The sequence below is a fragment of the Leuciscus leuciscus genome (genome assembly GCF_965113295.1).
Source record: "Leuciscus leuciscus genome assembly, chromosome: 24".
Taxonomy (NCBI): domain Eukaryota; kingdom Metazoa; phylum Chordata; class Actinopteri; order Cypriniformes; family Leuciscidae; genus Leuciscus; species Leuciscus leuciscus.
The window spans coordinates 21,137,913-21,259,808 of record NC_138723.1 but is presented as its reverse complement, the minus strand read 5'-3'; the positions used below and the strand labels follow the sequence as shown (position 1 = coordinate 21,259,808).

General features: G+C 37.4%; 9 protein-coding genes across 16 annotated transcripts in view; 7 read left to right on the top strand and 2 right to left on the bottom strand.

Moving 5' to 3' along the window:
• Window positions 1-341: 341 nt before the first annotated feature.
• Window positions 342-4,095, top strand: ska2 (spindle and kinetochore associated complex subunit 2). Its single transcript, XM_082157074.1, has 7 exons — window positions 342-441; window positions 2,023-2,112; window positions 2,189-2,365; window positions 2,555-2,629; window positions 3,168-3,210; window positions 3,328-3,460; window positions 3,579-4,095. Exons 1-7 carry the CDS (start codon window positions 412-414, stop codon window positions 3,709-3,711), a joined length of 681 nt encoding a protein of 226 aa, XP_082013200.1. The 5' UTR covers window positions 342-411; the 3' UTR covers window positions 3,712-4,095.
• Window positions 3,858-25,051, bottom strand: tex14 (testis expressed 14, intercellular bridge forming factor). Its single transcript, XM_082157073.1, has 29 exons — window positions 24,937-25,051; window positions 24,440-24,611; window positions 24,237-24,351; window positions 23,977-24,142; window positions 23,649-23,788; window positions 23,343-23,427; window positions 22,613-22,746; window positions 22,391-22,507; window positions 21,436-21,559; window positions 21,164-21,342; window positions 18,962-19,110; window positions 18,661-18,851; window positions 17,644-17,752; window positions 16,973-17,514; window positions 16,111-16,178; window positions 15,900-15,955; window positions 15,582-15,794; window positions 15,356-15,453; window positions 13,086-13,205; window positions 8,625-8,724; window positions 8,469-8,526; window positions 7,887-8,005; window positions 7,665-7,783; window positions 6,121-6,295; window positions 5,855-5,998; window positions 5,689-5,779; window positions 4,865-4,989; window positions 4,690-4,750; window positions 3,858-4,483 (listed from the first exon to the last, which is right to left on the bottom strand). The coding sequence occupies exons 2-29, from the start codon at window positions 24,567-24,569 to the stop codon at window positions 4,438-4,440; spliced, it is 3,774 nt and encodes a 1,257-aa protein (XP_082013199.1). The 5' UTR covers window positions 24,570-24,611; window positions 24,937-25,051; the 3' UTR covers window positions 3,858-4,437.
• Window positions 25,052-26,061: 1,010 nt separating this feature from the next.
• c2cd2 (C2 calcium dependent domain containing 2) lies at window positions 26,062-41,349 on the top strand. 2 transcript variants are annotated; one of them, XM_082158262.1, is made up of 14 exons: window positions 26,062-27,104; window positions 27,269-27,364; window positions 27,613-27,732; window positions 31,771-31,872; window positions 32,131-32,247; window positions 32,790-32,907; window positions 33,716-33,824; window positions 34,301-34,365; window positions 34,793-34,908; window positions 35,204-35,360; window positions 35,546-35,650; window positions 35,816-35,943; window positions 36,742-37,024; window positions 38,955-41,349. In XM_082158262.1, the coding sequence occupies exons 1-14, from the start codon at window positions 26,835-26,837 to the stop codon at window positions 39,182-39,184; spliced, it is 2,016 nt and encodes a 671-aa protein (XP_082014388.1). In that variant the 5' UTR covers window positions 26,062-26,834; the 3' UTR covers window positions 39,185-41,349. The 2 variants fall into 2 exon arrangements, with proteins under 2 accessions (XP_082014388.1, XP_082014387.1); XM_082158261.1 differs by having other exon boundaries at window positions 32,787-32,907.
• Window positions 41,350-41,743: 394 nt separating this feature from the next.
• prdm15 (PR domain containing 15) lies at window positions 41,744-59,100 on the top strand. The gene is made up of 24 exons (XM_082158254.1): window positions 41,744-41,892; window positions 43,079-43,118; window positions 43,264-43,357; window positions 44,329-44,482; window positions 44,559-44,711; window positions 44,879-44,981; window positions 45,061-45,309; window positions 45,436-45,592; window positions 47,648-47,769; window positions 47,863-47,957; window positions 48,088-48,175; window positions 48,936-49,103; window positions 49,376-49,470; window positions 49,566-49,697; window positions 49,934-50,077; window positions 52,360-52,523; window positions 52,622-52,701; window positions 52,853-52,972; window positions 53,802-53,933; window positions 54,016-54,099; window positions 54,187-54,362; window positions 55,537-55,614; window positions 55,922-56,125; window positions 58,073-59,100. The coding sequence occupies exons 2-24, from the start codon at window positions 43,088-43,090 to the stop codon at window positions 58,625-58,627; spliced, it is 3,378 nt and encodes a 1,125-aa protein (XP_082014380.1). The 5' UTR covers window positions 41,744-41,892; window positions 43,079-43,087; the 3' UTR covers window positions 58,628-59,100.
• Window positions 59,101-59,329: 229 nt separating this feature from the next.
• On the top strand, window positions 59,330-63,330 carry tbl2 (transducin beta like 2). Its single transcript, XM_082158272.1, has 7 exons — window positions 59,330-59,805; window positions 59,968-60,083; window positions 60,584-60,768; window positions 60,899-61,050; window positions 61,156-61,282; window positions 61,516-61,668; window positions 62,773-63,330. The coding sequence occupies exons 1-7, from the start codon at window positions 59,673-59,675 to the stop codon at window positions 63,230-63,232; spliced, it is 1,326 nt and encodes a 441-aa protein (XP_082014398.1). The 5' UTR covers window positions 59,330-59,672; the 3' UTR covers window positions 63,233-63,330.
• Window positions 63,331-64,109: 779 nt separating this feature from the next.
• bcl7ba (BAF chromatin remodeling complex subunit BCL7B a) lies at window positions 64,110-67,330 on the top strand. The gene is made up of 6 exons (XM_082158299.1): window positions 64,110-64,277; window positions 64,870-64,945; window positions 65,120-65,222; window positions 65,358-65,528; window positions 65,928-66,007; window positions 66,192-67,330. The coding sequence occupies exons 1-6, from the start codon at window positions 64,186-64,188 to the stop codon at window positions 66,282-66,284; spliced, it is 615 nt and encodes a 204-aa protein (XP_082014425.1). The 5' UTR covers window positions 64,110-64,185; the 3' UTR covers window positions 66,285-67,330.
• Window positions 67,331-67,777: 447 nt separating this feature from the next.
• col26a1 (collagen, type XXVI, alpha 1) lies at window positions 67,778-85,847 on the top strand. The gene is made up of 14 exons (XM_082158277.1): window positions 67,778-68,557; window positions 70,653-70,775; window positions 70,886-70,989; window positions 80,988-81,049; window positions 81,136-81,265; window positions 81,452-81,559; window positions 81,644-81,769; window positions 82,938-83,021; window positions 83,118-83,161; window positions 83,372-83,434; window positions 83,562-83,597; window positions 83,803-83,847; window positions 83,937-84,012; window positions 84,323-85,847. Exons 1-14 carry the CDS (start codon window positions 68,415-68,417, stop codon window positions 84,439-84,441), a joined length of 1,263 nt encoding a protein of 420 aa, XP_082014403.1. The 5' UTR covers window positions 67,778-68,414; the 3' UTR covers window positions 84,442-85,847.
• Window positions 85,848-85,923: 76 nt separating this feature from the next.
• myl10 (myosin, light chain 10, regulatory) lies at window positions 85,924-88,508 on the bottom strand. The gene is made up of 7 exons (XM_082158302.1): window positions 88,447-88,508; window positions 87,826-87,912; window positions 87,661-87,736; window positions 87,063-87,167; window positions 86,398-86,476; window positions 86,267-86,315; window positions 85,924-86,125 (listed from the first exon to the last, which is right to left on the bottom strand). Exons 1-7 carry the CDS (start codon window positions 88,447-88,449, stop codon window positions 86,021-86,023), a joined length of 504 nt encoding a protein of 167 aa, XP_082014428.1. The 5' UTR covers window positions 88,450-88,508; the 3' UTR covers window positions 85,924-86,020.
• A 7,350-nt stretch (window positions 88,509-95,858) lies between these two features.
• cux1a (cut-like homeobox 1a) overlaps window positions 95,859-121,896 on the top strand; it is a 123,041-nt gene continuing 97,003 nt past the window's right edge. For 3 of the 7 annotated variants that reach the window (XM_082158247.1, XM_082158246.1, XM_082158242.1), the window contains exon 1: window positions 95,861-96,485. In XM_082158247.1, the coding sequence (XP_082014373.1) occupies window positions 96,423-96,485 (63 nt within the window). In that variant the 5' untranslated portion in view covers window positions 95,861-96,422. Of the gene's footprint in view, window positions 96,486-121,896 lie in introns of all 7 variants that reach the window. The other 4 variants (XM_082158244.1, XM_082158241.1, XM_082158245.1 and 1 more) reach the window with 2 other exon arrangements.

Here is a 121,896-nt window from a genome sequence, read left to right as displayed (position 1 = left end):
TTCATTATTTGATCTGAGTGACAAAAGTTTTTACAGAAAATGGATTTAAAATGCTAAATAATGTTTTTTCTTTTCAATAAACACTGTATCCCACAATGTAATATTATCTAATAGTCAGCATACTCTAACACAAAACTTTAGGGGTGGAAGAAAAATATTTTAATCACTGAATTTAGGATTCATATTTCACATTCAATTATAAATAGTATGCGCAGTATACACACTGTAGTACGTCCAAGACAGTACGTTAGAATTCCATCCCGAATATACCACCCCCTTTCCGCTCTTTCTCCTTCCAAACTGACCAATCACCTTCCACGCTCTCTGACAGCTGACTAATCAGAGAAGGTCTTGCGTTCTGCTGCGAGCTTTATATTTCCGGGGCTGCTTTAGGAATGTAAACTATTCAACATGGAGACAGTTGATAAACTGGAGGCGATGGTAAGCTGTTTTTTCAGGCAAACGTTTCCATCAAATGTTTTCCCTTGTAAAGTGACGGTATCCGTCTATTTGTTAATAATACCGGTGCCTTTGCATTAGACGACGTAATCCAGAATAAAACATGAAAAATTACATGTTCTCTATATTCCTCTGTCTTTCCCTCAGGTTGAAGGGGAGAAAATTACGAAAAACATGTAGCTGGATGGCTAACTAGTGCCACAGCTAATTACATAATTTAATGATATTTACAGCAATATCAGTCTTCATGTCATTAAATTACTGTAATGCGCATATTTTGAAACGAAACCTTGGCATTCAGCCTGAAAATGTTTATTTGGTTCTATAGTTGGTCGGTAGTGAGGGGAGTGCGGGTGCGGGAGGGCCTGTGCGTCTGTCCGCCAAACTGTGCGCTGCAGCCCGAACTTACTCCTATACATTATTAAATAAGGTTTTTATACACGTATAAACTGTTCGGCCTCATATACATCAAGTTAATGTCGCAGTTGTTATTGTTAGATAAAATTAATATAAAATGTGTCCATTGCTTCTGGACGACACACAGATCTTTGCAAACTGTGAAGATTCTGACAATTTGCATGCCTGCAAAATCTCATAAAAGTAATTTTTGTTATTCAATGATTTTTAGTAAAACCTTAAACCTGTATTAATTTTATATTTGCATGTTTAGATATCATTAGTACGAGGAAACGATAGGGGGCGCAGTAGTAGCTTGCCAGAAATTGAATGTATGTGTGAATGTATATGTGTGTGTGTGTGTATGTATATTTATGAATAATTATGGATGTTGCCTAATAAATAAATAAGAAATAGATGCAAAGTAGCTTTAAATAATGAACTAAATACCATAGCAATTAAACACTCACTTTTAAAATGATTGCCCATATTATGAAACATCTACATATCTAGATCTCAGCACCTAGTGTTTATGTTTTCTAATGTTTATGTTAAAACTGTGTTCTTCTTCCCAGGCTATTAATTGGCATTATTTACATGATTGTTGGATATTTCAGCGTGCAAAAGGACCACCCTGAATGCGTACTGTACTGTCTGTCCAGTGCCCCTTTTATATTGTACTACTGATAACCCAGTTATTAAAGCAGTGCAATGTTAAAAGGGCATTGGCCAGGGATTTTTCTCAAAGGTAGGGTCAACAGCGTGGCCAGTCACATCAATTGCTGTTAACAGGTGCTCTGACTTCATTGCACTACTGTATTGGACAGCTAGCAGTGCAATAGTATTGTCAAAGCATCTGAGAACAGCTTTGCACAATGTTTACAACTTTTCAAAGAGGTGCACAATCTCAGTTGGCATATTGTTGTTTGTTTTCTCTGTTTTACAGGCTGTAATGTCTAATCCTAATTCTTGGGACCCTATCAGTATTGCCTCTGCTGTCCACTGTGTTCAGAGTAGTGCAATATTGCTAATAGGGTTTCAGGTTTTAGATCGTACACTCGTTCAGATGGGCCAATAAATGCTAAAGCCTATGAACGGCAATCAACTCCTGACTCAAATTTTCTGAATGCTTACTGAATGATGGTGTTTAGATCCGTGTCCTTGTAGTTCCAGAAAGCAGAAGCTGATATAGAATATGTGGAAAAGCGGCTGAAATTTGACTTCATGGCAAATGTGCGTGAAGCGGGCTCGTTTGAGGTAAGTTTGTATACATTTATTCATTTTAAATAATGACTGAGTCTGTTTTTTCTAAATCTGTGGTTGTGGATTTTAGGGAAACCCTGTTCAGTTGCTGGAGAACCTGTCGGCGATCAAAGCACGCCATTCGGCCCTGTGCACTCAAGTGGAGGAGATTGCAGCAGAACAGAAACGATCCGTGGATTCCATACGAGCTCACTTGGACACGACAGTACAGCTGGTTCAACAGCTGCAGAACACAGCAGATGTACAGGTATTCATTCATTAGTGCAACAAGAGCACAAATCTAATAAAACCAAAGGGTCCTTGTCAATGTTACTACATTAGAGGCCATACACAATGATTTTACCATGGTAAAGGGAGTGTTCTTTGAAAAGTAAAGTAGTTCCATGATGTTTGTGGTTCTACTGTATGTGTGTTAATGGGAATTCTGGTGTTCAAGGTTCCTCCACTGACAGAAGAAGAACAAGAAGCGAGAGATGCTCTCTGCTCATCCATTGCCGCTTTAAATGTAGAGGTTAGACAGTTGTATCAAAAAATGCTTTTTATCATAATTACACAACTACACTACTGTTCAAAAGTTTGGGGTCGGTAAGATTTAAAAAAAATGTTTTTGAAAGAAGTCTCTTATGTCTCCATTTATTGGATCAAAAATACTGTAAAACCAGTAATGTGGTAAAATTACTGGTTTCTATTTTAATATAGTTTACATTGTAATTTATTCATGTAATGGCAAAGCTGATTACAAAAATCAATGCTGAAAACAGTTGTGTTGCGCTATATTTTCATGGAAACCTTTTTTTTTTTTTTTTTCAGGATTCCTTGGTTAATAAAAAATTCTAAATAACAGCATTTATTTGAACTGCAAAGCTTTTGTAACAAATATCTTTGTCACTTTTGATCAATTTAATGTTTCCTTGCTGTATAACAGTATACATTTCTAATTTTTGAACAGTATTGTATGTCTCTGTACCTATTAAAATATTAATATTTGTGGTCTTATGAGGTGAAAGCTTCCTTTTTAGCAATTTATGAATGCGTTTCTGTTTCTTTAGGCCATGCCGACATCAGAACCTCAAACTCAAGCACAGTCTGAATGTAAGGACAGAAGAAAATCATCAACATAAAGCAGCTGTAACATTTTCACAATGTCAAAGGTGAACAGCATCTTTATCAGTCTCAATAATTGTAATAGTTGTTTTGTCTGTCTTGCAGCACAGAACATGCATGAAGAGGTGTCTGAGGGGACATTTGAGACTGTCCCGAAGAGTGTACGTGGTAACTTGAAGCTGAATGACCTCAACATGCTCAATAAGCAGTTATCCGAGTACTTCTCAGATAAGAACAGGTTTGTCTGGTCATATTTGACCCTGAGCCCTAACATGATTCACAATGTAGTGAAGTTTAAGGCAACCACATGATTTCTAATGAATTTGATCTAAGTATTTCCATTTTTGTCACTTTAGGGGGCCGATAAGCACTCAGAGAATGAAGAAGTTAAACATGAAAGTCAGTGATTCTGCAGTGAAGACCTTACAACACCTTAAACTCATTGAGCTGGATAAGAAAGGACTTGTGTCATTGCTGGCAAAGGACTGAGAAATCGGGAAAAAATAGATGCAACCCCATCAAAATGCGTAAAGCCTCTATAACACCCTTGAATGATGGCATGAGAACATTTCAGAAACACTTGTCCATTAAGTTCAGTATACATTAATTGGGATTGCATACAAATTGCACACATCTTTTTAATGAATAAACTTAATTTCTTCAGCATTTTTATGTTGCTGTATTAAATTATATCACCTGGAATTGTTAGATTTGTACAAGAAAGAAACTGCATAAGAATTCTCATTTTTGTAAAGTTAAACAGTTGTTAATGTAACTTTAGATCAAGATCTCAGTAAAGCAAAGGAGACTGTATTTGTAAGTTTCAGTAAATTCATTTTTTTTGTAAGCAATAAAATGTCTTTTTTATTTTTATACATAAGTGTTCTTTTATTTAGAACCTTTATTAAACAACACGACAAATAGCAATACATTTATTTTTTTTGCAACATCAAACGGAATGTCAAAATCATAAAAAAAAAATTTTTTACCTTGAACAACATCATCTGCTAGTAAATTGTAACATCAACGCTAGAACTCGAAGATGTGCATATGTTAAGAACAAGTTTAAAAGCCATGGGCTTTTATTTGGAAAGATCTTTTTCCTTTAACAGTAAATTCAACATATAGGAACACAAACCACATGCCTTAAGCATCTAAAATGGAAACGATTCAGATGAAAGAGACCTTGAGGAAATCCAAGAGATCGGCTCCTCTTTAACTGTGTGGTTTGACTGACTCCGGAGGTGTATGCTCAAGAACTCTGATGATAAAACAATGAAATTACAAAAATGAATTTTGGGGCTGGAAAGTTAGTTAGTTTTAGTTAGCAAGTTACTTGTAAAACATTAATTTCTAAGGCTGAAGTGTTTAAAAGTCAATGGTAATTTCAATATTATAAGCAGTAAGATTTACACTAGCACTGTATTCCTGGGGTCAAATGCATTTTATTTTAGGCTTCTTGTGCACCTGTTGGGATGGTTCTCCTGAATAGCTGTCTCAGTCCCCTCTCCCAGCTCATTTATGACTTCTACAGAGAGAATCAACAAGGCTTCAACAGTTAAACACTACAGTGGGCGTTTGAGCTCATTTACTGAACCTTTAAACAAGGCCAAAAAAGACCCCATAACTTCTTTCCACTCACCTGCTGTCTCTGTGTAGTCTCTCTCTAGACAGCCCAAGTCCCTCTCGTCACCCTCTCCTCCTTTTATTTCAGGGGTTCTCTGTCTAACGACTATATCCAGATCCTCATCTAAGGTGGAGCTTGCTCTGCAAGATTTCAAAGTAAAAGTATCTTCTTTTTTTGTTTGTTTTAGGAGAGGAAAAAGCATAATAGGACCTAATAACTTGAATCCAAAAACATCAACAAAACATTCTATTAAAATAGCTGTCAGCAAGATTTTAGACTGAACTCCTTCCAAAATGTTATACATTAAGAAATACATACATATCCACCCTTTACTGCTGTAGACTTTTACTGTACTATTCTGATTCATTTTAAAACAATGAAATCAAAATGGACAATTCCTATTTTTCTAAATGCAATTTATTCATGCACATATTTGTATTTTAATTTAATTTTGTGCTCATAATCTTTAATCAAAACAGTAATGTTTTTTTATTGTTTGAGAAGCTGTTTCACTTGGATATACGTCAACAATAGGGGATTTTTTCCCCCCAATTTCCAATTCATGCAGACTTTTCATGCAGACAATTTCTGGTTCATTTACAAGTGTAAATGAAATATACATACCTAAGTGGATAACTATCTGAGTTATAAAGACACATGAAGTGTAAATAGACCCTCATTTTTTAGGGCAATGTTGTGTTAAATATAGATCAATTTCTCTATCCAAACAGTCCTAGAATCATTATGCAGGTTATTATTATATTTTTTTATCAACACTGTCAGAAAGTTATCAACCAATAATGAAATACCCCTTACTAAGGCAAAGTATTGGGTTTTACCTCTTAGTGTCATCAAGGCTGTGACTCTCATTGCTCTTTTGAGAGTTTGCATTACTTTCCATATCAGCAGAGTTAAGATCTGGATGCTGGTCTGAAAATACAAACGTACGTCTTTTTAATTCCTTTTAAAAATTAAAATAACAGTCCTAAAGTAGATCCGGCTCACCGTGTATCTGACACGGGTTTTCACCCTTACACTCTTCCTTCCTCTTTGAGATGCCTTCATCTTCAAACACATTTTCTTCAGAGGACTCTTGATGTTTAGAATCTGATGGGTTGTCACCTACTTCCTCATCCACATCATTATTCTCTACAGGAATCACAAACAGTTTGATTCTCACACCATAGCGATTGCTGAAATCAATAATACTTCAACAATATATCCCATAGTGAATTTTTGGAACACTATAGCAGTGAATTATAAATGCACACTGTCAATAGGATGCTCCATCTCTTCACTGGTCTCCTGGCTGGTCTCAGTGGTCTGTCTTGCTCCAGAGCTGGCAGTGGTGAACTCTGCATTACCGCTAGAGGGAGAGTCTGTTTCCTCCTTAGACATTTCTCTGTTCAATGGAGACTGCAGGACGCTAGACACAGAGGCATTCGTCTGAAAAGAGATGCAGGATATCATTTTAAATGTAATAGCTGTGAATATATTGATGCAAATATAAGATAATGGAACATTTACCTTTGTCAGATAAAGCTTCTACAACAAAATAATAACAAAAAGCATTTGTATATAGTAAAAATATTTTTTGTTAAGTCAATAAAACTTTATTAGTGAACTCAAGCTGCCAAAACATGCATTGAAGACGTAAATATTGAAGATATCTGATGGCTAGAGTGTGCTATCATATTCTCCCGGTAGTCAACATGAGATTAAAAAGCACATATTAGAAAAATTAGAGATGAATAGATGTAGATATTTTGGCTGATAACTGATCATTTATAATATTTTGAAGCCAATAACTGAAATATAGGTCAATTAGATATTATCATTCTACATTTAGAGACTGATTACAACAACAAAAAAACTCACATTAAAAGTCTAAATTGGTAATAATATTAATAATAATTATAACATGTAAAGGTTAATAAAAAATAATGAATGAAATTATACACACCTATAGCCAACATTCTTTTATGCAATAAAATTACACAAATATAACAAAGATTATAGAAACAAAATGCATGTGTGTCCTGGACAATAAACAGGCTCTGAGTAGACATTTTATTTATGTTTAACATTAGTCAGGCCAACTAGTATTAATAATCTGGAGTGTTTATTTAAAGGTGCAGTCTGTAAGAATGACAGCTAGTGGTCAAAATAGGTACTGCAGTCCAAATTCAAAATATCGGAGATCGTTGTTACCCTGCCCCTCCTCAGACTCGACGCTCACACGGGTTGCCAGTGTAAGACACGCAACAGGAACGAGTGCAATTGACAATGAAAGCCGAGGAGACTTGCCGTAAGGTGATAAGTTGATTTATACCTGTTTTAATATGCTCTCATTCATAGAGATTTTTAGATGGATACCGAGGCTTTTTAGATTGCGTAGAACCTGCAATCTCTGATCCAGTTTGTTCAGTGGCTGCAATACGCTGTGTTTCGTGCCAACTGGCATCCCGGGGTGTCGAAATACTATTGAGTGAACTGGCAGCGGGCGAGATCACACAGACCAAAACAAAAACAGACATTACGATACGGAAAGCACATTTCAAAGTAAAATAACTGGCTGTAGCATTGTTTTTCAGAGAAACGAGTATGTGAACTCAGCATGTTTCCTAAATATCTGCAAACATATTATGGTATTTGTATGCTTAAGTAGAGTGAAAAAGCAGTTTTAAGTATAAATGATCAGTTTAATTGACTTATCGGATTGATACAGATAACATTATAAAAACACATATCGTCCGATATCCATATGACCGTTGATATATTTCAGAAATGTATTATTCAAATATGATTGACTGACATTGCTGCTGTCTCCTGCGCAGGCTGTGTCGTAACTCTCTGTGCAGACAGTGAGGGATAGGCTCGGGAGGGGGGGGAAGGGCTCAGAGCCAATCTGCACATCTTGAAGAGTCCTATGACCTGTAATTAAACAGTGTGCACAATTACATAAAACTGGCCCACAGAATGTACTCTAGTGAAGCCTAAGTAGATGCATGTTATATTTTTCTGATTCACTTCATACCTTTTGGGCTGCGTGGGGTGCTGTTGCAGGGTGGATGTCCTCTGCTGTGAGGGATTGGATGGGCCGGTGAACAGGATATGCTGGAGAGGTCCGGAATCTCAGCGAGGTCTGGCAAACAACTGATCAAACAAATAAACCAAAGCACAGAGGACAGACTGAGCCGAAGGAAGTCACTATTGTTATTTTTATTTGCAAAGGACTCAACAGACAAAATACACTACCTTTCAAAAGTTTTGGGTTGGTAAGATTTTTTATTGTTTTTGAAAGTCTCTAATGCTCAGCAAGACTGCATTTACTTCATCAACAAACAGTAAAAACAGTAAAATTGTTTCTATTCTTTGACGAATAGAAAGTTAATTTAAAATAGAAATCTTTGATAACAGTATATATATATAAATGTCTATACTGTCATTTGTGATCATTTTAATGTGTCCATGCTGAATTAAGTCTTACAAACCCCAAATATTTGAACTCACTGTACACTTAATAAAAAAATCATATTTATTACAAAAAATCAATTCCATCTGCTGTTGAGCTTTGCGTGAAATGCTTAATTTCTTTTACCTGAGGGTAGGAAAGTACCTGTGCACAGGGGTAATGGGTTCAAACTCCTTTGAGTCCTCTTGAGCAAGCTGGTATTCTGGATAATAATAAGGGTGATATAAAGGTTAGAAAAAAGGACAAACTTTACCCACAAAGCTGGTAATAGAATGATTGCAGAGTGTTTCATCTGTATACCACTCAGACTGTTTTCTACAACTCTTTTTTCTTCTGCTGGAGATGTGCTGGGTCGACACACCTCCACTGTGACGTCCAACTCATCCTCTGAGCTCAGTGACTGAGAAATAAAGGGTTTACAAAAAATATTGACTTTATTCTTCCATATTTTAGGCCCAGCTGCACAGACAGGGCTTAGACTAAGTCAGGACTAAGCCTTAGTTCAATTAGGACTTCTACGTAGCTTTTATAAACATGCCTTAGAAAAAAACATTTCTGGTGTGCATCTTGAGTGTCAGCATCCTGCCTCCTGTTGTTTGTCTCCAGGCCTTTAGAGGTTACCTGTGTTCCCCTCTGCCTTAGTTCTTCCTCATGTGTCCTTGTTAGCGTTATCCAGGTCACCTGTGCCTTGTTTCCCCATAGACAGTATAAGAAATGGACACAGCGACCTCATAGACTTCAACGGAGACCAGTGAAGTCAATTAGAAGCACTCTCTTCCTGATGGCTGAGCGTACTGCGCAGCCTCAAACTGAGCTTGACGACGTAGATGTGACGTGAGCAACCTGTCTGACAGTTGTAAGTCTTCTAGTAGCTGTGCCAATAGAAATCTGAATCATTCCCTTCCGAATCTTGCAGAGGCGGAGAGCGTGAGTAGGAGCTATCCCTGAGCTAGGAGCAGGAGCAACTTTATAACTTTCTATGGGCAGCTCCCTTGACTTTATCGGACTTTATGCCTCTACGTCCCCCCGATTGCCTGCGAGCTTCTCCTCCTGTCTATATGGTAATTTCTCTACTGTGCGTCAGAGTCGCGTAGTTATGACGCAATTGTTAGCCTATTTTTACAAAAACAGCTTCTACAGGGCCATAACGTAAGATACAAGGTAATGGAGCCTTTTATACATTGTCGTGTTTCTTTTGAAATAAACAATGGACAAATGGAGTCTTTAAACGCCTCTGATGTAAAGATATTCGCTGTCAAAGTGACGCCAAAATGAATGGGAGTCAATGGAATGCTAACAGCAGGTGATGGCTTGTTAGCCAATGGATGCCCCCAAGAAGGTACGCTTTCCAGATGGATTACCCTCTTGTGTTTCCCCTAGAGTATTTTAGGTGTGTGTTTTTCTTTTCTTTTTTTCTTGTTCCTCACTCAGTTTTTGAGTCTTGGCTATGTGTCTCCTCCCAAGTCCGGTGTTCTTAGTTATTAGGGCCCGAGCACCGATGGTGTGAGGACCCTCTTGGAATTGCTCTGTTTATTATTATTATTCTTCTCCGCATTTAATTGCATTTTTGAGGGCCTAAACATGCTCGAAAACTCACAAAACTTTGCACACGCGTCAGAACTGGCGAAAATTTACATCTGATATAGGTTTCAGAATTGGACGGGGCAAAATGGCTCGATAGCGCCACCTATAAAAGTTCAACGGAGTGCGCCTCCCGCAACGTTCCACGTACGTGCACGAAATTCGGTACATACATGTAATCACCTAATACCTACAAAAAAGTCTCTTGGAGCATAGCCCTAAACACAACAGGAAGTCAGCCATTTTGAACTTCCTCTCAGATTTTTGTGCAGTTTTTGCCATTTTCATGCCTCGTACTTTAACGAACTCCTCCTACAGTTTTAATCTGATCATCTTCAAATTTGGTGAGTGTAATCTTAAGGCCTTTGCGACGTTAAATTGCGAAGATCTTGAGTTTTCGTCGAAGGGCGGGTCCTCGGCGGCCTGACAAATTTCGATGTTTCGCCATGAAACAGGAAGTTGCTGTAACTCAGGCATGGAATGTCCAATCTGCCCCGAACTTCACACGTTTGATAAGCGTTCTGTCCTGAACACATGACCATGCTCATATTCAGTTATAGTCATAGCGCCACCTGCTGGCAACAGGAAGTGACATGTTTAACACTGTTATGGACTCCTAATAACATATAAAAAAGTGCCAGCAAGTGCTAAACATGCTAACAACATACTAGAAGCATGCTAAAACATGCTAGCAAACTCTTAGCTAAGTGCTAAAGCATGCTATTTTTGCAATTAAATAGGAATTTGCTGTAACTCAGGCATGGAATGTCCAATCTGCCCCAAACTTCACACTTTTGATAATCGTTCTGTCCTGAACACATCTACATGAGAATATTCAGTTATAGTAATAGCGCCACCTACTGGTAACAGGAAGTGTCATGTTTAACACGTTGATGCCATTCTAGCAACATGTTAAAAATGCCATTGACTTCTAAACATGCTAGAAACATGTTAAAACATGCTAGCAATACTTAGCTAAGTGCTAAAGCATGCTAATTCAATGAAACAGGATGTTGTTGTTACTCAAGAAGGCAATGTCCAATCTGCGCCAAACTTCACACTTTTGATAAGCGTTCTGTCCTGGACACATGACCATGCTCATATTCAGTTACAGTCATAGCGCCACCTGCTGGCAACAGGAAGTGACATGTTAAACACTGTTGTGGACTCCTAATAACATATAAAAAAGTTCCAGCATGTGCTAAACATGCTAACAACATACTAGAAACATGTTAAAACATGCTAGCAAACACTTAGCTTAGTGCTTAAGCATGCTAATACTGCAATTAAATAGGAATTTGCTGAAACACAGGCACGGAATGTCCAGTCTGCCCCAAACGTCACACGTTTGATAAGAGTCATGGCCTGAACACATCTACATGAGAATATTCAGTTATAGTAATAGCGCCACCTACTGGTAACAGGAAGTGTCATGTTTAACACGTTGATGCCGTTCTAGCAACATGTTAAAAATGCCATTGACTTCTAAACATGCTAGAAACATGTTAAAACATGCTAGCAAAACTTAGCTAAGTGCTAAAGCATGTTAATTCAATGAAACAGGATGTTGTTGTTACTCAAGAAGGCAATGTCCAATCTGCGCCAAACTTCACTCTTTTGATAAGCGTTCTGTCCTGAACACATGACCATGCTCATATTCAGTTACAGTCATAGCGCCACCTGCTGGCAACAGGAAGTGACATGTTAAACACTGTTGTGGACTCCTAATAACATATAAAAAAGTTCCAGCATGTGCTAAACATGCTAACAACATACTAGAAACATGTTAAAAAATGCTAGCAAACACTTAGCTTAGTGCTAAAGCATGCTAATACTGCAATTAAATAGGAATTTGCTGTAACACAGGCACGGAATGTCCAGTCTGCCCCAAACTTCACACGTTTGATAAGAGTCATGGCCTGAACACATCTACATGAGAATATTCAGTTATAGTAATAGTGCCACCTACTGGTAACAGGAAGTGTCATGTTTAACACGTTGATGCCGTTCTAGCAACATGTTAAAAATACCATTGACTTCTAAACATGCTAGAAACATGTTAAAACATGCTAGCAATACTAAGCTAAGTGCTAAAGCATGCTAATATAATGAAACAGGATGTTGTTGTTACTCAAGAAGGCAATGTCCAATCTGCGCCAAACTTCACACTTTTGATAAGCGTTCTGTCTTGAACACATGACAATGCTCATATTCAGTTACAGTCAATGCGCCACCTGCTGGCAACAGGAAGTGACATGTTAAACACTGTTGTGGACTCCTAATAACATATAAAAAAAAATGCCAGTAGGTGCTTAACATCCTACCAACATACTAGAAACATGCTAAAACATACTAGTAAACACTATAAGTACTAAACCATACTATTACTACAATTAAATATGAATTTGCTGTAACTCAAACATACAATATCCAATCTGCCCCAAACTTCACATACTTGATAAAAGTCCTGCACTGAACACATCTACAAAGCAATATTCAGATATATAACCCCACCTACTGCCAACAGAAACTGAACTGGTTAACACAGTAATGCAGTACTAACCACATACCTATTGTGTACTAAGCATGCTAAAAACATACTAAACATGCTAGCAACTACTATATACTGTATACCTCCTTAAATGCACATTGCCCAACCATGCTCTGTCTTCCTAAAGCCAACGAGTGACGATGGCACGGGTGCGAGGGCCCTTTCATCGCTGCTTGCAGCTTTAATTTGATTTTGTTTTTCCCCCCTCGTGGAGTTATTTTATTTCTCTTCTGTGATTGTTTGCAGTATCACTACTATTAGTTATACCTCTTTCTGAGAATAACTTTTGTTGGATTTTTTTTTTTTTTACTTGCAAAGTACCCTTTTTTAAAAAATAAATCTACTTTGCCTGGAGTATTGCCTTGAGTGTTTTGTTTGGGTCCAACATACCCTCCTCTGTGGCTAAGTGCTAGATCTCTCAACTCGCCACACCTGAGACCCGAGTTCGAGCATGGCTTGTGATACTGAGACAAAACAATGGCACTGACATATTTTAAGATATGTCAGTGCAAGTTGCTTTCAGTTAAAACAGCTCAAACATTCATTTTAGTCTGGGACTAGCTTAAGCCTTGTCTGTGAAACCAGGGTTAGCGTGTTATGACAAAACTAACTTAAAAGTCAACTCTCACCTGAGAATGCTCTACACCAGATGATGTGCTTTTGGACAGGTGGTGTTTGGGTGTGTAGAACACACAAGACAGTTCTAAAGGGGTCTGTGTATAAGCCGAAGTATCCGAACTTCCCTCATCCTTTGGACACAACAGACATTAAATAGTACATTAAAAATTCAACATTTTACATATCGTTGCTGTCGGGCCGAAACCTCGTATGTCCAAATTTGGTCAATTTCATACTTTTTCACAAATCGATGCTATTGGTCAGTCCCCACGTGGTTCTGTTATTTTTACAAGTTATTAACCAATCTAAAGTGTTGAAAATAGTTTGAGAGCAAATCTCTTAACTCCACTGGACACTTCAACTGTCTAAGAATCCTCGTAACTCCACCTCTTCTTCACTCCACGTCGAGAGTCTCCGCTGCATTTTGTCTCCTTAAGATTGAAAGTCGCAACGATTAAGAAATCCTCGTCGAGCAACACGTAAAGCAAGCCTTAAAGGTGCATTGCGCAAGTCTCTGAGTTTTTGCAGAACTATGCCCCCTCTGGCGGCAAGCGAAACTGCAGCCAGAAGTGTGCACGCTCACGGACAAAAGTTTTCTTTTTTTTATCCTACGTGGAGTTTGCGTTGGTGTTTGAAATGAACTACAAGCCGGTCTCTTAGAATCCACCTTCTACGGAGAATGGCGGCGAATACACAAACCTGCCAGACATAGCCAGGTGAGCGTGCCGTGAACGCGCATGACGTCACGCCCAGTCTAAAATTCCGGCCCGAATCCCTCTTATTTATTTTACTTTACAGGATTATAGAGACAATCTCAGTGATCAGAGAAGGGCTCATTCAGCCCATCAGGCAATTGTTTAAGCATGTATGGGTTAGAAAACGGGTATTTTTAACATGAAAAAGTTGCTTAATGCACCTTTAACTCTGATTTTATCTGTGTTACACTATGATATCAGTTATTGAAGTATTTTAAATGTCTACTTATCACTAGGCTTATTTTTACTAGGCGTATTATACGTGTGCATTGAAGTTTTAAAATGTATCTAATATAATACTTGAATTGAATAAAATGTTTTGGATACCAGCATTATTGTTTTTATTATTATTGTACTGACTCGAAGTTGGCACTGTGCATGTAAAAATACTCCAAGTAGCAGGTTTTATTTATGGGAGAAAAAAAGGTCTGTCTACTGGCGCCATGTAAGCCTATCTTTGGATAACTCTGTATGTTTTTTTTTAGACAATAACGAGTGAAAATAGTTAGGTTAGATACATTTGAGTAGGCCTGTTTTGTTAAAAATCGATAGCTGTAATGCTTCGGTGCAGAAGGAAGCCTGTGAGCCACGAAGGTAAGTTTGCGTGCAGATTTGGCAAATTTCCGCCTATTAGACAGCCTAGTCACCTCATCGTTTTTTGTTCTGCTTCACTTATAGCTCTTAAACCTTTAAAATGGAGTTTAGGAAGATGTATGTAACCACAGTCGTTAGCTTTGGTTAATTATTGAAGCCTTTTCTCTTGTCAAAAGGCTCAACGCGACCGCCGACTTTGTTTGCGTGCAGATTAATTTCTGCCTATTTTAGACAGCCTAGTATTTTGGTATTGCATCACTCATATCGTAAACGTTTAAAATGGAGTTTAGATTTTAATAGCTCTTAAAGCCTTATCTCTTGTCAAAAGGCTCAACACGACCGCAGACTTTGATGAACACTGCTGGCAGCAGCGATGTCTGTGTCCGTACCATTCTTATCAATGACAGCGTAACCTCGTATCTCCCTGCTCCCAAGTCAAAAATCTCGTATCTCCGATTAAACATGATTTTGGGGAAATGTTGTGTTAATGTTGGTACACAACAGTATATGATAGCAATATAAGGCATAATACCAACTTTAAAGATACAATGTTTAATAACTCAAAATATGCCGTTTTTTTAATTTCCTGAAAAATAATGGTTTTGGAGATACGAGGATTCCACCCGACAGCAACGATATGCAGAAATTGTATTTTTCTGTCATAATTTACTTTCAAATGACTATTTATTAAACTCCCTCAGCTCTTATAAAACAACCATAAACTATTACACAAAAAGCTGTTTTTGTTACTGTACCTTTAAAACTTCTACATGAAAAAAAAAAAATTATGATAACCGTTTTGCAAGTGAAATATGTAACCTCGTCAAGATGATGAATACCGGATGTAAATGTGGGGAGTTGTGTTTTAATGGGGAAAAAAACCTTAATGAACTGGTAAAAAACAAATATAAATAAAGGTTATAGTTTATCACCTCAGTTTGGCTTGTAGCCTCCAGCACTCCATTGGTCACGTCAAAAGTTTGATTGATAGTGTGGTAGTTTGTGCTCTCCTCACTATCACTCAGAATATCTGGACGTAAATAGAATTTGAAAATTAGTTATAATTATTTAAAAATGGAATTTAATACTAAATTTAACCAAAATAAAACATGAATATATGAAATATCTTAACAGCAATTTCAGGCATAGCTCTATTACCTCTATAACTCTTGAACAGTTGCTCCAAATCAGTGCTTTCCTGGGTCTCAGATTCCGGGTAGCTGTTCACACTGTGTCTGATGTTGTGTCTCTGCCAGTCCTGTAGGTGAAGCTGTTGCTCCTCTACATCCTCACTGTCACTGCTGCCCACAGCACCCAGTGATTTCCCCAAACACCCACGTGCCATTAGGGCCACCGCATCACTAACCTCACCTGTACCGGCACACAGGACAGATCACATACCTTTTCAACACTTTTCTTTTTAAACGGGATGAACTACACATGAAGATAATGAATGGAGTGGCTGTTGTCTCTCACCGGTCCATGTGGGTTTTGTTCTGTCTTTCTGGGACAACCCAAGTTGCACATTTAATCTGAAAGAGATGTATTTGCTTATTTTTGTCATTCTCTTGCCTATTTGCTCATATCTTTTCTGTTGTTGCCAAACTTGCCATCCTATCTATTATACTCCATTTTTGTACATGACTTGTATTAGTCTTTTTCTGCTAATGCACTTGTACTGTTGTACCTCTGACGTCCTGTCTGCTGCTGTCCTCTCTTTATTGCTTCGACTCTCTTGAAGTCCCTTTTCTCCTCCTGTAAGTAAAGTTTTTCCTCATATTTTTTTCTATATATTATTTAATCATCAACCTACACTGATTGCTATTCCATAAATTTTTTGTTAGTATCTGATCTTTGTTAGTGGTAATTGTCACTAATTTAGTTTAACATGTAACTCCCAGCTAGTTGATCATACAAGTCTGGTGATATTCTGAAGGTGAAGTATAGTGTGCGTGTGTGTACACTACCGTTCAAAAATTTGAGGTCAGTACATTAAATTGATCAAACATGAAAGTAAAGACTTTTACATTGTTACCTATAATTTCTATTTCAAATCAATGTTGTTATTTTGAACTTTCTATTAATCAAAGAATCCTGGAAAAAAGTATATCACGGTTTCCACAAAGATTTTAAGCAGCACAATTGTTTGATAATAAATGTTTCTTTAGCCGCAAATCAGCATATTAGAATGATTTCTGAAAGATCATGTGACACTAAAGACTGGAGTAATGATGCTGAAAATTCAGCTTTGCCAACACAGGAATAAATTACATTTTAAAATATATTACAATAGAAAATAGTTCTTTTAAATTGTAATCATATTTCATACAATATTACTGTATGAGTTACAACAGTTTCACTGTTTTTTATCAAATAAATGCAGCCTTGGTGAGCGTAAGAGACTTCTTTCAAAAAGATAAAAAATCTAACCGACCCCAAACTTTTAAGCAATTAATATTTATAATATTTCCATATATATATATATATATTTATTTTTTAGCACACACTTCACCTTTAACGCTGTGATATTTGAGGTTGTGTGCACATACCTGTACACTACTAGGATAGGACGTGCTCTCAAAGCTCTCATCTTGAGCTGAGCTGTACTGACTGACCTCATCATCTGCATTAAAGGTCCACTCGTGTACCGGAATATAACTTTTGGACGGTGGCCCGAAAGCCTTCCAAACACTGTCACTGCGCTCTTTCTCCATGTTCACCCTCTTCAACACAGCATCCACCTCGTCAAAGCATGGGGTGCTCAATCGAGTCGCCTCCACATTATCCAGACTCTGCTCAGCTTGCTGTAGAAGAACCTCAGACACTTTAAGGTTGAGAACAATGGAGCCAGTATGCTTCGAGATGGAGCTACTGATTGCCAGATCCTTGTCTGTATCAATATAGTTAGAACAAGATGGTTCAGAGAGTGGAGCATGATGGGTAATAGGCATCAATGGAATGTTGTCATGATGCAAAATATCCCAATGGAGGTCATCAGTGTCTAAGGTGGACTTCTCTTCTTCTGTGTAGATTCTTTCTAGGTGATGTTCCTGGATCTCATTGTGTACTGCAGTCCTGCAGGTCTGATATACTAAAAGGAAAGTATAGGACAATCAAAGTATTACATTACATTAATGTTCTTAGCAGGCACTTTCTTGCAAAAGTGATAATTTTCTAGACTCTAAAAGTTTCCCTAATCATGGCTGGATGGAAATCTCACCAGCTTCATCTTGCTCTTTCGCCTGATTAATGTCAGTGTTCCATCCAGGAATGCACTGAAGAGCCGACCAAGAGTTCCATCCACTTCTCTTATTCTTGCTTCTTATCTCCTGCAGCAGATTAGATTGCACTATTCACTCTCATGCTATCATATATTATCTCTGTATACCTGGAAAAACCTTGCACAACATGACCTTAATAGTTCTTTTTAATAATTTAATTGTAAAATAACTAAGAAAGAAAAGATTAAATATTTAAGTTAAATAAAAAAAATAAAGGGCAATAAAAGACATACACTACCATTCAAAATTTGGGGTTCAGGAAGATTTGTCACATATTTACCCATGTCTTGTCTGGACCTTTGTTGTATTTCTTGTCCTAGTCCTTGTTTCCTTGTTAAGCCTGTTTGCCCCTGTGTGTATATAGCCCTTTTGTTTCTCTTGTGCTTAGCTAGTTGTTGTTTCATGGTAGATCGTATTTGTGTTTTGGGTCAGATGTTCCTGTCTATTCATGTGGAGTTTTGTTGTTTAAAAATGGATTCTCTCTCTGCCTCATCTCTCAGCATTCGTAACCATTTGTTTTTGATAAAAAATTATTAAATGCTGTTCTTTAAAACTTTCTATTTCTAAGCAGCACAACCGTTTTCAACATTGACAATAATAAGAAAATGTTTCTTGAGCAGCAAACCAACATATTAGAATGATTTCTGGAGGATCATGTGACACCAAAGACTGGAGTAATTGCTACTGAAAATTCAGCTTTGCCATCAAAAGAATAAATTGCAGGAATAAAATTTATTGAAACAGAAAACAGTTATTTTAAACTGTAATAATATTTCACGATATTACTATTTTTACTGTATTTTTATCAAATAAATGCCGCCTTGATGAGCATAAGAGAATTTCAGGGACATTACAAAATAATCTAACCCACTCCAAACTTTTGAGTGGTAGTGTACATCTAGAAAAGAGAGCATGTTGATGCATATTGATGAGACATAACTAAACCATGTACAAACTCTGATATAACAGCGTAGATTATAGCACAGATCGTGCAGGCTGCTGGTCCTGTGCTGGGCTCTGTGCTGGAGGCCAGTCTGCAGGAACTGGTAATAAGGCTCAGACACGGCAGGGTGTGCTATCAGAGCCTGACCGGCCTCTACTGACCGTCTTATGCAACGTGGGTCCATGGGGCCCCATGGCACAGCATCTGTACAAAGCAACACAACCACGTTACAAGTTACAAACTAGTAACACAAAAAGAGATCTATCACACAAGCTCTACATTAAAGATGACAGTTTTCATTACATGACCTGTACCTGTATAGATCTCCTGTATAAGGGCGCACACACTATAGAGATCAGCTTTTCCTGTACATGCTCTACATCTAATCACTTCCGGAGCTGCCCAGTTTATCAGGCTGAGAGGCACAGGAACAGGAGGCGGGCTGTAGGGGCATGTTCCCTCACTGTAGTTGGAAAACATATCAAATGACTAAAGATTCAAATTACATAATGTAAAGGCCCATTCACACCAAGAACGGTAACTATAAAGAAAACTATAACAGTTACTATCTTAGCACCCACACCAGCAACTGATATTATTCTGGATTTTAGAACTATATCTTTATCAATATTAGTGGTGCACAATATATCGGCCGCCGATATAATATCGGCCGATATGGTCATTTTTTTACACATCGGTATCGTTCCGATGTCAAAATATGGCCGATGTGAACAGGCCGATATTTGACGTGTGAAGTTGAAGATGAAGTTGACGATGCTGACTCGATCTTAGCAGTAGTGAATGTGCCTGAGATAAATACATATTTCATACAGATGACATAAGCAGAGAACAGTCTGTTTTCTTTCGTTTTGAATTGTTCTGTTTAAAAATAGACATTTCAAGCTTTCTATATATGTCTCCGGTCTGTGAGGCAGGTAGATTTCGGTTCATTTATGAGACGCGCTCCAGGTTCACGCGCCCTCGCCTCCATGTCCTGATTAAATATTTTCTACTCTATTTACTTCTTATTTAATTCAATCCAGGCAATTGGTTGATGAAACATTTATCAAAATTAAGATACAATTAATACAAAACGAAATTAAATTTAAAGACAGGCTTTTTGTGCTTTCTGTTTGAGGTCTCTGTGAAAGTTTTAAAGCAGTCTTAGAGCGCTCACGTCAACTGTCCCGTCGGTAACATTGTTAACGCAGTCCAGTGCGACTTATGTTTTTTTCCTCTTCATGACACATTTTTGACTGATCGTTTTTTGACTCGTAGATATTTGAATATATTGCTTGATATTTGATACCCGTTCGAATTAGATTTTTCTCAAAAGTGACAGCACGTGTGATTTGTGGATTACTGATAAGCGCGAGTGGAGAAACAGGCGTTTCTTGATTCATTCTCAGTGTTGAGAAACGTAGCCTTCATGTGTTACGTTATTGTATTAATAACAACTAAAGTAGCCTACCTAATTATGTTACATATTTATTTTGTATGAAAACTAGCGCGTTCGTTACTTATGGATTAAAAAGTAGGCTACCGTTGTATCAGTGCTGCGCGAGCTCTCTCTCTCACAAACACGGACGCGCGCACACACAGAGAGAGAAGATAATTGTAAAATGAAAAATTGACGGGCTAAGTTTAAATTTTGTTCTTGCTTGTTTTTTTTCTGTCAAAATATCAGAAACTTTTTTGTATTATCCATCCGTGTTTTTCAAATTCGTTAAATGACGGACGTTTTACTGTTAACACAGCCCATGTCGGATTTGTCTTATAGCCTAGGCTACTTGTTATTATTTTTAGAATGATTCGTTATGTTATTATTGGACTCCTGTCTATTCATTGTCAACTGTTTTCTATAAATATGTTTGTATTGGCTAACATTTATTCAGTTAATGAGTGTCCTGTTTAAAATGTGCAATGTTCAAACGCAAAGACAGCACGTCACAAATATAAGCCCTTTTCCCTGTGGTATTTTTTAGTATCATATTTGGATATTGGAATAATAAATAAAGTAGCCTATCTTAATTTTACACAATATTCCTGTTTTTTTGTTGTTGTTTTTTTTACCGTTTTCTAAGGGTTTCTTAATTTTAGACAAGTTGACCAGCACACATTACTGTATATGCAATGCAGTATAATGCATGTGTGTCGTATGTGACATATTTTGCACACAGGTAAAGGTGCCCAATATCAGTCATTTCTAAAGTAAAAAAAAAAAAAAAAAAAAGTGTTTTGGAAAATAGCTCTTTATTTGATAATCATTAAAATTTGTTTTCTATACAGAGATATCGACATCGGTAAATATCGGTATCGGCCATAACAGCAATATTAATATCGGTTATCGGTATCGGCCACAATTTTCACATCGGTGCATCACTAATCAATATCATAATAGTTATCGTCCTAGGTGTGAATGGAATGTCCATAATGAATATAAACTATTTAATTTACATGATTCTAAATGTATAGTCTATATATTTTAATATGTGCTTTTTGCAATGACTGTGTACCTGGGCACCATGAACCCGAGGCCCGTAACCTTGGCAACTCCAGGGTGTACTATGAGTACAGTGTGTGAGGAAAGGGCCCGGAGCACCAGAGATCGGCCGTTCAGGTACATTAACACCTCACACACCTGTAGCACCACAGATAACAGGTCAACCAGCTGTAGCAGAGGAAACTCATCCCGCTGCAGAGTGTGGAAATAAACAAAGAACGCAGTTAAAACAAAACCACTTCTGTCATGTATAAATTTGTGCTTTCTGAAATGCTCAATTATTACCTTTTGATGCAGCAGACTGTACAGGGATCCTACATTCACTCTCTCATAGACCAACCTTGTGCTGTCCAGGCCAGCGGACATACTCACAGCCATCAGCATCAGCATGTGCGGGTGAGACACCTGACTACAGAGGTCATCATAGAAATCATGGCTAGTGCACAGTGTATTTATATAACAAATAAAAATGCAGGAAAATAAACATAGGTTTCGAATTACATCAGTATATGAAAACAATTTTGGACGTTTTGACTGAAGGTCAATTCTAGTCAGGGCTATTATAGTCAGGGCTTCTAGTCAGGGCTATTATGGTTAACTAACACTAAAACCATTAAAAACATTTTTGTTACTTGAAATAAATGTTAACTGAAACAAAATCAAATATAAAAAATAAAAACATTTTATTTTAGCAAGCTTAAGTAGCTAGCTATACCAACATTTCTTATTTTTGTTTGGTTTAACTTAAATACTAAAAAACTATAACTAAAACTGAAATATATATATTGTTTTAAATGTATAGACATTTAGAAAAACAGGAAATATAAAAAAAAAAACTATAACAGGATCTCAATAATACAAAAAAAAGTTGTAATATCTTTGATTGAAATAAAAACTTTATCTGCTTCTAAAATAACTTTTTTTCTGACTAAAGGCTGTGCTGACAGGAAAAATAATATTAAGCAATATAATATTAACCAATAATATCACAGCCCAACATGTTTCATTTAATTCCCAATCGATAAAATATACATTATTTTCCATTCAGTTTCACTAATAAATACTATTTTTATAATGTCTTCTAATTATCCCAGTTCAAATGAAGTATAAGGGAATACCATTTACATGAATAAAAAAACTATGATACAAAAAACAGTCCTACCACCTAAAGAAGTTAACTGTTGAGTTTGTCAAACTCTTTTGTAGCTTTTTTTTATTCCTGGAATTTTTATAGTCTTACCAGCAATACTCCTGCTCAGAAATGAGTAGATCCAGAAGAGCATCTTTTTCTTCACATTGTTGCAAAATCTGATCATGTAGCTCTTTAACAGTGACACGACATCCTTTCCAACTGTAACTAAGGCATGGTTAAACAAAAAAAATGCTGTTATATCCATTGCATCTTTCCTGTGATGTGACTTCAATAGCATATTTAAAAAGATCATTCATTACAATTTCTTACTTGGTCATGCGTATGAAAGATCCACACATAAATGAATTGAGGGGCTCATCATTAGCTTGATTTAAGTCACCGTCACATATCAAGGGCACAGAAGCAGCCAATCCCAGACTCAGCCCTGGCTTCTCAAAGCATAACTGTAATGATTAAAGAAAAAAAAACTATATCCTAACAACAGCTAACTGGGATTAAGCTGTCAAAGTTAAAGGACATTGTGTTTAGTAGCTTTACTGTGCTAATGAGAAGAGGAATCGTAAAAGCATAGTTCACCTAAAACATTTTTTTTTTTATTCTGTCATTATTCACTTTCATGTCGTTCCAAACGTGTATGGCTTTCTTTCTTCTGCGGAACATAAATTAAGGTATTTTGAAGAATGTTGTTACCAAACAGTTTCGGTTCCCATTGACTTCCATTGTACTTGTCTATATAATAGATGTCAGTGGGAACAGAAACTTTTTGGTAACCAACATTCTTCAAAATATCTTCTTTTGTTTTCCACAAAAGAAGAAAGTCTTACAGGTTTGGAACGATATAAGTAAATGATGAAAGATTTTTTAATTTTGAACTATCCCTTCAATTCTAGAAATCATTGTAATAGTAATCTAGGATTTAAAACAGTTTGGTCATCGATATGAAATGATTTATAAAAATTCCCAAAATATGTGTATTCTTGGTGAGTTCAGGGTTAACCTTCTCAAAATACTTGCGAGAGAAAATTTTTTTTACACAAACCTTTCCAAAGCCAAAACACTGCATCTTCATATCAGAGGCAGACATCTTATAGCTAGTTTTATTTTCATGACTGAACTCATATCCCCTAAAGAAAAGGACACAAACAAAAAGAATCAGAACTTTTACTTTCACTTTTGTACTAAAAACACTTGTACTGTATTGAGTTTCCATTTGATGTGCAATCTGAGTATTAAATCTCTGTCCTACGTAGGTGTTGTTACTTTCTCATTCTCAAGAATAAATGACACTATAACAAAGAGTTTGAAAGTGTTCACTGAAGAAGATCAATGGTTCTGCAGATCTTACCAAGGGAGCCAGAGCTTGAGGAGGGATGGAGAGTTCAGGAGAGTCTTTGAGGAGGTAGGGGTGGAACGCACATCCCCGGACAGATGCGTCTGCAACAACCTCTGCATTTGAGACTCGCATCTCTTCAGAAAAGCAAGCATCTGTAGATAAGGAAGAACAATTAGTCAAATGGCATCTTTACACTGCAGAAGCTGCATCTGAAAATAAATCTGTAAATAAAAACATCTAAAATAATAAATTCTATCCTGAAATACTCTGTCATAACAAAGACAAAGATTAAGGCTGTACTGATGCTGCATTTTATCTACGGAACCGAAGCAGCACAGACCTTGGGGCTGTTCTCCTGAGCACCTGCCTCGGCCCAGTCCTTCGGAGTCCGGCCCTGATCATCATGGAGACGCAGGTCCCCGCCAGCATCCAGCAGTGAACTCAGGAGCCAGGGATTACAAGAGAAAACTGCAGCATGGATGGGGGTACTTCCATCATTACAGCGGCTGGTGGACATAAGTATCACACATGAGATACTAGTATGCTATTTTTCATATTCACACAATCTCCATGGATGATTATGGGAAGGTTTGGCCTTACTGATTTGGGTTTGCTCCATACTGCAGAAGTTTCTCTGCTACACTGACAAAGCCAAGAAGAGACGCGCAATAGAGTGGTGTCTGTCCAAGGTGGTTCATGCTGTCAACTCCCACACCTATGGAAGGTGGCATACAAAAAACATTAATGAAACGCGTACAATCAAAGTAAAAATTATTTGAAATGCCCCTGAGATGTATTTAAACCTTTTTTGAGGACTTTCTCCAATTTTGCTACTTTTTTCTCAATTGTGTATCTGTGTAGGAGGGCTGGTAACCCTCCAATTTTCACAGTGCCCAGGAGCACCGGGCAGGGCATTGGCTGAACCCCTGTCATGATGCTGATGTCCAATGGATCCAATGGTTTCTTCTTCCTCACCTGTGAACCATAATTTAGGCCTAAATTACTAGGTTGAATAGTTTTAGCATAGAAACCTAACCTAACGGGAGATTAACACATGTTTGCTAAACATTGTTTACTGACTAATTACAGTTGCAGTCAGAAAGTAAAAAACAAAACAAAAAACTGATAAACAAGAAATAACCAGCGAAGTTCTCCGTACTGACTTCAGTTATAGCTGCTAACTGTTATTCAAACGTAACGTTAAATTTGAAATGTAATCAACGTAACAGTTATATCTATGCTAGCAAGCGGACAAAGCTCATGTAATCTGAATATTCATATTTATCGCACTATAATTTACCAGTTCGGGAAGAGTTTAGTTGACTTTCGCTAATTTAAAATGAGTTTTGAAAGAAGTAAAGTTACTTCGATATTCTGTAATGTATTTCACGCGCTTCACTCGTTCTTGATGATTCTATTGGACGTTGGGAAACGGCGGATGGATACGATTGGATGAATCTAGAAATATCGACATTTCAGATGTTTCATTTCATTAGAATCGATTCGAAGTATTTCAAATAGTGATTTTATGTTTTGTTTAGACTTTATAAATAGACCTCATAAACTTTAAAGTGAGAATCTAATTTGTAAGCAAAACATTGTGATTGACACGCACTATTTCTCCTTCTGCTTTCTCCCTCCGCGCAAATATGCGACAAAACAAAATAATTGCAGTTTGTTTAATGTTGGTAATGAATAATGCTTTACCTCAGAAATAACAAAATATTACATATACTATAAGCATCAGTATCGTTTGAAAGCCCGTTCCCGACACAGTTGAGAGTAAATAAATGAATCTGTAAGTCATTATGATGAGAAACTTTTACATAATGAGATTTTCCACCTAAATATTATAACACATTAACTCATAATTATCTGACCGTTTCACATTATTTTGAGATAATTTACGGGGGAAATTCTAATTGTTATGATATAGTAAGTCATTATTAGGAAACATTTTCTCAATGAGACTAAATAATTATGAGATTATAATTTATATTTAATTTTAGTTATCTCATTATGATTTACAGATTCATATTTTTACGCAACTGTAGCATAAACAGGCTTCCATAGTGCATGGCGAACGATCTTGGATCGAAAGGATGGCTAAAGATTTTTTTTTTAAAATCTATATATTTATAATATAACGTTATATATATTCAAACTGCAAAAAAAAAAAAAAGCCATATAAACAAAGAAACGCCCATTGTTCAAATGGTGTGTAAAGAAATGTCACAAGAGTCTAGAGTCCTTTGTCTTTTTTTCTGCTAAGTATAAATTCCCCATATGATGATATAAAGAAAACTATTCTAACTTATAAACTTATATATTTTTTGTCAATATATTTATTTAAGGCAATTTAATTAAATTTTATTATGTTTGAATTATTTTGAAAACTGCAGTAGGGACTTTTATTTTGTCTTGTATGGTGACGGTGCTGTGTCCTGAACCTCAACGCAAAGCTAATAATCCTTGAAATCAGAGGTGTGTGTTACACACATCCTCTCTCTTTCTATCTCTCTTCTTACACGCACAGGAGGATGAACAACCCCGGTATAGAAGATGAGGACTGCACTTAATTTCACTTTTTAAACTCTTTTTTGGTTTTCTGCTCGGCTAATGTGATTGGTAACGTGGCTCATCAACACCGGGGGGATTTTCAGGAACTTTTTTTTTTTCACGTCGAGTACTCCGGATCTAATGATTTCATTATTTAGAGATGTCTTCAAATAGCAAATAATAGTCCAACCGATGTCTTTAATGTATAATATTAATAATATTTTTTTTAAACCTGTAATAAAAAAATAAAAAAATCTGTTTGTGTCCGATAACACTGTTAAACGCCTCGCAGATAAATTCACACTCGGTTTACTGTGACTAACGGATGTTAAAAATGTTACTTAGTGTGTAAGTAGTTGTGCAGATGCTCTAATATTATAAATATCACATTTAATAATTGTATTTTGTTTTATCTGTCGCTGTCGTGCTGGTTGAAGTGAGATTTACGAGCCTCAATCCACCGGTCTCGTGTTTCCACCCACCCCTCCGTTCGTGAACTTTCATTTTTGCTGTTTTGTGAAGGTGTTTTATAAGTCAATTCAAGGAAGGAAAGTGTCGTTATTGTGTTGGGATGCGGAAGGGTGAGGAGCGGAGCTGAGGGTAAACATGTTAAGGTTTTAAGAGAATGGCTCGGTGATCATGTCGTCTATGGAGGGTGTTTTCTCCGGGGTGGGTGACTGGCAGTGGCTCTGCATGGTCACTCTCTTTCTGGCCTCGGTTGTCACTTTGATCATATACTTGGTGCTGTATTTTTCCAACGAACACCCTGCTGGGAAAACACCTCTCAGTCATGTGGATTCAGAAGAAGCTGATGGGATTTTATGCTGGGTGCTGTCTCTGAAAAGCTGGAAGAGTCAGTGGAGAAGAGCCTGGTTTAGGGGCCTTAATGAGGAAGCTCGTAGATCACAGGTTGGTTTGTAATTCAGTTATATATATCTCTTTCTATAGGCCTATATATTGTTAGTCTTTAAAATCGCACATGATTTCCTAAAAAAAAAAAAAAGAGATTGTGCTTCTTTTTTTTCTTTTTTTTGCTTATTGTATTACTTTGGGTATTTTGTTCCTCTTATTAGAGTGGGATTCAGCTGACCTTTGAAGATGATGGTGTCCAGTCATCAGAACTGGCCTTGGACCAGATTTCAAGCTTTACAAAAACAGCCGGTCAAAAGGTAAGGGCAATGAGGGCATGCTTCGAATGTATACACTAACCTATATTGTGGATCTCCCTGCTTGCCTGTATTTAGGTTTGCATGTGTTCAATCAAAATAGGGATATGAGTATGATATAAGACTTCTCCTTTTGACATGCACCGCTGTTTGTTGATTCAGAAAAGTTATTAGCAGTGTTATGACTGTTAACATGTCAGGGAATTTAAAGTTTCCACCTAGTTTTAGTCATAGTTGGTTTCTTTTTGCAGGATGTCCTGTGTCAGGTGGTTGGGAACAAACTGCAGTTTTCGGTCAGTGCTTTACCGAGCTCAGCATCTTCAGAAACACCCCTGAGATACAGTGTGAAAATATCTCCACTTCGTCTGCAGGTAAAAACGAGTGTTTATTCTGCTCTTTAAAGTCACTTGAGGATGGTTGAGTAAACATCAGGCTTTGGCATCTGTATAACAAATTGTCAAACAAGACAGTCATTCTTTCAATGCTTCCAGAGATATTGGCATTTGGTTTGGAGGATGAACCAGTTTTTTTTAAAACATTCCCATGGATCAGACAAGCGTCTCATTCTGTGTGCTTCTAGGAAAGCCTGTCACGTGTTTTGTCATCAAAGTAAATAGTTATTTTAATCACATGGGGATAAATCAACACTATGCTTAATTGAAGAGGGAAATGAGTCTTATGGGGAAATGTATTCTATTCTAAAGCAAATACCGGTAATAAAGTTTTAGGATTTTGAAACCTTTAAAATAAAGAAGTGTTATGGTGTAAAATGAATAGTAAATTTTTCAGATTCTGCTTGGTTTTTATGTCACTAATCATATGAACTGTTTGTACAAAAGGTCAGTTTTCACTTGGATATGCAAAAAAAATGTGTAGAATTAAAACAATGCACAAAAAACAATGTTTTCATTAGTGTTTTCAGACTTCAACCCCTCTGTGTTATTTATGTACATACTGGTATTGTATTTTATTAATATTTTTAAATGAATTGGCTTTTCATTTTAGTTTCAGTTGGTCGTTTTGTTATGTGCTTTTGTCATTTTTATTAATTTAATATTTCATTATAGCTTTAATTTTTGTTATTTTTATTTCAGTTTTAGTAATTTTAGTACATCAACTTAAACTTATTTATATCATTTAGTTGCCAAGTAAATGCTTGTAATTTTCATTTAAGTTTTTCATCTAATATTTATTTCAGCTTAAATATTAAATAATTTTAGCAAAGTCCGTTAACGCTGTATTTGAATGATTATGTAATAAGCTTGTAAATGAGCACAGTTGTATGTTTGGAAACGCATGGCACTGATGAAGGGTTGAACCCGAAAACGTTCTGCACACCTTTTGCACTTTATTTGTGGCCTCTGGGCAATAAATTCATGTGAGCTTTTTTGCGTATTTATTGTGTGCAGATCTTCTTTTGTCATTTTGAATAGTTTTAGTTAACCCTGACAACACTGCTCCATTTGTGTACAGTCCTATTAGACCTATATGGAATGAGGAATAAACACATTTGCTCTTGAATGGGACGTCCTGTGTTCTCATGAGAGATGTAACGCTTCATGCACCATCCTGCATGCTTTTGATTTATAGGGCGTGACTCACTCTGCCATTTTATTCGCCACGGGAATCAGATTAAGTGCCTCAGTCGCGAGCACTGGCTCAGTGTCCTGCCTTTATTTTAATCACCGTTAATATGCCTCTGCCTCAGGAAAGAGCATGTGCACTTGTACTAGTACATCCTGCCCAGAATTATTCATGGAAAAGCTTGTACCTCTTGAACAGTTATTTTTATATTGCACTAAAAAAAAAAAAAAAAAAAAAAACTGTATATCACAATTTCAGTGTGCAGAGCTGCAGCTTTTCTGCAGAACTGCTGTTCTGCAGTAGTTGACAATACATTGTGTTTAAGAGCTCACACCGGCTTTGCTCAATTGAATTACAGCTATTTTTAAACCAGTAAGTTACTCGACGACTCATTGTTGTGCTGATCCCGTTTTAGCTTTAAGTGCATTGAGTGGCTAAACATTTAACCTGTTGTAAAATCTTTCATTTTCCTCATATTTCTCCACAATCCGCCTCGGATCTATGGTATTCTGTAGTAGTAGGCAGTTTTTGTTTAAGAGGATTAGGCCAAGTGCTAGATTGTAAATAGAATTACGGGCATGTGCCAAATGTACATACAGAATGCTTGTATGTTTAGGAGTGTTTGCGTTTATTTTCTGTTTGTCTTTTGCCTCTCTTTCTGGAGGAGTCCATATGGCTATTGCATATTTTCTGTCTGTTTCCCCTGCTGGTCAAGGCCGGTTACTGGAAAGCTCCCAGCTCTTGTTAGAATGGCTTTGTAGGCTGAATAACAGTATATTTAGGGCTTTTGTTTCTGTTCTAGAGGTCATTGCACTCTAGACCCCACAGCCGTATACAAGGTTGTGGAATAACCCATTTATTTAAACTCATGTGGTCCAACTCTTGGCAAAGGTTACAAGCACTGTAAGCAAATATATTTTCAGGCTAAGATTGAAGTAGATCGATTGAAGCATTTCCTGATTATATAAATCTTACTGTAAGCTAATAGTAACTGGTTAGCATTTGCTGTCTCTTCAGACTATTATTTCATGTGATTTAGGAATGAACTTGAGAGCACTGCAAAGGAATTTGGCGTCCTGTCATTTTTTCCTCCTCGTTTCATCCAAGTTCATTCTCCAGAAATGTAAAGCAGTCGTGCTTGGACATGACAGCCCATTCCTCTATGTACTGTGGGCCCTGCGGCTCAATGAGCCGTTGTGAATATGAGAATGCTCTGGACCCTTTGTTTATTGTGAGTTTGAAGTAGGCAGTGTTAGGTTATTCTGTTGTAGGTCGCTGTGTGTTTTTGCCTTGCTGAATTGAAGCAGCAGCCTTTATTGTTTAATTTATAGCTGATATTTGGTCATTTGTTTATTTCAGTTGGTTTTTCAAGCAGCATTTTTCTGAAATCAATAATATTCATACACATACTTGTGAGTGCACAGTAGTTTGATTCAATCTAAGTTGACAATGGTAAATAGCCATAAGTTATTTATATAAAGGTATTTATTTTATATTTACAAAAGATTTCAATTTCAAATAAATGCTGTTTCCTGGAGTTTCCTGTTAAAGGAACACTCCACCATTTTTTTGAAATAGGGCTTATTCACCTTCTTTCCTACATTTAGATAGGTGGGCAAATGTATTTTTGTCTCAGTGCATGCATTGTTTTAGCTTGACAGGGTCGGCGCTAGCTTAGCTTAGCATAATGAATGGAATCCTTTGTTGCCAGCTAGCATGTCCTGAGTAAAAGTGATATATAAAAAAAACAACAACACCTAATTACTTCTTGTGGCTTGCATATTTCACAACAAGTACAAATAGCGATGCAGATTAACACTAGGCGATTTCTTATGCAGATATTGACTTGGGACTATATTAGGGGGAAGCACAGGCGAAGCACTGCTACTTGAGCACAGAGATATCAAGCCCAAGTAGCAGTGCTTCGCCTGTGCTTCCCCCTAATATAGTCCTTAATATATAAGTCAATATCTGCCTAGGTAATCTGCATCGCTATTTGTACTTGTTGTGAATACGCAGGTCACAAGAAGTAATTAGGTGGGGTTTTTTTTTATTTTTTATATCACTTTTACTCAGGACATGCTAGCTGGCAACAAAGGATTCCATTCATTATGCTAAGCTAAGCTAGCGCCGACCCTGTCAAACTAAAACAATGCATGCACTGAGACAAAAATGCATTTGCCCACCTATCTAAATGTAGGAAAGAAGGTGAATAAGCCCTATTTCAAAAAACGGTGGAGTGTTCCTTTAAGTAATCCTGAAAAAAATGTATTGCAGTTTCCACAATTGCTTTTAGCATGGATAATAATAATAAATGTTTCTTGAGTACCAAAACAGCATATCATGATTTCTGAAGAATCATGTGACACTGAAGATTGGAGTAATGATGCTGAAAATCTAGCCATCACAGGAATAAACTAAATTTTAAAAAACATTAAAATAAAAGTTATTTTATGTTGTTATAATATTCTCAATATTACTGTTTTACTGTATTATCTTACTGACCCAAACTTTAGATAAGCTTTGCATATAAACAGGTTAAGTTTATATCCATAATTTAATGCAAAACCAAATGCCAAAAAATTCCTAATAATAAAAATAAAATAAATAGAAGCTAACATTGTTTTACATGATGGTTGACATTTTAATTTTAAATGTTTTCTGTTTCGTTGACTTTTAAAAGCAACAAAACAATTGAGACCTTATATTAAACCATGTTTAAAGAGGTTTTAGGCTTTAGGCAGTCTCATGACTAATTGCTCAAATCTGCCCTTGTTTTGTGTCTGTGGTTAGAAGTAATGTTTGTGTGTCTATTGTTGTCACAGCTGGCCCTACAGATGAAAGAGGTGAACAGGGAGGTGGAGATTTCCTGGAGGGTGCTTCACCTGGACTCTGTAGATTTGCAGCTGACGCCAAGTTTTGCGCAGGTATATTCACTCATCGGTCTGACTGAAAAAATAAGCAGAAGTTACCCCTTAAAAACTACTGAGATTTACAAATGACAGACAATGAGAACCGTACTTAATCATGATCTTTTCTTTCTTGAGTGGTCTACTCACGAAAGAAAAGATCATGATTAAGTACGGTTCTCATTGTCTGTCATTTGTAAATCTCAGTAGTTTTTAAGGGGTAACTTCTGCTTATTTTTTCGGAAAGCACATGGCATGACTCTGTGTGTGTTTCAGGGAGATTATGAGAGTCTAAGTGAAGCAGCTGTGAGCGACAGGCTCAGGCAGGTCTTGAATGGAGCTCAAGCATTTGTAACTCTGAGCAGCCGACCTGCAGAGTCTGCAGAAATCCAGGTACAACCCTGCGCAAATGTCATTAAGTGTTTATCGTATCATCATTAGTATCCTCTCTAAAAAGCTTCCACATAATTTCAAGTTCAACCACATAAGAGTTTTAAAACCCTATTAAGTTGTTTCAAATATAAATGTCCTGTATAAATGTCTTTCTTCTGCTTAACACAAAAGAAAATATTTTGAAGAACATGGGTAATTAAACAGTTGATGGGGCCCCATTGACTTCCATAGATTTTTTTTCCATACTATGGAAGTCAATGGGTCTCATCAATTGTTTAGTTACCCATATTCTTGAAGAAATTTTGTTTTCAGCAGAAGAAAGAAATTCATAATGGTTTGGAACATGAGGATGAGTAATTTAATTAAATTTTTGGGTGAACTATCCCTTTAAGGCCTTGAATTTATGATCTGATAAATGTCATAATATTCAGATAATTACATAACTTTGGAATTTTCTCAGAATGGAGAGAAAAACACAGAAAAGGATGTTGCTGTTGATGTTATGAGTGATAATGTTTTATTTCCTCTGTCCTCTTCAGCAGGAAGTAAGGAACAAGACCTTGCAGGCGACCTCACCCCCAAAGCCCCCGCGAGCGCATGAATGGAAACTATTAGTGAAGAACATCCGGGTCACATGCAAACAGGAGAATGGTGCTGCAGGTCAGTGACCAAAAGAGTGGTGCATTGCACACACATATTAATGAAGAATGCATGTCCTTTCAGTCGTTTAATATTTAGCCAACAAATTTTTGCAGATTTATACAATATTCAATAAAATGCAACATGTATATTGGTTTAAACATGCTTTTCAGCATTTGAAAAAACAATTTTGTAATAATTATCACCTTTTTTATTTTTTATTATGTGCCTCTTAATCACAGGTATCTGTTTATGATGGGCCATTTATATGGTCATATGATTCACAAAGATTTACATCCTTGAAATCCCATTGGTCTCGTTATGTATTAAATGGACCTCATATATACCACAGACCTCAGCTAATGTTTTTATATTGCTTGGATCGAAGAAATAAAGCCAATAATTTGGATGGAATTTTGTTGTAGGCACAAAGTGCAGGCAGCACTTCCCAAAAAGCACCGCCCCCACGACTTCTTGAGTTAACTGCCTGTGTTTCCCTCAATCAGGATGTCCCTTTTGTTCGGAAATCATTTTCGGAAGTGGTCTAATTGTCCCACTGCTCTCCAGCCAAGTCACTATTACAGCCTAGCAAGCACTTAATGGAGACAACTGGCAGCTCATCCGTTTTATGCATAATTCATTTTGACAAAGAGTGTTCTCTGCATTAGTCAGTATTTTAGCTCAAACAGTACTAGATCTCTTCTCTTTGTCTTTTGGCACAAACATCTGGTTTTATTTGAATGGGGTACATGTACATTAGCAAATGAGTCTACTTTCGGAATGGTATTGCTTGTGCTTGAAGATAAAAACTGTTTCTGTTCTGCTTCAGGTGGCATGAATCCCCAGTGTATTCTCCAGTTGGATGATCCTCCTCAGAAGGTCGCCAGTTCAGTCTTGACTAACGCATCCAACCTGGCCTGGGATCAGCCCTTCATATTGTGAGTTCAGGTCCACCTCCCCAGCTGCTCCTACCAACTTCATTTATACCCATTGAAAAAAATAATCTGTTTTAACCTTTTGCCACTCTTATAGAAAAGTACAATAGAGATAGGACAATAAATTACTGAGAGAGGATGTGGTGACATGAAAGGGAAATAATGTGTATGTGTATATATATATATATATATATATATATATATATATATATATATATATATATATATATATATAATTATTTATATTCTTATTATTTTAACATTTTATGTTTATTATTTTAACATTTTTCAAAATTGGAAACCTTCAAAAGCTTGGTCAAGATTGTCAACTCACAAATCCAGACAAAATTAAAAACCAGCAACCATTTCCTAAGACTTTAAAAATAAAATGATTGGTATTTTTGGGGCATCTTTCAATCTTTTTTAGATAGGAATGCCGTATGATTTATTTTATCTCCTGTCTCTGTATGGTTTTGCAGTGAGCTTAGCGCCCGATCAAAGGAGCTGAACATCCAGGTCGTGGATAACGGCAAACCTCAGGAGAGTAAGTCCACATGACCGAAAATAAACCGGCTTAACTGCATAAAAACAGAATAGTGATATCCATTAATCTGGGTCTGCAAAAGCTTGAAGGTCATCTGTGAATTTTAATCTACTTTCTGTCATCTGTTTCTCTAAATCATGAAATATTCTCAAAATGAGGTGAAAGTGGTACATTTATTGAGCTAATGGAAGAATACTGTGGTAACATTATAATTTGAACTCTGCTAACAGACATGTGACGCCCTCCATTACCTCATGTCATTGCCCTTTCACCCTGATTTCTAACAGGCCAGATGCGCTTGTGTGAAATGTGTTTGTCTGTTTATTCAGTGTCACTTTTGCCTTCCTAGGCAAACACATTGATTCAATAATGTGCATTAATTTGATTTGTTCAGGGACCAGGGTATCACTCTCTGTTCTCCTCCCAGGTGGTTTGTTAGGTCAGGTATCTGTGCCTTTTGATCTAGTGAAGAAACACCCCAAAGGTCAACAGACTTTTTCACTCATGAATAAAGATCATATAACCGGATCACTAACTACTGAGGTAAATATATATCAAATATCATCAATATGTCATAATGAGACTGAAACTAGATGTCAATTTTAGATCAAATTTTCATAGAAATGTCTCTATGTATTTTTGTGTACATTGGCCTGAAACTCTTTAATGCTGAAGTGAATTAAAATGCCCTAGCTTAATATGCAGAAAGAACTATAAGTAAGCCTAAACTATAGTTTCGTTCCGTTTCGTTTGGAAAATTAATGATGCCACACTGAATATTTGTTTACCAACCTGAATGAATGAAACCTGACGTTACCTCTTCATGCTCTCTGTGTAGTTCACCTACCTGGAGCCCAGCGAGGTGCGGAGCTGGCAGACGCCCACTCCGGCCCCTACTAAGAGAGTGGAGATGGACCGCACTGTGATGCCCTGTGGCACCGTTGTCACCACTGTCACTGCTGTGAGGAGTAAACCAGGACGACCTTTGCAACCTGGTACCTTTCATTTGACCTTTGATTCAGTTGTTAATTTTTGAGGGAAGCAAAATAGTGGGGGTGTTATTTGGGTATTTGTTATTAAAGTTAAATATGAAAATGCTACAATTGTTATGTCATTCTCCTTAACCACTAAATCAAAATCTCTAATATGATTTTTGTGTTTTTAAAAATCCCTCTTACAGAATCCAAATCACCCTCTAAAAATAAGCTGGCGGAGAGAAGGGTGTCAGAGCAGCAGTCAATACTCGGAGCCAAAGTTAGCAAAGCCCTGTCATCATCGGATACAGGTGAGATTTCCAAGCTTGTTGACTTCAGTGGCTAAATGCATTTCCTTTTATTTCTGCACCGCAAGTGCTCATCAGCTATCCCGGAGCAAGCATGAATGCAAAATACACATTAGTAATTGGTTACATTCAGCATTTGTACTCTCTTTTTCTCTCTTTCCTGCACAGAGTTGTTGATGCTAAATGGGACCGACCCTGTAGCGGAGGCTGCCATCAGACAGCTCCATGAGTCGGCAAAACAGAAGCTCAAATCTCCTGTCAAAAAGAGCACCATCATCATCTCAGGAGTAACCAAGGTACAGAAAAAGACTACTTGCCCACATTTAGTAGGGATGTACATGCATTTTACCTGATATCCAAAATAATCAATAGTGAATCGAATCGAATTGAAATCGAATCGAATTGTAAAATTTGTGTCAATACCCGACCCTAATTGGTACCATATCACTTTTGTTTACTATTTTCTGTGCATGCTCATTTCCCATATTTTTACATTTATATTACCATTGGTGTCATCAAATGCTTACTTAAATGTTTTTTTTAAAATACTAATAATTTAATAAATTTGTTAAATGCAATATTTAGCAAATCTCAAGCTGAATAATTATTTTTATTTATTTTATTTATAATGTTGTGATTCCCAAATTCACTTGTAGCATTAAAAAAATATTTGATTTTGATTTATTTATACAAGATTGTACAGATTTATTTAATTTTTTCAAAATTGGAAACCTTCTAATCCTACTGTAGATCAAGATTATCAACCCATGAATCCACACAAAACACAGCAAGCATTTCCTAAGACTTCAAAATTAAAATGTTTGTCATTTTTGGGACATCTATCAATCTTTTTAGATCTTTTTACATTATAATGTTGTGATGCCTGAATTCACACGTAGAATTTAAACAACTGATTTTGATTTTAATATATTTTTACAAAATTGTCAGTATCAGACAGAATTAATTTTTTTTGTGCTGTATCTACTAATAGTTAATGATACCTTGCCCTAGTCACAATGTTACATCATGAAGCAAGTTCTTTGGCTTTAATTGTCAGTTTCTAATTGAAGCTTTGCTATTAACCTGCTCTCTAGGCCCCTCTAACACAGGATGAGGAGATGACTTTGATGGCAGGATATGCAGCTGCAATGGACGCTTCTATGTCCGGAGCATCTGAGGGCACCAGCAGCGAAGCAGTAGCATTACCCTCGGAAACCGTGGCAGAACCCAGCGTTCTCGAACCCATAGAGTCTCTGGTGGGTGCGAATGGCACAGATCATGTGGAGGACTGGGAGAGTCAGGCTGGAGAGGACCCAGATGCGGATAAGTCCTCCCTGTCCCTCTGTACCTCTGAAACGGGTTCCAAAAAAGGAAAAGGTGAGGGGAATGGACTTTGAGCTTTATGTGTATGAAGAACAACAACATTCAGAATTATGCTGAGCTGGGTTTTGGGTTTCTATTTAACCAGTTTACACCTTCAAACTACATAAAGTGCTTAACTAGAGTCATAAATCTGATCACAGGTCTGCATGTGAACCACAAGGTCAATGTCATGCATTTACACTACCATTCAAACGTTTGAGAGTCGTTAAGATTGTTTGATGTTTTTGAAAGTCTCTATTTGATCACGCTGATCAAATTTTTTTTCAGGATCTTTTGTTTAATAGAAAGTTCAAAAGAACAGAATTTAATTAGAACAAGATTTCTTTTGTAACATAAATACCTTTACTGTCACTTTTTAACAATTTAATGCATGCTTGTTGGAACAAAAGTATTAATTTCTTAAAAATTGTAACAGTAGTGTATATGCTAGTGCAGGGGTTTTCAAACTGTGGTCACAGAGTAGGTCGCACAAAGTCAATTGGCTGCAGCTAAATTTGCGTTTCAGTGAATGACACATTTCGTCTATGGATGCACGATATTCCAACATTAAGTAAAAATCGCTTCGAATTTGCAAAGGCCGCGTTTTAATTATATACATATGCGCTGTCATATCAATTTCTTTGATATCAATCTTTTGATTAGCATTAAGGGTACAGTAATTAAATTTTTTTCTCATCTCAAATATTTTGGTGGGTCTTGACAGATTATACTTGTCTAGGTGGGTCCTGGAATGGAAAAGTTTGGGAACCCCTGTGCTATTGAATAGGTAGTGTATCAAGTAAATTGGTGGTATTTTGCCCCATGAAGTTGTAACTACAATATTTATTATTCTATAATTAATTATTCTAAAAAGCTGATCTGAATCTTAAACTAATATCCCTTAAGCCAAAGAGTAAAGTAGCCATTTATTCCGTCACTTGAGTTGCTTAATGTAAACAACCTTCAAAAAAAGACTGAAAAATGTCTTAAAAAGGAACATCTCAACCAAATTCAAGTCTTGTTAGTGGCATGCCAGTTAACACAGAGTTACTAAATTCTGTCTTACCTTTGTTTGTGTCTAATATGAATACAGCACTGTCTAAGTGTCTTTCTGTCTGTACTTCTCACATTTGATGACATTCACTTTCTTTTTTGTCCTCTGTACCTCTCCCTTATCACTTTGTTTATTTTTTTCTTTGCTGTCTTAAAGTGGAAACCTGTGCTAACCAGACTTTATTGCTGGAAGAGTAAGTGACCTTTTGAGAAGTCTATAATAGTAAAATTATGTAGACTTCCCTGTGAAATTGTTAACAAACCCTTTTAGTAAAAAAAGCTAGTCCATGCCCCAGCGTTTTAAACTTCCATCGGGATAATAAGCAAGTCATTACCCTGTATTTGATCAACATGGTTTCAAACGTGAATTTTGGACATGGAGAAAGATTTGACATGCTGCTTGGCTTCGCAAATCTTTGGACGGCACCTCTTGTTTTTTGTTTTGTGCTATTGAACCTTTTCATTGTTGGCTAAGTGAGAGTTTCGGCTGATAACTTGCCCAAACAGCATAAAAATCCAGAAGTTCAAACTTCCCGAACTTCTAAGCTGGTGTGGACTGGTTTAGGCTGCTTTGATTCTAAAACCAAGCACTTTCAAACACGTTTGCATACTCTGTGTTAGTAGTGTGCTTGTATTCTTTCAGCTAATTTCCATCTGATGCTGCCAGTGTATTGCAGTAGCATCTTTCAGAGCTGAAAATGACACAAATTGCATCACAATTCCCACAAATCCTCTGTGTATTCATGGTAGTCAATAAAACCAAAAGAATATTTCATTACTAATTGTATGGTTTAGCTTCCTGTTGATCAGAGTTTGACTTCCGGGTTGGCTCAGTGAAGTATGTTAGTGAGCTTGGCTGATTATTTTCATCTCTCTTTGGCGCCCCCTGTAGGCAGCTTCCTGCACAAGAGTGCAAAGCTATTCTTCAGACGGCGACATCAGCGAAAGGAGCCAGGGATGAGCCAGTCCCACAATGACCTGCAGTACTTGGAGCATCCCGAGGCGGCCACGATGGGCGACAGGGAAAAGAGGACGGCCACCTTCAGGCGCATTATCAACAACAAGCTTCTGCCCAAGAGCAAGAGCAAAGCCAACGGCACAGTGAGAGAACCGCCCACGTGAACCGCCCACTCTGTTGCACTAGAGAAGGCCTTCATCGAAACTAATAGTTTTTGCACCTCTTAATTTTTTTCTAACGTCCTCATTTTCACATTCATTCTCAACTTTTATGCAAGTCATTTCTTGCTTCTTGGCTGTATTTGCCAAAACCTCTGCGTTGCAACAATCACTGTTTCGTCAACTCCCTCTCAACACATCATGCACATTCTCAGAATTCAAATTTCTTTATCATTCAGACTCTTTAGCTTGGTTTTTCTTGATCTACTCTATGAAGTCTGTCTTCATGTCACTAGTTTCATCTCTTCGTCCATGTAAATAGGCATCACAGGCTTGTCACTTTCTCTTTCACTTTGTGAAATGTGTGTTTATGCAAGAAAGTTTACAGAACAGCATCCAAATGAACACTGGCTCTCCTCGTCGCTCCAAATGACTCAAAAGAGTCGTTTAACCTTATGCAAACAGTGATCATCATGCAAAAGATACTCTGTGTTTGTGGCCTTTTAACCAAAGTGGGATTTGAGGATAACCTTTTCTTGCTATTTACCTAAGCTTTATCCCTCTGGAAACCCTCTGGTGACCTGATGGAACCTGGACTATCTGACTATCTAAGGGAAAACCATCAGTTTGATTTGCACTTCTTTATATGCTCAGAACTCATTCCAAATGCATTTGCAGTGATGTGCAGCGAATTCTGGGGGGTTTGGTTGTGAACATGCTCTGGATTGTTTAAAATCATGTGAAAGATCTCTGCCTTTATGTGAATTGAATATGGGAGTTTTTATTTTGATATGGAGACTAATCTGCAGTTTAAGCCTAATTGTCTCTGGGAATAGTGACTCTTATTTCCCCAAATTTGTTAAGTGAAACATTTCCTAACAGCATAAGATTTAAAATGTTCTGGGTTGGCACTGATATGTTCGTTTTAAGACGGGTTTGGATTTCTGTTCATCTTTTAATTTCTAAATATTAAGCAGAGTTGGGAAAATATCAACAAAAGATATTATTAGGTTTATTTTATTTTAAATATTTCCTTTTTAAGCATACATTATTCAATATACTGTATAATTGATAGATTTTTTTTTTTCTCCGCCATTCCACAATACCACACAATTTTAAAGAAGTTGATGTGTGTGAATTGTACCAAAGGTTTTTAACACTAAGCAAGGGCATTTTCCCATTTGAGAAATAACAGAATGCAAGAGCACTAGCCTCTTGAATTTAGCTATTCAATATGTTCACGATTCAGGAGTTATTTTCCCAAGAGTGGTGTTTTCTTTGACTTGTAATCTTAAGTCACCTGAAATGTTGGCTGTGAATGCCAACCAGTTTGTATTCTGGAACTGAAGTGGATTTGTGGTAAGGGGATTCAATAACAGGCTCCATTTGACATTTACTTGAACTCAAGCTGCATATCTAGAAGAAACCTGAATGCCTGTCCATAGTGAATGTTGCCAGAAAGAAACCTCAGCAGTCTGGCTGTTAACTCTGAATTTTGGGAGGACTACTGTTCTGTGTTCTCTTTTGTTTTTTCATTTTGTCTGTCATTTACAGCCTGGCTGTTAACATTTCATATGGTGGTATTTCTTAACAGGTCATTTTAATTGAAAAAGGAGGCAAATGAAGATTTTATTTTTGTCATGCTTGCTTGGCCGTACAGAGGTGATCTAGCCTTTAAATAAAATCGAACACATCAGTCCTCTTTATATGCGTATCATCATAATATAATCATGTGCATTGAAGAACTCCTCATTAACTTAACTCATCTGCGTTTTCTATTGGACTCTGGTGTCCTTAACCAGAATGTCTATAGAAATTGTTGTTGTGAATGATAATTGTATCCATGAGAACCTGTTTATCACCATAACACATTTACCTGATATATTTAGATCACACATCTGCATGGCCTGTGCAGTAAGAACTCATAAAGCTTTTCCGTTTGTAGTCCTAAAACCCTCTGGAATTCTCTGTCAGCTTTTAAGAATGGTGGTTTGTGATATTAAATAAAGTCTGTCATTACTTGAAGAGACTTGTTTTGCTCTATAATATAAATCACACATGGATATGTTGTTGACAACTACCACAAGTATGCTAGTTTATGAACTACCACAAGTATGCTTGTTTATGAAACCCTGTTGTTATATCAATAAAGCTTTAAATTTCACATTTCATGTATGAGTTTGTGTAATGTGTGTTGCTTGATGCAAAAGTCTTTTCAAGTAATGCTAAACAGAGCTTTTGTTACTTTTCGAACCCAATAGGAACTTCCTGAGGGAACCAATGGCTGATTAGACTTCTTGTTATCCTACAAAATGACATTATAACTGAACAGCTCTGTTATAAAAAGTGACAAAGACCTTGATATCTGTGCATAATGACTGTAAGCCTGTGCTTATGTTATGTTCATTAACATATCTATTGGTTTGAGCAGTAAACACTGACTGAAAACTCGATTTGTTTCTGCATTCAGTTTGTTTCTGCATTCGTTTTTGCTGTCAAAATAGGATTCAGAGTCAGACATGTTTTTTTGTGTGTCTACGTAATGTAATTAATAAGCTGTAATATTGATGACAATCTTACAGTGGTCCGTATGAGGAAAAACTACACTTCCCATAATGCAATTCGCGGGTCTTATTTCCGGTCCTGCGCGGTTTCTGGAGCGGATTGGAACCCGGAGTCAGGATTCACTAAATGTGTAGACGTTTGGAAAACAGGTAATGACTTTATGCTAAACTTGTGAGGTAGTTATATTCAAACGCATTGAACGAAATCCCCAAATGCTCCTCATTCAAAGGTGCAGCAGCAATGAAAAGTGTGAGCGAAGCGAGTTTGTTGTGCTTTGCGCTTTCAAACGCTCTGGCTCCAGATGAGCGCTGCGTCTCCATTCCATCCGCCATGCCGATTGTTCTTTGTTACATTTGCATTGCTGAAAGAGAGCGAGCGCAGCCTGAGATCGGAGTTAAAACCCGGCTACAGTTTGAAATCTTCCCAAATCACGGATTCTGTCCGCATCGGTCCGTATTGTACTCTTTCCCTGGCTGCTTACAGGCGTTTCATTCGCGGACAGCTCCCTGTACTGCGTTGATAAAGAGCGTCATGCGTTGTGATTGTTGATCTTGGGAGCATCAACAAAATCTGTTGCATTGTGTAATGGGTTTTGTTGACTGTCAGCAACGCAATCAACACAACGTTATAATGGAAAAGTGCTTTTAATTGTTTTTGCATTTAGACCTGAAGGACTTATAATTTTAAACGTATGATTTCAAATCATTTTCTCCTTATACATACTAGGCATATGTTTAGTCCAGATTTATAAAGTTATATACAAAACCCAGTTCATACCAAATGCTTAAATACACCCGATGAACGTTTTTAAAATTCATGTCATTTATATATATAATATATATAAAAAATAATATATGGTAAAATATATATACAAAAAAAGCCTAGTTTTAAAGGCAGATTTTTTTGGGGGAAATAGAAATGTTATAGCATAAGTTATTTGACATAGTATTTTATTATTATTATATTTGTAAATAATTACGTTAGTACTTTAATAATTGGATGTTTACCAAAGCTGATATTTTTTTATTAATTAGTTATTAAATAATATTTGTGGAAAATGGTTTTACATTTTTCCAATATATGTAGTCAACATGAAAAAGAAAGTTTATATTTCTAAGAACCTGCATGTTTTTAATATTTTAATGTCATATGTTTCAAAATATAATTTGATATGGTCTCAGATGTGTTTTATATGTATAAATATATATATGTGTGTGTGTGTGTGTGTGTGTGTGTGTGTGTGTGTGTGTGTGTGTGTTATTAATAAGTATCATAAGGACAGCATGCTGTTACAGGTGTTAAAACTAATGTACATATTTGATGCATCATCTTTAGGGTGTCAGAATGGCAGAGCAGACACCAGATGAGTTTATTTGTAAGTGCACAACTATAATCTTGCTTGTTTATGAATATGCATGAAACATTATTGTATCCTTATTGTCACTAGTGAGCTTTTTTGCAGTGTCCTTGTTTTACTCAAGTACATGGCATAATATTGCATGTGACTCTTCTTCCTGCAGGGTGTGAGGACTGCGGGCAGTACCATGACTCTGAGTGTCCTGAGCTGGGACCCATCGTCACAGTGAAGGACTCATTTGTTCTAAGTCGGGCACGGTGAGCGGACATGGGCGGCTTTTGGCCAAATACCCTCAAAAAGGGTCTTGGCACCGCCTGAGTGCACTGACCCCAATTAGATGGTCATATGTGTGATTTTCAAAGGCCATATATTGACTGTCTTATGTTTATTATCAGTATATATGTATGACTTGGTATTTCTTTTAATGGGAAATTCTTGGACTAGGTGCTTTAATTTCTTAGTGCCTTTGTGATATTTATCGCTGAATTGTATTAACAGTAGGCATTACATTATGCCAGGGTTTCCCAAACTGGGGTTAATGGAAGAACTGCAGGGGGATTGTGAGATGAAAAGTTAATGATCATACATAATTAAATCATAAAAATTTAAAATTTGTACAATTTTAATTAAAGGGATACTCCACCGTTTTTTCATATTAAACTATGTTATTCCCTTAACTAAGACGAGTTGATACATACCTCTCTCATCTCAGTGCGTGCACTCAATCGCTATGACACGCGGTGACACTCTGATAGTACTTAGCTTAGCCCAGTATATTCAATCGTATCTGACAGCAATGAATTTAGAAGTGACCAAACACATCAACTTTTTCCCTATTTAAAACCAGTAACACGAGTAGTTATACGATCAAGTATGGTGACACAAAATAAAACGTGGCGCTTTTCTAAGGGGGTTAAAAAGGATAACTAATAATGTATGGCGGAATAGCACTTTCGGGAGTAATTCGACTCGGCGCAGTAAAAAGTCACGCCTGATCCTCTTCCTCTCACTTCTGTCAATAGTGGGAAGAGGATCAGGCGTGACTTTTTACTGCGCCGAGTCGAATTACTCCCAAAAGGGCTATTCCGCCATACATTATAGTTATCCTTTTTAAGCATAAGAGACATCTTCTGAAATTCTTAAAACATTAAGAAATTCTTAATTATTCCACACTTTTGGCTGCATATGAAATTTTAACTTAAGAACATAATCATTGTCCATGTTCCAGGTCATCCTTACCAGACAGCTTGGAGATCAGATCAGCTGAGGAGGGGAACGAAGGCGTGTTTGTACTTAGACGGCTGGTTAAAAGGACTCGATTTGGCCCTTTTGAGGCCAAGAGGGTTCCAAGCCTTCAAATTGAGGGTGCATTTCCTTTAAAGGTAAACAATAGACCATTAATATGTCACTCCTAACCACATGACCTATACTTAATGTTTTCTCTATTGTGTATCTTAGATATTCCAGAAGGACGGATCGGTGGTGTGTTTTGACTCCTCCAATGAAGACGACTGTAACTGGATGATGTTGGTTCGGCCTGCCACAGACCACCAACACCAAAATCTGACGGCCTACCAGCAAGATGATGATGTTTACTTTAATACATCACAGGTGCATTGATGCTGCACTGTCACTTCTGTTCCTTTGATAGCACTGTGGTTATATAGTCAAGATAGTTGCATGACTTAGATTGTAAAATGAAATTTATTTATTGCAGTGTTCTAGTAAACTTCAAATGGCAATTTATTCGAATTGTTCTTTCATTTCCTCCATTTCAGGATGTTCTGCCCGGAACAGAATTGAGAGTCTGGTATGGGGCATTTTATGCCAAAAAAATGGATCGGCTTGTTCTTAGGTCACCTGTACTTCCACCTCCAACAGGTATGTGTGCTTTAAAGTATCTGTGCAGTGTGCAGTATACGTATGCTTAATGATGTAATTTATCATTTTGCCTCTTCAGAAATGGTGTCGTGCAAACCTGGAGTCCCTCCTGCGAAGGGGCCACCAACAGAAACCCTTCCTGTCCCAGAGCAACTGCTATGCCAAACCCCAGCAGACGCACCTGTCCAGCAGGTTGCAGAGGCGTTATCCCAAAACAATACGGCCAACGTTGCCCCCACCCCACCAGAGCCAACCAGAAAACAAGGCAGACCAAGACGGACAAAAGCACAGAAACCTGCGCCGAGTGGATCAGCTGATTCCGATCAAGGTGAGGTGGGGATTTCAGGGGTATAAAGGGGTTTGATCGGAAAAGTTGGTTTTTAAAGCACGTTTTGCAGAGACGTAACACACGAAAAATAGTTTGAATGAGCTTTATTTTTCACTTCCTATCTAGCAGAATCCACTGTTCCTGCATCTGGTGAGCCGCCTCTCAGTACTTTGGCCTCTGATGTTCCCCTTACTGTACTGGATGTCCAAGAGGTCATGGTGGCTGGAGACGGCCCGCCACTAAAAACATCTCGGGTGACACGCTCCCCCATCTCCTCTGGGAAGTAAGGACAACCTTTACGATTCACTTATGTCACATCCTCTTGGTTTTAAAACACATACACTACTGCAGAGTCCTGCAACGGGTCGGGTACCCGCATAAAAGTGGCTAAAACGGGTGGATTGTGACATTCCTAAAATTCACGGGCGGGGACGCGGGCGGATAATGAACTCCTTGCGGGCGGGTAGCGGATGAAAAATATGTGCAATATTTGTATGTCTAAATTACCAGCATTACACATACGCAAATATGTGTTTTAGGCTTGGGTGGTGGTAGCGCAATGGATAAGACACATGCCTTTGGTGTGAGAGACCCGGGTTCGAATCCACTGTGAGACACCAATGTGTCCCTGAGCAAGACACTTAACCCCTAGTTGCTCCAGAGGCGTGCGACCTCTGACATATATAGCAATTGTAAGTCGCTTTGTATAAAAGCGTCAGCTAAGTGAATAAATGTAAATGTAAATGTAAATGTAGTCAGGCCATCCTTAAAAATATTCTTGTTTGCCGTAACCCGTCCGACCCTGTCAATTTAGGACCGACCCAATTTAATTTTTTTCTCCCCTTTTAGTCCGACCAAGTTGCGACATTAAATTTCTCTGTACTGTAGGCTAATAGGCCTATGTGTTGTAGCCCAGTCATTAAAAAACGATTTAGTTTCATATTCATGTTTAAATAAAATAATATAATTTGTTTTATATATTTCATGTTTATTATCTGAAAAGTGAAAAGCATGAATAAGATAAGATGATCCCGAATATCGTGAGACAAATGGAGTGGGCAGACATGATTTTGACCACTTCATTAAGTTTGTATCTTAATTTTAATCAATGTTTCATCTACCAAATTACTGGATTTAATAAATAAGAAGTAAATATAGCAGGCAGGCAATATAATCAGGACACGGCCGGAGGCGCCCGCGCGTGAACTGATCGTCTCTTAAATGAACCGAAACTCATCGTATAAGCTACTTGCCTCACAGACCTGAGAAATAGAAAGCATGAAATGTGTACTTTTAAGCAAAACAATTCAAAACGAAAGAAAACAGACTGTTCTCTGCTTATAATCCGTATGAAATGTGCATTTCTCTCTGGCGCGTTCACTACTGCGAAGATCGCGAGTCAGCATCGTCATCTTTGACACAGAAAACACTTGCTTATTAATAAACAATTGAAATGTCTCATTGATATATTTGACATAGGCCTATTAATAATCATTACTTTTCCAAGTTCTTTGTGACAGCTTTTAGGTGCGTTATTGGCAGCGCACCCTTACATGTTGTTACATGAACGCGTCACCTGTGTGGTTTATCGTGGGCACGGGTCGGGTATCGGGCCAAATATTAACGGGTCTGGGCGGGTGCGGATTTAATTTTTATATTATCACGGGTGACGGGTCGGATCTGGTGCTGAACTTTGCGGGTACGGGCGGGGGCGGGTCTCCAAAAATGGACCCGTGCAGGACTCTGCACTACTGTTTAAAAGTTTGGGGTTTGTTTTATTTAAAGAAAGAAAGAAAGAAAGAAATACTGTTCAGAAAGGATGCATTAAATTTATCAAAGGTGACAGTGAAGACATTTATAATGTCACAAAGATTTCTACTTTAAATAATATAATATTATTTTATATATATATAATAACTTTATATTCATCAAAGAATTCTAAAAAGTGTTTCATGTTTCCACAAAAGTATTAGGCAAATATTAACTGATTTCAATGATGAGAAATGTTTATTGAGCTCCAAATCAGTATATTAAAATTATTTCTGAAGGATCATGTGACACTGAAGACTGGAGTAATGATGCTGAAAATTCAGCTTTGCATCACAGGAATAAATACAAATTTAAAATATATTAAAATGGAAAACAGGAATTTAAATTGTAATAATATTTCCCAATAATAATACTGTTTATATAATAATAATTAAATATAAATTTTACTGTATTTTTGCTCAAATAAATGCAGCCACGGTGAAAAACATGATAAAATCTTACTGACCTTTTACTTTTGAACAGTTGTGTAATTTCACTTGAACAATCCTTGACCCTGTTTTTCTGTTAGACCTGGTGTGAGGAGGCGATCTCTGCGGCAGGGTGGTGATCATAAAAGAGTTTACCAGTGCTGCCTCTGCTGTAAGGTGTTTCAGAACAGCAGCAACCTCAACCGACACATCCGTTCCCACGGTAACTATCCCTGGAAATCACTTATCACACTGCATAACACCATTTGAGGTTATTAGATGTGCCATATGCTGAATACTTTTGTGTCACTTACAGGTGATAAGTGTTTTAAGTGTGATGAGTGTGACAAGATGTTCAGTCGAAAGGAGAGTCTTAAACAGCATATATCTTACAAACACAGCAAGAATCAGGTATGGCCATTTTTTAACCAATAAATTCATGTTTACTGATAGTTAAAAATAGCATATTTTAAAATGTCAAGATACATAAATTTTACACATATCTGTGTCTTTTATATGTTTTATTTGTCTGTTTTCTTAGTCTGATATAGAGTATAGGTACAAATGTTCAACCTGTGAGAAATCCTTCCGAGTGGAAAATGCCTTAAGATTTCATAACTGCAGGACAGGTAAAAAAATAAATAAATAAATTCATTTTAATATTCATTCATTATAATAAGTAAATGTTTGTATTTTATATTTATGGGGAGTTATTAAAATTTACATAATAAATAATAATATTAATACTGCTACTACTAATAATAATTTTTAAAACAATTATTGATGATGATGATAAAAATAATGTTTTTGTTTTATTAAAAATAATATTTTATTATATATATATTTTTAATAAGTTATTGTATTATTGGTCAGTTTACTTTTTTGAGCTGTTCGTTTAATTCACTATGTAATGTAATTAATTAAATGAAAAGTTTTCATTTTACGGTAACACTATAATACGATTTCATTTGTTAACATGAACAAGAATGAACAATACTTCTACAGCATTTATTAATCTTGAATAAATAAATAATGTTAATCTCAACATTTACTACTACATCTTTAAGATCAAAAGTTGTATCTGTTAACATAAGTTAATGCACTGTGAACTAACTTGAACATGAATATTTTTATTACAGTAACTAACATTAACAAAGGTTAATAAATGCTGTAAAAATATATTGCTGATTGTTAATATTGGTTAATGCATTAACTAATGTTAACAAATGAGACCTTAATTATTAACAATTTGACTTTTTTTTGTTGCTTGATTTGAGTTATAAAACACGCCGTTAGAAATGTATTTTACAAATGTATCGTACAAACGAACACAATATGTTTTTGACCGCATGCACAACATCTATTTTGTATGTTTCCCTCTTGTTGCAGATGACAAAACGTTCCAGTGTGAGATATGTTCAAGGTTTTTCTCCACTAACAGTAATTTGTCCAAGCACAAGAAGAAACACGGAGAGAAGCTGTATGCGTGTGAGATCTGCAATAAGATGTTCTACCGCAAAGATGTCATGCAGGACCACCAGAGGCGGCATGTTGTTGGTGAGTTATGAACGTTGCTGCTTCAAATAAAACAAGAAAATACTCTGTGCCCATGTAGAATATTCATATAAAGTCATTTTGAAAGTAAAATGGCAGGTAAAGTCTGTTTATCTAATCAGTAAATAAACACAAACATCTGCTCTACTTGACTTCTCTGTTTCTAGGCCTCATTAACTTTCTTTGTCCTTTTCTGTAGGTAAAGACCATCAACCATTATGTCACTTGCTCTGTGTGTGCACTAATGGCTTTCACCACCCATTGCTTTTCCACAGGTCCGAAAAACATGAAACGAGAGGAGCTTGAAGCGAACGGGGAGGAGGGAAGCAAATACAGAAAGGAGCCTTCGGCGTGTCCCATTTGTGGAAAGGTGGTGTTCCTAGACCAAGGACACCATATTTGTTGTTGATATCAGATCTGTGTAGCATTGAATAAATAAATAAAATAAATAACTTTTTATTCAAGGTGTTTTCCTGTCGGAGTAACATGAACAAACACTTACTAACCCACGGGGACAAGAAATACACCTGTGAGATCTGTGGCCGCAGGTTCTTCCGTGTGGACGTCCTGAGAGATCACATACATGTACACTTTAAGGTGAGGAATAGTGACATGCAAAATTATCTTTTCATTATCAAGTATGACCAGTTGACTAGTCAGCTGAATAAATAGGGTCCACTACGTCCCATCAAAACATTTTTGTTAAGGGGCATTTAAATGCTTAAAGCATCATTTAAAAAAAGTTAGTTAGCTAGTGGAGCATAATGACTACTCTAAAAATAGTTCATATGTTGTGGTGTACTCTAAATGAAGTCCAAAACCATCTCTTTCAGGACATCGCCTTAATGGACGAGCAGGAAAGAGAGGACTTCATTAAAAAGATTGGCATCTCTATGGAGGAGAGTGACGACAGTTCTGATGAGGAAGATGAGAAGAACGATCCTGAACATCACAAATACAGCTGCAAGAAATGTCAGGTAAAGTAGGAGCTAATGTCATAATTGATTAAACTGTTCTGATGTCTCGAAAATTTCAGCCTTTTGACGTTTTTTTATGTATAATATATATATACACACTCACCGGCCACTTTATTAGGTATACTTTGCTAGTACTGGGTTGGAGCCCCTTTTGCCTTCAGAACTGCCTTAATTCTTCATGGCATAGATTCAACAAGGTGCTGGAAACATTCTTTAGAGATATTGGTCCCTTTTGATATGGTAGCATCACGCAGTTGCTGCAGATTTGTCGACTGCACATGTATGATGCGAATGCACATCCCAAAGGTGCTCTATTGGATCGAGATCTGGTATGGTGGCCATTTGAGTGTAGTGAACTCATTGTCATGTTCATGAAACCAGTTTGAGATGATTTGAGCTTTGTGACATGGCATGTTATCCTGATGGGAGTAGCTATCAGAAGATGGGTACATGAGGTCATAAAAGGATGGAAATGGTCAGAAACAATACTCAGGTAGTCTGTGGCGTTTAAACAATTGCTCAATTGTACTAAGGGGCCCAAAGTGTGCCGAGAAAATATCCCCCACACCATTACACCACTACCTCCAGCCTGAACTGTTGATTCAAGGCAGGATGGATCCATGCTTTTATTTTGTTTATGCCAAATTCTGACCCTACCGTATGAATGTTGCAGCAGAAATTGAGACTCGTCAGACCAGGCAATGTTTTTCCAATCTCCTACTATCCAATTTTGGTGAGCCCATCTGAATGGCTTCAGTTTCCTGTTCTTAGCTGACAGGAGTGGCACCGGTGTGTCTTCTACTGCTGTAGCCCATCTGCTTCAAGGTTCGACGTGTTGTGCGTTCAGAGACGCTCTTCTGCACACATTTGTTGTAACAAGTGGTTATTTGAGTTACTGTTGCCTTTCTATCAGCTTGAGCCAGTCTGGCCATTCTTCTCTGACCTCCGGCATCATCATGGCATACATTTTCACGCATAGTGTGTGAAAATCCCAGTAGATCAGCAGTTTCTGAAATACTCAGACCACTGGCCGTCTGGCACCAACAACCATGCCACATTCAAAGTCACTTCAATCACCTTTCTTCCGCATTCTGATACTCAGTTTAAACTTCAGCAGATCGCCTTGACCATCTCTACATGCCTAAATGCATTGAAATGCTGCCATGTGATTGGCTTATTAGATCTGCCTGAATGAGCAATTGAACAGGTGTATCTAATAAAGTGTTTTTTTCTTTTTTTTTTATCAAAAATTGAGTATCTATCACTTAAAGGGATAGTTCACTTTGAAATTAAATTTTGGTATGTTTTAGCTTACCTCAAGGGCATCCAAGATGTAGGTGTCTTTTTTTCCGCAGTAGTTTCAATTTTGATATTTTTAGGTCAAACCGTTCTTGTCTGTCAGTCATATAATGCAGGTCGATGGTCACCACCTCAAAGAGCATGCACAGAGTCCAAATTAAAACAATTCCCCATCGTCCAAATTAAACAATTCCCCATCGTAAGTACACATTGATGGCCTAAGACACGAAACGAGCGGTTTGTGTGAGAAAACGAACAGTATTTATATCGTTTTTACATCTTGTACACAGCCATGTCCAAGTGATCTGAGAGCGCGGGCGGGTATAGATATATACAATAGAAGTCGCCTTGGCTACGGTTTCGTTCCAATGAACTGCCGTAGCCAAGGCGACTTCTATTGTATATATCTATACCGGCCCGCGCTCTCAGATCACTTGGACGTGGCTGTGTACAAGAGGTAAAAACGATATAAATACTGTTTATAATTAACTACTGTGGAAAAAAAGACACCTACATCTTGGATGCCCTTGAGGTAAGCTAAAACATACCAAAATTTAATTTCAAAGTGAACTATCCCTTTAATTTATTTATTGTTGAAAAGTACATTCAAATGTGTAATGCTAGAATTAGAATACAGTATTTATTCATTTTCATTTATATGCACCACTATATAAACAATAAATAGTAATAAACAACAATTATTTACCAACATGTATTTCCACTAAAACATTTTGATATATAAAAATACACATCCATTTCACTTCTTAATGTATAGACTTCCATGAACATTTTTGAGCGGTGAACAAACAAGTAGAATATATCGTTGAATCAAATTTAATTGATTCACAGAAACATTTAATTGCTAAATAAAAAGTACATTAAAAATCATGATGTTGCTTAATCTTATATTCCCAGCAAAATAGTTAATTTATTTATCATGAACTTTCATTCTCTCTCCACCACTTTTCAACTACCTTCATCAGGTGACATTCGCCAAGGGTCGTGACTACTTGAAACACATAATGGACATGCATAAGGAAAAAGGTTACAACTGCACAATGTGCAACCGCCGTTTTGCTCTGAAGGCCACGTACAACGCTCACCTGGTCATCCACCGAGACCACCTGCCCGATCCTGCAGTGCAGAAGTAAGACGGAGAGATTGGATTTCAAATATTTGCTTCTTCACAAGGCTTTAGAAAAACATTTTTTGCAGGAAAGTTAAATGCCATTCCTTTCTTCACAGATACATTCATCCGTGTGACATGTGCGGACGGATCTTCAACAGCATCGGCAACCTGGAGAGGCACAAAATCATCCACACAGGTGAGTCTTAGTACTACAAGTATAGCACACAGGTAGAAAAATAGATATTATGCTCTAAACTGAACAATTGCTTTGATTTTTAAAGTATTTAATCACTTACATTTTATAGACAAGGCTTAATTAAAAGTGATAAACCCTCTGGCCGCTGCAGGAGTGAAAAGCCATGGCTGTGATCAGTGTGGAAAGTCCTTCGCTAGGAAAGACATGCTAAAGGAACATCTGAGAGTCCATGACAACGTCAGAGACTTCCTGTGTGCAGAGTGTGGGAAAGGTGCGGACACTTATCTTCCTCTCCATCCCATAATACACCTTGCATAATAATGTGAAACACTGTCAATGCATCCCAGTTCACCTACTTATACTATGCCCTAAAATTATGTAGTGTTTTTGTGAAGAAAAAGTACATCATTTTGAGTGTGTAGCAGAGGAGTGCAAGTTTTGGGATATAATACTTTGTCATAATTGTGTCTTTAACGGACAGCTCTGTCACTTAGTTATGTGCATCCTGTCACCTTTTAAACTGCCCTGCCAATCATCTTGTCACAGTTAAAATCCTCCACATTTAATTTATACCATTTTGGACGTTGATCTGGCAGTCATGGGTCTTTCATGCAGAGAACTCTCCTCGTGTGTTTGCAATTTGCATAATGATGCATTCAAAAGTTAATAACCAAACATTTCGGTACAAAAGTTCACAATGCTGTTGCAGATGAAATATAATGTGGATAACGGTGTTAAAATATATTTTCGTCAGGTTAGATACTGATAATAAATCACTCAAACCCCTTTATCTACACCTCTCTTCTTAGCCTCTGGACTCACATCCGGCATGTTTGTAGTTTAAAAAAAAAAAATGTATTTGTAGTTCTACTCAAATTCTCGTCCATAGCCGTTAGAGTGTGCACGGATCTGCACTTCGGATTCTAACCGGAAAAAGTAGACCAATCGGGTATCTTTGGAATACTCATTTCAACATTATGATTTTGGACACACTAATTCTAATTTCGATTACTATTAAGGATGGATAGTATGTGAATTGGGACGCAGCATGTAGCTCAGTTTTAACTGGATTAGGACATAAATGCATCTGTGTTTTCCAGGCATGAAGACAAAACATGCTCTACGGCATCATATGAAACTGCACAAGGGAATTAAAGAATATGAATGTAAGGAGTGTAACCGCAAATTTGCCCAGAAAGTCAACATGCTGAAGCATTACAAAAGACACACGGGTGAGGATCACATCATACTGTAATGTTACATATGATTCATATTACAAAAATATATTCAAAATATAATAATGTATTCCTTCAGGCACAAAGGACTTCATGTGTGAGCTGTGCGGGAAGACATTTAGTGAGAGAAACACAATGGAAACGCACAAGCTTATTCATACAGGTACAGTTCACTGAAATATTACACAGAGTTTGGTTCAATTACACTAAAACAGTCAAATATTTACTCTCGTCTGTCTCGTTTTTGCAGTTGGAAAGACGTTTTCTTGCGCTGTCTGTGACAAGAAGTATGTGACGCAGTATATGCTGCAGAAACACATGCAGTTGACCCATGAGAAGGTGGAGGCTCAGAGCTGTCACCTGTGCGGCACCAAAGTCTCCACACGAGCCTCCATGAACCGCCACATGCGCCGCAAACACCCCGAGGTGAGAAACACCCACACGCCGCCAGGGTTAATGACGTTACTGATTAAAATATTTCTTTTTCTTTTGATATTGTCAATGATAATTAAGATGAAAGACGAGATGAGGGACGAAAATGACAAATAATGAAAAAAATTACTTAAAACACGATATGTAATATGACTAAAAAGAATATATTATATGATATTAAAGATATTAATGATACACTAACAATGACAGAAGACATATGTTGAAAAATGCATTTCTTTATACATTTTACACATTTAAATTAAAGAAATGCTGGGACGTTTTGTAAAATGCCATAGAATCTGTGATTTGTTCATTCTCTTTAAACTTTTTTTTAACTAACTTTTTTTGGAGTGTGTTAAAACCATCAAATTTTTTTAATATTTACAAAATACAATTAAGTTGTTCAGTGAAAACATTGGGAATCTTTTCTTTGTACTTTGTCAGTTAAATAAAGTTGAAAGAGAATGAACAAATTCTTGATTTTATTGCATTTTATAAAATGTAAATAAATGTTTAAATAAATAAACTACATTTTTCAAAATGTAAATTTTTCAAGATAACTATCTATAAGTTTTCATCAAATATATATTGTTTTTGTTGAGTAAATTACATGCTATTTTAGTCAGAGTAAATTGGGCGGAATTTTTTTTACGAATTTATGAGTATGAAATCCCAAGATAGTGATTCATTTTAAAAGACATTTTCATTTCATATTTACAGAGCCACGCACATGACATCCAGACAAAAAATAATAATATCGTGGCCACGAATTAAGAATTCATTCCACAACTTATTAATTTGTTCCTTTGTTATAGTAAATCGTGACCACATTGAACTAATTTGCTCCCTTGTTTTGATTTAACTAAAACAATGTAACAAATTTTTACAACGTGGCCATGATTTACTAAAACGAGGGATCAAATTATTATATTGTGTGCGTGATTTACTTAAAATGAGGGAAATATTTAGTAAAACGTCCTGACGTAACTAACTAATTATTTACTACTATACTAGTAATTAACTAATTGTTAATTTGTGGCCATGATATACATATTTTTTGTCCGCATGTCATATGCGGTGCTCCGTACATATTGCATTTTTTGATCACACCTTTAAAATGTTTGAGCTTATGGAAAGCCATATGTCTAAGCTTCATATGATCTTTCAGATTGTGACTGTACGATTGGGTGACTTTGATCTTCAAGAACCATCAACAGTCGACGCCTCTACCATTAGTATTGCACAGGTTTGTCTTTTAACAACCTGTATTGCATGATGATAGACAGAGAATGAAAATTAAAGGAGGATAGGGTCATTTTTTTTGGTTATATTGTTGGTCTTTTTAATGCCTTTAATAGATAGGATAGGGTAGATGAGACAGGAAGCAATGGGGTGGAGAGTGAGGGGAACAGGACTCGAACACTGGTCGCCTGAAGCACATCTGCGCCACATGTTGGAGCGCTGTCCACAAGGCTATTGCTCTGACTTGAGAGACATTTCATTGTTTTTTTTTCATTATTTGGTTTCTGTTTGTTGCTCTCTCTGTTATTCAGCCCTCTCTGACTCTGGAGAAAGGCTCTCTCGCTGTGGAAAAAGTCTCCAGGAACTCCAATCCCTCCAAGAAGAGGGCAAAATTCCTGCCTCACGAGTCTGAGCTGTCTGATTCAGACGAGTACGCTGACTTCACCAGCAGAACCACTGAGTTCTCGAACACTGTGGGAGATGAAACCAACTCTGCTGTGCAGAGCATTCAGCAGGTTTGTTCCGTCAGAAATGATCCCTTAGCATTTCGCCCATTAAAGTCAACATGAAAACAAAATTGAGCATAGACTACCGTTCAAAGTTTGGGGTCAGTAAGATTTTTTAATGAAATGAAAAATTCAACAAGGGAGCATTAAATTGATCAAAAATGACAGTAAAGACATTTATAATGTTACAATGTTAAAAAATGCTATTCTTTTGAACTTTCTATTCATCAAAGAACCCTTGAAAAACATGCTGCAAATTCAGCTTTGCAGGAATAAATTACATTTTAATATATATTCATATTGTTACAAATATTTTGCAATATTTCTGTTTTTACTGTATTTTTGATCAAATAATTGCAGCCTTGGTGAGCATGAGGGTATTTGTTCAAAAACATTTAAAATTCTTACCGACCCCCTACTTTTGAACAGTAGTGTAACTTAAAACTAAACACTAAAATCAATTATTTAAAATTACAAAAGTTAATTTAGGTATCGCTACATTATAATGTACAGTGTGAAAATGGATATTCAAATTTGACTAAATGTAAAAATAGAGAAAATGAGCATGCCCAAATAAATATCCAATATCAACCAATACTGATACATTTAACCCCTTAGCTGTCACCCCCCTTTTTGAGAATGTACATTAAAATGCACTATTCAAGCTTAAATGGTTGTAATTCAAGAATGCTTTGGAGTATAGACCTAAATTAAAGTATGAAAAAGTTATGGAAGTTTAAATTTACATTAAATCAAATATAATTTATTTAATATTTTTCTTTTATATAAAATATATATTTTACAAAATATGTTTTACAAAAAATTTACTATAAAATGAAAGCCATATATCTAACCAAATTGTGTTCCAAATTTGAAGTTGATATCACAAAAATTGAAGTTCCCATGAGATTTTGTTTAGGCGTATTACCAAAAATAGCCACCGGGTGTCATTGAATTCCATTGAATTTAACTGTATGCATTCTAACATAACAAATTAATAAATTTCTGTCCAAATATCACTTCTGTCACAAAATATGGAACCTTGAGATTCAGACCTTTCTGACAATATGTGTTTTGTCAAGATTAGAAAATATTTTTATCATAAATTATGAAACATAATGATGCCCAAAAGGGGAGGAGCCTGATAAAATAATTTAGAGTACCGTTTCTATGGTAACACAATGTCCAATTTCAAAACAGTTTTCACAGGGTGAATTCTGAGATCGTAAGCTTTCAAATGATACCTAATTTATGATAACTACTAAAATATGTAATGTAATAAAAAAGGCGATAAAAAAATATAATATAATATTTTAGAGGATAATATATATGTTATACTTTTTAGAAGATAATATTATTTTATATTTTTTTATTGACAAATACTAGATTAAATGTTTATGAACTTTAAGCATGAAAACCAAAGTTTCAATTATTAAAAGTGTGTGCGTCGACTTTTTGTGACAAACGCCAGAACTCCTGTTATGATGTCGATTTTTTGAGGTGCACTCTTGTCATAAATTCATCTATTACTGTTCCTGCATAAATTGTAACAAAAAACAGTGCTGAAATATCTATTAAGGAGTCTTAGACCTTTCCATCAATATATAGTTTGTCATGATTAAATTAGGATTTAATTGTAATATAGTGATGTAAACTTAGGCGTCCCGTATACGGGACGGTGACAGTTAACATTGTCTGATAACCAAGATGGTACCAATATGTACACTACAGTATCCCTAGATCCAATCAATTCCTGATGGATAAAATCAAAAGAAAAATGTATTGTTGAATATTTTGTTTCACTCTGAAATTTCAGAAGTAGAATAGGTTGCGAATGCCATTTCCTGGACTTTTAAAGTCAGACAGATATTTCAATTTGGTTGTGCATTTCATTTTTTTGATTTTGCTTCATTCAATTATATTGAATAATCTCCTCCGTCAAATGTTCACACACAGGTGGTAGTGTTGGCTGACCCCAGCGCCCCTCCAGCCCCCTCCAGCTCGGTCAGTTTAACCAACATCACTGTGACTCCCATAACCACACCCGCTCCCGCCCAGTTCAGCAGCCTGCAGCCTGTCGCCGTCAGCCACCTCGCTCCGAGCGATCGGTCCCTCACCCTGGACAGCTCCATCCTCACCGTGACCTTCGACGCCGTCAGCGGTTCAGCCATGCTGCACAACCGTCCAGCAGATCTCCAGTCAGAGGCGGTGGGATCCACGGGAGCCGCGGCGCCGCAATCAGTGGCACATTTCATCAACCTCACCACCTTCGTCAACCCCATCTCCCACCAGTTGGAGCAGCCCGCTTTAACCTGGAGGCCCGTCGCACCGGCCGATGGAGATCATGCCACCACCATAGATGACACCCAGACGGATGTTCAGTCCGCTCAGGCACCATCAGAGCAGCCACAACCACAACCACTGCCAGAACAAAGGCATCAGATTCAGCCGCAAGTCACAGGACCTCCTCAACAACAGACCACTGCAGCACCGCAGATGTTCAGCTACTGAGAAATCAAGTATATGATATCATTTATAGCTACGGTCCCTTTTTGGAAATTGGACCAATATGAGGAAAGGATTTGTTATTAATTGAGCACTTCACATTGTTGAAAGTACGACTGTGACTTTAAGGGCAGCACAAGCCTTTTGTTGGAATTGATGAAAAACCAGTGGACAATTTCAACCAACTATTAAGATGCTGAAGATTATTTTATTTTATTTTTATGAATGCATGAAACGTCTGGTGATGATTTAAGAAAAAGCGAGGACCTTAGTTTTTCAAAATGATAACTAAAATTATATTTGTTGTTTGATGTCATTCTGTAGCACCTGTGGAGTGATGATGTCAAAAAGAGTGAATCTATAGAAATGCAATACATGGATATAGTGTATTGTGAGTGCTAACTGGAAATATTTTCTATTTTTTCTTTCCTTTTTTTTAGGAAAAATGAGTTGTCATAATAAATGCATGTATGGACTTATCTCAAATGTGTGAAATGTGAATATCCACCAATAACTTTAAATTAAAAAAATCTCTAATATCGTCCAATAACACATACCAGTATGTAGTGTATCGCTAAAATCAAATCATATTTTGTTAATCATTTTTTGGATCATTTTGGTGTAAGTGGGTTATTTGTAAATGTCTGCTGAGACTCCAAACCGTTAGGGGCGCTAACAGCTCGAACTTTTCATTCGCTCACCAACGAAAGAGAGAGAGTCTCGCGGCTGCGCGGTGGAGAACAGTGAAGAGATATTTAGCACTTGATTACGTGTGTGTAGTGTAATTCATTCTTTGAGATAACAGACCCCTTTGGAGGTTTCATTTCATACACGTAATTTATATAATACGTTTAGCAATTTTCAAAACAAACACAAGGGCTGCCGTGCTACCCCGAGAAGTTTGATCCATTAGGATAGTCAATGAAGAGGCATTGGAGTGAAGTGGAACTAAGTGCGACTCAAGTTACAGAGAAGAGAGAGAAACAGATCTGCTTCTATACAGCCTGCTTGCCTGTGTCAGGGGTGATAACGTGGCACAAACCTCGCCAAGATGGAGTTTGCAGCGATCTTTGCACTGTCAGTACTGATAGGTGCACTGGTTTTGTTAGTGGTCGTGGCTGTTGGTAGACAGAAAGGTGAATTATCTGAGCAAAACGAACAGAAGAAAGACACCGATGCACCGGGTAAGTGTGTCTGTGTGTCCCTCTTCTATGTTGCCAGCAGCAACTTTAGTTTTAAAGTTGATTTTTGTCACTAACATAACGATGTTGTAAGTTCGTTTCAAAGACATAGTTTAGGCTGGAGAGTAGTTTATTTTGATGCTGTGTAACTGGATAATGTTACAGTGGAGGAAAATGCAACGAAGGCTCCTTCCAAAAAGCAGAAGCAGCAACAGCGCCCCCGTAAGGAGAGACCGCAGCAGCACACATTCTCACACCATCTACTGGCTTCCTCTCTCAAGGTATTTCGTGATCAAATCTAAAAAAAATATAGTAAACACATGACGTCATTTGCTGGCAAAGCATGTCAAGGGCAACCAGTAGAAGACCAGGATGGCAAAGAAATTAATGGTTTTATTCAGGAAGGATGCATCAAAATGAAAAATGACAGTAAATTACAATAAGACATTTCGGTTTTAAGTTTCTACCTATCAAAGAATTCTGAAAAAATGTATGACTAAAATATTAAGTAGCACACATGGTTTCAACATTGATAAGAATACAGAAATGTTTCTTGAGCACCAAATCATCATTCATGATTCCCGAAGGATCATGTGACACTGAAGACTGGAGTAATGATGCTGAAAATTCAACTTTGCCATCACAGGAATAAATCACATTTTAAAATATAAATTGTAATGATATTATATTGGGTTATATTGTCTTATTTTAAAAGTCAAGATTGCAAACTGTCTCCTGTATATTGATCTGTATTTCTGTGCATTTCATTCCCCCCTTCTAGAGTCACAGTGGCAATGTGACGTGCCTGGATTTTAGTAGCAATGCCAAATACCTTGCATCTTCCTCAGATGACCGTACCATCAGGATCTGGAGCACTAAAGACTTCCTTGACCGAGATCACAAGTGCTTGCGGGCCAACGTGGAGTTTGACCACGCCACACTCGTCCGCTTCAGCCCAGACTGTCGGTACGTTTGGCCTCATTAACACGCCCAATTTATGTAATTCACATATTTTGTCATGTTAAATCTACAAGTTTTCTGTTACTCTTTTAAACAGTTATTACTGCTGTGCTGACTGGTTGTTTTTTGTCCCTAGAGCATTTATCACTTGGCTGTCTAATGGAGAGACCATTCGAATCTATAAGATGATTAGAAAAGATGATGGGACATTCAATTTCAAAGCTGCTCCGGGGGATTTCCCTCAGAAACACAAGGGGATCATTATCAACATCGGAATCGCAGAGACGGGTCAGTGGACTTAATTAAATCCATCTGATCTGTATTAAATGTCATGTAAATAAGCTAAGCAAGCTTGCATAAGACTTAATTACTAATTTTAGATTCTGTTTTCAGGCAAATTTATAATGTCTGCCTCTGTTGACACCACCATTGTGATCTGGGATCTGAAAGGAGAGGTTTTAGCTACTATCAACACTAATCAGATGACCAACTCGCATGCTGCTGTTTCACCGTGTGGACGGTTAGTTCTAGAAGCAGTACGAGCAGCTCCTTATGTACAAGTGTTTTTGGGTCAAATATATTTTTAATATATTTAAACACATGTGTTATGTACTAACGTTTGCGTAATAATGAAACCCTCTTTTCAACATCTGCATCACATTCATACTGAAATGTGCTGTCAATGGTATTAAAGAAGTGTAATGCAGATGAAATAGATTTTAAACCTCTATTTTTTATATTTCTTCTCATAAGGTTCGTTGCTTCCTGTGGCTTTACCCCCGATGTGAAGGTGTGGGAGGTTTGCTTTGCTAAATCAGGGGAGTTCAAAGAGGTCACCCGTGCATTTGACCTTAAGGGACACTCAGCTGGAGTTTACTCCTTTGATTTCTCCAATGACTCTCGAAGGCAAGATCATCTTTCACTCACTCACCCACACACACACTCTCTCTCTCTCTCTCTTTCTTAAAATCATTATTAATCAGTGTTTAGTATTATTCATATACTAATATATTATTCATATTTTGAATTAGCTTTTATTTTTATATTTTCAGTTTTTATTTTTATTTTATTTTAAGTTTTAGTCATTTTATGTACATACTTTTGTCACTTATTAGTTAAAGGTATAGCGGAGGATCTTTCCAAATTTTAGATAAGACCCGCCCTCTCCACTTTTTGAAAAGTTTGATTGATTCACCAGAATGATTGACAATTAGGAGGACCACTAGTTTAGACTACCCACCAGGAAGTAAAACATCCTCTGCTATACCTTTAATTTTATTTTATTCAGATTTAATTAAATTATTTTTTTTAGCTTAAAGTCCCCTGGTAGTCATCTGTTGGTTATCCCTTAAAATCTTTGATCCCCAAAATGAGATATTTAAACGTTTTCTCCTGTGAAATGTTTTTATTCATGCCTTAAAATAGCTTGAATGTAACTCTACACCCTTGCTTCATTTAGTATACATGGATCTATGAATATACAAATTAGTTCCCGCCTCCACTCACTCACACCAACTCAGAGATCCACTCGATCAACTTTACTGTAGTAAATGCTGCACAATGGGAAGTGGAAATACTGGTTTAATTCAGCCATATATGTTTATACCAGAAACTGATTCAGAGGAAGAAGTGGAAGAGTGAATTATACAGGCTTGTCTACAAGTCGATGTATCAGAATGGTAATGTGTTTCATGTATTGCTCTCTAAAACTACGGACACATAACAGTGATTAATATGATTAGCCTTTGGCTTCACTATGTTATCAAACAGCTAATAATGTGTTGCTAATGTTACACAAACCATGTTCCCGTTCACATCTCAGAGTCAGACGGCTTTCAACTTAAGTTTGTTGCCAAGGCCACGTTTTCTAATTTTAGTTTTTCATCAAATATATAAATATATATATACCGGTGTATGTATATTTATATATATTTATGTTTATAATTCTCACGGTCAAATTTAAGTATAAATCGATAGCTACTACTAATAACAGTTCACTACCTTTTACAGAATGGTGACTGTGTCCAAAGACGGCACATGGAAGCTGTGGGACACTGATGTGGAGTATAAGAAAAAGCAGGACCCATATTTGCTCCGGACCGTGCCTTGTCAGGTGTCGGAGGGGAGCCGCATTGCCCTGTCACCCGACGGTCGTGTAGTAGCCATATCAAACGGTTGTGATATAGCCTTATACAGTGCTACCACTGGTGAACTAGAGGAGGAGTTTCACGGTGTTCACAGCGAACAAATAGCCGACCTTAAGTTTGACATCAACAGCCGTTTCCTAGTGAGTACTGGGGACCGTGCCATTCGCGTCTTTCACAATGTAACCGGGTACCGCGCTGCCATCCAGGACATGGAGACCATGCTGAAGAAAACTACAAATGATGGAGTGAGACAGAGACTCCAGCAGCAGATATCAGATGCTCAGAGCGCTCTGGAAACAGTGCTGAGTGCAACAAAGAACTAAAGGCTGATTTGTTTTCACTGGGAAGCAAGTCTGTTTTCGGTTTCAGAAATAAGTGGCTTTAGCATGCTCATTTTATTGAATAAATCAAATGTTTTTAAGTGTTTGTAAATGACTTTTGTTCCATTTCCACTACATTTTCTTCTGTCGTCCTTTTGAGGCTTTAAAGGTGACGTGTTTACACTTTTCAGAGGAAATATACTGCCCTACAAAGGTAACAAGCTGTAATACTGAAATGAATATATTTTTGATTGATTGGATTATTTTCATCCTCCTTAATTTCTCTAAATGAGCATAGCTAGCTGTCTGCCTGTCAAAGGGCAGATTATTATCTCATACCTCAAATTTGACTAAATGTAGTCACTGTGTTTTGCATTTGAACTGCATTATGTTGTACTTTTTTTTTATCATTTTGCCTTCTTGCGTTTCTCTGCATATTGAACAGGGATAGGCATATTTTAGAATCAAATAATTTTTATACAGCACCTATTAAGGAACTTGTCAGCTGCAAAGTTTAAATAATTGTAAAATAATGAATAGAGATAATAAACTGTTAACTTTTTATTAAATGTTATTAACTGTTAAGAATTACAACACTAATTTTAATATCTTAACTCAGCTATAAAAAAAAAACAGCCCCCGAAGACTTTTATTTTGAAAGGTACTATAACTATTAAAGAGTTAAATTAAAGCATTTAGGTTATAAACAAGTATAATCCTTAAAAGATGATTTGGCCATTCGGTCGTTGACTCACTGGATATGATTATAATGACTATAATAAAGTTAATAATAATATGTAAAAAAAAAAAAAAAACAGCAGCCACCTGTGCGCTTATGTAAGTAGGTGGGACCTGTCAAGAAGCTCTGGAAAGTATGAGTTCTCGCGATGCGAGATTTGTGCAACCAGACTGCGAGACCGACACGATTCCAGTAAGAGTACCGATAACATTCAGAAATGTCGGGTCGTTCGGTCCGCGCAGAGACCCGAAGTCGCGCTAAAGATGACATTAAGAAAGTGATGGCCGCCATCGAGAGAGTACGGAAATGGTGAGTATAACGGGCGGCGTCAAGACACTTTGAAAGAGAAATGTTTTTCAAAAGAGAAACTTCAGTCGGAAAGGAGGAGGAGTTTGATAAGAGGATGCTGTTTGATTGACACAAGAGACAGCCAATGTCAGCGCACTTGTCTTTATTTTCACAAGGGATAAGTGGCAAAAAGAGGCGGGACTTAAGGCTTTTAAAAGGTTTCTTCATGTGATGAAAAAGTGTAATATGTAGGGACTGTCAGTAACCTATAATAGCTAACTGATTTTATTGTGTTTTTTTTTTTTACTAGTTTATTATACATTTACTGTGCAAAAGAGTAATCCAAGCACACCCAGTAAGGCTTTAGCCCAACTAAACGAAGCACTTTTGTTATTGAAATAAATGGGGATATTTGATAGGGGTCATCTCATTAACAAATGGACCTTGTAATCCCATGTCCCAAAAAAACAGCTCTTAGATGAGCCAAAACTTTCTCCATCTGGAAACTTGATAAGTGTTTTTTTCTGCATGATTGCGTTTTTAACATGGAAACTTGACAGAGCTTTTCAAGTCATGTATATAGGAAACCTGTTACACAATTGCTCCATTTCAGGGAGAAGAAATGGGTCACAGTTGGTGATACATCATTAAGAATATTTAAATGGGTTCCTGTGGTGGACACAAAGGAGGTACGACACATCTGAGATGTTCTTTTCTCTTGGTTTTAATTGTACTTTCATGTCATCTGGATATGCTAAATGCATGTACAAAAATATGTTGTTTCCATTTCATAAATATAGATGAAAATATAATCTGTACATATTATCTGAAACTCCACAGTATTTACTGTATCTGTATTTTAGAAGGACAAGAGCAAAGTGTCTGTGGGTGGAGAAATGCAACGGAAGAATTTTCCCACGGAGGAGGCATCTGATAACGCCTGTTCTGTACTATTAGATTTTCAAGGTGAACAGATGCAAGTTTTAAAGGGTTAATTCACGCAAAAATTACAATTCTGTCATTGTTTGCTCACCCTCATGTTGTTCCAAACCCATATGATGTTCATGTCAAATTCAAATCTTCTCTTGGCTGCCTTCTCAGATGACAACAGCAACCAGAGTTCTCTCGACTCATACCAGCATAAAATAGCTGCAGACAGCAGCAATAACTCCAGTCTACCGCCCAGTGAGCCGGTCAGTCCTGCACCTCAGAGTCTAGACTATCATACAGATGACCCACTGCCGCCCACCCTCGGCCAGGAAATCATGGAAGGTGAGACTCATAGCTTGCATTTCTCATTAAGTTTAACGTTGACCTCAGAGCTGAGAGATTCATTATATTATATTACTTTGTAATTCACAATTTCATATTATTTTTCAATATTTAAATGTTAGTTTAATGTTAATCTCTGAGAGATTCATTACTCGTATTATATTATTAATAAATAAATGACTCATTTTCAAAGGTATATTCAGTGTTTCATAAACCCTGAAGCTTTTATAAACCTTGCTTAACTATTTAGATTCCACTGTAAGTTGTTTTCCCTCTTTGTGTCATGCTGATTTGTTCTGAACAAATGCGTTGCGCTCTTATCTTCTAAAAATACAAAGTTCACTGAGATCTTTGAGTCAGTTGACCCACTTTCAACATGTTAACTTTTTTTTTTTCTAGAACCGCTGCTGCAGTCAAGTGAGATTGCAGATGAGCCGCCAACACTGATCAAAGAAGATCTCCTTCCCCTCACTGCTCAGGTACAAAACAGTACAAAACTAGCCAGAGGTTGATAATAAAGCATGAATGCAAGGACAGTTCTTCTCCTTAGGTTGTGGGCCTTGCTTGGCCTCAAATTCAATCTTTTTTTTTCTTTTTTTCTTTGGTTTTATTCTCAATGCAACAACTTTCTGTGTCAGCTAGTGGTTGTTCCTTTTTCTCCAGGTGCAGGAGGATGAGGACAGTTGTGGAGCCCCACCACTAAAAAGAATTTGTACCGAGCAGGTCTCGGTCATCCAGGCAGCCCCTCTGAGCTAACACACACAGACACACACACACACACACACACTGTACACTGGGCATTGATAATCAGCCAGACTGATCACTGACCTTCCTAGAACTGCTGCAAAAGACACAATACGGACCAGACATCGAGAAAGCACTATATTTATTATCGCATGGAATAGCTTTGCAACATTTAAGATTTACAAATATCGGCCTTCCCTTTTAAACTCTTGTTCCGAGAACACACAGAATATGTTTAAATTCTGGTCATGTTGTAATTATTGTTCATTTCTGAAGATCTCGCAGTAGAATTCGGACGTGACATAAATGAAGCATTATTTCATAGGTTTATAAGCCAAAATCAAAAGAAGCCAGACTATTAACTGGACATTCCTGTTTACTGGGAGAGCAGATCTCTCACTTTAAAGCCCTTCTTGTTGAAATTGCTGTTACAGTTATTATAATGATTATAGTTTTATGTTATAGTCAGTGGAATGTGATGCTTGATAAAAAAAAAAGAAAGCCATAAAATAATTTCATGTTGACTGAAGGCTTAGCCATTATTGAAGAAAATGTATTTCAAAACAAAGACAAATAGTGAGTTATATTACAAGGGTACTTGAAATATAATTGAATACATCACGCTTTATGCACAAATAATCTCATTAGACCACACCATTCTCTTTTAATAAATACAATGACTTAACATGCAGAAGGTCTTCAATCAAGTTCTGTGAGTTTACATGCAGATTGAAATGAATGTTTAAGCTATGATTCAAAAGATGTGAATGATATCTAGATTTTCTGTTTGTAGATTCTGGTCTCAGGGTATCTAGTGCCTCCAACTGTTAAAGACGCACCCTTCCAGCTCTCATTTTTTTCATTAATTGAACATTTACTAATTTGTCTCAATGTAACACATACATTGAAAGAAGTTATTATTTAGTATGTTGGTATTATTCATAAAATGTTATAGGAATGGCATTTGTCTAGTGGGCACATTGAGGTTGATGAAGCAGCCATATTGTTATTTGAAGCAAATATTATTAAATATTAGACATTCATTTCAAGAAACTTAATTTTTGTCATTATTCTTTCAAAACAATAACAATATACACTACCGTTCAAAAGTTTGGGATCAATACGATAAAAAAAAAAAGAAATCAATACTTTAATTCAGCAAGGATGCATTCAATTGATCAAAAGATGCAGTAAAGACATTTACAATAAAAAAAATAAAAAAAAAGATTTGTATTTCAAATAAATGCTGTTTTTGTGAACTTTCTGCTCATCAAAGAATCCCCCAAAAAAAGAAAGAAAAATGATCACGCTTGCCACAAAAGTATTAAGCAGCACAACTGTTTTCAACTTTGATAACAATAAAAAAAAAAAAACTTGAGCATCAAATAATCATATTAGAATGATTTCTGAAAGATCATGTGACACTGAAGACTGGAGTAATGAAAATTCAGCTTTGCCATCACTGGAATAAATTAAATTTTAATATGTACATAGAAAAGTTATTTTGAATTGAAATAATGTTTCACATTATTACTGTTTTTACTGTATTTTCAGCCTTGGTGAGCATACGAAACTTATTTCAAAAACATTATAAAAGTCTTTAAAAGAAAAGAAAAAAACTTTAGTGTAGGAGATTCAAGATCTGTGGTATTAAAAAGTGGTTGACCAGCGGGTGGCGCTAAAGCCCCATTACACATTTTAAATCAGAACTATTAATAATTATTTTTGCCCATCAGTTTTATTATTACTATTATTATTTATTTACGTATCAGCATTGTATTTAATAATGAAATATCTATCCATGTTATGTTTCTCCTCTAATTGTTTTCTATGTGTTTCTTTTGCCATATACATTACACAGTACCTTAATTCATACCTAGACGGCGTTTTGGATGTCACAAACGCCTGGAGGATTTTTTGGCCACGCTAACTATGATGTAGTAGACACTAGATAGTCAGCCAAATATGTTATGAGACACAGCCAGTGTTTTACTCCAGAAGAGCGGATAGCATTTTGACTGTCTCGTCTCTCCTCCGTCAGGTCTCTCAATAACTCACTCAGGCGTTTAACACAACTTGTCTGAGCAGGACAACATCAGATAAAGCACAGGCAATAAGCAAAGAGTAGTTAGACGTCGGACCATGCGTGAGGGATTTTGGAAACTTCTTTGTATTTTCATGTTGTCGTTTCGTCCTTTTAAAGCCTCAGCAGCTATTTATCAGGTTCCAGTGAGACTGCAGCGCACAGTGTCCGAACACAACACTGGAGCAAACACACTCAACAGGTAAACTCTGCGACTTCATGTGCTCGATGTGTGTAACATTAGAGAAAGAGATTTACTAACCAGCTGGAGCATCACTGGGTTATCAAACTGATTGATTTAAAGCCTTAGTTTATTGCAGGATGATGGATTAAGGTCAGTGAACTCGAGTTATAACAGTCAAGCTTTAATAAACTTAGATTAGTCGAGCATTTCTATTATTATCTAATCGAACAATATTTTACTTTTTAGAAATATTATTCACAACTGTTTATGTGGTTTACAACTTTTCTGTATATGTAATGTGTAGGCTACATATAAATACATTTTTGAAGCTAAATAACCTACACTAAAAAAAAAACTGGTGTAGGATTTATTTTGAAACAGTTTTCACTCAGAAAATACTAGTATTTCACAAATAATTACAAAGAAACATTGAATTAAACATGACATTTTCAAGTAGAAAGATTGAAATAGTAATTTCTTGTAAAACGTACTTCATTAATCATTGTTTTATTTACGACTTTGAAAAATCATTTTACTGTGTACATATCTATCTATCTATCTGTTCTGTCATTCTGTCTGTTGTTCCATCTATCTATCATCTGTCTGTCTATCTATCATCTGTCTGTCTGTCTATCTGTTCTGTCATTCTGTCTATTGTTCTATAACTATCTATCTATCATCTGTCTGTCTATCTATCATCTGTCTGTCGCTCTATAACTATCTATCTATCTATCTGTCTATCTGTTCTGTCATTCTGTCTGTTGTTCTATCTATCTATCATCTGTCTGTCTATCTATCATCTGTCTGTCTGTCTATCTGTTCTGTCATTCTGTCTATTGTTCTATAACTATATCTATCTATCTATCATCTGTCTGTCTATCTATCATCTGTCTGTCTATCTGTTCTGTCATTCTGACTGTTGCTCTATAACTATCTATCTATCTATCTATCTATCTATCTATCTATCTATCTATCTATCGTCTGTCTGTCTGTCTGTCTGTCTATCATCTGTCTGTCTATCTGTTCTGTCATTCTGTCTATTGTTCTATATCTATCTGTCTGTCTCTCTATCATCTGTCTGTCTATCTGTTCTGTCATTCTGTCTGTTGTTCTATATCTGTCTGTCTGTCTGTCTATCTATCTGTTTGTCTGTCTGTCTGTCTGTCTGTCTGTCTATCTATCTATCATCTGTCTGTCTATCTGTTCTGTCATTCTGTCTGTTGTTCTATATCTATCTATCTTTCTGTCTGTCTGTCTGTCTGTCTATCTATCTGTCTATCTGTCTATCTATCTATCTATCTATCTATCTATCTATCTATCTATCTATCTATCTATCTATCTATCCTAAATACATCTGTGAAGGCTCATGTGGACCCCTGATTGAATTCCCAGAAAAAGCACAAAACAAACCATAGCCAAAAGTATTTATCTTAAAAATGAATAGTTCTTTTTCCCAACAGATGTGGCAAAATAATTTGTGGTTTGACATGTGGTTGAGGTTGAGCTCTTTAGTCTAGACGTGTAGAGCTTCATGTGCGTCTGTGGTCCGGTCACGACTCATCACAATCTGTCCTGTGAAACAAAGAAGAACAATGACATGAAAGACAAAACAGGCACAATCCTGGGATATTTTGAATCACCTGAGACATATCAGAAAGGAAGTTTTCCAGGTTTTTTTTATTTAGTTATTTTCAAGAACAGATGACAGACCCTTCGGGTGTTAAATGAATGTCGGGAGAGAATAAATCATTCAGTCTCCCATGGTAAAGGAAAAAAGATATGCTTGTGCCACTGAGAGGGTCTCTCTGAGGACCCTCAGTCCACCGTGCTGTATTTCATTTCGCTTTTGAAGTGAAGGAGCTTCATGAAGAAACATTATGGCACTAGTACTACTGAAGTCACATGCTTGTTTGTTTTGCAATGCCATATGCGTTTTGTGAAAAGGAATTTTTGGAAGACTTTTATCACTCTCTACCTAATGCTCTAAATTTCCATGATTTCATTGGTATTCATTTCTCCATGGTTTTTTTTCTATTCGATATTTGACATTGCTGGATACTGATTGGTCTGGTCTTTGTCATTATTATTGTTTATTCATCATGGAACGAATAAGGAACCGGTGCCAGTACACAGTACAGAAGACAGTTTCATGTCAGACACAGAATGGGACAGAGACTGTTGTGCAGCGACTGTTTCAGAGTTGCCGATGGCCTGGACCATGTGCGAACCTCATCAGGTACAGAGAAAAGAAGTGATCTCATGGTATAAACTGGAATATACTCTACTGTTTACTCTCACATTCACTAACAGACTCTGTGTATGCTTTGCTTTTCTGTATTTTCCCAGCTACAGAACTCTGGTGAGACCTGTGTACAGAGTGACCTACAGGAAAATCACTTCTCTGGAATGGCGATGCTGTCCGGGATTCCATGGGGAAGACTGCAGAGAGGGTGAGGGAGATCATTTCTCACCAATCTCAAGTTCACTGAAGTATTACTGAAGCATTTGAATGTCTTTGAGAGAAAATAATTGTTAGCTGTTAGATGACATTTATTAGTTGTGCCAAGAAAATCATAACATTATCACAGTGATTTTGTGGTTGGACTCTTTTGATTTGTGTAAGCAAGCAACCACATTGAAACCACCCAGAAACCACCCAAGCATCGAGCAAGTTTTTGCACGGGCAAACACCACTTACTTGGCTTGGTGTGTCTTAGTGGGTGGTTCTTTTTCAAATTTAAGTCTCTTAGCAACAAGGAGAGATCCTTTACATTCAGTTTGTGGGTGTGAATGTGAGTGACAACAGCTGGTCTGACGGTGGGAATCAATCATCTGGTAGAAAAAGGGAATGTGTCAATAATTTTTACACTGAATGTATTTCCTCTCTCTCTATATGAGCACCACACACTTCAGTGCAAAACATTCTTATACTGGCATATATTAACTTGGAGAAAATCCATTTTGGATTGGCCATGTCACAAAGTATGCTCAGATTTGCCATGATACAAATATCTGCAATCAAAAGTCAATATGTCTCAATATAAATGTTTCTTATATTCTTCCAAGACTAAATTATCTGTATATCTGATGTGATTCTATTTGTATTTATCCTAAGGAATTTTAGGAGGAGTATCTGAGACAAGTTCTTTGAAAGTCTACTACTTAAATAATAGAGCCAATGCATCCTTTTCTTAACTTTTTGTGGGTATAAACAAAAAGATCTGTATGTATTTTACCTGAGCCCCTTTCACATAGAGATTCCGGAAAATACACGGATAATGTGTCCCGGGATTTGTCCCGGGATCGTTTGATTTTGGTTCATTCACACTGCCAGTGATTTTCCGGAATCTGTGAGTGATTTCACACACATCCCGTAAAGATCCCGTAAAGACACGTGATGTCAGGATGTGATAACTCCTGTCAGATGTCAGTTCTGCTGATAACTCCTCTTCGTCATTTCTACACAACGATGAGTCCATACTCCCCAGTAGCGCCACTGGGTTTGCCGAGTGGCTCGTTCCCCATATGCTGTAGCATAGGTTGTAGAAAGGCCTGTGCGATGCCACGTGCGTCATTACTACGACACACCCCTTAGGCATCGGTCCTGGCTTTTGTTCACACAGGGCGCATTCTTGTGAACAAGCCGGGACTGATCCCGGCAATGTCACTAGGTCCCCATCCCGGTATCAATCCCGGGACGTGTTTGCGTTCACACAGAAGGCACTCTAGCAATTTTACGACAATTTCCCGGGATCAACGCACTGTGTGAAAGGGGGTCTGGTAACCCTGTCTAATGTCAATGTCATGTCATATTGGTACAGTTACACTCTACACTTACACTTACACTCTACACTTACACACTTTACTCCTAGAGTGATAATCATAATCAAAACCAGCACAGCTCTGGGTCTTTGCATATATGGGTAAATACATTTTAATTAAACTAAAATAAAAAGCTGGAAGAAAATATTTTGAATTAAGAAAATGAGTCAATGCTTTTGATTAATTTTAATTTGTTTGACACAGCACAGTTAGATGTGGTAGAGGTCACAATAGTCCAAATCATTTTGACTCAATAAGGATAATTGACCCATGACACACATTCCCATGTTTTTCTGGATGCTGGTTTAATGAACCTCTTTCCCCCCACAGCAGACACACTGGCCCGTCTGCGGTGTCTCTTTTCAGATCATCCCCTTTGAGATGTGGATGATTTAGTTTGGGTCAAATCCAAGGGCGCCACGATCTCTGACATGTGAATAAATCAGAAATCTTCATTCCCCATCCCTCTCTCCTTTCTCCTTCCTCCTCCCTTTTATCCCTCTCCATTGGGCTCATAGCTTCAGCCTGAGGCTGTCAATCCCCTGGGTCTCAGGCCCCTTTGTGTTTGGTTTATTTAAGAACATATTTTTGGACTTTGGATTGTGACTCGTAGTCAAACAGCTCAAGTTAGGTCAAAGTCAGTCGTGTGAAATCCCAACATTTCCTATTATTGTGTGTAATGAGGCCTAAAGAAGAATGCTGTGTCTGATTTCAGTCATTAAAAACCTTTTTTACATTTCCGGGTTTGGAACGTTGTTAAACTAAAGCAGGGTGAACTTGTACATGGGTCGATGACCATTGCAAATATAGCCATTATAATTATTTTATTGCATTCCCATTTGCTCCAACAGCAGCTGTATTAGAAACCCCATATTTTAATCAAAGGGTAAAATAACACTTAGCATAGTGTTATAATGTACTCTTCTTAAAAAAAAGTTTGTGGAAAGGGTGCTTTATCTATTACAAGGCTCTAAATGGGCGATTCACACATGAATCAAATGCAATGGGAAATTATGGGAAATGTGGAATGGGAAAATAATGCAAGGAATAGACCCAAGCGCACAGCCATCTTTAGAATTTTGTTTTTGAACTTTCATTTTTTCGATAGCTCTGTATATTTCTATTGCATTGCTGTCGAAGAGTAATTAGCTGGTGAAGAAGTGGATTTACTTATTGTAGAGTTAACTAAAGTTATCTTGAAGCAAATGTCAACTAATGTCTGTAGACCGGGAAGATTTTAAAACCAGCCGTCCATTGCAGTGGAATGCAAATGAAAAACGTGGAATGCATTGAAAATGTAAAGATGTGGAATGGAAAAAAAATGAAGGTCTCAAGACACATTTTTAAAAAAAGTTGAACTAACTTGAGCATGAGTTTTCTGAACGCACTGTCATGCGAAAGACACAAGACACGAATGGTCAAACACATCCATCTAGGGCATGTAAGAGTGATCAATCCAGCTAAATATATAAATAGAAATGCGATAAGAAACTTAAACTGATTCATTCTTCCCTGGAGTTGTGCTTTAGATGTTTATTCATATCACTTTGACAGTTATGGAGAATTGTGTGACTATCTGTGGTCATGTTGAACCACATTAGTGATGTTCAGTCCTTCAGGAATGTACAGTGTCGGAAATTCATGTGCCTTGTATTAAAAGATACCAGTGTGATGAAGTTGTTTGTTCATTAATGCAGCCCAGACAAAGAAATCTTTCTCATCCATCAGATTAGTCAGCAAAATGCTGGACTTTTTGTTGCTGTCCCTCCCTCGGTTAGTTTTGCTCATTAATGGATTCCTTGTATATTGAGGCCAGTTCTTCTCTTGATCTCATTACATTTCCATATAAGTATGTCAAAGACTTGGATATTCTGATCAGTCGTGTTTAACTATGTGAAAAGTATAGCTTCATGTTTGACTAAGAATGAGTAGACGTCAAGGAATGCGAGAGTGCAAAGCTGTTGAGGTGTGGGAGGATGGTTGCAGCTGGGATCGACAGCTGTAAGAGATCCTTTGTCCCGTAACGGTATTCCAATTGTCACTAGAGAGGAACTCCCAGAGATAGCATGCAACACATCAACAATCTACTGTTATGTTTTTGTATTTGATGTAAAAAAAAAAAATATTTATCTCCTAATTCAGAGGTTTTTGAGCTTTTTGTGATATACACTAACTAAAAGTTTCTTGATCTCTAAATCAGCACGTTAGAATGATTTCTGAAGGATCACTTGTCACTTAATACTGAGTAATATGCTGAAAATTCAGCTTTATCATCAGGGAAATATATTAAAATAGACTGACTAACTAAAAACAAATCAAATTATTATCTGGGAAATTTTTACTTTGATTTGCATAATACAGCTTTAGACATTGTATGTTTTTCTATAGATAGATTACCTGAGGATCAATAAATATAATGAGCATATTACAATTTATATTTAGCATATTTAATCTTAATTTAACATTTAACTTCAACAGCTCAAAAAAATACATTTAGCAAAATGCTTGCTTGTCTCCTCAAATGTTCTGCGTACTTCTCAACTGTTTTTACCATTTGGTGCAGCTCTACTTTTTTACTTATTTAGTCTAACTTTTATGCATGCTGCACATAACAGTGGTTTGGGGGGACGGAGTTAGTTAGATCCCTAAATGACAGTCTAAACAAAAAGTTGGAGAGTTTTTTATAAGTACATTTACTAAACAGTTAATTTAACACAAGTATAATTCATTTTATCAACAGTACTACATAATATTATGGCTCCCTGAGGGTTCCTGGATTCCAGTTTGAAAACCACCAAACCCTGATTGTTAGACTAAAGGCATTAGTCATTCATGGGAACAATTCCCATCAGCAGAATTACTTGGGTACTCGAACTTCCCATAATGCCCTGGTCAGGGTCTTATCTATATCCATATAGTTAACTCCAGCTGTCTTTCTTACTACCCCCATACCAGGTTTCCAGAAGGCCTGGCAGAGTTTCAAATCTATCACCTGCTTTAGAAATTCCTTTATTGAGATTGTGATCAGTACCCCTAGCTGTGGGAAAATGGGATGTCTGTGGTGTGGTATCTCATGATTGATGAGGACGCGTGTGCTCCAGCCCCCTCAGCTGCCTGTGGCGGGTGAGATCATCTCATTTCTGTGGTGGAGCACAGATGGACAAGCCAATGCGTTCTACCTGTTCATTAGGGTAACTTGTAAAGACTATGAACCCAAAACTATATCTCATAAATGCATGGTGAATGTAATCAGTGTGCAAATTATACAGTGACCAACGCCAACAGACACATTCATGACCAATGGCAACAGGACACGTTCTTTGGGTTTTTCAGTACCCTTGTCAGCATCTGTTGCTGTTAGCTGGCGCTTGTTTTCGCTGACTGAACATGTCAGCGTTTGGCGGGTAGTGCAGTGCCTGAGAAGTGACATACTGTAATCTGGTGATTGTCTGCATTAATCAGCGTCTGTGTGGGTGCAGTGAGAATTAAGCATTAAGCAACTCAAAATGTCTTTTGGTGCCTGCAGTGTCTCTAGTTTGCCAAACAGTATTCTACAATAAATACAGTGTGGAATAATTAAGATTTTTAAAGGGATACTCCACTTTTTTTTGGAAATAGACTCTCATATACTCTCATTCCTGCGTAAAAAATCAAGAAACTTTGCTGCCATACCATGAGTCCAGCAGGCGTAATGATATGACGCAGCGCCTGAAAATAGTCCCCAGCTCGGTAACTTCCAACGTGACCGGGACTAAGTTTGTCTAACCTATTAGACCTATTTTCAGGTGCTGCGTCATGTCATTACGCCTACTGCACCCATGGTACGGCAGCAAAGTTTCTTGATTATTACGCAGGAATGAGAGTATAGTTCCTAGCCATATCAGCCTAGAAAATCGCAACTTTACATTTTCCGTCGGTCTTAGTACACGTTGTAACTACAGAAGAGTCAAGTTTTAAATAGGAAAAATATCGAAACTCTTTGGTCATTTTTTTTAGAGAGATGCTAATGGTCCTGTCCGATTCAATGATCTATGCTAAGCTATGCTAAAAGTGGTACCGCCAGACCCGGAGTTCGGCTGAATGGATTCGAAAATGGTAAAACTCAACTGTTTAACTCTGGGGGAGTTGTAAAATGAGCCTATTTCCCCCAAAAAGTGGAGTATCCCTTTAAATGTTTTTGAAAGAAGTCTAAAAAAAACGTAATTATTCCAAACTTTTGACTTATAGTGTATATTTATATAGAGAGTATATTATAGATTAATATAAGTGATGTATATATATGTAAGATGTATAATGTACTATGTTGCATCTATGTAGCTCTGTGATCTGATTTACTTGTGATTTAACTTTTTGTGGTTACTTTTGAAAATGTTTTTGAAATATTTATTGAATATTAAGTTTTAGTGATGATAAAATGCATTACTTTTTACTTTTTAGTAATCCCAACTTTATTGTCTTCGTTTTGACTTTCTTTTAGGGTTTGAGCCTTAAATGGGGGTGTGAACCTCCAAAAACCCCTGTAATTTCCACCATGAACAGTGTTGGATAAGTTACTCTAAAAAAGTAATTAATTACTAGCTAATTACATCTTAAACAGTGAAATTAGATCACTGTAGGAATTACTCTCTCCAAAAAGTGTTGCATTACTCACTACCAATTACTTTCTAAATCCTTTCATATCAACCTCGACCAGTTGAACATTACAAGGATGAAACTGCTCTTTTAATAAATAATATAAAATTGCATAAATTCTTCTTGAAATGATTATTCTCTCTATTTAAAGGGAGAAGGTTACATTTAAAACATACATTTTAACATTAGACATTATACATTTTGATGTTAAATACACTATTGTTTTATATAGAATTGTTTTATAGTCTATACAGTGTTTAAAGCAATTACATCAGAAGTAACTAATTAAATTACAGAAAAATTAAGAGTAATCCCTTACTTTACTTTTTCAAAGGAAAAGTAATTGAATTACAGTAATTAATTAGTAATGCTTTGCACCCAACACTGACCATGAATATAAATTAGTCTAAATAATCTCAAAGTAGGGCTAAACCAAAATGATTAAAATGATTATTTTGCTGGAAATTATTACTCTTATTAAATTACTCTTATTTAACTTTTCAGACCAAGAAACACATCTGATCCAGTTGGACTGTCCAAGTACCACATGGTCACCAACATGGGCTATGCATAATAGTCTAAAACAATATTACAAATAGATCAGAAACATGAGCATCACAATTTTAACAAATGCAAGACAGCACAGCTGCAAGGTGTTGTGGTTGCAGCTGGAATCAACAGCTGTAAGAGATCCTTTGTCTCTCAACATTATTCCAGTTGTCACTAGAGAGCAACTCCCGTCTCCCAGTGATATTATGAATTAAATGTCAAATGTAAATTAAAATGTTATTTTAATTTAGTTATGTAGGTGCTTCACAAACCAAATAAGCAAAAGCAGACTCCTGCAATTACGTGAAAGTGCATTTTAAACTGAATTGAATTGAGATTTGTTTAGTCTGCTTGTATACTATACGCTTTAGGGGGATACAATTTCCAGCAAATGAATTCCAAAGAGGAATAGCAAGCAATTACCAGTCTTCCTGCAATACATGTGCCCAAAGTATTTGTTTGAGGGCAGATACAGAGGCTAAAGCTCATTACTAACAAGTCTGCTTGTATTTAGCATAGAAAAAAAGTTAATGACGCACGATCTAGATCTGGCAATACAGCTTATTAAAATTCTGTATAAAACAAATTCATTGCGTCGCATTTTACCAATAAACCACTTCATAAACTGCATTCACCCTGGAGAACATGCAGGAGTATCTTGTGTCTTCATAATCTCTGAAAACCCCATCAGTCTCTGCCAGAATGCTGTTAATGGGTGTGGAGTCTTAATGTGGTCAGCTTGCATGTGTGATTTGTGTATTTGTTCTTCTTGAGTCGCACTCTGGTTTGGTACATCAATACATCACTGATGTCTGCGCTGGCACGTGTTTGCGTAACTTTATTAACCATGTCAGTTTTAATAAAATCGTTGTGCTAGTTCCAAAAAACGTAGGCCCGATTAAGCCTTCCCTCGCATCTGCAGAAAGCATAACGGTCCAGTGTCTGCAGATCCCATTGTGCTGCTCTTCTTTACAGCTGATCCGTTGGGTGTTTTTCCAGAATACCCCAACGTTCATTTGTCCACTGATCTGAGAGCGGCCCGGTATCCAGCAGAGCCCTGCGTTACGGCCAAGGCACAAAGAGAACAGGCATGTCAGAGACAGCTGAACATTTCATTCTACGTTTTCATAGTCTGCCAAACTTCAACAGCGCTTTAACTTACACAGCCTTCTGTCATACAGCACCCAGTGCCATGGAGTCCCTACAAAGTAAATATTACAGAACTAGTGTTTTATATATATTTTTTTAGCATAACTGATATAGAGTGAATGGCATTCTTTGGGTTTCCCAGCATGGGTGTTTCCTCAAAGAGGAGACATGCAGTTAGCATTGCACTTTAATGCAGTCCTTATGGACTCCCACCTCGAAAAACAGAGACATGTCAACTCTCCTGCACTGTTGGATGTGTATATTGTGGTGAGAAGTGACAAATTTGTTCCTTTGCGCTTCATGGAATGAGCTAATGTCCCTTCATGAGGTTTGGCATCCAAACTGTTTCTTTGATGACACTGTGACATGCTTGTGGCCTTTGTCAAGTCAATTGAGAGCAGATGATAAAGCTTGTAGTGTTCAAAATGTCTCATTGGAAGAAAATAGAAGTAATGATGTTATGATAATTTAGTTTTTTGTTGCCAAGTAGTTTGCTGCGTACTAACTAAAATTAGCAAAACCACTAGCTTTGGTCTATTAACCACCCACATAGTAGTCCAGTAGTTTAGATGTTTTTAAAGTAGTGGAAGTCTGGTTTATTTTAGTGGTCCATTTGAATGTACACAGATGAGTCCAAAAATGAGTCCTGTACTGCATTTGATGTCTTTTAATCCAAATTTAATCTTCAGTTCCTTACTATGTTTCAACCAGTCAAAAATGAAGGTGGTTAGTTTCTTTGTTTTTAGCTGTATTTAGTTCCTGATGGATGAAATCAAGTCCTGTTCTATAATTTTTCTCATTCAATTTCACAGAGAAACAAAGACTGGGCTTGGTAAGAATTTTTTACGTTTTTGAAAGAAGTCTTTTATGCTTTATTTGGTCAAAATACAGTAAAAACAGTAACATTGTTAAAGGTATAGCGGAGGATGTTTTACTTCCTGGTGGGTAACCTATACTATTGGTCCTCCTAATTGTCAATCATTCTGGTGAATCAATCAAACTTTTCAAAAAGTGGAGAGGGCGGGTCTTATCTAAAATTTGGAAAGATCCCCCGCTATACCTTTAAATATTACAATTTAAATGTAACTGTTTTTTTTATTTTAATATATTTTAAAATATTATACCTGTAATGGTAAAGCTGAATGTTCAGAATCATTACTCCAGTCTTCAGTGTCACATGATCCTTCAGAAAACATTCTAATATGCTGATTTGGTGCTCTACAAACATTTATTTATTATTATCAAAATAACTTTATAACATCATGGAAAAATAATGTCACTTTTGACCAATTTAATGTGTCCATGCTGAATAAAAGTATTTTGTTTTTTAAAACTTTTTTTGCTGACCTCAAACTTTTAAATGGCAATGTCAAATAATATGTAAAAAATGGGATGCAAACGGCAATTCGTGTTTACATTAAAGTAGCTTCCCCAGCTCAGCATAATCAGTTTTTGTGTCTGAGACATTCTGTATTTTGTGAACATTTTGTTCTAAAGTTTAATTTCTAATCTCATTATCTGTGTATTGCATTTCACATATAAAATTTCACCACTGAGAGATCAGCTGCCATTCATCATCGTCTCATTTCATGCCAAATGATTCCCAAGACTCTGCTGTCTTGGAAGATCGCTCTTCTTCCACAGAAAGGTCCAGCACCTTGCGGTTATCTTCAGCTCCTGACCAACTGAGGAGTGTCTCTCTTAAAAGAGAAAGGTGAATTTTGGGGAAACCCAGAGTGAGATATTTCCCTCCATGCATATGGAAAACCACGGCTGGCCAGTGTCTGGTTTTCCTGTTCCTTATCCTACCCCAGGGAGGGATGTCAACCAAAGATGTGATTGAACTAATTTAGTGTCTCTCTAACAAGTTCTCGTTGTTCACAAAACAACACTGAGCATACAACTGATATTTTGGTTTCACACTGAGGTTTTGGGATTGATTTCATTTTTGGACTACAAGTCAGTGACTCTGGAAGGATCCTTGGAATTTTTAAGGACAGTATGAATGAATGTGTCTCTGTTACGTTCACGGTGAGAGCATCACACTAACCTCATTCAGATCAGTTCTGTTTACCACTTTGACTAGTATGCAATTATAATATTGCAAAAACAGAGCAATCTTTAGATTGAATGATCATAGATTTGACTTATGACTCAACAGATGGCTGAGAGATTTATAGCATTTGCTTAATCCATTCACTCTGTGCTATATCATTTTTTATGGTGAAAAATCCCCCTTTCTCTGCTGTCATAACACGTTACCTTAACATCTCTTTTTTTGCATTCATCCCTTTAGAGTGCATGAACTGTACTGGTTATGCTGACGTCAAAGAGCGCTTGAGTGTCATCGAAGCTCAGGTAAAATAGAAATGTAGGTAATCTCTTGTGTTAACCAGTCACATTTAAGTTAAAATGGTAAGAGTGTGGTTTTTCTTTTTTAACAGATAATGTTACTGAGAGATGCAGAGGCACCCCCTCTCCCTCTTTCCAGCCAATCACCTGAGAGAACAGCTGATAATGAGGTGGACAGGGCACACCCCTCACCAATAACACCCAATGCCATTGGCCGACCAGGTAAGAAAAAATGATGTATATATTTTACTATACTGTTCTTTAGGATGTGTAATTTTGTTTTATTTTATTTTATTATTTATTTTTATATATAAATATATAATTAAATCTTAAAATATATAAAATACATACATATTTATAAATATAAGTTTTAATTTTTTTGTTTTATATTTTATATTGTCTTCCCAGGACCAAAAGGACAACCAGGACCTGTTGGGCTCCCAGGTCCCCCTGGTCCTCCTGGACCTTTAGGAAAGATAGGGTTTTCTGGAAAACCTGGTTCTATGGGACCTAGAGGTAAGAACTAGCTCTTTAACTTGACTGGGAATATTAAAGCAAATATTTAGCTTCACAGCTCCTGGTTACGTCTGATCTCTATAGGACCTCAAGGGCTGCGAGGTCCTCCAGGAGAAAGAGGCCTTCCTGGTCCGCCGGGGCCTGCTGCACCCTCTCCCTTCTCCATTAGGGGAGACGTTTTCACTCTAATGGCAAAACAACATGGCGAATGTGAGTACAACAGTCCACATTAAACATGCGGTTCACTGTCCACATTTTTTACGTTTATGACTTTAAAGGGATAGTTCACCCAAAAATGAAAATTCTGTCATTAATTACTCACCCTCATGTCGTTCCAAACCTGTAAGACTTTCGTTCATCTTCCGAACACAAATTAAAATCTTTTTAATGAAATCTGAGAGCTTTCTGTCCTTCCATAGACAGCTATGCAACTACCAATTTGACGCTTCAAAAAGTTCATAAAGAGATTGTAAAACTAATCCATATGAATTGAGCAGTTTAGTCCAAATCTTCTGGAGAGACTCGATCGCTTAATGTGATGAACAGATTTAATTTACGCTTTGATCAGCGGACATAAACCTTAAGTTCAACCTAACCTTCTTGACGTGCGAGAACAAACCTCACTGGTTCTTGTGGAAGCTCAAACGTGCTGCGTAACATGCGAGAATGGTTCTCACACGTCAAGCGAATATGCTTGAGCTTCCGTTTACCACAACTGATTGTGAGTTGATGAATCTTTATGAATAAAATGAATAAAATAATAAATTAATAAATTATGAATAAAAGCCTAAATTAAATCTGTTCATCAAATAAAGCGATCGTGTCTCTTCAGGAAATTTGGGCTAAACCGCTCAATTCATATGAATTAGTTTTACGATCTCTTTATGAACTTTTTGAAGTGTCAAAGTGGTAGTTGCGTAGCTGTCAATGGAGGAACAGAAAGCTCTCAGATTTCATTAAAAAGATCTTCATTTGTGTTCCGAAGATGAACTAAAGACTTACGGATTTGGAACGACATGAGGGTGAGTAATTAATGACAGAATTATCACCATTATTAATCAGGGTTAAAGAAAATAAGGAATTGAATACGTAAATGATATGTAACAGCAGCAACCTTTCAAATGTTATTCTCAAAATGACCATAAGATGGCAGCATTTGAGTAGTATCAGCTTTAAACCTCTCAGAGCTCTGGCTCACTTTAAGAGTCTGGTTGGCTTCTGTCTGTCAACAGTTAATCAGAGTCATTTGTTAGCTCTCTGTGAAACATGGATAACCCAAAACAGAACCTGAGCAGCAAATCCTACTGGACAGAACAGCGGTACAGCTGCTCAAATCACATTTGCTGCAAGTGAAGTTACATTACATTACATGTTTCAGATGCGGATAGTGACTTTTCTGCCTATCGTGACCTTCAGACTTTCCTTGGACCCCCAGGGCCCTCCGGCCCTCCTGGTCCGCCAGGTATGCCAGAACATCAGAGAATACATAACAGTTTCACCTGGTATCACCCACCTATTTCATCACACATTTAATCTTCTATCAATATGTGTTGAACAGGGCCTGCCGGACCACCTGGACACCCAGGTACCCCGGGGAAAAATGTAAGGCATTTTTATCATTATGGAATGTATTTAGAATATATTTTAGGATAAATAGAAAGAGTTAATGATATATTTAATATTCTTGCAGATTATACATGAAATGTGCTCTAAAATAGTATGCATTTACAGTTTGAATGAGGAAATAAATAAATGAACAATACATATGGATGTATAAGGCACAGTGTACTTATTATTTCATATTCATCATAGGCTGCCATAAGCTTTTCAGGCACACCAGGTGACAGGGGACCTAAAGGAGATCCAGGAGAAAGAGTAAGTCATCAATAAAGACCTACATTTAGATAGAAATTACATCTTAATCTTATACATTTTGCATTTTAGATAAAAATGTAATGTTTTTTATTTGGGCTAATTAGATTGTATCACTCTATTTTCAAAGGGTCCACTTGGAATAACAGGAAAGCAAGGGCAGCCTGTGAGCGCACATACTGGATTGCATTTATATTTATAACAATTATTTATTTTTTGTTTTATTATAATTTTTAATCAATTCATAAATCAATTCATTTATTTTTCAATGCATTTCATTTTTATAATTAAGATAATTAAATTTAATTACGTTTTTATTTTATTTTATATATACTGTATATACGTGTATATAAAATTAATCTTGTGAGCAGGGTGTTCCAGGTCCTAAAGGTGAGCCGGGAGAGACTCCAGGAGAGGTAAGGATGATGCACAAACAAATGGGATAGTTTTGTATGTTTAGTTATGATGATTTATTGTCACATGCTAAAGCTCAGCCTTCTTGCAGGTGCAGCAGTTGAGGGAAGCGCTGAAGATTTTGGCAGAGAGGGTTCTCATTCTAGAACACATGATCGGCATTCACGGTGAGAATTATGGATTAATATTAATTATAAGTCTATAATTATGGAGTTATAAGTTATAACTAGACTCAGTTGGATTCCAGAGCATCATTAGTATCCCATGGCATACGCTGTCAGCTGCCAGAGAGGTTAGCATCTGCAGCAATTATTTAGTAATGACTTTAAGGTTGCATGAGGATGAATTGCTTTAAAGTATAAAATTGACATCAGAGGACCATAAATATATAGCCAACTATTTATTTTTAGACACATGCATGGTTACGCAACTTCTTTCCCTTTATTTTTGTTTCTTTCGTTTTATCACTCTGCCCAGATACTCTGTTGGACTCTGGTTCTGGAATAGATCTCCTGGCAGACTTCATGCTAACAGGCAGTGCTAAAAGTGTTGGTGCCGCCAGACCCTCCTCTCCTCTTACTTCGGACAGAGAGTAGCCGGACTCTGTCGGGTATGAAGAGTGAATAACAAACACTTGTGACCACAAGACCTTTATCCCCTGTCTGTTGTTCTGAAGGACAGATCACTCAATGTATATGCTGATGAGTATAATGAAAGTGGCACTGATCTTTTCTATTTTTTATTTACTTTATGTATTGTATGTTTAATGGTAATATTCTGTCTGAAAACCATTTTCATTGACATTGACAATCCATTCATCTTCTGTCATGTGTTGTATTTCAAGGGCGGGCCTTTATTTTATCCATCAGGAATTGATTGGATGTTGAAAAGTGGGCATTACTTACAGAATAGAGCCTGAATGTGAGTTTGCTAAAATTATGACTAACTAGCTATTTTGCTATTGGTTAGAAGTATCCAAGTGATGTCAGCAGAAAAAAAGGTTATTTTATAGTAAGAGCAAGTTATTAGAGATCTTGATAAAAGATGATAAAAACTAAGACTGAATAACATGCACCAATTAATCATTCACATTAAAAGAAACACGCATTAAGAACGTAACTGGAATCAATTTTCAGTGACTTTAAGTGTGTATTTACTGTAGTTTGTTTCTTTTATGATAGTAAAAGTGAGGATTTTGGACTTGCAGGATATCTGGGGTAATTTACATGATTATACAAACAAAAAATAGCATTCTTTACACTATTCATTTCTTAATGAGCTTTATGTGGCATGAATGATGATTTTATCAAGCTGAAAAATGTGTATTGTCATTAAAAAAAAGTATAGTCATCAAAACTTTCCAGAAAACAAAAAAGGCACAATTTTTCTTGTCATTTCATTTTTGTTTTCTGATCGATGACCTAAGATGACCTCATGCACATAATTATATATAGCACTCTTAGCAGGGGCTTTGTTTGAAAACACTTCAAGTCTCAAAGCTCACAGCAACCGTAAAAAATACACTAGAATAGATTTTTAAAACCAAATTTAGCCCTTTGCCTGTATAGAAAGGGCAACGTCTACCACAATAAATTGTGTTTACTCCTCTGCTCACCTGTTCTTATTCATAAAGCCTATCATTGACTCGCTGAAAACCCAAAATGGCAGAACGCACCCAGGTCTGCTATAAATAGGGTTGTAGTGAATAGCCAGAGAGACACAAAAGGCCCTGTTGACCTTGTTCGCAGAGGACCGTTCAACACTCCATTGTGGCTTTAAGCTTATTGTTGCGCTTGAGCTTTTGTAATCCCCTCAGGAGGGAACAAAATCTTTCTGAATCTTGGGCTTTTTCTTGTTGTTGAGTTAAGAAAGAAACCATGTCTGAAGTGTTTGTTCAAAAAGTTTCCCACAGTAAAACTTTACGTTATTGAGAGCCAAAATCTGATTGTTTGTATTTTGATTTTTGACTTTTTAAATAAAAATGTTAAGGGAAACAGCATTTTTTTATTTACTTATTGATGGATGGATGGATGGTATTTTAGCAAGTTTAAACCCTCCAACAACAACAGTTTTTTTTATCTCTTTATTGACAAAAGGCACAGATACAGAGCTTAAGAGGAAGACAACACACAAAGGGACATGAACAAACATGGAGAAACATCGGAAATGTAATTTTTACTCCTGTTCCTTATCCTCTCCGTGGGTGATGACGTAGCACAGGTTTTTGTAGTCCAGGTTGCCAGCCACATCCAAGGGGAAGTTTGTGAACATCTGGCTTACCTAGGTAAATTTTGTAAAAATGTTCTTGATTAAAATGCATTCAATGAGTTTTTATATATTTTAATATTAAATATAAAATTCATCATCAGCATCTCAGACAAATTGTGCCTTTGCATTTCAGAAGAAAGAAAAGTATATTACCTCAGCCTCAGTAAATTTGTCAGCCTGGGACATAAGGTGATATTTGATCCTGTGAGGAGAAACAAAATAAATATATTCAATGCTGTGCATTTCAAGGAGACTTTGGACTTTAAAGTCAGTGATTTACTTACTCTTCTCCTTTAAGGATTCCTGTGCCCTCTGGGTCGAAGATCTTAAAGGCATTGAGAATAGTCTCCTCGGGGTCTGTACCTGTCAGTCACAGAAAGGTAACAGATTATAGATTATTCTGTAACTATAATGAGTCATATATACTCTTATACATGTCAAAAACTTAAAGGGATAGTTCACCCAAAAATGAAAATTCTGTCATCATTTACTCACCCTCAAGTTGTTCCAAACCTGTATGAATTTCTTTCTTCTGCTGAACACACAAGCAGATATTTTGAAGAATGTCAGTAACCAGACAGTTGACTTCCATAGTATTTTTTTCTCCATACTTTGGAAGTCAATGGAGCCCATCAACTGTTTGGTTACCCATATTTTTTCAAAATATCTTCTTTTGTGTTCAGTAGAAGAAAGAAATTCATACAGGTTTGGAACAACAATAGGGTGAGTAAATGATGACAGAATTTTCATTATTGGGTGAACTATCCCTTTAATTAACAAAGATTTGAGTAATTTTTGGAGAAAGTTGCATTCAAAATCTATGCTTCTGATGCTAAACTATACAATTCATATATCAGTATGCAGCATGCCTGATGTCTGCTGGGTTCTGCTGCTATTTACACCTCATTAGCATGATTATCATTTCAATTCTGATAAATTTGATTCTTGCCTTTGAGCTTCTCTCCAAACATGGTGAGGAAGACGGTGAAGTTAATGGGGCCGGAGGCTTCCTTTAGCATCTCATCAAGCTCATCGTTGCCAACATTGAGACGTCCTGCCAAACATGCACATACAGAGATATACATTAATACAGAGTGCCACTTCCTCTGATAGTTCGAATGTAGTGGGAGTAGACCATAGATATTTAATGCAATAAAATACTAATGAGACCAGGATTACAGGGCCAGGGAAAATTATAATTAGCCTAGGTATATTTCGCTTTAGAATTTTGAGGGGAAAAAATAACAAAATGTACTTGAATTGTTGTGCTGACATTATGATTTGTAATGAAAAAATATTTATATTATAAACAATTATTAAATTAGAAAGATTTTACTGCTGTATATGAATTTATCAATGGTTTCATAGAATGGTTTTGCATCTAAATCTGCTATAATCACATTTAGGCTTCACAACATTCAGTAGGGGGCTAAAGAGGAGCCACTGTAACCCTTAGAACAATACCCTTGTTGGTTCAATAGGATAAACACCTTTAAGTATCTCCAGTATTTACACTATATACATGCATTTAGTGAGGCTTCACACACCCAGAGCAGCAAATGTGTCCCTCAGGTCGTTTTTGTCAATAAAGCCATCTCTGTTCTGGTCCATGATGGTGAAAGCCTAGAGAAGCATTCAGATTTACAGAGGTAAGTACCAAAAAATATGCTAAAATAAAATGTTTAAGGAAGTGAATCCTAGAAATGACCCACCTCTTTAAACTCCTGTATCTGTGACTGCTCAAACATGCTAAACACATTGGAGCTGGCAGCTTCCTTCTTCTTGGCCTTCTTTGGTGCCTGGGATTCAGAGCAAAAACAATTTAGATGATTTCCCACCCCTGCCTTTATGCTATTTAAATGTAATTTTGAAGCACATAAAACTTAAAAATTCATGCAAAAATGACATGACCTGCAAAGACGTTTGCTATAATACACTTTAACCGCTCTACGGCACAAAATGAACTCTGCCGAGTTTGACATTGAGAGCTGTCAGTGGCCCTATTCAAGGACATCATGAATTTAGTTGCATTTAGTCCGAAATGCTACAAATTAAACACAAATAGGCTATATATTGACTCCTGGAACAGTTACTCACTGAGAAGTTTCCTGAAATTTAAAGAAGAAAAAAAAGTTGCTCTCATAACTAAGATCTAGGTTAATTAAAAAGGCCCTTTTTAAAAGATATAGAAAGAAATACATGTACAAAACCTTCCATTGCATGTACTTTCTAACATAAAATACAATATTATCTCAGTTAGAAGATCAACGCCACTCAGTTTCACCACCATTTCCATGTTAAGATAGGACGAAGCAAAGAGACACGGTTCCTACCATTGTGAAGAGCTTCTCTTTACTCTGTTCTTGGTCTCAAAAGCCTGAGGGACACTCAAACATCGTCGGTTTCCAGCTATATATTGGCACAATTGGCCTGACGGCCCACCTGTTCTATGTTTAGACAAAGGAGGAGGCACAACAGAGAAGAATACTTGCCATATAGAGAATCACCAACCCTACCACCCCCCAGTTATTGTTACGGACAGATGCTAGGTGATGTGATCAGAGTGTGTGGGCTTTGCTATCTTAGGATCATTGGATGCACCCTAACCCCCTAAGACTCTTCTACACGCCTAATGTGTCGTTTAAAGTCCGTGTGAAGCCGGCTAGCTTCTCACATCAGTGCGTTTGGTCAGATGTTGACGCAATGTCTCCGCTACATGGATTACTTTAATTATTTGATGCCTTGGTACATTGGTGATCAGTATAGACACTTTTGACCAGCTTACAAGTCACGGTTAGGAGGTTTTATAGCACAGTCTAACTTCGATGAGAATCAAACATTCTGGAGAGATGAATCCGAGAAACATTTATTTAGACTTTTTAGACTTTAAAGTATGCTTAAATGGATGCAACAGCAGACAACATACTCATATATGCATCTGTTACGTCGTGCATTGCATTTTTATCACTTATTCTTCACATATTGTATATTCATTGCAACTATCTACTCTTTTTATTCTGCACAGTTACACAGTTTTTTGTACTATTTATTGTATTATATTTTGTACAGTCTTTGTATAGGGGAGAATGGGGCTAGTTGTCTCACTTTTAACTCTGTGATTTATTTTAAACATTTATTTTATTTATTTTTTATTTTTAAAAGATCTGCTTTGGTCTACATTGTTATTAACTGAAACTAAAACTGCAACTAAAACCATAAAAAAAAATATTGCTTGAAATAAAATAAACGTAAACTGAAACAAACTTAAACGTAGGCAACATTTCTCATTTAGTTAAACTTGTTGTACTAAAATAACTAAAAATAAAATAAAATTAATAAAAACTATAGACTTTTTTTTTGAAAAAGTAAAACTAATTCAACTTAAAAAAGAAAATTAAAATGTTAAAAACTATAGTGTCTCAATGATACTATCTATCTATCTATCTATCTATCTATCTATCTATCTATCTGTCTGTCTGTCTGTCTGTCTATCTATCTATCTAGTTATCTCTGTCTATCTATCTATCTATCTATCTATCTATCTATATGTCTGTCTGTCTGTCTATCTATCTAGTTATCTCTGTCTATCTATCTATCTAGTTACCTCTGTCTGTCTATCTATCTATGTATCTATCTATCTATCTATCTATCTATCTATCTGTCTGTCTGTCTGTCTATCTATCTCCGTATGTCTGTCTGTCTGTCTATCTATCTATCTATCTATCTATCTGTCTGTCTGTCTGTCTATCTCTGTCTATATATCTATCTATCTAGTTATCTCTATCTATCTATCTATCTATCTATCTATCTATCTATCTATCTATCTATCTATCTATCTATCTGTCTGTCTATATCTCTGTCTATCTATCTATCTATCTATCTATCTAGTTATCTCTGTCTGTCTGTCTGTCTGTCTGTCTATATATCTATCTATCTATCTATCTATCTATCTATCTATCTATCTGTCTGTCTGTCTGTCTGTCTGTCTGTCTGTCTATCTATCTATCTAGTTATCTCTGTCTATCTATCTCCGTATGTCCTACTGTCTGTCTATCTATCTATCTATCTATCTAGTTATCTCTGTCTGTCTATCTATCTATCTATCTATCTATCTATCTATCTATCTATCTGTCTGTCTGTCTGTCTGTCTATCTCTGTCTATCTATCTATCTATCTATCTATCTATCTATCTAGTTATCTCTGTCTATCTATCTCCGTATGTCTGTCTGTCTGTCTATCTATCTATCTATCTATCTATCTATCTCTGTCTACCTATCTATCTATCTATCTATCTATCTAGTTATCTCTGTCTATCTATCTATCTATCTGTCTGTCTGTCTGTCTGTCTGTCTGTCTGTCTATCTATCTATCTATCTAGTTATCTCTGTCTATCTATCTCCGTATGTCCTACTATCTGTCTATCTATCTATCTATCTAGTTATCTCTGTCTGTCTGTCTATCTATCTATCTATCTATCTATCTATCTGTCTGTCTGTCTGTCTGTCTATCTCTGTCTATCTATCTATCTATCTATCTATCTATCTATCTAGTTATCTCTGTCTATCTATCTCCGTATGTCTGTCTGTCTGTCTATCTATCTATCTCTCTCTGTCTACCTATCTATCTATCTATCTATCTATCTGTCTGTCTGTCTGTCTGTCTGTCTGTCTGTCTGTCTGTCTGTCTGTCTGTCTGTCTGTCTGTCTGTCTGTCTGTCTGTCTGTCTATCTATCCAAACAAATTACAACACATTTATGAAATATACCTTTGTCTTTAAAGGACAATTAAAACATTTGGTTAAAATCCACTGCCAAAAAAAAAAAAAAATCCCAAACATATGTATAATTGGACTTTTCCAAATTCTGATTTTGATTTATCGGCACATATAGGGCAAACCAATCGCATATTATTGGAATACAAGCATATGGAACTCATCCGTTTGAATCCAGTCATTATAACATGTGAGTTGGAGTCAATCCCTTGGCTTTAATTCAGCATGCAAATCTTATGAACATATTGTTTCTACTTTGTCTCCCATTATCTGTTGAGAACAATTGGGCTGAACAAAAGCCATTCTCAGCACTACAAATATAGCCAGGCATCCCATGCTTGCCAGATTTAAATGTGCTCTTGCAAACAGCCAAGTAATGTGCCGTCAGACTGCCGTAAATAATCTGTCCAGCTATCCTGGCTCGACAGCAGGCTGTGTAAAGCTTGTTTTAGCAGTGTCCTCGCAGACAACTGAACGAACACTGTCCAAAAGAGCTGCGGAGAAGAACTGCATCATGGGATGCTAGGAATGCCACTGTGATCTCCTGCTTGGCATTGTGCATGTGTGTGTGTGTGTGTGTGGAGTGTGCTGTGTGCCCATGTTAGGAGTGTGACCAGCAGGTGGGGGGGTGAGAAGGAGTCAAGGTCTGCTTATGTGTGCTAGCAGTAACACAACTGATCGGGAGCCTGGCGGGGAAGTGTCAGCTTCCTACAGCTGCTTCTTACTGTCAATCAAATTAGCCATATGGTTCCATCACACCTTAACAGGCCTGTGAATACAGGCTGCTTTATATGCGAACACTGAGATGATGTACAGCCATTTAGTCGTTTTTGATGTTCCTCTCATTATTTTTTTATGGAAAATCAGGTAACTTGGGCCACGTTTTGATCTCTCTATATCATTAAAATGTAGGCTACATAATGCTTGATTTTACGCTTTTCAGTAATATTGTAAAATATTATGACAATTAAAAAACAAATCTATTTGAATATATTTTCAATTGCAATTTATGCAATGTTCAGCATCATTACGCAGTCTTCAGTGTCACATGATCCTTCAGAGATCATTCTGATATGCTGATTTGCTGCAATGTTGAATCAATGTTGAAAACTTGTTCTGCTTAATATTTTTTTGTGGAAAACTGTGATGCATTTTTTTTCAGGATTCTTTGATGAATTCAAAGAACAGCATTTATTTAAAATAGAAATCATTTTTTAACATTGTAACCATCTTTCACTTTTGATCAGTTTAATGGATCCTTGCTGAATCAAATAATTAATTTCTTTTAAAAAAATCTACACACACATTAGTTTTTATAAAAGTGTAAAAATGAATGCTAATGGAATTGCATTTATTTAATTTTTGTTTATACATTTTGTTTAGCATTGTTTATATTTAAATTATAGTGGTTCTATTGGTTGTAGTTTGTTTGCCTGCAGATGGAGCAGTTTATCCAATTTTATGAAGTACAATGTAAGTTTCTAAAGATGATATTCCCCCACCACAAAGCCTATCACCTGTACAATTAGATCTTCATGGACGTATTTACACAGAAAATTATAATCTACAAGCAATTTATATTTCAAATGTTGTCATATAGTATTAGTAGGCTACGTATAATTTACAGTAAAGATGAATTTGTGTTTATGACTAGATTTCAGACACCTGTCCACTGATCATCACATACAGGTGTGCATGAGATAAGTCAGACACATCCCCAGAACAATGCCCTCCTCACATCTCTGCTTGTCTCTTCATTATGTTCGCTTGCCATGTCTTTGCATCTCCATAATTAAAATCTAATCCTGCATGCCGACTTTTTAAACGAGGACTAGCCTCAAGAGGAGGCTTATTTGATTAAAAAAGGGGAAGGGTAGAGGAGGGAGTCCTCCACAGCTCGGCAGGCAGGAGAGACAGCTCTTAATTGTGCTCCCATGAGGTGTGCGCACGCCTGGGCGGAGAGAGGGGGGGGCTGGGTGCTCAGAGGCTCCAGTGGGCCTGAAAAAACAAACCGCCAGTGGGACTGGCTCTCCTGCGCGGCTCCCCTGGTGTCTCAGAGAAGGGAACCGAGGGGAGGAGCACTTATGAGGAGCCACGGGACTCTACGAGCTTCCAATTCTCACTCCGCCCTGCAGGGTCTGATCTGAAACTCCCCCCTCTCTGTGTGCGGTGGTGAGGGCGAGAAGCAGGCCTGCTCTACAGATGAACGGAACTAATGGGAACGTAACTCTGGAATCCGGCTGTATAAATGAAGGTTAATTGCTCATTGTTCACTTAAGGTTTAAACCGTGGCACTTGACTTTCCTCCATAGCTCCTGGTTTATTTTTGGTTTTACATACATACTCGTTTTCTTTTGCATGGTAGGCTACTGTAAAAAATATATGTTGTACTATAATGATCACTATCTCACTCTTTTTTAAATGCTGTTTTACTAATTACACAGTTGGTTCGAACTGTATTTTATAGGTTCTGAACTTGTACTCTGCAGATGAACAATAAAGTTGAATCTAATCTACAAAATAAAAAGATCATTAAAATAGGTAGAAATTAGCAACATTATTGCAAACAAAAAAAAATTTTCTCTGCATTATTTTCAGTTTTTGACTGTATTAAGCACCTTTTTACAGTAAAAGATCAAACGATCACAGAATATGAACTGTGCACATATACATATATTAAAAATAATAATTATATACAGTATACATATACAGTATATATATATATATATATATATATATACACTGCTCAAAAAAATAAAGGGAACACTTTTTAATCAGAGAATAGCATCAAGTCAGTTAAACTCCTGGGATATTGATCTGGTCAGTTAAGTAACAGAGGGGGTTGGTAATCAGTTTCAACTGCTTTAGTGTTAATGAAATTAACAGCAGGTTCACTAGATGGGCAACAGTGAGACAACCCCCAAAACAGGAATGGTTTTACAGGTGGAGGCCACTGACATTTTTTCCCTACTCATCTTTTCAGACTGTTTTTCACCAGTTTTGCATTTGGCTAGGGTCAGTGTCACTACTGGTAGCATGAGGCGATACCTGGACCCTACAGAGGTTGCGCAGGCAGTCCAGCTCCTTCAGGATGGCTCATCAATACGTGCCATTGCCAGAAGGTTTGCTGTGTCTCCCAGCACAGTCTCAAGAGCATGGAGGAGATTCCAGGAAGACAGACAGCTACTCTAGGAGAGCTGGACAGGGCCGTAGAAGGTCCTTAACCCATCAGCAGGACCGGTATCTGCTCCTTTGTGCGAGGAGGAACATGATGAGCACTGCCAGAACCCTACAAAATGACCTCCAGCAGGCCACTGGTGTGAATGTCTCTGACCAAACAATCAGAAACAGACTTCATGAGGGTGGCCTGAGGGCCCGACGTCTTCTAGTGGGCCCTGTGCTCACTGCCCAGCACCAGGGAGCTCGATTGGCATTTCCCATTGAACACCAGAATTGGCAGGTCCGCCACTGGTGCCCTGTGGTTTTCACAAATGAGAGCAGGTTCACCCTGAGCACGTGACAGACAGGAAAGGGTCTGGAGAAGCCGTGGAGAATGTTATGCTGCCTGTAACATCGTTCAGCATGACCGGTTTGGTGGTGGGTCAGTGAGGGTCTGGGGAGGCATATCCATGGAGGGACGCACAGACCTCTGCAGGCTAGACAATGGCACCCTGACTGCCATTAGGTATCGGGATGAAATCCTTGGATCCATTGTCAGACCCTATGCTGGTGCAGTGGGTCCTGGGTTCCTCCTGGTGCACAACAATGCCCGGCCTCATGTGGCGAGAGCATGCAGGCAGTTCCTCGAGGATGAAGGAATGATACCATTGAAGGGCCACCACGCTCACCTGACCTACATCCAATAGAACACCACTGGGACATTGTGTTTCGGTCCATCTGACATCACCTGGTTGCACCTCAGACTGTCCAGGAGCTCAGTGATGCGCTGGTCCAAATCTGGGAGGAAATACCCCAGGACACCATCCGTCATCTCAGTAGGAGCATGTCCCGACGTTGTCAGGCATGCATACAAGCACGTGGGGGCCATACAAACTACTGAGAACCATTTTGAGTTGCTGCAATGCAATTTCAGCAAAATTGACAAGCCTGCTGCATCATTTTTTCACTTAGATTTCCGGGGTGTCTTTGAATTCAATCCTCTGTAGGTTGATTATTTTCATTTCCATCAAACGATGTGGCATCCTTTCGTTCATAACACATTACCCAGTCCATATTAGTATAGATATCCAGCATGATATTTTTCCCCATTGAGATCTGATGTGTTTTCAAAGTGTTCCTTTAATTTTTTTGAGCAGTGTATATATATAAAATAACAACAACAACAACAGTAATTATTACTAGGCTATTATTTAAATAATAAATTAGCCAAGAATCGTTGGCTAAATTTGATTGTTCATCACCAGTAGGCCTAATTGAATAATAATAATAATAATAACATTTTACTTAATAAATAATGTATTTATCTAATCAGCGTAATCAGTTTCCAAGAATTAACCCAGCTAAATACCGATTGGTTATCATCACTAATTGTAACAATTAATACGATTAGTTTGGATCATCACCATGTCCCATGAACAATGAGTTGAGACGCGCTACTATATGCACCCAATAGAGGGCGCTACTCTCCAAGTTCAAGTTCAAAAGCAGTATTTACAATTCATCAGGAATCGACCGGACAAGGGTTCATGATATAACATCAAACCATCTAATGCCTCCATCTTAAACACCGTCCATTACCATTTAAAATGCATATTGCTTTATGCAGTATGTATATGGAGAAGAGCTAGGTTGTGTTTCTCTTTATTTAAGCTATCGATCGCCGTTTCCACATTCTTCACGCAAGATTGCCCATAAAATCAATATAATAGATGTATTGGTTTTAGAGTAGGCTACAAAACAGAGGGTAAGTGGACATTTAGACAACAATCAGCAAACACATTATAAGACAATTGCGTACACAAAAGAACATCAGATATATTTTCACTGGGATTAAAGATAAAAACTAAATCAAAAATCAATATATCAGGTGTGCGAATACAAAAAAACAGGCCAGCAGATTCTTGATTTGACTATGAGAAGCATAAAAACACATAAGCTACGGGTTCCGTTCGCGTTGCTCTCCTCGCGTCAGGTCTGATCAGTGTCTCGCAATATCTATCTATAGTGATAAAAAAAAATCAATAACCGTATAAACTCTCTTCTTATAAAGGATAAAACGTATCCAGCCTCCCCCTCCCGCTCCTGCGCCACGGGGGGCTCGATTGAACACGGAAACTCCATCCCGCGTTTTCTGCCTTTTATTTAGGACGGTCTCAATAATTGTTTTCAGTAGCCCTATTCAATATCGCAGGTTGGCATTCGTTCGATAACTCCATTCCGCGCGCGCCCGCGCCGTTCGATCTGCTCCGCTCCGTGTTTTGCGCGCGCTCCCCCGCCTCTCTCTCTCTCTCGCGCTGAACTCCAGCCCCTCTCGCGCTCTCTCTATCAGCCTTTCATTCCGTCTCAATATGTCTCAAGATGGCGGCCAATGCGGGATCGATGTTTCAATATTGGAAACGCTTTGATTTGCAGCAGCTCCAGGTCAGCTCTCTTTCGCTTTGTATTCGCTGTGTGTGCCGGTAAGCCGGTCCCGGGGAGCGTCGCGCTGAGAGGCTGGCGCGTCGCTCTCGCTTCGGCTCTTTCGCCGGGTTCGGTGCCCATTGATTAAAGCGGCTCTCGCGCTGATCGGAAATTGATCCTCTTTGTTCAATTCCCATCGATCAACCATCACGGTCAAGGTGGATGCGGCCACTTTGGCAATGGGAGCCCGAAGGTTTCCCGATTCTTTCCTGCTCCTTTCCATCTCCGGGATGTTTTGGGAATAGTTTGTGCTGAAGAGATTTAGATAGTATGTTTGTTGAAATAATTTTGTGTTTAGAAGTGTGTCGCGCTACACGGGTGGCGCTGTGCTGGACCGAGACGTTATTGCTTAGTAACGAGAGAGGTGTTAGACTGCCTTCCTTTTTAGATTTCACCTCGTTTATTGTTTTCTAGCACTTTTTGTGTGACTCTAGAAGTTTATAAAGTTAGCAAACTGAAAGTTCAGCTTCAGTAGTTAAGTTTAAATCGAAGACGGAATTGGCTGCTAAACCTGCGCCAGACAGGAACAATTAAACACAAAACAATAAACAAACACGAACGGATGAAGGATTTTGTGAAATATAGATGTGGGACACTAGAAAATAAGGTTTGTTTCGTTATTCAGTTACAAAGTCCGACTAAATAGTTCTTCAAAACAAATTAATGCTATGTCTTTTTTTCCTTCACATATAACTTGTGTTCTGTCGTTCTACATAAATATGGATCAAACGAGCGTTTTAACGCTTGTGGAACGTAACGAGTCGGTTTGCTCTGCATTTGTTTTGGTATAATATTGTTATTGTTATTTTTTTAAATCGATTAGTTGTCAAAGTCAGAACTCTTTCGTTATTTGTAATGTTCGTGCTGTTGGAGGATGAAGTGCATTTGTCGCGTTTGGTTAAGCATAAACAATAGACCCATGATTATATCAATTATTGATTAAGAGTTTATGTATTTATGAACTGAGGTCGCAAAGCTTAGCTTGAAGAAATCGCTGACCTATTTTTCGATCGAACTTTATATTTCCTCTTACCAGTAACCATTTATACATCTTCACAAGCATCACGAGGCATTTAAAAATCGATAACGTATCATGTAAAAATCGATATAACTCGATAGTAACAAGTAAACCACCTCTTTGGGTAGACTAGATTTTCTGCGTTATAAGTGTTTAAGAATTTGCTTATTTTTAACAAAAAAGCTTTTATTTTTAATTTTTATTTTTGGTCAAAAATAGCCTGCTAAATTCAAGCAGAATGTAGAATACTTTATATGTGCATGCATGTGTTGCACTGTTCTGGGATGCTATTCAGCTTTTGTGTAACATTAATCTGTAATTGTCAAACATTGCCAGACTCGTTGCATGTCAGATGTTTTGCTGTTTGATTATGTTGTTGTGTTCTAGGAAAATCATTTATTTAATTAGGTTCCAGACATATATTCTTGAACATAAAGGGACCACACACACAGCTAGGCATATTCTGATGTGGTGACTCTAAATTTTCAGTGCTCTCCCTCCCTTCTTCCTCCCCTCCCTCCCTGCCTCCCTCCTTCCTTCTCTCTCTCTCTCTCTCTCTCTCTCTCTCTCTCTCTCTCTCTCTCTCTCTCTTTCTATCTGTCTCCCAGGCTGATAAGAACTGGCATCAGCGAGTTCAGGCATTGATGATGTCATGGATGCTATCTTGTTTTTTTTTGTGCTACTTTTGTGTTTTTATTCAGACCTCTAAATCTTATTTTTCATTATGTTTTAAATGACTTTATTTATCTATTTCTTGTTTTTTCTTTCTGATTAACTCGACTGATTTAAGCTTAATTAATGCCTCTATGTGAATCAGATGTCTCGGATTACCCTGCAAAAACCACACCAGACAATGGAAGAAAGTCATCTGAATTATAATTTCCCCAAACGTATGACTCAAAGCAGACCTTTTTGTCTCGTATATCCAGAACTTTTTGTTTGTCGGTGTCACCTGCTGCCTCCTGTCACCACGTGGTTCTGAGGACTGTGGATGCAGGTGAGGTGTAAGTGTACCTCCCTTAGTGTGTGGTCCTGAGTTTTCGTGCGTCAACGCAGAGAGATTAGCGATTGACGCAGGCAGTACTGCCACCATCAAGATGTGAGCAGACTCTCTTGTCTGGACCTGCGTTGGGGCCCTGTGATGACTTTAAAATGTGTTTGATATCTTTAATGAGGGGCACATGGGCCGGCTGCGGTACACTGTGTATCTAAACACCATACGAGTGTAATCTGTTGCATTTTTGGTTATATTGTGGTTACGTTATGATTGGCACGGCTGTGTCTTCGAGATCTTCTACATATTCCTGTGAAGAGTTTCAGCAGGTTTGGATGTTAGACATTAGTTGTGCTATCATCAGCGTTTCTTATGGAAATATTTAGATAATTAACTGATCACTCGATAAATCTTGGTAAACACTCATTATTAGGAGACATACATGAATGATGCATGCTATTTGCATTTTAATATTTGGTAACTCTTTTGTTTAGGTTCCAATTCTCACTATTAATTAGTTGCTTATTAGCATGCTTATTACTAGGATATTGACTTTATTAGTACTTATTAATGCTTTATTCTGCATGACCATATTCTACATCCCTTAATCCTACACCAATACCTAAACTTAACAACTACCGTCCTTACTAACTATTAATAAGCAGTAATTAGGAGTTTGAGGCAAAAATTGTAGTTAAAGGGTTCCTATTATGCCCTTTTTACGAAGTCTTGATTTTATTTTTGGGGTGTACTATGAAGCCCCTCCTTCCGAAATACGAAATGTGCTGTGATCGGTTAGCTGGCCCAGTGTGTTGTGATTGGTACCATTTAGCACGTGTTTGGGAAATGTCCCGCCCCTCCATAACTGTGAGTTCTTCTCAAGTGTAAATATTGAGGAAGATGTCAATTCCAAACCAATTCAAGCCCGATTCAGACCCTGACAATGTTAACAAACAAGAGGATTGTGCAGAATGGATTTCATGCACAGACTTTGTTAGCTCGGATTTCACAGGACGTTTCAGAGTGGTATGATTTTTGTAAAAATATTTGTTTTAATACATTATAGATAAGACGTTATCCACCATTTAATCGTGATTTTTGTCGGAAAACTATGGGAATGCAAACAGTAATCGATCACAAAACCAAAGTTAATTTTCCTAAGGAGCGGTGAACCATCTTACAAATGCGGGAGTTTACAAAAGCTAAAGAAAACAAGCTGTTCTCCATAAAATGTGCAGCTCACAGATAAACATTGGGGTTATAATGTTCAGGAACGGTGTTTAAAATAAGTTTTAACCACTCTTAAGTTCGTCAGCATTAGGAATGTCAAAAAAAAAGAGTTTTGTAAATGTTTTGGAAAAAATGGTCTTTTTGACTTAGCGACAACACTGTCTTCTCTAATGCAGCTCAACCAGGCCGTGTCCCATTTTTTGCGTATTTCCTGGGCGGGGATTATTTAAATACGTTGTAGTCCAAACGAGCCGTTCGTTGTAGTTCTTGAAAAGGGGATTCTGTTCAATAAAACTTTGAGCTTTGTAACCTTGCAGATCTTTTTTATGCTCAAACAGCAACCTTACACACTAACTAAAGTGGAAAAAGTGGAAAAGCATAATAGGACCCCTTTAGTAGTTAGTTAATTGTGAGAAATGGACCCTAAATTAAAGTGTGACTGAATATTTTTGAGGAGATTCATCACTTGCAATAGGAGTATTTTTAATAAAACCCCCACAAACATCACTTATTGAATTGAGCACCGGTATTTTGACTTGAGGTTTTGGTAATAACTGTCTGACTGACACCTGACTGGATTCGAAAGACACGGGAAAGTCCCTAAAAAGTAAGCAGGAATGTCGCCACGTGTCTGCGAAAATGCGGATAAACTACTTTTAGGCATGGTTTTAATGCTGACATGAAAGATGAATAGAACAACAGCGTCTCTGTGGAGCCCACCCCACACATTCACACAGACTCAGATCCTGACCACTTCAAAACCAAGCCAACTATATGAGGCCCCAAAACAACACACATATTTGCATGTGGCCTCTCCATATTTAGCCTCAAAGTAAAGCACTTCAATTGACTCTTGTATTTGTCTAATTTCACAATTTAGACGCATAATAAATTCTACAAGGCTCTTTGAGTGTCTTGATATGCACTTGAGAAAAAAGTTACTTTATATTAGGTACTTGCATAATTTTTTTTTTAGATACAACAGTGTACTTTTTTTATTCATGTTGTATTGCAAAAGCACTTGCTGCTCTTGAGGTGGGACACGGGTAAGGTTAAGGACAGGTTTGGTGGTATGGTTAGGTTTAAGGGTTGGTATAACAACAGTGTAATTATAGAAGTAATGGTAGCACTTTATTTACAGTCCTGTTTTGCATGAACATACAATGTAGTATTGACACAAACTAGGTATAATTACAGATATTAATTACAGCTGTAAATTTTGTGTTGGTTAGTTACACTTTATTTTAAGGTGTTCGTGTTACAGTGTAATAAAACATTTATATAAGTATCTTATATATTTATAAGTATCTACATACGTACTTACTTTAGGGTTAGGTTTAGGGTTTAGTTTGTGGCTAGTTACATGTAATTATTCATCATTTACTGTTTTTAATAAAGTAAGTACATGTTACATGTAACGAGGACACTGTAAAATAAAGTATTACCCAGGTATTTTTCAAATGTAAGTGCAATGTAAAAACATGTTTACACAATAAATGCATTGTATCAACTGATTAATTTAAATGTTAGTACATAGTTAAAGACACTTAAGCCCTGTCCTAAATGGAACCCTGAGCTCTCGCAAACGTCCATACTTTAGTAGGTAGAAGTCTGTTGTTAAGCTCACCAAAAGTGTGCATCGAGGGTGCATATCGGCTGGATGGTGGGCGCTCGCAAGCAACATTCTGAAACCTAAAATGACAAATGGGACATTTCTTGTGGACTTAACGGACACCTCATACAGCGGCCATTGTAATTCCACAAGACCGCAAGTGTTTGGGACAGGGCCTTAATATAATGTGGGACCCAAAAAACATATATCACTCGGGTTAAATTGGACTGAAGTGTGATTTGTGTACATTAATAGCCTTTTCATATTCGTAAAGACCTGAGGAATATTACATGCACAGTATTAAGTTGTCTGCAAAGTGATTTCACATTACGATTTCCTTTGCTGTGTTGTGACAGGAGATTCAGTCTGTTGCCTTGCGCTTTGGTTATTAAAAAAACGTAGTTTGTCACTGAAAAGAATAGGTTAGTGATTTCAGATCCAGTCCTTGAGCACCTTTGTTCTAGTACCAGATCAGCCCAGACGCTGATAATCCTACAGTATTTGAATTACCTACTCTATTAGGTGCTGCAATCTAAAATAAGAAGAGTTTGTTCTCTTTGTGTAGTTGTCTACCATCTCATATGATCATCGCAGGCTAGCGATGGTGGCCCGAGTAAAGCTCCTTTAAAGGGAACTCTGTTCTTGTGTGATAAACTTGATGATGATGTATTTTTATTCGGTCTAAAGAGGGAATCGAACCGTTCCTAAGGCAGTTCACCTGCCCCCAATGTATAACTTGTGTATAAAATGAAACTGGGTGTGCTTAAATATATTTATAGATGTATACGTGCTTACATAGATGTTTTTTTTACTGGACTATGTAATATGAAGTGGCCAAATAGTTAATAAAAGTGTTTAAGGGAGTGCTTTTTATAGGCTGTTGTGTGCGTGTTGACCCCTCTTTCATTTGCTGATCGGTCTGCACTCGGTTGCTGGAGATAAAGATGGCAGGAAGAATTCAGTGGCCATGGGAATCAGGGGGGGAGGCCATGTGCCAGCACACTCTTTCTCTCTTTCTCTCTCCGTCACCCTCTCTCAGACGCTCATACACACGGTCATTACCTCACTGACTGCCCCCTTTCGCTGTGTCTGAGGGCTGGGGTTTCACAGGGGGGCCGCTCCCCTCCCGCCCCACACAGGGAAGCCAGAACTCTGACGCCACCAGCATAATTAGCCGTCCATTTCAAATAGAACCCAAGTTGGAGGAGGGGATGAGAGCGCTCGCCCCTCCCACCCCTTCTCTCTTCCTCTCTTTTTCTCTCTTTCTCGCTTCCTTTCGATCGTACTTTATGGCGTGTTTGGTCTACATGCCTGTGCACTCTGGAAATTCTTTTAGTTTGAAGGAATTTAACGCTTCTGATTTGTTTTACAGCAACTGAATTGAGAAAAAGAGTCAATTGCAGAAGACAACTAAAGTTTAATGGCACTATAATGGTCTTTTTCTGTATTAAACTTTGTTTTAAGCCAACATAAAAAAACCTTTCTTCAAAATGTTTTAAATGAGCTTTCCTCTGGAACAATTTTCCTTTGCTGCTGCTGACATCACAGCTCTGGCTATTTGATCATGTTAACTATTAGCCAAATGGCTAGGCAAACTCGAACTATTGTTTTAGCAAACTCACATTCGATCTGGCTTTATTCTAATAGCGTAAATAAGGCCAATTTTTTTATGATCTAATCAATTCATCATGGATAAAAAGTTCTGACCTCCAGTTTTTATTGTTGGATATCCAGTTTAATTGGGAAATGTGTCAGATTAAGGAAGTAAAATGGGTTGAAATTGCAGTTTGTCTTGACTTTAAAGCTGTACAATCACAAATTGTAACATGAAAACTGTAAACAAATGTTTACATTTGTTAGAAAACTACACTTCCTTTTAGGGCTTTAACATTTGTTTCCTGGTGCCTGTTCAAAAACCACTTAAAGCCCTGAATGGGGAAAAATGAACTGCTGAATAATATTTATGTAAAATAGTGTTAAAACAATGCGTCAGGTTATTACTGTGATAGACTGTGGAAAAAGGTTAGAACAGCGTTTTATTTGCTTCTGTTCAGAAACATCTGGAAAGAGTTTGAGGGAAGTAGTTCTGAATTAAGAGCCATGGGAAAGAGATCTGCTCCGATTGCCCTCTTTCCTGAGCGAAGGAGAGAGAGAGAGATAAAGTGAGATACTTAAAGGGAAGTTTAGTCCAAATGGTCTTTTTGTATATTGTCACTCAAAACAGATTTTATACTTCTTTAAAAATCATTACTCTTTGTTCCATGTTTTCTGTTCCATGTCATTTAGATTGTTTAATGTAGTCATTAAAACCAAATTATGACTGTTGTTCTCATTGTTTTCCAGTGCTTTTATGCAGGTTATAGGTTTAGAGTCTGTCATAAGCAGCCATTTTAAACCTAGCTGGACCATTTGTTGTGATTGCATCTTTGAACGCTTCACGCTGCAACCCGATCTATTGTTTTCATGCAAGATTCAGCAACTCTGTGATGAGAAGAGCATGTTTTTATTTCCAGTCTTCGCTGCCATTTCGAGGCTCTGCCGCGCCACACTAATTTGCTGCAGATATGTTTAAAAAATCACAACCGCTGAGATCAAAGGCCTTGACAAAGCCTGTGACTTTACTGTGCATAAAACTAATGAGGTGCATCTTTTTTGTGTCTGGATGCTTTTTTCATCTCGTTGTTGTCTTCTGTAGTCGCCGGTGGTCAATATGCAGCTTACAGCAACCCTTGATTTACTATAATTTGGATTTCTATGCAAATTTCATTTTGGACGAGTGGTGAACGATTCAAACTTTGCTAGCCACGAAGCAAGGTTTGATAGTTATCGCCCACTTTGGATTCTTAAGTTAATATGAAATCTAAATGATTGAAAAGTACAATAATTGGCTCTGAGTCTGACATGACTTTTCACAAACTTTGCTTGTTTCAATCAATGCCTATTGAATAAAATGCCACTCTAGATCATTTTTTTGTATTTGTTCCCCTCAGAAATATCTCATTACAGAAGTTAAAAGGTTTTTGAACACAAATTATTGGTGAAACTAGCTAGCGCTAAACCTGACTGCTAGTTATTGGCGACTTTGCCTCCTCAAAATCAACATGAAATCAAAATTGACTGCATTTACTTTATAAATAATAGTTCCAGGTCTTTTTGTGGGTGATGAATGCAAGTTATTCCAAAGATACAAATGTTTGTCTTCCATCTCTAAACTGACGCCACCAAACTGTCATTTTTCTCATCCTAAATCATTGAATATTTTATTATCCTAGAAATTGTGCCATATCAGATAACTAAAATTGTTTCTTGTTGACGTCAACCACAAACTAGCCTATTGATGAAACTATTAGCTAACGCTCAGAACTGATGCCACCTGTCACTTTTCCTTCCCTACACTGCAATTTTGTTATCTTCAAAATATGTTGCATTTCATAACTAAAATGGTTTGCAAACACCGTTACATATTCATCTCAACCACGAGTTATTGGTAAAACTATAGCTAACAGTGAAGCCAAACCACTATGTATCCAACACAAAACACAAAATGACTCGTCATGATCTTGTATTCGATCCAAGCAGCAGGCAGACATCGTCCCTCGCTCGATAATTTACTGGGCGAGATTTTGTTTGAAAAATAGAGATTGTATTTGCTCTTTAAATATCAGGGTATCGATCGCACACGGCGGCAGAGGCCGAAGACTCGCAGTCGGAACTGTTAATGTGTGGGAGACTCGAGAGACTGGAATCTCACTCACATGCCATGTTTGATAAAAGCCCAGCTCTTAGGGGGCTATGAACAGTCCATTTCAGCTGAGGCGAGGAGGAGGCGCGCACCTCTCTTTCTCCCTTTATCTCTCTCGCTCTCCTTCCCTCTCTCGTTTTCTTACCGCTCACTGCGAGAGATGATTGAAAAGCTGGAGTTTCCATCAGCGGCCGTCAGCTGTAAATGTACTCAGACTGCTGAAACAGCCCTGCGTTGTTGCTGACCGTGGCATGGGCCAGAGGATGTAGCGCCATATTGCATCGTGTGTAGTGTGCCAGCATAATCAGGTGTGAATAAGTAGGTCAGCTGTGGTCTGTGTTTCGCGTTGCCAGTTGGTATTTCTGACAGCAGCCCAGAGTTTTTGTGCAGTCGGAGGTTTGCGGATTGTTGACGTTGATGACTGTTTGCGGGAAGAGTTGGACTTTTGCAGCTTTTGTGTCCACAAGAAGGATGAATCACATAAGTGTTGGGTTACATAAGATGCCAACCCTTTTGCGGGACGACCCAAGCTCTTTTTCGATTTGAACTCTTTTTTTAATTCTGTCGTTTCTCATTCAGACTCTCTCTGGTTGGCATGTAGCCTTGGTTTGATTGCCAACTGAGAAAGTGCTATGGCTGTATCAGGATACCTGTCGTAAGGTGACACACTCTTTTGTCCACTGGTCTTGCATGGCGACTTCCTTTGAGTGCTTTCAGTCGAGAGACATCTGGACTGTTGTTTAACTTTGCTGTCTCAAGCACAAACAGGTGTTTTTGTTACTAAATGAATGGATTAACCAGCAGACCTAGAAACAGTTCCACTCCAGACTCCAATGCCAATTTTTTTTTTTAACCTTGTGCTGTGTGCGTAATCCTAGAGATATAAATAGCCTTCCTCAATAAGAACTGGAAGGAAGGGCACATGCACAGCAACCTTCATACGTTTTGTTCTGGTGCATTTACTTAATTTGTTTAATGTAAAGGTTTGTAATCATCATTTTAAAAAGTAGTTTGTATAAAGTTGCTTTGAGGCCTTGTGGCCTATTGACTTTGGAGGTTTAGGCATGTGCAAAAGTACATAAAAAAAAACTAGTAAATGAATTGTTCTTAAAGGAGAGTTGAATATTCTTTCATCTCATACTTATCCTTCCAAACCTGGCTTTTTCCCCTGTGGAATACAAAAGAAGATATTTAATGTAGAATGTTTAAATTAGGAGGGGGGAGGGGGAGGGTAGATAGCGAATAATTAGGCTGTTTAGGGGCCACCTGACCCACAACTTAAATTTTATTTATTTTTTAAATGTAAACCCGGTTTCTTAAAAGACAATTCCGGTATTTAACACTTTGAGTCTATTTTGTAGTTTGATTTGGATGAACAAGAGTGGTGGACAAATAAATTTTGACAATGGTTCCTGTCTCGACTTTTTGACTATTTTAGAATTGCCCATGACCGCTTTAGAATGGGAGTCTATGGCCATGCACAAACATGTCCTTAAAACATCCCTTAATGTTCGTTTTCAAAACTGTTCAACTCACCGAGTGGTTAGTGGTGTTCGTTGATGATTAAAAACAAATATATCGGCGCAATGTATGATTTCAATCCGTTTATTTTTCTATAGTGGAACTATTTTTTCAGATACCTCACAACCGCGTATAAACTTCCGCTCTTCCGCAACTTCCGTTGCTCTGCTCACGCTAGCCTTCTGAGAGTCAGAGAACCGAGCGAAAAGACCTAAAAGACTACAACCAAATGTAAACAGCCCCCTTTCCGTCTCCGGTAGCGCAGTAATATCCACGAGCAATGAGTCCTCCAACGGAAATCAATGGGATTTTACAAAATGCCAAATAAAACACGACAGAAACTGTATTTCTCTACGCTACTTGTTTTGGAACATCAACGAACACCACTAACCACTCGGTGAGTTAAACAGTTTTGAAAACGGACATTAAGGGATGTTTTAAGGCAATTCTAAAATAGTCAAAGTCGAGACAGGAACCATTGTCAATTTCTTTGTCCACCACTCTTGTTCATCCAAAACAAACTACAAAATAGACTCAAAGTGTTAAATACCGGAATTGTCCTTTAAGAAGCTAATTATTCATATAAGATGACAAAACTATAAGACATTGCATGTGTTGTGCTGTACAAAACCGTACGACCCATATCTAACTGTAATTGTAAATTGTAATAGGAAAAATACAACTTTTGGTACTTTTCGTACCATTCAAGTTATAATCTTACAATTTCGCTTTCTTGAACGAGTTCTTGCATAAGTTGTCATAAGAGTGTGTTGAAGATGCGTTCAAGAAAAGTTTGCCCAAGCACAACGGAATGAAATTAAATTCAGGCATTTCGAGATGCATTTCTAAATATTTCTTTTTCAGTTTTTTTTTTTATACTCAGGAAGGCTACATTTTATTTGATAAAAAAATAAGTAAAACAGTACTATTGTGAAATATAATTAACTTCAATTTTCACTTATTTTTAAAATGTAATTTATTCCTGTAATGGCAAAGCTGAATTTTCAGCATCCATTACTCCAGTCTTCAGCGTCACATGAATTGATCCTTCAGAAATCATTCTAATATGCTTTTTTGGTACTTTAGAAACGTTTCTTATTATCATCAATATTTATTTATAATAGAAAATCTTTTATAATATTAATGACTGATTAATTTACTGTCACTTTTGATTAATTGAATGCGTCCATGGTGAATAAAAGTATTAATTTCTTTATAAAAAGAAATCTTACAGACCTCAAACTTTTGAACAGTACTGTGTGTGTGTGTGTGTATGTGTGTATATATATATATATATATATATATATATATATATATATATATATATATATATATATATATATATATTAAAATAAAGTTTTTTTCATTTTCATAAGCTCTATGTAAGCTTGCTTAGACTTTATAACCTTATGAGAATAGCGTGTCTGTTAAACCAGGAGTTTTCATTGGACACCGTTAGAGGAGTTTTTATTCTTGAGGAGCCCCAGATGCTCAGTACATTATGTGATATGATGGTGGCTCCTAATTTAGCCGCAGTCTTATCCTGTATGGATGAGTAATTGTGTCCATAAAGAAGGTTAATCTTCATAACAGGGGAACATAAACCAGATCTCTCTGGATCCTCTTCTGTTTCAGCACAGAACAGGGGAAGAGAGTGTTACTGAAGCTCAGAGCAAGGAACTTTTTTTGGGTCGGAAGAATTTAGTGCCGTTTCTGAGAAAATAAACATTACGCTTCAATTTGCTCCTCACAGTTATTGTCTGGTCTAAGAAAGCGCAGGCAAACTGAGGTGAGGTTCACTTATTTTAGACCAACTCTCCGCATTTCCCTAGTAGGAAGGTCTGGACGGTTGGGGGAAAAGACGGCATTTTGTGAATGCCTCAAAGTTTCCGGAAAAGTTCATCTCAGAACTTTGAGTGCCGTCTTGCTCCATTACTATTCTTGGAGAGTCTCAGGTAGCCATGGCGAAGAGTTCGCACCCAGCTGTGGTTTAAGTGCTCTGTGAGAATGGGAAATAATCAGGAGACCCTTTAGCCTCCTGTCTACACTTTTTCCCTTCTGCCTTGCACTCGCACACATACACACTTTTGGGTTTTACTCCAGAAGTCCCTTGCCAGCCTGGGCTCAGCACTTTAAAAACCCAAACAAAACAAAATCCTCTGCGGGGGCCCTCGGTGCCTAGGGAACCGGGCAGCTCCACCTCACACTCAGCAGCAGCAGGGCTCCCTGATCTGGCTTGGAGCTAGACTTTGGCTGAACTTTCACTTTTGCCTGAAACAGTTATTATTAGTGACCTGAAAACCTCCAGGAGGAGTGGAAATGGAAGCCAGATGCCGTTAGTGGCTGGAAAACGATATTAAGCTTTCAAATGGTGCCCATGGGGAGGGAGACTGACATGGATTTCCATGTTGGGGGGGTGAAGAAACTGTGACCCCGGCGCTGCTCTGGTGATTTGTTCTGCCGATGGCTCATGCTTGAATATCGCTACAGGGATGGTGGTGGGGTGGGGGGTGTCTGGGGAGGGGTCAGACCTCCAAATTTGCTTGTTCGCGGGGGTATGAACACCATCGTTAGTGCTGATGGTACATATGCAAAACATTGGTGGTTCTTCAAATGTAGGTCATGATTTTTTCCCAAAGATTTTAATTATATTATATATTTCAGTATTTAATTTTTTTTAGATTTCCCTCCCAGGCTTTTAATGATATTCCATGTATTTATGTATTAAGTCTGAAATGGCTCAAAAAGATGATAGCCTATGTTTTCAATCAGGTCTTAATTAGTTTCAACCAAACAATGTTACCAATTCAATTCAAAGTAAAATATTCATGTAAAATATGGTAAAAAAATGTTATCACCATTTTTGGAAAGTATGTTTAAATCGGAGATATCCATCTTAACTTCCTCATTCTTGCAATTTATGAACTAAAGAGTGGTATTGGTATAGTTATTGGTATTTTGTTAGTTTGGATCCAGCTTGTAATTTTCTTAAAATAGCACAAAAAAAAAAAACTCTCAACCTTGAGTTTCCATTCATATTATTTGTAAACTCTCTCTGTTACATATGATGTGTTTACTATAGGAAAAGGTACAACCTTACTCTGCTTTTTAGTCTGACAATGACATCTCTGGATTAGTCCAGTACACGCGCTGCCCCTTTAATTCCTGCACTTCCTCATCCCCTTGTTCTCTCTCTTTATACAAAATGTCTGTGCAGCCTCCAGCGAGGTTCTGTCTCCAGGAGGGTAATTATTTTTAGCAGGAAGTGTCTGAAAATGGACTGTACTTGGTCAGATGTGTGTGTGTTTTTATTGCATGTGTGTGTGTTGGCCCCTGCCTGGCTGGCCTAGCTTGCAGTGAAGAGAGATTGGCGGGATGTTGGTGTTGTTATTAGTCTTAACAGCAGCCGGGCAGAGGATGTGCTCTCCTCGGTCCCATGGGATATCAGAGACAGATCCGAGGAGATCAGAAGGCCGAATATGTCAGATGAATTTCAGCAAGAGGGAATGAAAATAGCAGGCTAGCAGGGGAGCCTTTTTTGCTTATTTATGAGAACATCACACCTGGCCTATATCGGCACAATCACATTTTATCCTGTTATTGTGCTACTTGCAACGTTTTTATCCTAGGTGGTCAAAAGGGATTTTTCTCAACCCTTTGTGGTTGTTCTTCTCGCCCCTTAAATCAACATAATTTGGCAAATTGCTCTTTTATTTGTACGATTTCTCAAAGTTACCCAGTGACGTTATAGTTATCAGTTTGTGCAGGATTGTTTGAGGTGTTTGCCTTCAGTTCAGCTGGACTATTTCTTTTGGCAGGCCGATACGTACATCTGACACTGATGGCTTCCCTGGCCATCATCCAGAGAATATTTCAAACAACATGCTTTTTAAAAGACCGCTGTGCGTCCTGGGAGTTACAGCATAATTAAACAGACTTGAACCTCTCCGCGCAGAAACAAATCACTATAAATATCGACATACTGAAAAGGGCTTTGACTGCGGTCTTCCATAGATTTTTGCATTTTGTTTTAGTTATTACATAAGATTTATCATATCTGTATTTCTTGTGCTTTGTTTTACAGGTGTAGATGCATATCAAGACTTTTTCTTTATCATTTTGTGCATTTCGTACAGAGGCAACATGAAATCAATATTGACCCTGTTTACTTTAATACACATTCCTAGTTTTATTTGTGAACAAAATCATTGCACAATGTTAAATAAAATATATATTATAAAACGAAAATGTAAACATTTCTTTTTGTTCTATCTATCTATCTCTATCTCTATCTCTATCTCTATCTCTATCTCTCTCTATCTCTCTCTATCTCTCTCTATCTCTCTCTATCTCTCTCTCTCTCTCTCTCTCTCTCTCTCTCTCTCTCTCTCTCTCTCTCTCTCTCTCTCTCTCTATATATATATATATATATATATATATATATATATATATATATATATATATATATACCAGGGGTGGTGGTGGTGGTGGTGGCGCAATGGATAAGACACATGCCTTTGGTGTGAGAGACCCGGGTTCGAATCCACTGTGAGACACCAATGTGTCCCTGAGCAAGACACTTAACCCCTAGTTGCTCCAGAGGCGTGCGACCTCTGACATATATAGCAATTGTAAGTCGCTTTGGATAAAAAGCGTCAGCTAAATGAATAAATGTAAATGTAAATATATATATATATATATATATATATATATATATATATATATAAGCACGTTGTTTTGTTTAAATAAGAACCGCTGGCATTTGAAAAAATAAAAAGAAGAAAAAATTCTGATCTTAACAAGACAGAACATCCAGTGCTGATGGTATGATTTGAGAACTCAGCCCACCTAAAACATCTCAATCCCTCATTTAACGGTCTGCTTTATCTTTGCGAGCAATCAGGTGGCGTATATTCTCTTTTAATCCAGGACTTTCACTTACACTGAGGTATTATCTCTGTTAAACACACATCCGCACACAGATACTCGTTCCAAATGCATCCAAGACCTCCATTATGGAGAGATGCATTATCTGTCACGCTGGAATGTGCGAATTATGGATTTACACGACCTGCATCCGAGGCCAGAGATAGAAGGGGGAAAAAAATGGGAGTTGGTGAGTCGATGAGTAGAAGCATCGTGTTTTGTTTCACGTTTCTTCGGTCTGTAACTATTGCTGGTGTCTGAGTCATCAGTTCAAGTCTCTGGGAAATATGTTCTGCACTTTATGCTGCTGGTATTGTTCCAAGATTTAAACTACTGATCTCATGCTAATTCCAAATTAGAGGATCGATCCAGAAATGTCTGATAGCAATCTGCCTTATCCAGGAAGTTCAAACAAGTTCAGAATCACTGGAATGTTGTTTCTTATATTGAGGAGGGCACATTCACATGATCAAGGTTTAAAATCCGCTATATGCACAGAACATTCTTATGAACTTCCGCAATAATATCAGCCAGCTAGAAAACTTGCAGGGAAACGTCACTTGTTGGTGTGGTATCTTCAGTTTTCTGAGGTAGCTTTAACAGCATCGATATTGTAATAGTTTATAATCAGAATATAGTCAGTTAAATAGTCAGGCCTAGCATTAATTTGGTTGTTCAAATGTAAAAAGAGATTAAACGTATGTTTAAACTTCAGCGTTTTTAACAACAGCTGAGCACTGTTGCATCCCTCGGTTCCTCCTCAGCAAAATTAAATTGTACCATCAGTTTTCACTTTCCCAGCCGATTACCAACATTGAAAGAAATGGATCATGCATAAAATGTATCATCTGTTTCTACACGAGATGTTAATCTTTCTGTTTAAAAGTTGTGATTCTCCACTCATACGTCTGTATTGTTATTTTAAATTGGTTCACTTGTAAAATGCGATTGCCATATTCCCAGGATATCTTGTTTTTCTTTATTGATAATTGGCAGGCCGCTACATCAGACACAAAGTAAATTTAGCCTTCTTAACACTCAGATTAAGCGATTACATTTCAGTAAGGTCGTTCTATATCTTTCAACATACCTTCTGATGTTCATTCACGTTTATTTCCTGCACTAACTAGTAGTAAAGAGGAAGAGATGATCAGTTCACGTGTGCTGAACGACAGCGATTTGTCACACCACATTAAAAAGCGCCAAAAAGCTATTTATAGTTCGAAAGCGGAGACTTTGTTTCATATCAAAAGTAACAAAGCACAAAGCTTATTGCGATATATTGGATGGGAGGCAGTCACACTACAAACTTTTTGTACTGAAATTGAAAAGAGCATAGACTAAAATATCAGTTCTTGGATTTAAGAATCGATATCTATTCATCAAAATGAGAATTAATTAAAATGTTGAACTAGGGCTGGATGATTAATCGAAAAGTAATCGAAACCGAAATTCAGAGCCTGTAACCGACGTAATTTTACTAAGTCGGTTATTTCGGTTTTTTAATCCTATTAATATTTCCGCCTACTGTGTGTGTACTTTCCCCTTAAAACATATTACCGCGTGTGTAGTCACTTGACTCCGCCCCGTCCCTGAACGCGCGTCTATTTCGCTTCAAACGCTCGCTTACGCGCGTCTTATTCGCTTTGGTTTGGACGCGCGAATGGATTCAAAATGTTTAAGCGTAGAACTAGACGCGAATTTGACGCTATATTCGCGTTTGGTGTGAACGCAGCATAATGAACAGGCTGCGATGTCAAGATTGCAATGCTGGAATGTGTGTGTCAGAGAGAGAGAGGCACGGGCGCGATCGAACAGTGGAAACATAAAAACATCATTCGTCATTATAACATCAACGTCAATTTGTTCATACAGGACATCATTAAAACTGCAAAGTGTTCAGCCTACTTATATTTGTGTAAAACATTGTGCTTTTGTCAAACTGTAAACTCTTGTCAAACTGTAACCTACAACTGTCACCCAACCAAAATCACACACACACACTGTGTAATTTAAAAAAAATCTAATTATCAAAAAGCAAAAATGATCTCATCTTTTGGACATTCATCATATTGCATTGGTTTTCATTTCTTGTCCTAAAACAGAGCAGTAATCTTTTTATTTTTAAGTTACACATTCTACATTGATTAAAAAATCTAATCAAATGTTTTTAATGGTAGTATTATTTTATACAGAAATAAATTATTTATAATTCAGATGAGAAGTTAAAGTTAATTTAAATTTTAAGGAAACAAATATATTGATCTGAAATATAGCAAATTAATTTTAAATTCATTCAGGTTACCAAACATATCTCAAGGTCTTTTGAATAAAGGGTGGCAGTCTTTCATTATCAACTGTTGTTGTGGATATACTGGAGAAGTATTTGTTCTCCATTTGAGTGAGATGTTTTTATGTGGCTAATTGAGGAAAGTGCTTCCATATATTTTATTATTAGTAGTATTAGTTCAAGAATAAAATAAAGATATCGGATTGATATCGGTATCGGCAAATAGCCAAAGCTGCGGCATCGGTATCGTATCGGAAGTGAAAAAGTGGTATCGGGACATCCCTAACTCTTTCATTAGAAAAAATAACCGTGAACGTATTTACAGTATAAGCCTTGCCAGTGACATAGGAATAAAAAATAAAAAAAATCGTTCAATAATCGTAATCGAGGTAACTTGTTTGATTAATTGCGATTATGATTTTAGCCAAAATCGTCCAGCCCTATGTTGAACCAAGGCAGATCTTGAAGGCAGCAAGAATGACCCCTTGACAGCTGACCAAAAATCCCTGAGATGGCTTATCAAAAACCAGGAAGTAGCCTAACCGTGGCGTGCATATACAATATTTGAATGATAATCTGATATAAGTGATGTGAACGATTAATATAGCCTATATATTGACTTTTTCTCTGTCTTAGTTATTAGCCTTTGGTGTCTTCGTGTGTCTGGCGATGTCATGTCCAGCCAGTGAGAGTCATCATGCACTGCTTTGCTGACTAATCCAACTGACGTTTTTGGCAAAGTCTGGCCTAAGAAAAAGTAGGAGGGTAGTACTTGTGCATTCACGAGAGCGTGTATGCGTTTGCATCTGCCATTGTGTGTGTGTTTGCGCGTGTGTGGTCGTGCTTTGGCAGCGTGAGTTTGTTGTTCCCGGAGGCATGGTAGTGAAAGCGGACCCGTAGAAGGAGAAGAGCGCTCATGACGGTACTCGCTGGGAAAACCGCAGGCCAGACGAGCTGATTGGACTGCGCTGTGACACCATGTTTCCCATGTTTTGAACAGCTTTCACTGGAAGCCGGCCAACACAGAGGGGGACCCCTCTCTCCTGCTCTCCGCCTCTTTATTTCTCTTCTTTCTTGCCCTCTTGTGCTCCCTCTATCCCATTCAGACCGATGTTATTGAGACGAGAGGGTTGCTGAAACTGCAAACCAGCCTTTGAAATGGAAAACAAATTTAAGAAAACAAGCATGGATTGATTTCCTCACTGCTTTTCTCATCTACATCTCCTCTACTTCATTTGTGCTGGATGGAAAGGGAGGTTTGATCCTCGAGAGCTTGTCCTCATGTCTTTTCTAAACCTTCATCACTGGCTTTCTTCAGTGAAACACAAATGAAGATATTTTGAAGAATGTTGGGATCCAAAACTACATTGGACCCTATTGAAATTCATTGTTTGAGACATTCTTCAAAATATCATCTTTTCTGTTCCACGTTTTAGGTACCATTACCTTTTGGTTCCATTGTAAAAACTGCATTATTTCAGCTATTATGTTCGACCACTAGCCCTCCTCCATCTTGGGTGAGGTTGTTTTTCTGCTAGTCATAGTGGTAATAACTCTCAATAGGTCACAGAGATTATCAGCCATTCACAGATGCGCTCAGATTAATTTAGCGTCGATGGGCTTAATTGTTCTTGCAGCTCTGTCACTAGGATATAGACATAGCTGGGCAGGTGCACTGCAGGTTCTTTTCCGCGTTTCAACAAAAACAGCAACGTTGAGGTGGTCATTCATCCTCACGAACATAATCGAAAAAGAGCTGGCAGGAAAGGCCCATTTAGAAACGGCTCTGATAGCGTTCTGTTCGCGATAAATACTTAAAGCATTCGGAGAGCTCAGTCTGCGGGCTGCAGCGCATTTCATGCATTATTGAGGTTATGAGGGCTGAGGTGTTCTTCTGTGTCTCGCAGACAAAGACCAAAAAAGACGAGAGGCTTTGTGTATCATCAACACTTCCAGAGCAGAGAGTTCTAGTATGCATTGATAAACATTTATCGATGAAGATGGTAATGTGGTTTTGGATTACGGGTGTTGTCACGAATCACAAGATTTTTAGTAATCAATATCAATACCAGAATCAAAACCAATATCCATTTTTGATAAGTTTCACAGCAAAAAGTTTGATATTGAGCATGCAATTCACAGTTTTTATTTTAATAAATTTGATTAAAACTGTAGAATGTATTCTTCAGATATTTTGTAAATATTCAGTAATAAAAAAGTTAAAATAAAATAAAGTCAGCTTTATTTATATAGTGCTTTTTACAATACAGATTGTTTCAAAGCAGCTTTACAGTGATAACAGGAAATTAATGCAACAAAGATTGTTTTGGCTGTACAGCAGATTTAGAAGAAAGTCATTGTCCAGTTTAAATAAGTTCAGCGTGCCGTTGATTAATTTCCATTGTAAAAAATAAAATCATTAGTTATTAATTTATTAATTAGTAATAATTTAATTTATAATAAAAAAAATTATTAACTAAAATTAAGAATTGAGCCAATTTGCTGAAAGTATTTATTTATTTATTTATCAGCTTGCTATGCTACCGGGCCATAAGGGTGACATGGTGATTTGATGTTCACTCCCAAAACTTTTGTGTTCCCCCCGCAGGCGTTCCCCCGAGAAACTTTGCATTCACTCGCAAAAGCATATACCTTTTCCTCCCATGTCATATTAAAAGTTTTGCAAATGAACAGAGTTTTTCAGTGTTATGAAAAACTATTTGCGCAAGAACGCAAAATTTTACAAGTCCAAGCACAAAAGCATTGAAATGTGATATTTCATCATAGCTCCTATTTATAATTCTCCTCCAAAATATAATTTTTTTCACATCACCATGACCCTTTTGAGGCTCTGTACTACAAAAGTACTCACTAACAGTCGGAAACATGACCTTGTGTGCAGTGCACATGCTCCAACCTTTCGCACTGTTGTGCTTATGTGAGAGTGGCTCATATTCGAATACTTTCCTGTGATCTCTCATTTGTTATAATGTCCAAAAATAGTGCTCACCACCAATCTATCCTCGTCATATCCCCCCCCCACCCAGCTGCTTTCGTGACTGTTTTCATGGTCTGTGTAGAACAGTTCCCCATGCAGTCTCCCATTATGTCGATATTGCATATTCCTTTGACTGTGTTTTGTATTTAGACATGGCACGTAAGCATATTCTGAGTTCAGGGCAGCTCAGCAGATGTGCAATGGAAGGAAATTCACAATCAAAATAATGTTCTGGATAATATGGCAGAGCGGAGTCGTGGGGATGGTGCTCGCGGGGGGGTTGGCGACTCGCTGAACTAAAGTTAGCAGCTTTTTTTCGCTGAGTCAGTGTTTGAGTTTAGCTTTTCCACTCCGGGCTCGTGAACATTTCTGCTGACGCATTCTTAATCCCTTCCTTTACTATACTTTTGTGAGCAGTTATGTGTCAGTTCTTGCGGTTGCTAATGCTACATCTCCACTATTATATGAAAATAAATGAACTAAACAAGCTTTTTGGGAAAAACTCCCCCTTAAATAAACACCTAGCTTTGACTTGGAGGTGTTAAAAGCATTTGAATATGTTTACCTTTAAGTGAATCTAAAGGAGGAGTTCTTTGTTGGCTTATCTAATGCTGTTAGAGACCTAGTGTTTGTGTTGATGTATGAAGGTCGGACTTGTGTAGTGTTTCAGATGAGGGTTGATTGACTGAGGCGTGCTGAAGGTCAGTCGTATTTCTGCACCTTCTCTAAGGTCACAGCCGGCGATGGCAGAGAGCCAGTATACACATATACTCATAGACCAGTGCCAACACAATAGCAGCCAGATTACTGTTTACCTCACACACTGCCTTACATCTTTGCTGGCCTACTGTGTACACACTACTACTGCGAGTGCTCTACTCCATTCTGAACGTAGAACTTGAGAATGGAGTGACTTGTGGGCTTAAGTTCAGTTTTTAATTGTTTTATTACAGAGAACATATTCTATCTCACATATTTGCAGTTAAAATGCTTGTGTATGATTTTTTTTTTTTTTTACAAGTCAAGTGTACAAGGAATAGCCTAGTTCAACATGACAATTTTTGATTTCCACTTTTTGTGGAACACAAAAGAAGATAATTGGCAGATTGTTTACAATAGTCTTTTTTTTCTCTCTTATAGTGACCTGTAAACATCAAGCTCCAGATTGATATCATCCATCAAAGTATAATAAAAGTACCACTAGACACATAATTATAGTTTCATTTGATGTCATCATTAACATCATAATGTTGCAACACTTCCGGTTTGACACAGTTATGCCAAACATTATTTGTTCTTGCATGTCTCATAACCAGTCATCATGACCCATTCACTCAAAAATTAGGAATGCACAGATATCCACATTTTAGTTGATACTACTGATAAACCAATAATTACTTCGTGTCATGTCTGATATTAATATTCTATACTATTTTATCTAAATACAAATGCTAAAAAATATATTATATAATAAATATAATTTAATATAAGATTTAATAATAAATGAATGGGTAAATAATCACAAATCGATTAATAAATCTCTATTATACACTGAAAATCGATGTGATACTGCTATATAGTGCATCAGCTTCAGTGGAATTAGAATATGGCACGTGTCGACTATATATATATATATGCAACTTTTATGATGCTTTTTTTTCATTTTTGGTGTTTGACAGCCCCTGGTCTTTATCCACTTTTACTGTACATAAAACGGCAGCTTTAACATTCTTCAAATCCTTTTGAGTTCTTCGGAACAAAGGAAATCATACGGGTTTGGAACAACAAGATGGTGAGTAAATGATGGACTGTTTCTTTAAGACACTGAGCCAATTAAATACAGGCTCTGAATTGAATAGTGGTCCGGTTTTGGTTAGGGAATGTTATCGCTCTCATACAGTGTGCTGAACTTTATTTTATACTGTTTTAATGCAGCGGTGCGTGCCGTCTGGAATGACCGGCCCTCACTCGTGGAGCGCTGTAGCATGTCTCTGCCCACTTAACTTGCATAAAAATGTTTTCCTGTCTTTCCGGTGTGATGCGAGTGAAAGATACAAGAACTGCCTAATCAGCAGCTGAGGTGCTGAAGGTCACATGCTAATACACAGGGAGATTAACCCCAACTGAAAACATGAAGAGTAGATTTGATCCGTTGACAATAAATACCGGTTGGGCTGTTTATAGGTGAAACACAGTCCAGGAATAATATGGAAAGATTAAAGTAATGTTTTAACTGGCTGATATGTTTTTTGATCCACCTGCTATGTCACCATCTTTTGTGTTTTAGCTGCTCCATGTGTATACATGCTGACTGTTCAACAGTTGCAATCATTGTTGTATTCACCCCCCACACTTTTGTGTCAAAAAAAAAAAAAAGCTATTGGAATTTCCTGAAATGTCATCCCCATTAAAGTGTCCATGATGCATCCTTTGAGGAGGTCTTAGACTTTTGTTTCACTGAAATTGAGTGACAGTTCCTTTAAAACAAAGTTTCTTCGTTTTGTTCAATTCAGTCTAAACAGCTTTGTTGATTCAAAGTCACATGCTTACAATGTAAAAGAAGTCGCACATTTGAAGTCTTAACCAAGTTGATTTATAGTTATGCATTTGCAGTGTAGATAGCTTTTTTTTTATTCAAAGTTGTGCACTTGCAGTGTAAATGTTATATTTTAAATTACGGAGTTGCAGTCAGGGCCGGCCCAGTTGGTGCCCTAGGCAAGATTTTGGATTGTGCCCGCCACAAGCCAACTAATACCAATGATAACTGCACTGTCATGCATAATTAACGTGTTATGGTCATGTATTAATATCACGTCATGATGCAGTGTTTAAAATAATTAGTCCAAGTCCAACATAACTTATTGTCAACTATTACCCAAGATGTCCGCGCTATACTGGGACATTGGCTTTTCTGCTAGTGAAGAGACTGAAGATGCGTTGTCCATCTTTTTTATAGTCTATGTCTATAAGTCTATAAACGCGCTCAGAGGGCTCCCTTTATAATCTCTAAAAAGCGTGCTGAACTCAGAGTCAGCACTGAACAAAAACTGTATTTTGACTAACTTAAACCTCTGATTGGCCACTGCATTCAAGTGATCAACAAACATGTCTGTGATTGGCTTCATTGTTCAACATTGTAAATAGAAACACTTTGGGTGCTTCTCAATACTCAAATTGATGATTCCTCCAGCCCGTGACCTGGAAACCGATCAAAATAGCCATCTTTCTTGAAGGACATCTCAACTCTCTAATTGCACCGCAAGGAAGCTTCCTGAGGAGTCATGAGTGAGGATACACAGGTGTATCCTTCCCTCGAATCCTAAGGGGGTGGAGCTTAGATGCAAGGAAAGGAAGCAAGGATGAAATGAGAAATGAGAAGAACCCCTGGACACTCTCCAGAGCACAAACACTAGGGTTTGTCAAATCTTTTTCCCCCAAAATGATATTAGTAGAGTATCAACTTAGGGTGCTTTTGCTTTCGTCTGGGAGAACTGGGCCTGCCTCTCATGCGGCGCCCCCTGTCATTCTATGCCATAGACAACCGCCACGTCACCTATGCCACGGTCAGGCCCTGGTTGCAGTGTTGAAACCTTCATTGATTCAAAGTCGTGCATTAGCAGTGAAGACCGCTTTTGAGTCATGCTCTCACAGTGTGGACAGCTTTGATTATTCACTCACACACTTGCAGTTGAGACAGTCACACACATTTGCAGTGTACACAGTTAACTTCAAACGCTGGCAGTGTAGTTTTTGATTCGGAGTTGTGCTGCTGCTGTGTAGAAAGCTTTTTTGATTCACTTAGGCACTTGCACTTCAGACGGCTTCATTGTCGAAGTTGCACACATTTGCACATGTGCATTACAGTTAAGTTCAAAGTCAAATTCTTGCAGTGTACACAGCTTTTGATTTGGAGCTGTGCATTTGCAGTGTAGACAGCTTCACTGACACTTGCAGTTTAGACAGCTTGTTGATTATAATTGAAGTGTTCTAGTTTTGCAATGTCGTCTGCTTGTAGACTTGTTCTTATTGTTTACACTAGTGAATGAATCGGAACAATGCAGCTCGGCCTCTCTGAGTCAGTTGGACTATACTGTAATATCTAGTTCAGGTCACCGTCTGCGGCCCCAGCCCTCAACAATTAACCGCTTGTTGTCTTGTGAAGAACAAACACCCCCTTCTTTCTTCTCTCTGCCCCGTTATGCTAATTTCCAGTTATGAATCTGAGCATCTAATTAATTCAGTTTACAGCAGAAATTTCAGGATAAACAAACCTTGTATTAAAATGCAAATATGCAGAAGAGTTTGTGGTAGTTAGATGCCAGACTCTGTCATGAAATTCTTGAAAAATAATGCAGCACTTGTGCTCTTTTTTCTCTCTTTTTTTTTACACAGCACCTCGCCCGCTGAATGAAGGCTTAGGACTGGCCATGTGTGTTTACGCTGAGGGCAAATATGTTTCCTATGGTGCTTTGCTCGCTGTGCATCACTTCATATTCTTTTCCCAGAGACCGTACACTGGCACACAATGTTAAAAAAATATATACACAAAATGAAAATGAAAAGATTGAGAAACTTGTCATTCATTATAACGTTCATAAAGTTTCAAAGACATGCAGTTTGGTAGTAAACAATCCTCATAACAAACAGTCTGACGTGTACTTTTGTGGAGTCAGTAATTGATTTTTTTCTTTACTCAAGGCAGTAACATTAACTCGGCTGCTATCCAGAAAGACAAGATGATCTCTGCCTCTTTTGTCATCCAGTCTCAGGCCGGTCAAACTGTTTGAGAAACAGTTCACGTCCCTCCCAACCAGAGATCCACTCCCCAGACGTCGCCTCCACTCCCAACCGGAGATATAATTGCCTTAATTAGTTTCTTTAAAACCCGCATAACATTTAAGGAATGTTGTTATCAGTGGTGGAGGAGGCAGAGATGTATGTATTTGCTTGGAGAAATGTAAAAGTTTCTGGAGGTAAAGGCGTGCTTCACTTTTTCTCGATAACACATCAATGATTTTTTTTGCAAAGTCCCTTACTGTAT

What these genes read in the sequence shown, in the direction of transcription:
- ska2 (XM_082157074.1), top strand. Translation starts at nt 412, where the DNA reads ATGGAGACAGTTGATAAACTGGAGGCGATG. An exon ending in TTGATAAACTGGAGGCGATG is followed by an intron (nt 442 to 2,022) that starts GTAAGCTGTTTT and finishes GTGTCCTTGTAG; the next exon opens with TTCCAGAAAGCAGAAGCTGA. An exon ending in AGAACACAGCAGATGTACAG is followed by an intron (nt 2,366 to 2,554) that starts GTATTCATTCAT and finishes CTGGTGTTCAAG; the next exon opens with GTTCCTCCACTGACAGAAGA.
- tex14 (XM_082157073.1), bottom strand. Translation starts at nt 24,569, where the DNA reads ATGACAGGGGTTCAGCCAATGCCCTGCCCGGTGCTCCTGGGCACTGTG. An exon ending in AGGCTACAAGCCAAACTGAG is followed by an intron (nt 13,206 to 15,355) that starts GTGATAAACTAT and finishes TTGTGTCCAAAG; the next exon opens with GATGAGGGAAGTTCGGATAC. An exon ending in AGACTACACAGAGACAGCAG is followed by an intron (nt 4,751 to 4,864) that starts GTGAGTGGAAAG and finishes TTCTCTCTGTAG; the next exon opens with AAGTCATAAATGAGCTGGGA.
- c2cd2 (XM_082158261.1), top strand. Translation starts at nt 26,835, where the DNA reads ATGTCGTCTATGGAGGGTGTTTTCTCCGGGGTGGGTGACTGGCAGTGG. An exon ending in ACAGGAGAATGGTGCTGCAG is followed by an intron (nt 32,908 to 33,715) that starts GTCAGTGACCAA and finishes GTTCTGCTTCAG; the next exon opens with GTGGCATGAATCCCCAGTGT. An exon ending in AGGACGACCTTTGCAACCTG is followed by an intron (nt 35,361 to 35,545) that starts GTACCTTTCATT and finishes TCCCTCTTACAG; the next exon opens with AATCCAAATCACCCTCTAAA.
- prdm15 (XM_082158254.1), top strand. Translation starts at nt 43,088, where the DNA reads ATGGCAGAGCAGACACCAGATGAGTTTATTT. An exon ending in TTTACTTTAATACATCACAG is followed by an intron (nt 44,712 to 44,878) that starts GTGCATTGATGC and finishes CCTCCATTTCAG; the next exon opens with GATGTTCTGCCCGGAACAGA. An exon ending in ATTTCATAACTGCAGGACAG is followed by an intron (nt 48,176 to 48,935) that starts GTAAAAAAATAA and finishes CTCTTGTTGCAG; the next exon opens with ATGACAAAACGTTCCAGTGT.
- tbl2 (XM_082158272.1), top strand. Translation starts at nt 59,673, where the DNA reads ATGGAGTTTGCAGCGATCTTTGCACTGTCAGTACTGATAGGTGCACTG. An exon ending in CATCGGAATCGCAGAGACGG is followed by an intron (nt 61,051 to 61,155) that starts GTCAGTGGACTT and finishes TTCTGTTTTCAG; the next exon opens with GCAAATTTATAATGTCTGCC. An exon ending in GCTGTTTCACCGTGTGGACG is followed by an intron (nt 61,283 to 61,515) that starts GTTAGTTCTAGA and finishes TCTTCTCATAAG; the next exon opens with GTTCGTTGCTTCCTGTGGCT.
- bcl7ba (XM_082158299.1), top strand. Translation starts at nt 64,186, where the DNA reads ATGTCGGGTCGTTCGGTCCGCGCAGAGACCCGAAGTCGCGCTAAAGAT. An exon ending in ATCGAGAGAGTACGGAAATG is followed by an intron (nt 64,278 to 64,869) that starts GTGAGTATAACG and finishes GCTCCATTTCAG; the next exon opens with GGAGAAGAAATGGGTCACAG. An exon ending in CGGCCAGGAAATCATGGAAG is followed by an intron (nt 65,529 to 65,927) that starts GTGAGACTCATA and finishes TTTTTTTTCTAG; the next exon opens with AACCGCTGCTGCAGTCAAGT.
- col26a1 (XM_082158277.1), top strand. Translation starts at nt 68,415, where the DNA reads ATGCGTGAGGGATTTTGGAAACTTCTTTGTATTTTCATGTTGTCGTTT. An exon ending in TGGGGAAGACTGCAGAGAGG is followed by an intron (nt 70,990 to 80,987) that starts GTGAGGGAGATC and finishes TCATCCCTTTAG; the next exon opens with AGTGCATGAACTGTACTGGT. An exon ending in CAATGCCATTGGCCGACCAG is followed by an intron (nt 81,266 to 81,451) that starts GTAAGAAAAAAT and finishes TTGTCTTCCCAG; the next exon opens with GACCAAAAGGACAACCAGGA.
- myl10 (XM_082158302.1), bottom strand. An exon ending in GTTTGGAGAGAAGCTCAAAG is followed by an intron (nt 86,477 to 87,062) that starts GCAAGAATCAAA and finishes TGTGACTGACAG; the next exon opens with GTACAGACCCCGAGGAGACT. An exon ending in GGAATCCTTAAAGGAGAAGA is followed by an intron (nt 86,316 to 86,397) that starts GTAAGTAAATCA and finishes TTCTCCTCACAG; the next exon opens with GATCAAATATCACCTTATGT.